The sequence below is a fragment of the Tasmannia lanceolata genome, unplaced genomic scaffold, assembly GCF_043159265.1.
Source record: "Tasmannia lanceolata isolate RefF3 unplaced genomic scaffold, GAP_Taslan_0.1 ptg000006l, whole genome shotgun sequence".
Classification (NCBI taxonomy): Eukaryota; Viridiplantae; Streptophyta; class Magnoliopsida; order Canellales; family Winteraceae; genus Tasmannia; species Tasmannia lanceolata.
In genome coordinates, this window is record NW_027518683.1 from 37,766,138 (window position 1) to 37,899,854 (window position 133,717).

At 38.7% G+C, this 133,717-nt stretch overlaps 2 protein-coding genes and 1 non-coding gene across 6 annotated transcripts; 2 read left to right on the top strand and 1 right to left on the bottom strand.

The window, feature by feature from the left end:
• The first annotated feature begins 12,952 nt into the window (after positions 1-12,952).
• On the top strand, positions 12,953-62,788 carry LOC143880273 (protein PIN-LIKES 6-like). 2 transcript variants are annotated; one of them, XM_077383117.1, is made up of 12 exons: positions 12,953-13,110; positions 13,513-13,931; positions 15,452-15,531; positions 18,112-18,236; positions 27,918-28,039; positions 30,369-30,557; positions 31,997-32,071; positions 37,326-37,426; positions 58,858-58,910; positions 59,661-59,855; positions 60,614-60,746; positions 62,365-62,788. In XM_077383117.1, the coding sequence occupies exons 2-11, from the start codon at positions 13,761-13,763 to the stop codon at positions 60,733-60,735; spliced, it is 1,233 nt and encodes a 410-aa protein (XP_077239232.1). In that variant the 5' UTR covers positions 12,953-13,110; positions 13,513-13,760; the 3' UTR covers positions 60,736-60,746; positions 62,365-62,788. The 2 variants fall into 2 exon arrangements, with proteins under 2 accessions (XP_077239232.1, XP_077239231.1); XM_077383116.1 differs by lacking the exon at positions 62,365-62,788 and having other exon boundaries at positions 60,614-60,943.
• Positions 62,789-65,946: 3,158 nt separating this feature from the next.
• Positions 65,947-88,638, bottom strand: LOC143878585 (Tetratricopeptide repeat (TPR)-like superfamily protein). 3 transcript variants are annotated; one of them, XR_013251026.1, is made up of 3 exons: positions 88,224-88,638; positions 66,516-67,651; positions 65,947-66,435 (listed from the first exon to the last, which is right to left on the bottom strand). XR_013251026.1 is itself a non-coding variant. In XM_077380860.1 (2 exons), the coding sequence occupies exons 1-2, from the start codon at positions 88,332-88,334 to the stop codon at positions 66,593-66,595; spliced, it is 1,170 nt and encodes a 389-aa protein (XP_077236975.1). In that variant the 5' UTR covers positions 88,335-88,637; the 3' UTR covers positions 66,510-66,592. The 3 variants fall into 3 exon arrangements, 1 of the variants encoding a protein (XP_077236975.1); XR_013251025.1 differs by having other exon boundaries at positions 65,947-66,440; XM_077380860.1 differs by lacking the exon at positions 65,947-66,435 and having other exon boundaries at positions 66,510-67,651; positions 88,224-88,637.
• A 30,846-nt stretch (positions 88,639-119,484) lies between these two features.
• Positions 119,485-119,591, top strand: LOC143880521 (small nucleolar RNA R71). Its single transcript, XR_013251745.1, has one exon. It is a non-coding gene; the product is annotated as a small nucleolar RNA R71 (small nucleolar RNA).
• Positions 119,592-133,717: the final 14,126 nt, after the last annotated feature.

Consider the following 133,717-nt stretch of genomic DNA (forward strand, 5'->3'; position numbering starts at 1 on the left):
GGGGCATTAGAATAAGAATCGGAATATGATGTCGATTCTAGCAATCCAAATGCAGCCGTAGTGTTGACATCATAGTTTTGATTCGCTCCCATAAAAAAAAAATGGGGAAATGCCCCACACATATTCCATGGAATATTTTTCATGATTGCTGGACCGTAGGGAAAGTGATAATTTTCTGGCACCAATCTTTGAAATTATTGGAAAAATGCCGGTCATGGATTTGAAATTCTTACGAGAGCTTGTGTAAGCCCAATGGTTCCCACCTTGGCATTCCCATCTTATTTTGATGATTCCAATACACAAGTGATTTAAGATCACTAATGTGTTTAAATATCTAAATTGTAGATCATAATGGTGTTAAGACAAGATTGCTTGGATTGAGGCCAAGAAGCTCTCATTGGACCACATTCGAAAGGCCAAAAACATCGAAGATCCAAGACGAATGAAGACTTGAAGAATCGCATTAGATCGAAGTTATGTTAGAATGTATAAGATCTAATCTTAGTCTAGATTTTAAGAGGCATAAATTAAGTAATAAAACACACCCTAAATATTTATGTGATTGTCCTTGTGGTGTTCCAACACTTTGGAACCTTCATAACAATCCCAGTTTGGTGTAAAGTTGGAAGCCCAAAAACTAGAAGTGAAAATCTGCTCAACATAGGCTTTTCGGAACTCCGAGAAATCCTCGGAGCTCCGAGATTTAGTCCAGTAGAAAATTTTCAACTTCTGTTTGTATTCCCGGAACTCCGAGATTTTTTCTCGGAACTCCAAGAATTATTCTCGGAACTTCGAGACCACTATAACGGGAAGAAAAATAGTCGTTGGTAACTTTGCCAGATTTACGACAATGCCACCAAGCGGTCATATTTGGGTTTTCCTATATATATGGGTATTTCAAACTTCCAACAAACAAATCCTAACACTCTAAAACTCTACTTGAATATTCAAAAAGTGAATCAAACTTGTTTATGCCTCTCATCCTCTTGAATTAGGATTTGGATCATTAGGCTCAAATTTGTACATCTTCTACATTTTGTAAACCCTTGTGAGGGATTTTTTGTTTCCTTCTTTCTTATCAAGAACTTGTATTCGGGCGAGTGTTCGGAGAAGCGTAGCCCACTCTCCGTGGTGAAGATCACCACCAAGGTTAAAGGCGGTTGGAATTGTAATCGGCATTGATCTTCGCCAAAGTTAAGAAGATCACATAGTGAAGCTATCAACGGGTTTGGTTGGTGGAGTGGAGTAGGCCTCGCGTTTGGAGGACCGAACCACTTTAAATTTCGGGTGCACTCTCTCTTATCTCATTGCTTTATATTTGCATTTGCACCTTTAGATTTAACTTGTGTGCTTGATTTTCATCTTGATCTCTTAATCTTCTAAATTTGGGTTAAAGTTTTCAAAAGCTTAAAACTTGTTAGCAACCTAAATTTTCCCTCCTCATAAGTTGCCGTATTCAGGACCACCCTCGGAATTTCACTTGGTATCAGAGCCTTGGCTCTTAAAAGATTTTCTTCTCTAAATATCTTTGGTAAATTTTTCTTTAAAATTTCAAACAAGGGAAAGATCATAAGATCTTTGGCAACTTTCTATTTTGTGAAATGGCAAACATAAATGGAACCGGACTTCCGGAAGGCCATTCCACAACTAGACCTCCTTTCTTTAATGGGTCCAACTATGGACATTGGAAGACAAGGATGCGCATCTATCTTCTTTCAATAGATGTGGAACTTTGGCAAATTGTTGAAAATGGATACATTTTGCCTTCCAAGCCATTTGAAGAATGGAATGTTGAAGATAAAAGGCATGCAAATTTAAATTACAAAGCTATAAACTCTTTGTTTTGCGCCATATCAACGGAGGAGTTTAATAGAGTTGCTCTTTTTTATTCCGCCAAGCTTATTTGGGATACACTTGCCGTTACCCATGAGGGAACATCACAAGTTAAGGATTTCAAAATAAACTTGTTAAAGAGCAAATATGAAATGTTTAGAATGGATCAAAATGAAAGTATTTTCGAAATGTATACCCAATTTTCTAAAATTTCTAATGAATTAGCAAATCTTGGTAAATCTTATCCTACTGATGAGCTTGTGAGTAAATTGCTTAGGTCACTTCCTCCTTATTGGGACCCAAAAGTCACAGCCATCCAAGAATCAAAGAATCTCAAGACGCTAACTATGGAGGAGCTTGTAGGATCTCTTATCACTCATGAGATGCTCCTCACTAGCCGTCAAGAAGAGAAGAAGCCGAAAGAGAAAGAGAGAGAAAGTTGATCTCTAGCTCTAAAGGCCTCCGAGACGGACTCATCATCAAGTGATGCGGATAGCGATGAGGAAGAAGCGTTAAAGAAATTTAAAAGCTTATGGAGAAAGAAGCATAAAAAGGATAAAAAGAAGAAGAAAGTGAAGTTGAGGGAGCTTTAAGATGCTACAATTGCAAGAAGATTGGATACAAAAGACCGGATTGTCCACTTCTCAAGTCATCTTCCTCAAAGTACAAGGGAAAGAAGGATTGGAAGAAGAACAAGGCTCTTGTAGCCGGTTGGGATGCCACTAGCACCTCGGGTAAGAGCTCAAGTGAAGGGGAAGAAAATAAAGATGACCTTTGCCTCATGGCACTCTCCCATGAAGTTGAGGTAAACTCTAACTCCTCTTGTAATTCATCAAATACTGATAGTGGAAATATATCTTATGATGAATTGTGCAATACCTTGCATTCTCAAATTTCTAAGAATAAAGTTCTTAAAAAATCTATTTCAATATTAGAAAATGAACTTGATTGTTTGAAAAATGAGTCATCCTCTTCCATATCTAAATATCAAGCACAACTTGAAAATTTTAAACTTGAGATTAAAACCCTTATGCTCTGTTTGGATGCCGAGTTTTTTTTTTCCTGGGATTTATGTGGGTAAAGGTAGGAGACAAAAGAGGGGACAAGCATTAATTAGAGAAAGATATTATGATGAGTGGAGAGAGAGGGTAGAGAGAGAAAGAGAGAACACCCTTTTCAAGACAAGATTTTGCTGATGTCAGCAAGAAAAAGCTTATGTGACCACTAAACCTTTACCCACATAAATCCTGGGAACAAAAAAAACCCAGCAACCAAACAGAGCATTAAGGGTTGTTTTGATGAGAAAACTTGCCAATTAGCACAATTTCAAAATGTGGCAAGCTCTTCCAAATCTTATGAAGATGAATTTAATGATTCTTTAAATCAATTAACACATCTTCATAATGAAAATGAAAGGTTAAGATTATGTCTTCGTGGATTCCTAAATGGTGACAAAATTATTGACATAATCTTAAAGAAAGATAGTCTTAAACCTAATCATGCAATTTATGATAGGACTAGTCTATCTAACCCTCATGTTAGATGCTATTATTGTGGAATAAATGGTCATTACTAATTCCAATGTGCATCTAAGATTAGGGATTGTGGTGGAACCAAGAAATCTTGGGTTCCCAAAGCCCCTATATGATTCTCTTCATATGTGCTTATATTATGGGCTTTTGCTTAAAATTGAATATTTTTTAATAATTAATTAAGTATCCTCTCTTGTATTGAATTTGTTTTCCAAAAAGGGAGAGTTCTATATTTGTCTTTTTCCTTGAAAAAGGGGGAGCTTAAAATTGTAAATTTTATCCCTTTAATTTTTCTTTTACCCCATTTTTTTTATAGATGCCAAAGGGGGAGATAAATCTAATGTAAGGAAATATATGCATGCTTTTATTGAAAATCTCTTGTGCTTGTCATCATCAAAAAGGGGGAGATTGTAAGCCCAATGGTTCCCACCTTGGCATTCCCATCTTATTTTGATGATTCCACTACACAAGTGATTTAAGATCACTAATGTGTTTGAATGTCTAAGTTGTAGATCATAATAGTGTTAAGACAAGATTGCTTGGATTGAGGCCAAGAAGCTCTCATTGGACCACATTCGGAAGGCTAAAAATATCGAAGATCCAAGACGAATGAAGACTTGAAGAATCGCATTGAAGATCGAAGTTATGTTAGAATGTATAAGATCCAATCTTAGTCTAGATTTTAAGATGCATAAATTAAGTAATAACACACACACCCTAAATATTTATGTGATTGTCCTTGTGGTGTTCCAACACTTTGGAACCCTCATAACAATCCCAATTTGGTGTAAAGTTGGAAGCCCAAAACTAGAAGTGAAAATCTGCTCAACATAGGCTTCTCGGAGCTCCGAGATTTGGTCCAGTAGAAAATTTCTCACTTCTGTTTGTATTCCCGGAACTCCGAGATTTTTTCTCAGAACTCCGATACCACTATAACGGGAAGAAAAATAGCCGTTGGTAACTTTGCCAGATTTACGACAATGCCACCAAACGGTCATATTTGGGTTTTCCTATATATATGGGTATTCCAAACTTCCAACAAACAGATCCTAACACTCTAAAACTCTACTTGAATATCCAAAGAGTGAATCAAACTTGTTTATGCCTCTCATCCTCTTGAATTAGGATTTGGATCATTAGGCTCAAATTTGTACATCTTCTACATTTTGTAAACCCTTGTGAGGGATTTTTTGTTTCCTTCTTTCTTATCAAGAACTTATATTCAGGCGAGTGTTCGGAGAAGCGTAGCCCACTCTCCGTGGTGAAGATCTCCACCAAGGTTAAAGGCGGTTGGAAATGTAATCGGCGTTGATCTTCGCCGAAGTTAAGAAGATCACATAGTGAAGCCATCAATGGGTTTGGTTGGTGGAGTGGAGTAGGCTTTGCGTTTGGAGGACCGAACCACTTTAAATCTCGGGTGCACTCTCTTTTATCTCATTGCTTTATATTTGCATTTGCACCTTTAGATTTAACTTGTGTGCTTGATTTTCATCTTGGTTAAAGTTTTCAAAAGCTTAAAACTTGTTAGCAACCTAAATTTTCCCTTCTTATAAGTTGCCGTACTCGGGACCACCCTTGGAATTTCAGCTTGATTTCCAAGAAAAAATAAAAATGGGAATAAAAGTTCTTGAGATTATTGTTACATTCCTGAGAACTCTTTTCCAAAGCTATTTGACCATTATTTGCAAATAATCATCTTTAACCTAGCAAATCTTTGCATGAAATATCATATGCAATAATGCAAATAATGTTGAGAGGTATCCAAAGTGGCCCTGAGTTTTGGGAGTTTATGTATCCACATAAAAAATGTTGTGCCCATTAAGGTGATATCAGGTATGATTCAAACCTTTCATCAGGTGGGCTCCATTCGAAGAATGTTATAGTCATCGAAATGAAGCCGTTGGATGATCAGATGAGTAAGGAATCCATATAGTCGCCCCCTTTTCCTACTTGAGACAGCCGCCTCTATTGTATTTATGACTACTCTTTTATAGTAGTCGAATATACATTTTCCATGGTATATTGTAAATTGTATCAAAGCTTCGTTACGGCTGGTTTTGTATTCAGTGAGACGATTAACATTTTAGGCATTCCTTATTTCTTAATTAAGAACGTGTTAGCAGAAAAGGATATTCTGTTGAGTGTTTTTTTTTTTTAAATAAAAATATGAAGAGACCAATTCTCCTACATCATGATGCATCACAACGCCCTTCATCGCCCATGCCATAGTCGTCCGATTGTTTTGATGGACGAGATTAAAAAGTTGTAAAACTGGATGCTTTGGGAAAACCACATGAAGCTATTAGAGAATATAAGTTGTTTACCTAATAGGGTTTAGGGATCCTTTTGCTCTGAACCCACATGACACTTCCGAGCATGTCCTCGGAAAATCTTGAACTATCCCTGAAAATTTGAAAGGAAAAAAATAGTAAATTTCTGTCTTACTAGCTAATGGATTAAGTATGATTTGATTAGTTGCTTTTTCTAAAGCTCTAATCCTATTGGCTGTACTATGGAGATACGAGAGGAGATAAGAAGTTTCGGACTCTTTAAGATATTATTTTTTGTCGGCAATGATAAATTTGCACCTCTTGTATGATAATTCGCACTTCTGTAAAGGAGGTTATGTGGCAAACTTTAATGCTTTTATCATCGCCCTATTTTTTATTCATTAATTATTATCTAAAAAAAAATGTGGAGAACGTTTTGGAATAAAGATTTTCAAATCTGCAAAATTGTGTCGAGTTTTTCCAGAGAGAAAAGAGCCCAAGACGTTTTTCTCCTCCCCTTCTAGTTCTCAGACTGTGGGAGACCCGTTCCCCGGCCGCCACCTCATGCCGATGCGCGCGTGGGTGTGTTTTATGTGTGGGAGTGTTGTTTGTTTATGTCTGTGTCTTATGTGAACTTGAGATCGGGATCCGAATTTCATGGAGAGAATCTCAGAGTCACCATCTAGGTTAGGGCCCAGAACCCGTAATTTACTCTGTTTTTAGGCATGGTCTTGACAGAAATTTGAGTAGAGGATATGGTTACATTCAGGGAAGGTGTTAAGCACCCTTCATCCCCGGGTAAACCCGGTCTCTTGGCTTGACTTGGCAGTTTTAATTTTTTTTAGCAAAACCTTAACTTTTTTGCCTTTATTATGAATAAACTTATCCCTACTTTGAATTTAAAAATAAAGTACTGAGGGAAAATTTGTTAGTATTACCAGAAATATGGGTGTTTACTACATGATTTGGGTCCTCAGGGGATTGCTCCTGAATCATATAGCGACTGCTATACGATGATTGTAACAAAAAAGGGGATTTTAGTTCCTACCGTTTGTCCAACATCGTCGGAGTACTAGGCTCTTACCTCTATCTCTTGTGTCTATGAGAGGACCAGAGACAGAGTGGTGAGATAAGGAGAAGGATAGGAATCCTATTTACAAGAAGGCAGGGATTTATGCTATAGGTTTCAGAGCAAAAAGATCCCCAAACCCTATAGTTACATATTACCGAGTTTTTATAATTGAAATATAGAAAGCTCAAAAATTAATGTAAATATACCTAGCAAGTGGATATTATAGCTTCTGTAAATATTACCGAGTGTCGCTCCAAGTCCTCGGAAATTCGGCAGAATGTTGATGCCTAGAGATGGCAATCTCCTAGATTATTTCTATTCCTCTTTGACAAATGTGAAGTGTGTGCACAAACTAAGATCACTAGAAAATATTTTTGTTCGGTTTCTAGAAGCACACAACTTCTTGAGTTAATACATTCTGACCTCTGTGACTTTCAAAGTTTCACTACTAGAGGTGGTCGGAAGTATTTGGTCACATTTATAGACGATATGTCAAGATATTGTCATATTTATTTGTTAAAATAAAAAGATGAAGCTTTTGATAAGCTTAAAAGTTTTCAAGAATCGAGTTGAATTGCAACTAAACTTGAAAATTAAGAGATTTATGAGTGATAACGGAAGAGGCTACAAATCACATCCTGAATAGAGTGCCAAACTCAAAATGCTCCTCCACTCCGTATGAGTTATGGCATAAGCATCCTTGTAGATATGACACTCTTAAGATTTTGGGTTGTATTGCTTATGTAAGGATACCAGACCCTAGGAGACCTAAAGTGGGCACTAGAACAAACATTTGTGTTTATTTAGGAGGTGCAGAAGATAGTGCTGCTGCTCGGTTTTTGGATCTATCAACCAATATGGTTATAGAATCTCGAGATGCAGTTTTCTTTGAGAATACATTTCTCAGAGATCAGGGTTTGACCGTACCAGGTGATACAGAGATGGTTACAGAATTGCCGGTTGAGTCTGAACTAGTTACTTCTGACACTTGTCACAATCTAATTTCTAATTCAGTTCCTGTAAGAGTTTCTATAAGAGATAGAGTACCTAAAAATTTTGGTGAGGACTTTGTGACCTACCATTTAAAGAATGATCCATCATCCTATAAGGAAGCGATGAGATCTAGGGACTCTTTATTGTGGGCAGAAGCCATTGATGATGAAATGAGCTCTCTGCTGCAAAATCTAACTTCGCAGCTAGTCGATTTATCAAAAGGGGCTAAGACCGTGGGCTGTAGGTGGATATTGAAGAAGAAACTTAATCCTGACGGATCCATAGCACGATATAAAGCACGTTTAGTAGCTAAGGGTTATACTCAAGTGAGTGGGATAGACTACTTTGATGTTTTCTCACCGGTCTGTCATTTGGCTACGATAAGAATTCTTCTTGCTTTGACATCTATTGAGCATTTTACTGTGCATCAAATGGATGTAAAGACAGCTTTTCTCAATGGAGAACTGTCAGAGGAAATCTACATGAACCAACCTGAAGGGTTTGTCATGGAAGATTTCGAGAACAAAGTTTGTAAGTTACACAAATCTTTGTATGGTCTTAAACAAGCACTTAAATTGTGGCATCAAAAATTTGACAAGGTAGTAAAGAGCTTGGGTTTTCTAATCAATTACTCGGATAAATGCCTTTACTATCGTTTTGTGTCGAATAAGGTCATGATTATTTGCTTGTATATAGATATTTATTCTTATTTCCAATCTCTCTCTGTGGTGAGTAATGTGAAACTAACCTTGGGTAAAGAATTCAACATGAAAGACCTGGGTGTTGTTGACACCATTCTTAGTATGAAAGTAAGTTTTGACAGGCAAGGAATTTTCCTTAGCTAAGCCCATTATCTTGAAAAACTACTTTCTTTATGGGGATCCAGTGAGTGGAAACCGATTGAGACACCATTTGATTATACCAAGAAGCTGATCTCTAATGAAGGAGACAGTGTGAATCAGTTAGCTTATTCTCAACTGATTGGTAGTCTCATGTATGCTATGAGTTGCACTAGGCCAGACATAGCCTTTACAGTTGGCATGCTGAATTGTTTCACTAGTAATCCTGGCCATGAGCACTAGGATGCCCTTATGAGACTGATGAGATACCTTAAGGGTACTCATAATTATGCTATTTGTTATGGTGGCCATCCTCCTGTATTGGAAGGATATTCTGATGCATCATGGGGCTCAGAATTAAAAGACTGTGAGTCTACCAGTGCTTATGTGTTTACCCTGGGTGGAGCTACTGTTGCGTGGAAGTCGAAGAGACAGACTTACATTGCTCTGTCATCTAGGAATCAGAACTTTATGCTCTAGCTTCTGCAGGAGATGAAGCAGAGTGGATAAAGAATCTGATTATGGACATTCCACTACCTCGGTTAAGGATTAATTCCTTACGTATGTTCTGTGATAGTCAAGCTACAATTACTATTGTGAAGAACTCACTCTTTAATGGTAAGAGAAGATATCTTAGGCTGTAACATGTCATGCTGAATTATCTCATTGAACACGGGATTATCACTTTGATTGATGTGAGATCGAATGATAATATGGTCGATGCTCTCGAAAAGGGACTGAACAAAGATCGAATATTCAAAATTGTGGGGGAGATGGGGTTAAAGTCTGTATTGACATGACTTAACCTACATTCATGTTATTTTGAATTTTTGAATCTCCCTTTTGGCCAAGATAGGCACTTGATATGTTTCGATGATGTTTACAGTTGTTGTATGTCATTCCACATTTGATGACATGTCCTTCTTGGGAAATGTTGTTTCATTCCAAACTTGATGATTCAGCTTAACTCAAATATGGATAAGATGACTGTAACATTCCAAATGGAAACATGAAATGGTTCTTTGCAAAAGAAACTATTAGGTCTTGTTCTTTATTGAAACTTGACAATGATGAATGGTTCTTTACAAAAGAAGCTGTTTAGGTCTTGTTCTTTATTGAAACTTGACAATGATGCTTATGGTGAGAGTGATACTGATATTTTTTCAGCAATTTTAGAATTGTACTAAGTTCTTCAGGTAGAACTAGATACTTTCGTAAATTATGGAATTGTACTAAGTTTTTCTTCAGGTAGAACTAGATACGTTAGTGTTTTACACAAATGATTGGATTCATTTTCATGAAATCTATATTTGGTAATTCACAGGGATTGGCGAAAAAGGAGGAGCTTGTCTTGATTTGGACTTTGATAAAGATGACTTACTTGATGAGTAAATCTTCTAAAGTCATAATGACTATGCTTTCATTTCAGTATGCATAGAGTTCATTTTTTTTGTGGAACTTTATCTTGGATCTCCATGAGAATCAACCCCATGAATGAATTCATCTAAGATCAGTGGGGTTCACTTGTATGTGAAACTACCTTTTGGTTGAGTTTAGCTTGTTATATATATCTAAAACTCTTGGTTTTTCATAAAAGGATTTGTGTTTTTAGTTGGATTACAGATCTTTTATGATATAGACCATATGGTGATGTGGATGATTCAATATTTTGTTTTGAACATAACACTATCTATCTATTGGATTGTGCTATATGTAGAACATAGGAGGAGATTGTTTGGTATATAATATAACCCATGTATGTTCTAATATAAGCCTAATAAGATAATGGACAGTTGTAGTGGGCCTATTTGGGCTAGAACCCACTAACCTATTAAAACCCTAGTGTATCTCTATATATAGGGGCTGGAGGCAACAAACTTGGTATTCCAAACTAGATACCTTGGGTGTAATGCTTTAAGCGTCCTTGCTTAAACCCTAATTCTCTTAACAAGGCGCCCTGTAATGGTCAATCGGATTCCCTGCTCACTTGTAGGATTTTCGTGGTTGTCTTATTTTCTTGGAGGGTCCGTACCGATGATTCTGGATGTGTCAATTGCGTGTGTGGGGTGGATTCGGGGTGAGAGTTAGGTTGGCTTCGATGGTTCCCTTGCAAGAGCTTTATGCCGAATGTGTTTTTGTGTTTGGAGGTGGTCTCAGGGTCGGTACCGGATATATCATTTTTTACCCCTAACAAGCATACACATTGCAGATATATGGATACATATAAATGTTTTTTAGGGCACGTTGGCTACCATGATTTTTTTTTTTCATGATAAATCGGTGTCTCTAAGTGAAGATGAGGGTGGCAAACCAAAAATAGGAAGGAGAAGTGAAAAGAAATCAGGAAACAAAATACTCTACTCAAGATCAGATCGATGTTTTCCTGATTTTAACCACTTGTTTGGCTAATCTCAATCGAGTCCTCTCAAATCTCTCACCCTCCCCCACTGCCCTACGCCTCTCACACCACTTGGAGACACCGATTTATCATGTAAAAAAAAAATCAAGGCAGCAAGACAAGGCCTTAAGATAAAAGCATTTTCTTAGTTATGGCTTAAGGAGTTTGTTTTTTTTTTTTGTGTGTAAAAATGAGCTAGCACTTAGTAGTGGCTTAAGGAATATGGTTGGCCGTTGCAATCACTACCTATTGCCCCTATCACACTCAACATATGATTCTAAACTTCGGATATAAAACAATGAAAATTGCATTATAAAGATATTTTTAAATCATTGATTTTTGTACGACTCTTATCTTGGGAATGAAATCTCCATTCATATTAGCCCTTGATTTTTGTACGACTCTTATCTTGGGAATGAAATCTCCATTCATCTTAACCCTTGATCCACTGGGATGCTCTGTGATGGCCAATCAGAAATCAGATTAACAATCACACTGGCATTGGATTATTGTCGTTTTCATTCATATAAAAACTGGAAGCGGAAATTTGACTATATTTTTGGATTTGGAAGATATGAAGAAGAATTGGCCCTATGTCGGCCCCTACTAACGCGATTGTGCAATGGTCGAACATCGACGTAGACCGTCCATTTCATCAGCTCCACTATTACTATTATTACTACTACTACTATTATTAGGGAATTACTAGCGTCCATCGCAAAAGGCTTTTCGCGGTTGGTCTGTTGCACGTCTGTCGCACATCAGACCAACCACCTCGTTAATGGAGACAACAGCTTTTGTCTCCATTCATGAGGTGGCTGGTCACGTGCAACAGACCAGCGGCGAAAAACCTTTTGCGATGGACCTTACCAAATCCCTTATTATTATTATTATTATTATTATGGTAGGTAAGCTGGGATTGAACCGCAGACATATAGGTTGAAAGCAAAGCCTTTACTATTGAACTAGAGGCTCAATACCTAAGTATTACTTTTTATGGGCTTGGCCCTTCTTATCATTTTCAAAAATAGTAGAAGACCACTGTTACGCCGCTCCTAAAAGGCACTTTTTGGGCTTCACTTCTGCCTCATCTACCTCATTGGATCTATTTTATGGAATGACAACCATAAATCCGCTCAAACACAGCTGAGAACAATATGATAGGATTAACCTAGGGCCTAGATCTATCAAACCCGAGTTAGTCTCCCACCAAGAAAGGCTAAGCCATCAATCTTAGTAGTCCTTTATCTTACACATGGGATATCTGTTCAGGGTCTAGCGAAGACCAGGTGGGTCAACTCGTAATGTTCTACATGATCAACAGTCTTGATTTCACATACATACTACTTATTGGACCAAAAACTTGATGCTATGACTTTTCATCTTTTTGATTTGATGGTAGAAAAGGAAGTTAAAAAAAAACAAAGTATTATGTGCTAATGTTGGCTATTACACGAACAAAAAGCAGCATCAACAGTCTCTGCGTGAATCTTATTTCTGTAACATCGCTTGGCCAACAATTCACATGCCAATTTGTGTTGATTTGGTATTTTGATCAGCGGGCCCACCACCAGCAAAAAGCACATGTGCTACATGTACGATTGGATCATGCCCGATGGATCCAACCAGATCGATCCTCTGATCTCACCTTTTGTCCTCTTGATTCGGCCAGTGTCCTGAGAATTTTTGCAAGGAGGGCTATTTTGGAATTTAAACGTGGAGCTCAAATTCGGCCAAATAAGATACGGTCTGAACATGGGATTGAGCATCTCTGACTCGTGCCACGGCCACCTTACCAAACAAGGAAAAGATATCTACGAGTCTACGAGGGTATGTTCGTGATTTTGTAGAATGAGTGGCGTCGTTTAGGTAATTGAATCGTTGGCGGTTTTATTGGGTAGCTGAGCATCCATTTAGGTGAGAACTACTAGTCTACGAGGGTATATTCGTGATTTAGTAGAATAAGTGTGGGCGTTTAGGTAATTAAGTTCCTCCTATGTCAGTGGGCGGTTTCACGGGAAAGAGAGAGCTAGCTTTGTTCGATTCTGGTAGTAGAAGACGAACGGTTTCGAGTCTCCCATTCGTTAGATTTTTGGGGGTTTTGTAGAGAGAGAGAGAGAGAGAGAGAGAGTTCCTTAATTTCTGAAGGATTGAAGAGAACGAGAAATTAAGTGTAATCATATGCGCTTTTTTATTCCGTAGAATTTATGAGATTTGTGTTTTTTTTTAGATCATTTCTGAGGAGATTTTGAGTTATAATGATATTTTTCACACGGAAAATCAGTAAATTCTCTTGGCATTTTTGGTGTAATTGTGGCAAGAGAAAAATATTTCCTTGACGAAATTATTGTTTCACACGGATTTCTCTGCAATGAAATCTCTTCAGATTTTTTTTTTTTAATTATGTTTGTATTCTGAAGAAATGCAATTTCTTTTTGCATTTCTTCTCTTTTTATTAAATTTATTTGAATTTCTGAAAATATTTTTCGTTAAGAGTTTGTGTAATATTGTTACTTTTATGAAGCTTTTCCTTAAAATTTTGGAAGAACTAATAGTTTTTATTTGTATTCTGAAGGAAATTTTCTGATAGACAAGCTTTGGCTTTAATCAGAGGCTGAACTTTCTTTTAAGTAAAGCATGGGATTGTTGAAAATGTTGTGAGGCTTGAACAAAGGGATTTATAGATTTAAAAGAAGTGAAGTTTCTGTATTGGAAAATTCCAGATCTTAGGCTAAAATCGCTTGAGAAAGGGGGGTGTCTGGGGAAAATTGAGGTGGATGCATAGAGGCTTTGATTTTTCTGGAATTAGGGTTTTGGGAAACCATGGAGAGGTTTCTGATGGAAACTCAGGCCGGTGGAGAATCTTTGTTTGCGACAATGATGTTTGCGGTTCTGCCCATAGCAAAGGTCTTCACCATGTGTTTTATGGGGTTTTTGATGGCATCTAAGTATGTTAACATCCTTCCTGCAAGCGGGCGAAAGCTTCTTAATGGGGTAAGTAAATTATAAGAAGTGTCTGGTTCTTAGATGATTTCTATGGAAAATAAATGTTTCTTCCCTTCTTTTTTTTTCCTTTACTTTAGCGGCGTGAACAAATATAATTGTTGGGGTTGTTGGATGATTATCAAGAAGTTCTTTTTCTTTAAAAAAAAAAAAAAATTGTTGCTAACTGAAGGCTTATAATTGCCTAGTTCTTTGCATCCTACTAGTAGAAATGGTCTTTTTTATGTTCCTTCTTGTGTGTTTCTATCTTTGGGTGAATGAATGTTTATTTTGCCTGAATTACTGGGTAGTTACAAAAGAGTAGAAATCTCTCTTCTTTTTTTTCTCTCTTCATATGTAACACATTTAGCAAAATAGAATAGAAACATACAAGGAATTAATTGCTAAATAAATAAATGATCCATAGATACACCTTCTCTAGCCTCCTCATCTGCAATCTCATCGACTTTTCAGGAAATGTGATTTCAATCTCATCGACTTTTCGGGAAATGTGATTTCAATCTCATTTTCTTCCCTGTTTTTTTGTTACCTTTTCAGCTAAATGAATGGGTTGCACTTGTTTGGGTTGTTGGATAACTACATCTACAAGAGAGTGCATTTCCAATTTTGTATTTTGATTTTTAAGATTAATGAACCATATAATTGTTTGGATTACTGGATAATCACTGAGGAGAAGAGTTTGTTTATTTGTTCTATATTTCTTTTATGATTTTTGTATGGGACTTTTACTTATAAATCCCTAATTTCTAAAATAAATATTCCAATTAGTTATATAGAATCATGATTAAAAATATTTACCGTAAGTTTAACATACATTAGACGTCGTAATTTTTTTTAGACAAAATTTCCCTTCGAGTAACTCTGAAGGACAATGTTTTCTGGAAAGCAAAATTTTCCTTTATATAAAAACTTCAATCGTTTTTAATATGTGAAACACCAAGGCTAAATTGTTGGCAAAAGTTATATTTTTTATTTTCTTAAAAGGCATTATTTTTGTCAACAAAAAGTCTGGTGTTAGCATTTATGGGAATTTTTGAAACTATCTTTCAAAGGGTTGAATCTTTTTTTTTTTATTTCATTATTTTTTATTACTATATGAGATGTTCTTTGCAAATTAGGCAAAATTCCCTTGTCTTTTAAGTTTCCCTCCCCTTCCTTTTAGCTAAACAAAGGCTTATTATTATTATCTGTACTATTGACTACCTATGAAAATTTACTCTTGTTGAGGACCTGGACATACGTTTGTGTCAAGTTTTCTTTGACCTCATTTCTTATGCAATAACCTTCCATTTTACTGACAAAAGGGGGTCATTTGTGGCTCTCATGAATTTATCTGTAAGTATGCAAATCAAAGAGGGTAGTAAGTTAAAACATGCATGCCTTAAGAGTCATCGGATTTCAGTGAACTAGGTAATTTGTGGTAGGATTGGTTTTTCCCTGATCTTTGTTTTCCAGTTTTAATGGTTTTTGTGACATGGTTAATTAACATCTTATGCCAATTTCTGTTACAGCTGGTCTTCTCTCTTCTCCTCCCATGTTTAATATTCTCTCAACTTGGAAGAGCTGTCACTTTACAGAAAATGATTGATTGGTAAGAATCATAGCTTTCCACTTTTATTGTGTTTAATACAGCAGTAATTGCCAGCTTGTAAGTGAAACTTGTCTATTTAATTGAAGGACTTGTTTAAACATTAATTTTTGGTTATGTTAGAGGTGACTCTGACTTTCAATAGCATTATGGATATTGTTCTACATCCTGCTGAATATCAGCAGATATATGGTGCATTTGATCTGAATATTTGCACTCTCAAAATAGACTAAATAAAAATTTATTAGCAGATTTAGTTAGTGTCTAGCAAGATCTGATGAAAAATACACCTAATAGAATCTAGCATTGTGGTAAAAAAGCCTAAAATCAACCAATAAATTCAATATTAATTGATGAAAATTTGTTGGTTATGAAGGTGAAAGCGTTTGTTTTCATAGCACATGAACGAACTTCTTATCTCTTCGGTTTTTTCCATGACGAAAAACATCTTGATGCTGAACATGCCTTTCTTACTGTCCAAATTTTAATTTTCTTAGCATTCCCATAAGTTGTATTGTAAATGTTTCACATGCAACTTCCTTGCCAAATCATTGCTTTTTTGTAAAGAACTTTTTCCTAATCTTTTTTAATTAATTTTTTTTTCTGAGCTGCAACAAAATGCTTCACCAATGTTACTGGGGTCGCCCTCCCACCCTCCGACCCACAATCCAAGGTCGCTGACCCAAAACGTGGGTCGTTTGCGACCTAGATCGCCAAAAATGGCGACCCGTGGGGGAGAGAGAGAGAGAGAGAGAGAGAGAGAGAGAGAGAACACTTATATGGACTAAGAAAAGAGCTGCACAATAGCTTATTAGTTTGTTCATGTTTTTATGTTTTTATTTCAGAACTGTGTAGTTATTTTCTGTTTGCTTTTGAGAATACAATATATGTTGGTACTTAATTTAGTGATATTTGGAGATCTTCAAATTTTATATACTATGGATTGTATTTGAACTGGAATTTTCATTTTGAATATATATGAATGGCATACACAAGGTTTTTGGTTTTGTTTATTGAATATTTGTAGTATGGACTATAGAATGATATTCTTGTCAAAATATAGGAAATTAAATAGAGAGTACCAGAGTGACCCAGATTTGCGCTCCAAATCCCGATGGTCTGGATTTGAGCCTTCCCCGATCAAACAAAAAACGTCTTATCCCGACCTAGATTTGCGCTCCAAATCAACCCTCGAGCTGAAATAGCGAACCGACTTAGCCTACCCTCATCGTACCGTGTACCGGGCTACCATCGTACCCCATACCCGTCCTTGTACGGCGTACCGAAACAAAGCACTTTCCAGATAACCTTGTGCTTCACCTGTGGCTTTGGCATGGAGGTCCCATGCAACACCATCTGGGCCATCTCTGTTGCATGTGTGCCACATTTGCATAGTGATCGGGGCTGTTGATCTGATTTAGGGCTACTCTGTGGATGGGCCAAAAATTGCATGGGTGGGCCTAGCTTAGTCATTCAACCAATGGAACTACCAACGGATGGTTAGAAAACAAAAGAGGAGCAAAGGTCAATTCCCAACAAGCAAAAGTAGAATGATGGGGCAGTTAGGGTCATCTGATTACCTTGGGTTTATGGCTATCACCTATTTACATTACGCCCACCATATCAATGACCCATATCATCTTCATCTGCGCCATGTGTACAATGGGGATTGCCTGGCATGGAATTCCATGCCATGCATGAAGCATGATATATATATTTTTTTTTTCATTTGTTATCTACTGAACTGTCATTCATAGATAATCAGATGACCTTTGGCAAAAGAGGAGCAAAGGTCAATTCCCAACAAGCAAAAGTATGAAATTCTTTTGCCAAAGGATTGCCTGGCATGGAATTCCATGCCATGCATGAAGCATGATATATATATATTTTTTTTCATTTGTTATCTACTGAACTGTCATTCATAGATAATCAGATGACCTTTGGCAAAAGAGGAGCAAAGGTCAATTCCCAACAAGCAAAAGTAGAATGATGGGGCAGTTAGGGTCATCTGATTACCTTGGGTTTATGGCTATCACCTATTTACATTACGCCCACCATATCAATGACCCATATCATCTTCATCTGCGCCATGTGTACAATGGGGATTGCCTGGCATGGAATTCCATGCCATGCATGAAGCATGATATATATATATATATTTTTTTTTTCATTTGTTATCTACTGAACTGTCATTCATAGATACTCTTGTAATGAAGTTGGGATTTCAATTAAAGACGATGAGCCAACTACTACCCAAAATATATTGCTGTCTTAGGAAGAGTTGTTTCAATCCAATCGTTTACAATTTGGAGGGAGCATACTGGCCATATTTCTTCATTGGTTTGAAAAGTGTATGATTTTTGTGGCTGTAATTTTTTCTGGAAAACGGTGGGGGCTACATCTGTAGGTTTGGATCCACAAAGTTACTGAATCACGTTTCTCTATTTTTCTTTTTCCTTTATTATTTTTTAATTAGCTGGTTGTAAGTTTGGTAGTGTCTGGTGATGGTGTGTAAGTAAATTATTTCTTTTCACCTATTCCTCTAAATTCCTTCATGTGACTGACAATATCTTCTATCTGCAGGTGGTTTATTCCGGTCAATGTTGTTCTTGCTACCATATCAGGTTCCCTAATTGGTTTAGTTGTCGCATCCATTGTTCAACCCCCTTCTCAATACTTCAAGTTTACCATTATCAAAATTGGAATCGGTTAGTTGCTTCATTCAAAAATTACAAGCCATTAGAATGTTCTGCATTTTAAGGTTTCTGATTTCTTAGCATCCTTACCTATTTGTTACTTTTGATTATTTGTGTTGTTCTTTACTTTCCACTTTAACATTCGTAGCCTACCTTAATCTATTTCCAAATTTTATGTGTGATTAACCAGAGTTGGCAGATATTATATTATATCTGGGCTTATTACATTGGATTGGGGATTGGGGGAGGGAGATGTGATCTTAAATGCCTTAATGCCTTATCCCCATGAACACCAACTGCACAAGACAAGGGGTTCAACTTTTAAAAAGATGTCTTTTGGCCCATCAATTGTGGCATGCCCATACTGCCAATCCAGCGGCAAGAGTTAGTAATGCATGATCTTAAAGAAAAGATTAAAAGGAAATTAAGGCTAGGATTTTGAAGAATTAGGCATAATGGAATTAGGTTTTTAGATGTTGGGGCTCTATATATAGGACATGGAAAATGGATTGAGTGGGGTTGATTGGCTTAGGCGACGGTTCTGATTTTTTTAAATGGAGTTTTTGCTAAACTATTATGACCCAGTGGTACGGGTGAATAAATGAGGGTTCGATTATAGGAATAGCAAAGTTTTGATGGAAAAGATGGTTTTTAGGGTTTAGGAAATCAGGTTTGTCTACTTTCTGATTGAATACTATATATTTAATAAAAAGAAAGACAAAGCAATAATAAAGAGAAGAAAGGAAGAAGATTGGAGAATAGAGAAGACTAGCTTCACGATAGTATTCAAAGTTTCTTGGGGGGAATGATTCACACCTTTTATTGATTTGAGAGAGATCTCAAGAGAAATTGTGAAACTCTTCAGTATGTTGAAGAAGCCTTAGACATATGTCGTCTTTCCCATTGTTTTACTCTTAATCCTACTCATCAAACATCCTAAACTCTCAAAATAGTATCCTCATACTTTAAATAACTGTAAGACAACCCTATATTATGCTTGGACACAAACTGACTGCAAAATTTACTCAAAATATATACTTATATAATTATGGTATCAAACAAAAAAAGTGATGCCAAAAATATAAAAAATAACCCTGTTAGAATGGAAATGAGATAATGAGAAGAGTTAGAGACTAGCTCCCCCTCTTTATGATATTTATATATTAGAATTATGTACAATTACTAAACTGCCCTCGGCTTATTACATATGTCTAACACTCCCTCTCAAGCTGGAATGTAGTATTATACATTCCTAGCTTGTTACAAATGTCATTGAGTTTAGATTTGCTTAAGGGCTTGGTAAACACATCTGCTAGTTGATCTACAGATCGAGTGAAGTTAACTAGAACTTCGCCCCTCTGTATCCTCTGGCGAATGGAATGACAGTCGACCTCAATATGCTTAGTCCTCATGAAATACAGGATTAGTAGCAATGTAAATGGCAGCTTTATTATCACAATAAAGTTGTGCTGGAAATGACAATGAAAAACCAATCTCAGGTAGGAGAGATCGTAGCCAGAGAAGCTCTCCACTCATGTGTGACATAGCTCGATTCTTTGCTTCTGCACTAGAATTGGAAACTATATCCTGCATTTTACTTCACCATGATACAACATTACCCCCAACAAAGGTACAATATCCTATGGTGGATCTGTTGTTTGCTGGAGAACCTGCCCAATCTGCATCACAAAAGCCTTCCACACAGGTATGTCCATGTTTCTTGAATAGGAGACTCAACTGAAGTAACATGGGCTAGAAACATTAGGTACCTGAGGGGCAACAACTGTTATCTCTGCTAAGAGGAAATCTGCTCGGGCACAACATCAGATGTCGTCTGTTTCGCTTGACGATGATTGGCCTTAGTAGCAGGTGGTGGAGGACACGTTGCATCTGTAGGAGGACAAGGATGATCAAGAGGATTTGGAATGACATGTCTAGTAAGAGGAATCGGCTGCGCGGAAATGACAGAAGTATCTTCTATAGGAGGAGGAAAGAACGGCTCCGACTCAAAGAAAATGAGTTAACTGCAAAAGAAAGGGAACAATACGTTGCATTGTTAACAAGGAATAAGGATTGCTTTGAATGGAATTATAAACAAATGCCAGGGTTGGACCCTAAAATCGCAGTGCACAGGATAGAATTGCCGCCGGAGTAGGGACCGTACAATGATATAAACATACGTCTCAACCGTGGATAATAGCAACGATAGCCTTTCTGGTTTCGAGAGTATCCCAGGAATACACACCTTTCTGCCTTGGGATCCAATTTATCAGGACCTGTAGAGAGATTATGGACAAAACAGACACATCCGAACACTCGTAGACTCATAGGAAACGGCTCACCAGTCGGATGAAGGATGAAAAAGGGGGGATAGAATGGCAATGTAGTGCATTAGGGCACTAGGAAAAATAGAAAAAGCTGTGAAGGAATAGAAAATAAGCGATGTAAATGATGGTTAGGGTTAGGGTTTTAAGAACAACTAGAATAAGGTGGGGGCAGGGTTTTAGAACATGTGTTTGAGTAGGATAGAGGGTGCAGTATTGATTTGGGTAAGGGAGAGGGGATGCGGCACTGACTTGGCACTGGAGGAGGCCGCACTATTCACGGGTACTGTTCAGGCGTAATGTTCAAGGCACTGTTCACGGGTTAGGGTTAGGGCTTGGGTTTGGAAAGGATTGACTGATGGATTTGGGGTTAGGTTAGGGCTAGGGTTAGAGTCAGGGTTAGGGCTTTGGAGTGGAATTGTCGATCTTCAATCTTCAATCTGGAGCTTCGCTTGGGTTTGTGGTAGAGACGGGGATGGGTTTGTCAGAGAGAGAGAGAGAGAGAGAGAGAGAGAGAGAGAGAGAGAGAGAGAGAGAGAGAGAGAGAGAGAGGTGGAGGCGAGGTGAGGCGGACGTGGTAGAATTAGGTACAATGACTAAACTGGCCTCAGGCTTATTTCATATGTCTAAAAATCCCACTGGACCAAACATGGAGAAATCAAATAAAAGTAAATTTGCAAGCTAGATTTCCCAAGTAGTCCAGTGCTCCCTATATTTTCTTCATCTTCGATCCCATGTAGGTCCCTCAACCTACTGGAGGTTCCATGTGGGTCTCGCTTCACAATTGTAAAGCATGGCCTGGGCCCGACTACTTAGCTGTTGTTTTCTGCTTCTTTTGTATGTTTTGAAGGGCTGATCCCTATCATTTAGCCACATCTTGGGCTGACTTATTAGTTGAAAAGTATGAAGCCAATTTGCCAGTAGCATCTTGCCTTAGTGGCATCTGTGGAACCTGGGTAGTTATAGGTAAGTGCCACGTATTTGTGGAAATTCTGCTGCTTACTTGTGACCTTTATAGATTAGGTTATTCTTTTTAGGTTTCAGATGAAGGTCTGAGGGAATCATGTAGGGAGTATGGAAGTAAAATTTTTATGGGTTTGTGGTCTGAAATTTGATGCCTAAATGTCTCTTCCACTGGATATCTGGAAATCAAATTCCTCAATACCAAGGGATATATAACATGACCTCTAACTCTGATGTTTATGCTCAATTAAATAGATCTTTGCAGTTTTATACGTGCCAAGAAGCAGCTGGAAGACAATTCGTGAATCAAGCAAAAAAACTGACAGACTTGACACATAGATGCATGGTTTTAAATTTTGACCGAAATTTCGGATTTCGGCCCAGACCGAAACCGAAACGTACCGAAACCGAAATAACCGCGGTTGAAATTTTGGAAATTTCGATCAAAATTTCGTAAATTTCGGTGAAATCTGTTATAAAATATTATTTTTTTATTCCTTTACAAACTTTCTATCGAAATTACCGAAAATTTCGAATGAAATTTCGATTAAAAATCTGCCATTTCGTGCGCTTGTACCGAATTTCGGGATTTCGGCTGATATTTTGGTTTCAGATAAGTCTGAAATTTTAGCTGAAACCGAAATTTAAAACCATGCATAGATGTAGCTAGAAACAACCTCATTATTGGATTTGCAAGTCTTAGTAATTTCAAGGAAAAATGTTATATATCAATTTTAGAAGGTGACAAATCCAGTGTCATCCTTTTAAACCAGAAAGTATGCATGATTGATGATGTACTTTTTTTCTTTGGTAATATGTAATGAAATTTCTGCCGAGAGCATTTATATTGCCTTGTCCTTTCTCATACACATCGTTATCGAATCTCAAACAAACAAAAAAGAAAGTAACCCAAAATCTGCTGCCAACAAATGGGAGTAGAAACTACCTCACTCAAATACCATCAAACGCCTGGAAAGTAGCAAAAAATTGCTGCATTATCCCAGTTCGCAATTCATGTATTTAAGCAATTGTGGTGAACCGTACTGCGAACTGGTTCACATCGTACCCATTCACAATACAGTGATATGGATAGCGAACTGGGTTTGGGTTGAAGAGTCCTTATTAAGTACAATCGCATGGATGGCAAGACTCCTGAAACTGCTATAACTCCAACAAAAAAGGAGTTTAAACAAAGATGGAAGCTTATTTGTGTTTGGGTTGGGCTTTTCCCCCCCAAAATTAGATGTGGTCGTGATACAATCACAATACTTGGAGTTCATGTCATCCGTAGGGACTGGTCCTACTCCCGAAGGGCGTGGGGACATCCTACGTCATTAAAAAAAAAAAATAGAAAAAAGAAAAAACTTGGAGTTCATGTTTAATTAAGAGTTTGGGTAATTTTAAATAAGTTCTAGGATTTTTGTTTGGACAGGACTTGATTGCTTGCATAGTTTGCAAGTTATGGGTTCAAGTAGAGTAGATTTGTAATTCCTTGTTTAAATGTATTTGTAGGTAGAATTCAAGTAGGAAAAGAAGAGCAAATCAGTCCATAAATATAGGTTGGGAGGCGGCCCAAATGGATACAAACAAATTTTATTGGAATTAACTCATCTTTTTTTTTTTTGCTGGGAATTTCCGGATTTGTGCATTGATCTCTTTAGAAACTTCCTCTTCAATTTACACTTTGTTGTGCTTTTGTTTCTTTTGATTTTGTTGCTGAGATATCCTTAATCTGAAGCTGGAGTAAGGCTGAGCTCGCACAGGGAAGTATTTTGTCAAGTTCTAAATTTCATACATTATTGAATTTAGTGACTTGAAGTTTTATTTCTGATGTGAACCAGCAACATGCCTAAGGTTATATCTTTTGGCTTATTTTCTTGAGATTTTGGTGTCTGAACTTCGTATTTGACCTAATTTCAGCATATTGAGTTATTTAACCTCGAGGCATTTCCCCAGAAGGGATGTGACAATAAATCAGACAAAACAAGACAACCTACAAAATCCAATCTCAAATCTGCAGTTTCTACAGTTTGATTCTTGTAGGCCTAGATTATTGAAATTTAACGTAACATACAAAATAAAAGACGGAACTGTTCCATCATTGAAAATCTTGATCCTCTTCCAAAGATTAGTCATTGTTGTCATTATAAATTGGCTTGTTGAAATTTTCTTGTAGATCCTCGTGTTCATTGTAATATTCATTGGAACAATTCTCTAAAAAACTTTGGCATATTTGCCTTCTTTTCCAAATAATTATCCTAGTCCAAATCATGAATTTCATTCTTTGATTCGGCATAGCTTTCTTTTTCTTCAGCAACATGTTTAAGGAAGTTTAAATCTTCTTCCACAATGGAGGTTTTGTGTTCTACTCTGTCTCGTTGAGTTTGGTTCCCCAAACTCCACTGCATTCTGCTTGAACAGTTGAGCGACCAGCAACTTCCATGAATAGACAAATTCATTCTTTTACAAAATTCAGAAACAAACTCAAAATCAGGTAAAACGGATGACAACAAATCATGAATTTCATTCGTTGATTCTGCATGGCTTTCTTTATCTTCAGCAACATGTTTAATGAAGCTTAAATCTTCTTCCACAATGAACGTTTTGTGTTCTACTCTGTCTCGTTGAGTTTGGTTCCCCAAGCACCACTGCATTATGCTCGAACAGTTTAGTGACCAGCAACTTCCGTGAATAGACATGAATTCATTCTTTTACGAAATTCAGAAACAAACTCAAAATCAGGTAAAACAGATGACAACGAAGATGATTCAGGAATTGGTGTTACAGTGGTGGAGCTTCCGTTGTTGAGGTCTCCTTCAATTGTGGCGGTCATTCATGCAGTGTTGGCTGGAACGGACGGGTAGTAATTACTCTCGGGCCCGACTTCAATCATGGCAATTGGCAGAGAGTTCTCATTCAGTAAGGGCCCCAGAACGAACGGGTAACGGTACAGCTGCCAATCACTCTCGGGCCCGACTTCTAGAGCTGTCCCATGCGTAGCTTCCTCTGTCAAGGTGGGGTCAAGGAAGATCTCGAACCCCGGCATTCTCTTCCGTAAAACGTGATTTTACAATGGCTTTGGAAATCCACAGTACGGGAAGTCATCATTTTCCTTGCTGAAATGGCCGTTTAGAGTTCTTCTGTACGGTCCCCCTGGAATCACCTCCCCTGCTCTTCTGGCAGTGGCTCAGTCTCGTATGTTCTTTTTCGTATGGGTCTTCTCTTCTCTGATAGGATGGTAACCGAGGCCAAACTGCTGTTGTTTTGCATTTTGCATTTGGACTTCATTACCATCTCATTTGGTTGGGGCTGGTTTCCGCCTTGATTACCACCTGATTGAGTTGTGGACTTTTTTGGAAGATTTTCGACTTCCATCTAAACAAGTCCCTCTTGTCCATAACACAATAGTTGAAACTCTATTTTAATTCTATCTGCCTCTTTCGTCAAGGCATTTACCCATCTTGTGACAACATGAACATTGGTTAGTAGTCCTTTGTGCTCCGTTGTAATTTCCATGACCTCAATTCTTCACAACCATGTTACCAAACACATGTCATAAGATTGAATTTCGATGATTCCATTTAATACAGAAGTTATATGCTCGATACCAAATTTGGTGCAGCAAAAACTGCAATTCATGATTGTAGGATTTCAATTTCATATCCCATAACAAATACAAGACATATCTTGGAGGCACAAAGATGGGAGGAAAATAGTATGATTGCTGTTTCAACAACAAGACATGAAAGGAAACGTATAACTTGATTGAATTTCAAAACCTATAATAATGAAAAAAACTATGATCTGTGCACATGGATTCATGTGTCGAGTGTTACACGGATATGAGGTGTCCAATACAACTCCCCTAAAAATCTAGAAACGGGGACACACCGATATGTGTACTTACATATAAAATTATTGATTACTATTCATAATTTGAGGACACACCAAGATGTGTACTTACATATAAAATTATTGATTACTATTCATAATTTGCAATAAAAGAGAGATATGGTACTCTTAACAAACTAGTAAATCTTATAATTTTTCTTAATGGTAGCCAAATATTATAATGAAAAGACCGAGATGGTCGAAGTACAAGAGGCATTACAAAGTGAAAACGAGCCAATGGCTCATAGAAAACAAGAAAATCAAGGCGGCAATGTATCAAACAGAGCCAAAGCTTCTTTAGAGACTCCTTCTCTAGCTAAATTGTCCGCCACAGAGTTGGCGGATCGCCGAACATCATGGAACACTATCGAGGAAGGTCCAAATCTACCAAACATCTCGTCAAAGAATCTATCAAACCTCCACGGGTGATTTTGAGAGCCACTTAGCCATCGAATAACATTTAGGGAGTCTCCTTCAACCACTACTTTATCCGTTTGGTTTCGATCCAATAGCTTAACCCCTTGGTGAACAGCTCGAACTTCTGCTTCCGAGGCATCCGCTACTCCAATTGGCCCTGCAAAGGCCCAAATCACTTCCCCAATATCATTTCTAAGGATGCCGCCAATTCTGCTAGACCAGGGTTCCCTAGACTCGAACCATCAAATTCAACTTGAGGAAGCCTGAAGGAGGCAGCTGCCAAACTTGATTGGTCTTTTGGGAAGGGGTAGAGCTGAAGCAAATTTCCTAACATGCTTCCCACAAGTCATAAGAAGATACAAATTTGAAGCAAGGGATAATCTTTGCCTATGCACTTGTTAGAGCGATTGCTTTTATGAATACATATGATGCATTTTTTGAAATGCCTCTGAACAATTTGGCATTTCTTTCTTTCCAAAACACCCAGGTAATAGCTAGAAATGATAGATTCCAGAGGATTTTCCCTTTTTTCTTCTAGGGACCAGGGACCATGAAAGAAGCAGATCCATAATGTTTTCAAGGAAAACCCATTCTGTCCCAAATCTACTTAGCAGTTTGCTCCATACTTCCCTTGCAAATTTGCAACGGAGAAGAATATGATTTACTGTTTCCCCATCCTCAATGCTTAGAATATGATTTTCGCTAGTAAATCTTATAATTAAGAAACTATAAGTATCAAAGAAACATGAGATGATCAAATAACAGTGCATTCATCAATCTAATCTAGTTATCTTCAGTCTCCAATATGCATCGAGAAAGAGAGACTAATAGGAGACAACGAGTATAATTTTAGGAGAAGTGTTTGCTTAGTGTTTTAGATTTGGGGGAGGAGGGATAACAACAAATATTGGTTAAAGAAGAGTTAATATTAAAATAAGAGTTAATGATAAATTATTTCACTTGACACGGTATTATAACGTCTCAACACGCCCACATTAACTTTGGAAGTTCTAACAATACGTTTCCAATTGTTATAAGGAGTGTCGATATGTGTCGACACATGTGTCGGCTGAAAGTTCGAAATGTCGGCTAAATCATAGAGAAAAAAACAGTCCAAACTTTGTATTAGGCTTTTTTACAACTCCAAAAGTTTCTCCAAGTGTTGACTTGTATTTCTAGGTAATTTTCAACATCGAAACAGATCTAAAGGATTTCTAGTTTAACTCAGATTTGAACTATACTCGAAATAATAACTTCCAAGCTTAAAACCACTGCCCAAATATGTTAAATTGAGACTTCTAAATCTTACCTAAAATATTCCGAAATTTCAAATAAAAACCAATAAAATTCATGAAATTTCTCTGCTTCAAATATAATCCTTCCCCAATTTCTAGTTTGAAGGACCTATGGATTTTTGCTGCATCAAGATTTCGAGTTGGTTGATTCAGGTCTGAGCTTTTTATCGCATCAATGTCCGGTAAATGGTGAATATTGCTTTAACCATTTCATTGAAATGACATTAGTTGATTTTTATTTTGTAAGTAACACCTTGAGGGAATTATTGATGCTTTTGAAGTGATGTAAGGTTAGATCTATTATATGGCAAAAGGCAGTGAGATTATTTTATAATTTCCCTATTTGAGATAGATGATTGTAAAAAGGTTTTTTCCCGATTCTATAAAACTACCTATGCGAAACCACTTTAACTGTCATGCTGCGCTTTGTGCTTCATTCTTTGATTGTTTGAATTAGGATAATTTGTTGCCCAATTTCATTATTTTGTATATTGAGCTTCTACATTTTTCTGTGTACTTGTTTTCCTTAATTTGACTATATTCCTTTGCTGAAGTGAAATTATTACCACTTTTACCTAAATATTTTATATTATGCAGTTGCCACTATATTAGGTATAAGGACACTTGTGCTATATGCATCATGTTTAATGTAAACTTGAATCGCGTCCACATTTTCATAGTTTAGCATTGTTCCCACAAATGGGTGCTTTATCCCTTTTTTGAAGTGAACTGATTTTCTGCTATTGACCTTAGTGATGTTTTGATTGCTTTGGAGTATCACTTATAAAATTCTTTTCATGCAGGGAACATTGGAAACATACCTCTTGTCCTGATCTCAGCTTTATGTCGAGACAAATCCAACCCTTTTGGTGACACAGCAAAATGTAACCAAGATGGGAATGCCTATATCGCATTTGGCCAATGGGTAGGTCTTGAAACATACCAGTGTAGTAGCTCAAGCATCCTGAGACATGAACTCCTTGACTCGACAAGGAACTCCCCCGAGTCGACTCCTTTTTCCCTTGGCCGCGTTCCGCATTGCACCACATCCGCATTCCGCGTTTTGCCCTACATAGTCATTAAACTCCTTCGACTCTCCCAAGTTATGACCGCGTCAACCTCGTCAACCGCATTCTTGGCCGCGTCCGCGTTGAGTCGACAAGGATTTTTCCTGGCCGCGTTCCGCGTCAAATCCGCGTTCCGCGTCAAATCCGCGTTTTTAAACACTGCTTTAAACGTGTTTTCTTCTCAAATTTTTTTTTTCGTAAAAGCACAACCCACCCTCTCTTAATAAAAACCTTAGCGCCTCGACCCTCCACCCTCGAACAACAACCCCCTTCCCCTTTCTTCTTCAAGTCTCTTAATAAAAAACCTAACATCTCGAACCTTGATCCTCAAAATTTTCATGAATATATATACATAATATATATATATATATATATATATATATATATATATATATATATGAGGAAACTGTTTCTGAGCTCGAGCTCAGATAGCTTATCTGAGCTCAAGCATCAAAAAGTCATGTGGTCCCACATTTTTGTGGTGATCCAAAGCATTCATTAGAAAGGCTCTTGCACGGATAGGGTGTGTAGCCCATTTTTTCCCTTCACAAATGGAAGGGTTAGGATGATCCATTGGACCTTATTCCTGATTTTTTGTAGGCACCCTATCCATGCAAGGGCCTTTCAAATGAATGCTTTGGATCATTTAAAAAATGTGTGTCCACGTGAGTTTTTGAGCTCGAGCTCAGATAAGCTTATCTAAGCTCGAGCTCAAAAACACTTTCCTTAGATATATATATATATATATATATATATATATATATAGAGAGAGAGAGAGAGAGAGAGAGAGAGAGAGAGAGAGAGAACGGTTTCTACGCACAAGTGTAGATAAGTTATCTATACACTAGCTTAAAATACAGTGGAGGCCCACATTGTTTGGGTGATCCAAACCATTCATTTGATTGGCCCTCACATAGATAGGGTGTCCACAAAAAATCAGCTCAATTGAATCATCCTAACCCTTCGAACCGTGGAGGTAAAAACTGGACAGATTTGTGAAGGTTTATACACGTCCATTTTACCTCCACAAATCGTAGGGTTGGGATGATCCTATGGTGCTGATTTTTTGTGGACACCCTATCTATGTGAGGGCCAATCAAATGAATGGTTTGGATCACCCAAACAATATGCCCTCCACTGTATTTTAAGCTACTGTGTAGATAACTTATCTACAGTTGTGTGTAGAAACTGTTTCTCATATATATATATATATATATATATATATATATATATATATATATATATATATTCAAATTTTTATTTTTATTTTATTTAATAAAAATTGCTGATTCCACGAATCCTGCTTTTTCACGTTGTCCGAATGCGACACTTTGAATCTGTGTCAGATCCCGACATGCGAATCCGAATCCATGCAATATGGTTAAAAAGCTATTAATGAAATTTTCATTTATAAGATATTTAATAGTTGAAGGAAATTTTACATTTACAAGGTTTCAAATAACCTCAAGGCTTGTCAATGGTAACCCATTTTTTCCCATTCTATTTAGTATAGATAAAAATAACAAAAAAGTAGAGGAAACAAAATATTGACAAACAAAGGGTGGCATGGTTTAACACTTCATAAGTATTACTAACGTCATGCGTCAAGGCAACCAATGCACTAAATGCAAGATGCAGTATTTGGCACATTTAAAGTGGTAAGTGCAGGGGGAGAGTGGGTGATGGGAGTATTGTGAACTTAGCAATTCATTAAAAAAGTAGCTGACCATATTTTTAACATATTTTCCTGCTTGTGTGTTCAAAAACTCACTTGATCATATTGGAACTCAGCTCCCTTTGTTGGCCAACGAACTCCACCACATTCTTCTTTCATTAAACATCTCCGGATAAAGATTTTTCACAGAATCCCCACAAGTTGTTCAGTAACTAAACAAATTCAAACTTTGAAAGTTATTCCTTTCAGCATATGCCATGCACTCCTCTCTATTAAATAAAGGCATGGTCTTTGCTCAAGGCATTAAAATCTATCATTTTATGTTAATAGTACACTAGTTTGCAGACATGATTCACCCTGGTTGTGGGAAGTCTCAACTTACAGATTCATACTTAAATGCTTTCATACAGACTAGATTTATTCATTTTATTTCTATCGGAAGCCTATATTTATTCTCCATTCTTTACCTAAAAACAACTTTGGCTTAAATGAAAAATATGTTTATATCGCAGGTTGGTGCTATCATTCTATACACATATGTATTTCAGATGCTTGCACCTCCAGGAGATTCCTTTGATACCAATGAAGCGAGTAAGCTCCCAGTGAAGGCTGCTCCACAGAGTAGTGTGCCCGAGCAAGTTCCCTTGCTACCTTCACCAGAGCCTGAACCAACATATTCAATCATTACAAAGAGAGGAAAGGTTAGAAGAAGCTTATCTTTATATTCACTTAGTGCTGTTCCACTCATGACAGTGAAATAAATGCACACTGTAGGTTCTCTTTTTGCTATTGATTCAAGTAACCCACTTTGTAATTATGGCTGTTTGGTTGTGAAACTTCATGAACTCTTTCTCCTAGTATGAGCAAGTTGCCCATTCCTTAGGAAAGTAACTTATGTTAGTTCAACCTTTAGGGGCTGTTTGCATACGTGGATTTTAGAATCTTGGATTTCCTCAAAATCGTAGACGGGAGACGAGAGAACAAGGAGACCAGCCATCGCTTTCTGATTTCTCGCCCTTCTTTCCATGAGCAAGAGAGTAGGAGATCATCCCATGTTTCTTGGTTTTAGAAATCTCAGGATGGGGGAGACATTCCTAAAACCTGGATTTCTTACTGAAAATCCAAGATTCTAAAGAGAAGTGATACAGACGGTCTTCTTCTTCTCTTGTCTACCATCCAGGATTTTGAGGAAATCCAAGATTCTAAAATCCGCATATCCAAACGGCCCCTTAAGATTTTCAGATTTTTTGTTGCAAGCGCACTAGAAGAAAACTGAACTTGTTTGGACAAGAACCTTCAAAGAATAATCATAACAAACACCCATCCTAGGGCAAACATTCACATTTTTAATGAGTAGAACATCAGAGATATTTGAAGTTCTATATTTTTGAGTTCATAGTAAAATCAATAATTAGTAGAACGGTCAAAAGTTATTAATGTCATGTTGTAGCTGACCATGATCCGACAATTAATCTTACCTGATGCTAGATTTACATCTATTTTACTAGCAGAGCTGTGTTGTTATCAGACCCAGAAAATCAGCATGCTATCACCTCCATATGTTATTATATGAATTTTAGTTCGTGAAAGCATAAAGATGTTAGAGGTCTTGTAAATTACTAGGTTTGTAGTAAAACTATACAAATAGCAATGAATAATTTTAACTTCAATAAAATATATAAATTTGCATTTTTCCTAGGTACCAGGTTTACATGTGTCAGCCCCATGGTTGCTATGATTAACTGCCTGGAAAGATTTACGTTATATAAAATGTTTTCATTTGAAATTCAATTTTTTCAATACTCAACTGTCAATATGTAATGTCATTTAGGTTGCACACAGTATTCGTAAATACTGGCAGGATTTATTTAAATATGCAGGTGTAATTATAGAAGGCCTAAAATAGAAGTGAACATGTTGAAGAATGCGGACACTGCATTGTAATTAAGGTCATGCATAACTCGATGGATCTCTTGACTTTCAAAACACATTTTTCAACTGGAGATTTTGGTCATATTTCTCAAAAGTAATTTTTGGGTTAGCTAAATTAAGTTGATAGTCAGTTTTGCTCAGCTGAAGGCCTTTTTTTGTTTTTGGCATTGATTTTGCGTTCACTGATTTTTTGTGCTTTCTGATGCAGATAATTGCCGCATTAGATTTTCTTTTTGAAAAGTTGAAGATTGAGCAAATTTTACAGCCTCCCATCATTGCTTCTGTATGTATAGACGTCTACTACTTGAAGATCTGATTGATTTTTTTGGTACCTTGGAATTTGAGAAAATTTCTATTTTATGCTTAAATGTTATCAATGATGATAATATCAAGGAAAATTCTGTATCATGGACTATCATCTTTGTTACTAGCCCAGATAACTTGTAATGTCAAAAGCCTGTAATACTAACACATTGGTTTCATATGGTCCCTATTGTCTGTAGGTGCAGAAAGTCAAACCAATGATGTGCCGCCCATATAGTTTAGTTATCAGTCATATCAGCTGATTGATACTTTGTGTATCATGCAACAAACACGTGCATGTTGTGGTTGCATAAAAACTTACTTTGATCCCTACAAAACTTTCGTTCTTTTGAATGTTTTCACTTTCCTCTAGTGGGAAGCATTTTATGAAAATTTCTGACCATTCTCCTATGAATATAATGATAAAAGCACAAATCAAAGCTTTAATAACAAATCAATGTATGCTAATTATTGACATTCTTTGACTTAGACCTATGTATGTGTCTTGTATTTGCTCATTTTTTATTTATTTTGTACTTTTTTTTGTTACAACCCAGATAACTTGTGATGCCAAAAGCCTGTGATACTAACACATTGGTTTCAAATTTTGGCTGATAGGAAATATACCGATTTGTCAATGGTCCTATATGATATGGTCCCTATTGTCCGTAGGGGCAGAAAGTCAAACCAATGATGTGCCGCCCATATAGTTTAGTTATCAGTAGGGGTGTAAACGAGCCGACCCGAGCCTGGCCAGGCTCGGCTCGGCTCGTTAAGCTCAAAAGCTTGGCTCGGGCTCGGCTCGGCTCGGCTCGGCTTGGTCAGGCTCGCGAGCCTTACCGAGCTCGGGTTATATTAAGTTCACACCCCTCATCTTCCCTGGACAGCCCTATCTAGTGTAATTTGACAACTTTTTTTACACTATGGGGGGTGGTCCAAGTAACAAATGGGGTTCCAAAAATGAAGTGACATATTTTGCCTCCCCCTTTCACTCCCTAGACAACCCTTTTAGTGTATATATTAATATAATATATATATATATATATATATATTTAAATATATTAAATTCTTAACGAGCCTTAACGAGCCGAGCCGAGCCGAGCCTGGCCTAAATCGGGCTCGGCTCGTTAAGGATTCGAGCCAAGCTCGAGCGAGCTTCCGAGCCCGAGCCAAAATTGACACCCTTAGTTATCAGCCATATCAGCTGATTGATACTTTATGTGCATCATGCAACAAACACGTGCATGTTGTGGTTGCATAAAAACTTACTTTGATCCCTACAAAACTTCCATTCTTTTCAATGTTTTCACTTTCCTCTAGTGGGAAGGATTTTATGAAAATTTCTGACCATTCTCCTATGAATATAAAGATAAAAGCACAAATCAAAGCTTTAATAACAAATCAACTCAACTCAACTCAACTAAGCCTTTGTCCCAAACTAGTTGGGGAGCTTTAATAACAAATCAATGTATGCTAATTATTGACATTCTTTGATCTAGACCTATGTATGTGTCTTGTATTTGCTTCTCTGTTCTTTTTTTTGTTCTATTGCCTTCTAGTATATTTTTATTGTATTTCTGATTTAGAAACTAAGGGCTGGCAGCGGGGCGGGGCGGGGTCGGATGTTGCATTCCCTGTCTCCGTCCCCGTCCCCGCTTTGGGGATGTCGTGGGATCCCCATCCCCGCCCCGCGGGGAATGTTTTATCCCCATCCCCGCCCCCACACACTAAAAGGCAAAGGCCAAAGGGCATGTTTTGAATTTTTAAATTTTTTTTTTTTTTTGAAAATACGTTTTATATACTGATAATGGGGTAATGTAAGGTATTAAATCGGGCGGGGCAGGGTGGGCCCAGAGCCATCCCCGCCCCTGCTCCGGGGAATTTTTAAAATCCCCGTCCTCGTCCCCACCCAAATCGGGGAATCCCCGCCCCGTGCAGAGCGGGCCGGGGCGAATCCCCCTTTTTTTCGGGTGTAAATGCCAGCCATATACTCTTTGGTTAGATCAAGTTATTAATATATTGTGTTCTAGTAACTTAACTAAGTTGTACTATTAGTATAACAATATGTCAAGGACAGGATTCTCGAGGCTTGCGTCAAGGGGATCCTCTATCTCCCTTTTTATTTGTTATTGTTGCGGAAGCCCTCAGCGTGCTGTTGATGAAAGGCCGATTGGAAAGTCTGATTTCAGGGGTTAAATGTAGCGAATCTGGGATTGAAGTCTAGCACTTGCAATTTGCGGATGACACCCTTCTCTTTTCCTCTCCCCAGGCCTCAAAGATCCTCAATCTTAAGGCAATTCTCAGGTGTTATGAATTAGTAACAGGGCTTCGATCAAATTTCTCAAAATCCAGACTTTACGCTGTTAATATAGACGAGGAAGGAGCTTCTAGTCTAGCCAATATTATGGGGTGTTCGCTGGAGAGTCTGCTTGCATCTTATTTGGGATTGCCCTTGGGAAGAGGTCGACCCCATAAAAGTGCATGGGATCCCATTGTGGAACGAATCGAACGACGACTTGATACATGGAAGAGGAACTTGGTATCTAAAGGAGGCAGATTAACCTTGATTAAGGCCGTATTGGCCAATATACCGATGTACCAGTTATCATTATTTAAATGCCCTGTGTCTGTTGTCCAGCGTATTGAACAGATTCAGAGAAGATTTTTGTGGGGGGGATCTGAGCAGAAGCGGGTTATGGCCTTAGTGAATTGGGAATTGGTTTGCAAGCCAATTCAAGGAGGAGGCCTCGGAATTCGAAGGATCAAGCAGGTAAATCAAGCACTGATGGGAAAATGGATGTGGAGGTTTGGTGAAGAAAAATCAAGACTATGGACTAAAGTAATATCAGGGAAATATGGTGCTGCTCAAGGTGATTGGGTTACTATGAATAGCTTTAGCAAATCTGGGGTGACAATATGGAGGGATATTCTGTGCCTAACTCCTCTATTTGATCGAGGAGTTAGGCATAGAGTGTATTTCGGCAACAGGGTCTCTTTCTGGTCCATGAGGTGGTGTTGGAGTTCCCCTTTAAAAGTTTTATTCCCTGACCTCTTTTTAGTTGCCGTTGATAAGTCAGTTTTAGTGAAAGATTGCTATGAGCGACTCGCTGGTAAAGTTATCTGGAATCCTCTCTTTCGTCGGAATTTTTTTGATCGAGAATTGCCCTCGGTGACAAATCTATTTCAGACTCTTGATCAGATCTATATAAGTTCTTTAGGGGAAGACAGAAGGTTGTGGGTATTAAACTCTTCAGGATGTTTTTCGGTCAAGTCTTTCTATAATAGTCTGTTGCCTTATGAGGAAAATGCTCTGGTAGCAAGGGTATGGAAAATAAAGGCTCCTCCTAGAGTATGTTTCTTTGGATGGTCAACGTTAAGAAATAGAATCCCAACGGTGGACTTTCTGAGAAAGAGAAATATGCTGATTATTGATCACTGTGCTATGTGTATTGAATCAGGGGAGTGGGTAGACCATATTTTCATCCACTGTAGAGTAGCTCGGGAGGTCTATGCGAGGATTTTAGAAAGGTTTGGTATTAATTGGGTGTTTCCATCCTCTCTTCCAGACTTGTTCGCAGGCTGGTCATGTACACCATGGGGCAAAAAAGGTAAGCGATTGTGGTGGCTTTCTCTAATGGCCTTCTTATGGGTTATATGGATCGAAAGGAACTCTCGAGTCTTTGAAGGGAAAGCTAAATCTCCTTACTTTCTATTTATTAAGGTCATTGCTCTTACTATTTCTTGGGCTCGAGCTCTTTCGTTATTCCGATTCGTTTCGGCCTTCGAATTGTGGGAAGGGTGGGGAGTTTTTTGCAATAGCAAGGAGAATATTAATGTTTCCATCCAGCACTGGTGCCCTCCTCCTGAAGGGATAGTCAAATTAAATTTCGATGGCTCAAGCTTGGGTAACCCTGGCCCAGCAGGGATTGGTGGAGTATTAAGAGACAGTGATGGTCGGGTCTTTAAGGCTTTTTCTGGTCCAATCGGCATAGCAGATTCGAACGAGGCGGAGGTAAGAGCAGCGCATCAAGGTATCCTGTGCTTGGCAAGGGGCCGATTAGAAGTTGTATTGTGGAGGGTGATTCGTTGAATGTTATCAGATGGCTTAGGGGCCCTAGGTGTTCTCCGTGGCGTTTTCTTCATTTCTTTGACGAAATTAAAGATATCTTACAAGGGCTTCAGGTATCTTTCCAGCATGTGAGAAGATCTGCTAATGATGTGGCCGATAAGTTGGCGAAAGATGGAGTTTCGAAGCAGGATTTCGATCTTTATGATTTTCTTCCTCCCTAAATGTATCTCCCGGGATAGTTTAAGTTCCTTGGGTGTTGTTTGTTTTTCTTGTATTGTTTGGGGGACTTCCTCAGTCTTCTTTTAATATATTCTGCTACCATTCAACAAAAAATATGTCAAGGACAGGAGATGTGGAAACCAGCAGACATGCAAACAATTAGAAAAACATAGAATCTTACCAAAAATTTTTTTTTTGCCAAAATCATAGAAAAAGAAGCTCATAGAATTGTGATCAATTCTTAATTTTCATTGCTCGATTCTTTAACTTTTGAGAAGTAAAAATTTCAAGGCAGTTGGCCGATACATGTTTTGTATGCTGCTTGATATATTGGCCAATATGGCACTGCCATATATTTGGCTATTTTGTTCTTGACCCAATACAAACTGTTTTCTTTCTTGTCATGGAATTACCTTGAGAGTTGGAATGGGCATGGTTGTCAATTTTGGACACAGTATGGTACATCAGATCCTTCAACATTGAGATACATGAAATGCCAATATCTCAATATTAATGGTTAAATGTAAAACCCAACAAGTATCTCAACCATGTTGGTCATCACCCCCCCAAACCCCCCCGCCCCCACAACCCCCTCTGTTTATTTTATTCTTCAAAATAGTTTTTCCATTTAATTATGTAAATGTAGTGTCTATGACCTTGGATAGGATAGAATGGAAGAAAATAATCCATGTAGACGAACCCAACTAATGTCAGGATTAGACTTAGTCAATTTGAGCCGGGTAGGTTCTTTCACCTTCTCCATGAAAATTTTCTAGAGGATTCATTAGCAGACCCCAACTAGTTTGGGACAAAGGCTTAGTTGAGTTGAGTTGTCTATGTAAGTCCATTGAAGAAGCTAAAATATCTTTAGTATTGTGTCCTTGATTCGAATTATTAACTCTGATATATAGATCACCATTAAGTTGTATCTATTTGCTCGTGACAGATCCTGGCTATGGTTATTGGCGTTGTACCGTTTTTGAAGCACTTGATCCTTACAGATGATGCTCCATTCTTTTTCTTCACCGATAGTTGCATCATTCTTGGGTATGCTATCTATCTTTTTCTTTTTAAATGTTATACTTAATTTTAAATGGTTGGTATATACTTCTTTTCACTACAAAAATAGATTGTAGACTATGGAACTCAGATGTAACCATTGCTAATCATAAACTCCAGTTTAATTATATTTATCTCTTTTAACATATTATCAATATGCCATCCTTTCATGCTTCATTGGAAATGACTAGAACATTGTCTTTTTTTGTTTCTTCATGGTAATTTGGAAGGCGCTATTGATTGTTGATGATTTGATGGGATACTACCCAAGATGACATGGACGATCAAGGAGTCAAGACAATGAATCCATCATCATTGTTAAAATAGTTTTATTTAGTTTTTAGAGTGTTATTCAAGTCCTTTTAAGTTATAAGGGAGTAGTAGTGTCTTTTCCCATCAAAATCACTCAAGTTCTTTAAGTTATGAGTCTTTTCTTTGCCTTGTATTTTGACCATCTCAGTTATTTTTTAATGAAATCGGATACCATTCAAAAAAAAGAAGAAGGAAATAAATAGTCCCCACACATGCGGTATAAAAATTTTAAGCTTTTTTTTTTGGGGGGGCGGGGTCTTTTGGTCCAAAAATGTTAGGTTTTTGTTTAGGATTTTAGTACTTTCTAGTTCTCTTTCTTTTCTTATATGTTTGTGGGTGTGTAGCCTAGGGGCACTTTTCTTTTGATGCTATGCAATGATGGAATGAATAAAGATTTGGAGTTTTCTCTCTCTCTCTTGTGTGGATGTGATGTTTCTTCTGAAGTGTGATACTTCATATGAGGTCAATTTCTACACTTAAACTATTATCTTTCTTTCATCTTCTTCTTTCTTTCATCCTCCCTCTTCATCATCCTCTTTCGGTTGGGATTATAAGAACCCCTTATCCTGCTCAGTTCTTACATCCTTTTCCCCCTCTGCTCTCTTTCTTCTCATATATTTTTTTTTCTAGTCTCATTTCTCTTTTTCATTTCCTTCTCCACCTTTCCCAGTTGGGTTGATAAACAGCTCCCATTTTTTACTCCTACCATCCCTCTTTCCTATCTTGATCTTCTTCTTTCTTGATCTTGATCTTCTTTATCTTTCTTTCATTTTTTTAATCTTGATTATCTATTCTCTCTCTTGGCTGTCATGGATTCACATTAATTTTGTATCAGAGCTAGGTTTGAATTAATTATGCATATTTACGTTTTATGATAATAAAGTATTAAGAGAAAAAAGGAGAAACGGTTGTGTATCTTTTCTATGTATACTAGTGGGACACCCCGTGTGATGCACGGGGAGTGGGGAAAAATTATATTTAACTTATCATGATAGACAATAGAGAAACTCCATATTACGGAAACCTTAAAGATCGGAGGGTTGCGATCATCCCATCGAAATGATTTTGGGGGCACAACCTATTTGCATTGCGGCCCATCAAATGGACGGCCTGGATTATCCTATGGCGTTGATTGCAAACTTCATTTGAAAAATATGGGTGGGGCCTAAAATTTGGCCTTAATGTTAATGCACGACCCACACCATAGGATGATTGAAACCATTAATTTGATGGACCACAATGTAAATAGGATGTGGCCCAAAAATCATTTCCATGGGATGATCACAACTCTCCAATCTATAGAGGTTTCCGTAATATGCAGCTTTTATTTAGATCAGAGGGCTAGGATTATGAAATGGAGGGTTTGGATCATGGGGTGGTGCGTACAATTAATTTTGAAAAATACAGGTGGGGCCTACCTTGTCCAACGATTTGAAGAAATTATTTTTTGGGCCAACGAACTGTGGGGGATAGACCAGTTCAAAGATTTGAAGAAATTAATATTCGGGCCCATGAAAAAGAATTTGAAAAATATGGGAGGGTTTGACCCGAACCGTACGGGTCCGGGTGACACGAACTGTACGAACTACATCATAGGTTGATCCAAACCGTCCATGTGATGGAACACAACAACAATACGTTGTGCCTGTAAAATCATTTCCATAGGCTGATCCTAGCCCTCCAATCTATAGAGGTTTGCATAATATGTTGTTCCTCTGAAGGATTTTGAAAAAAAATGGGAGGGTTTGACTAGACCCGTGAGGGTCCGGGTGACACAGGGAAGGTCAAAATGACCCGGGGAAATTTACGGGTCACGAATCTTGGACCCATACCTGGCCCAAGAACTGTACGGACCACATTTTAGGTTGATCCAAACCGTCCATGTGATGGACACAACTTCAATAGGCTGTGCCCCAAAAATCATTTCCATAGGTTGATCCTAGCCCTCTAATCTATAGAGGTTTCATAATATGTTGCTCCTCTTAAATCTGATGGTTAAGATCACCCATTAGATTTATTTTATTTAAAAAGCATAAAGGAGGGGGTAGGATTGAAATTATGTGGCTCTAATGGGTGCCTTTGTTAAAAAGCATAAAGGAGGGGTAGGATTGAAAATATGTGGATTGAATGAGTGCCTTTGTTTAAAAAAGTCAAAAAAAGAATTTTCCAAAAATTCATAAAATCCTTCCCTTTTCTCTCCTGTTGCCACCTGAGCAGTGAATAGTGAAACCCCCATCTAGCAAAAAACACCATGCGATGCACAGGCCGAGGAAGAATTGTACTGACCACATCATAAGGTGCCCAGAATTCGTCAATATTTTTACAGGTGTCCTGCATTCCTAAGATCAAACTTTCCCTAATTTGACCCGCACATAATGAATAAGGAAAAGTAGTTCCCGATTTCCAACCCGACCAAACCCGATCTGCAAATTCCTCAACCCGTCCCAACCTGATTTCCAATTCGGGTTGGGTTGGGTCGGGTTGACCTGATTTGATATGGTTGAAATTGTTGACGACCTCAATTGAAGCCGGGTTGTTTTGGATTTTGAGAAGCAATAGTGAGTTAGCAATAATCAGTTTTTAACTAATAATCGGTTCTCAAAATCCAAACCAAACAGGGACTAACAATTAACAAAGGGAAATGTTATTCGCACTACTATATTTTGATGATCACACTCCTCACTTTATTAAAGTACGGTATGGCCCGCACCATAGGATTATCCAAACCGTCCATTGTGGACTATGGAGACTATTTAAGTGTTGAAAAAGAAAAACACATATACAGAACTTCTTGAGATAGAACCCAAATTCGGGTTTCGGGTCGGGTCGGGTTGCCCGACAGCCCAACCCGACCCGATTTCCAATTCGGGTTGATTTTTCACAACCCGACCCAACCCAAATTCGGGTTGAACCCGACCCGCGTGGGAACGTCCAAGTAACAAGGATGGTTTCAAATTATATAGTGCTAAGGTCCTCACTACCATATTTTATAATGCAACTATGCACCTTGTTGTGATGATCGCAGTCCTCACTTTATTAAAATGTACGGTATGGCCCGTACCATCGGATGATCCAAACCGTCGATTAGATGGGCCACTGCCTACATAGGTTGTGCCCCAAAAATAATTTTCATAGGTTGATCCGAACCCTCCGATCTATAGCGGGTTATATGTTGATCCAAACCGTCAATGTAATGGAACACAACATCAATCGGTTGTGCCCGTAAAATCATTTCCATAGGTTGATCCTAGCCCTCCAATCGATAGAGGTTTCCATAATTGTTGTTCCTCTCCAGGTGCTCGGAATCCGTCAATATTTTGCAAGTTTCCTGCATGCGTAATATGAAGTAGTTCTTTCGTCATTATCATATGTCCTTACCTCTCCTTGGTAGTTTTTTTTCGTAATTGTCATAGACAGGTACCCTGGGTTAGTACTTTTCGTATGTAGATTACGATTTTACCCTCAAATAATTTCTCATAGAGATAGATGTTAGATGGTAAAAGAGGAATGCTGTAAATCTCGGAGAAAAATGAAAAGTCAAAAAAAGGATTTTCAAAAAATTCAAAAAATCCACCCCTTTTCTCTCACGCTGCCACGTCAGCAGTGAATAGTGAAACCCCCATCTAGCTATCTTATATTAGATTGTATACTCTTGTTCCAGTCCTTTTCAGATTATATATATATATATATATATATATATATATATATATATTATATATCGGAAAAGTGTTGCTACTCGGTCTTGTAGCTAAGCTTATCTACTCGGTCGGGTTAAATACAGTGGGGGCCCACATTGTTTGGGTGATCCAAACCGTTCATTTGAAAGCCCCTTACTTAGATAGGGTGTCCACAAAAAATCAGACCCATAGGATGATCCTAACCCATCCAACAGTGGAGGAAAAAATGGGCAGTATACAACCCCAGGATGATCCGTATATATATACAAGACCGAGTAGCAACACTTTTCCGTATATATATATATATATATATATATATATATATATATATATATATATATATATATATATTAACAGGTCTTTAGGTCTTTATTGTAATGCCCAAGGGCATACTTGTCTTTGTACTTCACTCTTTATTATTTATATTACATGAGTGAGGGGGAGAACCCTAACTCAATCTTTTCTCTCACTCTTTACTTTCTCTCTTTTCTCTACCTCTCTCAATATGGTATCAAAGCTCTAGGGCATGGATGCCTAGGGCCATTTTTTTTTCTTTTTTCCCTAACCCTAACCTTAACCTCCACCTCCATCTTCTCAATCCCTAACCCTAACCCCTCCATTCTTTGCTACAGTATCTGCTACAGTACTGCTACACTAAATCGCTAAAGTGCTGCTACAGTATTGCTACAGTACCGCTACAGTACCGCTACAGTGAATCGCTACCGTTCCTGCTACAGTATCCTCATTTCCCCACTCTTCCTTGCCCTAATCTGATCCATCATAATCTCTTCTTCCTCTTTTGGGTCATAGCTATGCCCTAGATTTTTGTGTTCGGCTTGATCCCTATCTTCATGGTGTTGTTCTGGATTTGTACTTACATCATTGCGATGTTTGTGACTCGGAGTTGTCTCGACTTTGTCTTTATGTCGTGAGGCTGTCGCATGCCTCCCTTATGCATATGTTATCCTCACGAAGCCGCGGTCTATTAGCTTGCTTATAGTCTTCATCCCTGTCTCTACTTGCTCGTTGTTGGTCCTCTTCGGTCTTCTTCCCGGTCTCTTATGGAAGATACTCCTAGTATTGAGGACCCTACCATTCGTACTCCAGCTATGGCTACTAGATCTCAGCCGCTTCAGGCTGTGTCGTCGTCTTTGTCTTCTGTGGATGCGTTTCCACCGATTACCACTTCCCATCTTGATGGATCCAACTATTTGACTTGGAAGATTGCTGTGGAGACATATCTGAAGGCCCGAAGAAAGATTTCTATTATTCGTCGTGATCCCCCTCCTGAGACTGACCCTACCTTTGATGATTAGGATGTAGATGATGCCCTTGTTCGTACACTTCTATGGCAGAGTATGACCCCTGCCATTGCTGGCACCATGATGGATCTCCCTACTGCCAAAAAGGTATGGGAGCACACTGCGGCATTATATTCTGGTGAGGGGAATGTCGCCCGTCTCTGCGACACTTATTCGCGCTGGATGGGTCACAGGCACAGTGATTCTACAGTCCATGATTACTACAGACAGTTTGTCTCCTATTGCCAGCAGCTGAATGCTCTTATGCCTCTCACCACTGATCTTACCATGGCAGCCAGACAGCGGGATCAGCTTCTTGTTGTTCATTTCCTTGAGGGTCTTGGACCAGAGTTCACTCATCTTCGACAGCACATCCTTGGGTCTGGTACTGTACCCACTCTTCAGGAGGTATTTTTACGAGCTCAGCAGTGTGCACTTGGCATTACTGTTCCTACTTCCGTGGATGTCTCGACTACTGCTGCTTATGGAGCCGCTGACCGCCCTTCCCGAGGAGGAGGCATTTTTTGTCGCGGCCGTGGTCGAGATACTAGCCGAGGTGGACGTGGCGGCGGCCGAGAGGGTGGCCGTGGAGGCCGAGCTCGGCCCTATTCTACTCATTGTAGGCGTGAGGGTCACTATCACGAGACATGCTTTGATCTCCATCCTGAGCTGCGTCACACTCCAGATCCTCGTCAGGGCCGTACTGCACATCTTGCCCTTCCAAATTCGCCTGCTCCTATTGACACCCCCTCACAGACACCACTGGCTACTCCGACCGATCAGATGGTCGTCTCTTGTGCCGACTATGATGAGCTACAGCGTTTTAGGTCTGCCAGCCGCCCTCCTACTGCTGATCTTGTTCAGCCAGGTAGTTCTCCTGCTTCGTTCCTCTCTACTTCTAGCTCCTGGATTATTGATTCAGTAGCATCTCATAACATGACAGGTACCCAGTCATCCTTACCTGATTTTCATCATGTTGTTTCACGTTCTATTACTCTTGCTGATGAGAGTACCTCTCTAATCACTAGTGTTGGCAGTTGTTCCCCTTCACCAGGCATTACATTATCATCTGTGCTTTGTGTCCCCAAGTCACCTTTCAGTTTATTTTCTGTTAGTCAATTAACAAAGTATCTTCATTGTTCTATTTCATTTTTCCGTTCATATTGTCTTTTTTAGGATCTCTCGACTGGGAGGACGATTGGCTCGGGCCGTGAGGTGGATGGCCTTTATCGTCTCGACTGCACTCCGTCCCATCCGATTCTACATGGCTCGGTCGATGCATACCAGTGGCACTGCCGTCTAGGTCACCCGTCTATGGAGCGTTTACGCAGGATTTCCTTCGTTTCTTCTTCATCTGTTAGTTCTTTTCAGTGTGAGGCCTGTGAACTTGGGAAGCATCATCGTGTGCCATTTCCCTCTAAGACTGTTAGTCGGGCTTCACACCCGTTTGCTCTTGTTCATTCTGATGTATGGGGTCCTGCGAGGACTACTTCTTTATTTAGATTTCGCTATTTTGTGGTCTTTATTGATGACTATTCACGTATGACATGGACTTATGTAATAAAAGATCGTTCTAAAGTTTTTCTGTATTTCGTGATTTCTTTGCTGAAGTTAGTAATCAATTCTCATGTGTTATCCAATGTCTTAGCACTGACAATGCAAAGGAATATTTCCCTTGGAATTTTGTTTGTATGTGGGTGGGTGCGTGTGTGTGTGTGTGGGGGGGGGTGGGGAGGAATTTGGGATTCCGGAAGAGGTTATCAGTTCTTTTTTTTTTTTAGTAAGACTGAGAATGTTAAAATAGAATTCACAATGGGCTTTCTCTACTGCGTATGGGCCGACTAGTGGCTCTTTTTGCAATGGTTTATGGTTAGAGCTAGATTCGATTCAAGGTATGTGGTAGTATTCGTGGTGCATTGGAGGAGATTTTAATATTACTCAGTTCTTGGGCGAGAGGCTAGGCTGCACGTAGATTTCCTCTGTCATGTCTTCACTCTCAGATTTGTGGGGAGGAATGCCCTGCCTGATATGCCCCTGTCAAGGGCATAGTTCTCTTGCGAGTGAAATTAGAGTAAAAGTAGGCTAGTCAGGTTCCTTATTTGCCCGTTTGTGGAGCGCTTTATTCATTTATGTGGTATAGAATTCTCTTCCTGAATCTTTTTATGATCATAGGCCCATTCTCCTTGATCTGAGGCTTCGATCTTGGGGGCCCTCTTCCTTTCATTTTGAGTTAGCTTGTTTGGAGAAACCCACAACGAAAGCTGGTGTAAGTGGATGAGTGGTGACAGATGTGACAGACATCATCATACAAATCATATAAGATCTATCTGTATAGATATCATCATATACATCCAGAAAGCCTTATGCTTTGGAAGAAGCTTGTACAGTTTGGGAAGGGGTTTTGATTTTAAAAGGAAGAATCTTCTTCAACTGATATGCCCCTAGGCACAGCCATTCATAACATAGAAATCACACTTGGAAAGGGTGGAGCGAGAGAAGGGGGTATGAACCCCCTCTAGTGTACCCTAGTTTAAGCCATGATACAATCACTTATTTTCTTAGAAGCATTCCGTTCGGTCCCTCTAACGAGGAACCTTACTCCACTTCTCTTTAGTGGTGACATTTACTCCTATAAGGAGGAGATTGGTTCTTTTATTCCTCTCACTCGGCGAGGCCTGTGTTCTCAGTCGGCAAAGCCTCACAACGTGGAAGTCTTTTTTTTTTCACCATTCATTAGCCAGGGGAGTAGGGTCTTGCCCAAAACCCATAGGAGAGGAGGGGATTTCCTTCTTCCCAGGCAAAAGCAAAACAAGATGAATCTGCATTAGCAAACACATCTGTAGAAGCATCCAATTATATGTTGTTTCATCCTCCACATCATAGGAAGGCAAGAAAGCTCGAACGGAGGCATCAAAAGCATAGCAGTAAGCTTAGACTTAAGCCACTGGTCTAGGATAAGTAGCATCTACTGAGGCTAGAAGAGACTCAACAAGGGATTCAACAACTCCAAGGAGGTACTAAAGAATGGCACAAAGTCTGTTTTTCCAGGTCTGAACGAAGAACTAGGGTTAGCGATAACAAAAAGATTTGCTTTTCGGGCTAAAAAAGTAAAGATGAAAATAAAAAAAGATTCGGGGTGAGGCCTCAGTAAAGTTGCTTCACCACGCAAGATGATGTACTAGACTAGCGGGATTCTTCTATGCAATTGCCGAGCCTTTCTCTTTTTCTCAGGCTGGACACAACGCCAGCAAGTGTCTCGAGCTGATGGGCTAGTGGATTGAAGTGACAGTGGTCATCATGCGTGATGCATGTCTTGGAAAAAAAATTTGAAAAAAGAAAAAAAACTTATGTTTATTAAATCCAAGTTGATAAAGTGGGTTAAAGAGAAGCCAGGACTGGTGAGGAAACAAAGTATTCTTGATAGGATTAACGAGCTTGAAGTTAGAGATGAGCTTGTTTCCCTAAAGGGAGAAGGATCATCTTTAGGAAGATTACAACTTGATCATTTTAAAGGAGGAAGCTTAAATGGAGGCAAAGATCTAGGTCTCAATGGATGAAAGAGGGGGATAAGATTATGACTTATTTTCATGGCATTGCTAGTGCTCGGAGGTGTGGTAATAGGATTTAGTCTTTGATGGTTGATGGCGTTATGGTGGAGGATCAAGATTCTATTTCCTTGAAAATCGTGTCCTTTTATGAGCAGCTCAAGACTTCGGAGGCTCATGTCTTCCCATTGCCTATGGGAGTTGAATTTGGGCCGCTTGATTTTGTTTCCCGATATTTATTACAGAGATGATTTTTTGAGGACAAAGTCAAGAAATCTCTCTTCTCAATGAAATGTGATAGAGCTGCTGGTTCGAATGGTTTTTGCTTGGCTTCTTTTCATGTTTGATGGGATTAGATAAAAGCGGATATTATGCTGTGTTTGATCAATTTTTTTAGGGTTGTAGTTTGGATTGAACCACAGGATCTATCTTTATTGCTTTGATCCCTAAGAAGATGGAGCTGAGAGTTCGTTTTATTTTCTATAGATTAATCTTGTAGAAAACGTGTATAATGTTCTTACTAAAGTGCTTGCAGGAAGCTTAAATGCGCTTTTTTTGTGTGTGTGTGTGTGTGGGAGGTGGGCGTGGGGTGTGTGTGTTATTCTCCGAGTCGTTAAGTGCTTTTGTGCACAGAAGGCAAAGCCTTGATGGGGTTCTCTTGGCTAGTGAATGTGTCAATTTTTATCATCAAAGTGGGAAAATGGGTGTTTTTTTCAAAATTGACATGGAGAATGTGTGTGATAGGGTTGCGTGGAAGTGTAAATTACTTGTTGAGTAGAATGGACTTCGGTGATAGGTTGAGAGGCTGGATAAGGTGCTGCATTTCTTCGGTGTGGTGCTCGGTAGAGGTGAATGGCTCGCCTAGAGGAAAGTTTCAAGCCTTTAAGGGACTGCATCAAGGAGATCCATTATCCCTGTTCCTCTTCACCATTATGTTGTAGTCTCTTAGTAAGATTTTGGAGAAGGCTTGGGCCTAGGGTCTTATTGAGGGGTTCAAGATTGGGTTTTCTAGGTCAGAGATTACTCACCTTCAATACACCGACTTTACTCCTCTTAAATAACCTCGAGTTCTCTTTGGCCAGGGGATTAACTTTGCAAATCTGTGGTGATGGAGGACAGTTGGATGATGAAAAGGTGGAAAGCTGTGTGAGGAATCTTGGTTAGGATGGGACTCATCCATGACTAATTTACATTTTCTGTTGTGCATGGTACACCTCCAAAGATTGTATAGGATTCGGTCATCGAAAGAGTGGAGAAGAAGCTTTCCTCTTGAAAGAAAACGGGGGTGGGGGGAGGATGCATAATAACTCTGATTGAAGCAGTGCTTGCCAATCTCCCCATTTACTTCATATTTCTCTTATGCTGCCATGTTGTTGTGATTAAGAAGCTAGAGACATTTCAAAGAAATTTCCTCTGGAATGATGCGGATAGTAAGAAATACTATCTAGTTAGTTGGGAGGAGGTGTGACGACTTAAGGAAAAGGCCTTGCTTGACAAGTAGATTTGAAAGTTTGGAGAGGATAGAGTGTTTTTGAAGAATGTTTTTATGGAGAAGTATGATTCTAGTAGGCAGGACCCTATTGGATGAGTATGAATTCTAGGACACTATGATGTGGTGCAGCATCTTTGAGTCCCTTGACCAGTTCCAAGAAGGGATTTACTTAAGTGTAGGTAGTGGGGAGAAAATCCACTTCTAACAGGACATTTGGTGTGGTCTTAGTTCTCTCTAGTTGCATTTCCCTCCACTTTTCAAAGTTGCCTTTGAGAGAGGGATCAATATGAGTGCCTCTTGTCATAAAAAAGGTGGACTGGAAAGTTTATTTCCGCGAGTACTTTGATAGAGAGCTTGATATGTTTGCTTCTTTTTGGCTAGATTGGATAATGCTTTAATCAAAAGGCAGGGTAAAGAGCATCAATTGTGGAGGTTGATTTGTAAGATTCGTTTCTCTGTTCGGTCTGTTTATAATCAGTTGGCGTCACTGACTTTTCCCTCTGAGGCGAGGCGTGGACAGTACACTGCTGGTCATAGGATTTCTTCGTTTTCTTGGACTGCATGCTTAGATAAAATCTTGATTGTCGATCATGTTCGAAACTGTGGGAGATCATCATAAGTCATTGCTCTTTGTGGCTAGCTGATAGTGAGGCAGTGGATCACCTGTTCTTGCATTGTGGAGAATTTTGGCATTTCATCTTTAATCTGATCAGAGTGAGTTTGGTTATTCCTAAGCACATTGCTGATCTATTCGAGTCTTGGGACTTTTTTTCTCTCTAGCCTGCTAGAGGGAGAGTTCTTTGGAACATGTTTCTCTTTACTTCGCTTATTTTTATTTGAAAGAAAGGATTATTTTAAGATTTCTATGGAAGCATGGAAGTTGGGAAGTTAGATAGTTATCTAGAGTGGACTAGATGAGATTCATTAAGAAAATCAAATGAAATGTAGGAATGTTCAGATTAGTGGAAGAGTGCTAAATTTAGCAACTGGCTCAGGCAATCGGGAATGATACAACCATCGGACCAAAGATAAGAAGGTTGTCGGGGTAATTCTTAACAGTGCTGCTCTGAACAACTGGAAAACTATTATATGACAGAAGAAATTAAAATTAAAAGCCGTCCCTAGATGTTGCCCGCCCTCATGCAATGTAATAAAAGTAATTTTTGATGGTAGTTCTTAAGGGAACCTTAGGCCAGCTGCTATTAGGGAATTTTTAGGGACCATGAATGTAGAACTCTCAAGTGCTTCTCAGGACCATGTGGAACAACCAACTTAATGTGGCAGAAGCTAGAGCGCTACTTGCTGGCCACTGCATCTTTAGGGATTGTTTTGGCAGCAATTTCAAAGGGGACATTAAGGTGGTTATTTCATGGGCAAAAAGGGCATCAGTGGGTCCGTGGAAGTTGGTGTCCATCTTAGTGGAAATTTCGGACCTGTGCAACAAACCCCAGTACAACACCATAAAAGTCGGCTAACTCAGAAGCGGGCATTTGGCTAAGCAAGGAGCTGATTGGAGCAGTTTAATCATTAGTGAAGTTTTCCTCACAGCGTAGCTTTATTCTGGTTTGTGATTAAAGTGTTCTCTTGGTTATCTAAGGACAACTCGCCCTTCTGTTTTTTGTATTCTCTTTGCTACAATGCATTTACCTAGTTAAAAAAACACAGTAGGAAGCTAATTTCAAAATTTGAAGTTGATGTGATTAATAGAACTTAAATCTGGGTGTATTTATCAATTCAGCCAAAAACATCAAACCCTAGGACTGGATCCGGTCATAATATACAATCTTACTGTGGGATCAGGTTGGATTTTGACTACTATTGGGTGTCTATAACCTAGAGCAAAACCATAAAGTTTGACTAAGATCCTACTGTTAGAGTAATGTCTAGAAACAATCCACTTGGGTTGGTTTCACAGCTTTAACTGTCCAAGATTGTATGGTATAGAAAATTGAATTCTCGAGACAGAAATAAGATGGAAGGAAAAGAGTTGACATTTATGGAAGATACATCGCACAAAAACAAGATGGATTTCCTAGGCCTCCCACCTATAGATTTCCTAGGCCTCCCACCATGATCAGAAAATTGGTGAATCGCTTATCCACAAAAATAAGCACTTGGCAAATTCTTCTTTCTTCCAATTAAACCATAAAAATAATGGCAATATGGCCTACAATTTATAGACTCAGCACTTCTTGAGTCATCTACAATTGGCGTAAGAAATGCTCTCTCAAAGTCTCAATTAGTAAACAAATCCCCTCACTCCTTTTTAGTAACTCCCCTTTCCAAGAATTCTAATTGGACTCAAAGACTAGCCTAGAAACTCTATTAAAACTCCATGACTTTATTTAAAACATAAATAGAAGAAAATATTACCACTTAAATTCAAAAATTTGCTGCAAGTACTAGTCAGAATCACCTTTTGGTTAAATTATGATAGAGTTTTTTGTTATGCAGGAAAAAAGAACCAGATACCCCTCTACATTTCTCGTAAATTTTTTGAATTGTGACTGTCTATCTCTCTCATTTCTCTTCTTTCCTCTTTCCTCTTTCCTCTTTCCTCTTCTTCTTCTTCTTCGTTTTCTTTTAGTCTTTCTTCTTTCTCCTTTTTTTTCCTCTTCTTCCTCTGTCTTCCTCATCTTTTTTGAAGTATAGTGACTGGAGACTTAACAGAGAGAGTTACGATGTCTCGTATTACATCTTCAAAAAGGAAGAAAAATTGTAGGAAAAATCTCTACAAAATATTGTCTAAACTTTTTTGAATATTTTACTGCTCTAAAATTTGTTCTAACGTGATAATTTTTTTTGCCACCCTAAAATTTGTTCTCTCTCTAAAATTTTACCAATCTAAAATTATTTTTCATGCTAAAAATTTTTCTTCTTTCAATTTTTTTTACCGCGTTAATTTTTTTTATTGCTCTAAATTATTTTTACTGCTAAAAGTTTTGTTCATCGAAACTCACATTTATTCATTTTTTCTATTTTTCTATTTTTATTCTTCTTCCTCTTTTATTTTGTATTTTCTCTTTTTATTACTATTTTCTTCTTTTTCTTTCCTTAATAATCTCAATCATTGTTTATCTTTGTGGAGACATCAATCACCCTATTTTCGAAAAAAATAACTAAAAAGACAAAGGCGCGCTGCCCATGCACGCTCCCAACAAGCTAACCGCTTCAGCTCAGCCAGCATTTGCATCATGCACATTTGTCCGTTCACTATTAGACTACTATCTGCCCTGCACAACAATAATAAAAACTGAGAACATCTAGAAAAGAAAATGGGGGAAATGAAAAGATGAAGAAAAACAGAAAGAATGGTAAGAATCCTTAGAAGAAGCAAAGTAGGAAAAAATGGAGAAAATGAAAAGCAAAAGAGAAAGAAGAGGAAGAGGAAGAGTAAGATTGAGAAACTACTAATTTTCTAATTATAAACTATGAAGAACCCCTTTTAATAAAAATGACAAAATCATAAATAGAAACTACTAATTTGGACTAGGACTCGTTAATATAGCATATTCCAATTAGGAAGCATGTATCCAACTTTATTTTCAAACTAAAGTAATTAGTAATTAATTAAAACACTGTGGGAAGGGAGGGGGGTGCGAAGGAAAAAAGGAAAATGTCTTTAGTGAAATGGAAGTTTTCAAACCATTGAAGTTGGGAGGTTTGGGAATTAGAAGATTGAAGGAGGTTAACATGGCTCTTCTAGCAAAGCGGCTGTGGCAATTTGGTGATGGAAGTCATCTTTTGTTGGTCTGGTTAATTGCAGATAAATATGGAGTAGCTTATGGAAATTGGGGGTCTGAAGATGAGTTTAAGAAAAGAGAGGTGACGGTGTGGAGAGGTATCTTAAATCTTAGGTTAAAGTTCAATAATGGGATTCGATTCAGTGTGTACTCAGGGAAAGAATTAGATTCTGGCATGATAACTGGTGTGGCGAAATTGTGGTTAAAGACTTGTATTCTGATCTCTTCTTGATTGCTATTAACAGAGAGGCTTAGGTTTCAGATTATATGGTGCGTGAGGATAACGGTTTCGCTTGGAATTTTAACTTTCGCAGAATTTTTTTCGATTGGGAATTTGAGAGGTTAGCTCAGCTTCTGGAAGTTCTTGATTTGCAGTACATAAGTTATTCGGGGGCAGACAAAAGGGTTTCGATTTGGTGCACTTCGGCGGAGTTCAATGTCAAGTCATTCTATCTGCAGCTTACTTCTTGCATGGGATCTTTGCAGGGGGCCAAAGTTTGGAGCATCCCTGCTCCCCCAGGGTTTGTGCTTTTGGTTGGATGGTGATTCTCGATAAGATTCTAACGGTTGATCATCTTAGAAGTCGAAATATGTTGATAGTGGATCATTGTGCATTATGTATTGAGGAGGGGGAGACGGTAGACCACTTCCTATTTCCTTGCAAGTTTGCTCGTGTCATGTGGAGCAAGACTCTTCAAAGATTTGGAGTGGATTGGATTTCCCTGCCAAGTTGGTGGACTTGATTAGCTGTTGGGATTTCTCCCCTTGGCGTAAGGTAAGATATTATGGAAATTATCTATGCTGGCTACGATTTGGTCTCTCTGGAAGGAGAGAAACACAAGATTTTTCAAGGGTGTGAAAAAAGGTCCTGAATTCATTTCCACGTTGGTTCACGCTTTTACTATCTCGTGGGCTAGAGTCCTCCCTGAATTTAGATTCATATCGGCACACGATCTTTGGCATGGTTGGAGGTAGGTGTGTTATGTTCTGTACGTGAAAAGTCTGGTGGTCCTCAATGGAGTCCCTCCTCCTCCGGGGTGCCTTAAGCTTTACTTTGATGGTTCTAGTTTAGGCAACCTCGGTCCGTTGGGGATTGGTGGTCTTCTTAGAGACAAGCTAGGCACTACGATTTGGGCCTTCTCTGGTCCGATAGGGGTGGCGGATTCTAATGAGGCGGAGATCAGAGCGGCATTACAGGGTATAAGGTTTGCTGAGTCTCTTGACTTGGCAAAGGTGGTAATCATGGAGGGTGATTCGCTTAATGTAATTGGATGGCTTATGGGCAATAAGCTTACTCCTTGGAGATTTGCCAGATGGATTGATGAGATTAGGAATCGGATGGGAGAGTTGGAAGTAGGCTTCAAGCAGGTCAAAAGGTCTGCGAACGCCGAGGCAGATAAGCTTGCGAAAGCTGGAGTGGGGAGTCAAGAGCTTGAGCTTTTTGATTTTCTTCCCCCATAACGGTCATGATTGAATGCTTTTTATTTTTTCTTTTTTTCACTTCTTCTTGGTTGACCTAAGCGGTCGGCCTTGTATATTGTTCCTTCTATTCTATTTATGATACTAGTTGCAGACCCGTGCGTTGCACGGGAATGGAAAACAAAGAAAAACAATGATCTTCTTTCACGGCTCCTGTTAAAATCCCACTTTTTAACCCCAATTCTATAGAAGAACCTTAATTGCTAAAGCCCAATTATAGAAAAGAACACTAATTCTTCAAAAGAACCCTAAATACTAATTGCTAATGCTTCAAAACTCACCTCAGTTCTTTAGTTTCTTCATTTGAACTGATCAATATTCAAGGAAAAGAAAACCCAAATCACTAAAACTTAGAAAGACGTTTTCACATAAAATCTGAAAGGTAAAGAGATGTGATGGAATTTAAAAGAGAAACTTACATAATACCTAAAAGCCATACCTGTGTATTTTATTTCCCACGGCCGACATTATCGTGACGTTATTGTGTGATCTAAATCTTACATTTGTTGGGCACTCTGATGTAGATAGATTGTGACCATAAATTTTCTTCATGGGATGATCCTCTGGACTGTCGATCTGTTGGGCCAATCAAAGTACTCTAAAAATTAGAGCAATCAAACTTTCCTAACCATTCAACCAATAGACTTGTTTCCATTGAATGTGGCTCTTTGGCCAATTATGTTTTTAATTAAACGATTGAATAGCAATAATTGGAAATGTAGACAGCCAATAAAAGATTTCGTACCATGATACATACTTAGTAAAGTCAATCCTATAAACGGTTCAGATCATCTTATCTAACTCTTGATGATCAGTGAAAAAAGGACACGCTTGTTATTAAACGGACACATGTTTATTGTTAGCATGTCCTTTTTATATCTTCCTGCCACTGCTCAAGTCCTTGCTTTAAATCTGGAGAGGCCAGGGAGTTCGACTTCAATGCAAACGGAGCAAGAGATCGCTCTACAACTCTTTTCTTCCTTTCTGATATTATAAGATGCTATGATTGTATCTTTATTCCTGAAATTTTGGTTTTTCTTTAAATGGCAAAACTACCCCTCACATGCTATTTTGCATATTTTGAAAACCGTATGGTTTTAATTGTCTTGAAAATCGAGACAATCAAGGAATCCCTGCTTAAAATTTGCGTTTCATTGGGTAGTGAGGAGAGAGAGCTCTTGTTAGAACAATCCCTGCTGTTTTGATTCCAACCATGGAACATGCCTCTATGTTTTTGGTTTAAGTCTAATCCCTTGCTATTTTATTTTAAATCTGATTCAATGTGTATTTCCAAATCCAAGAAAAAGAAAGAAAACATTAGCATAAAACACATATTCACATACGCAAAAAATCCAAAAAAAAACTGATCCGGAATGTTTCCTGGCAACAAACCTCTCCATAGCTAATTTGTAAATCCAATAAATCTGAGTCAAAAGAAAAGGAGAGTTAAAAAAGGATCAGAGTCCATCAAAATAAATGACAACATTTTAATAAAAATGCAAAGGTAAAAAAAAGATCAAAATATGTGAAATTTTGTGACCATCAACATTTGACAGACGCGGAATAATTGAAAAAATTGCTGGGCTCTATTTATGGGTCATGCCCTTTAAATCTCTTGTTTTAGACTATCCTAAGCATACAATTTGTGGATCCTTAGCCGGTAATGTCGATCTTTGTTGCCTTTTAATTTTCTAACCATCCATCTAAAGTGAAAAATCAGAGTGTTAGGGCCATGGATTGTCCATTTGTGACCATTTCATGCATGCTCAACATTGCTGTCAGACAGAAAGGACACATTAAATGGCTACAAATACATTAGCAGGAAAAAAATTCAGGATGAAAATAGATTCCTGTACACATTCCTTATAACCTGGTTATTTGTGAAAATTCAGTATAATGATTTTTGGATTCAACATCTACTGCTACAGGATGAAAATGGTTTCATGTAATCCCACCACGGTCAATATATTTACATTCATCCGATCAAGGATAGAGAGCGCAAAACAATCTGTGGAGACCCACACCTCTAGATATTCTAGACAATTTCAGAACTTATGCCAATGAAATGAAAAGATATGAAAGTATTTCTTTTACAAAAGAAAGCAAATATGATTATAGTAAAAAATACCCAGCAGCAAGTAATGTGTTGACACGGTCTTTTAAACATAGAACTTGCACCTCGAACATCTCTTTGATCTATAGCTTTTAGCAAGCTTCATCACTATTAGAACATCTCTTCCTTTCTAGTTTTCATATTTATGAAATTGCTCACAAAAGTCATTGGCAATTCAAGCACTCCAATCGTGTTATAACTTCCCCTCCATCATCAACCAAAAGTGCTGAACTGTCTTTGAAATTACTAAAATTTCTTGTGGTGGAAGAGCCATCCTCTCACAAACCGTATTTTTCCATCTATGAAATGCTTCAACTCCAACAATATGTCAACAGAATTCGGGTCACAACCACCCTCGATAGCCCATATAAGGACATACAACCATTGTGTGTTTTTGCAACTCACTGTAGCAACAACAGTTATAGAAGCATGAGAAACAAACTTACCATAGAAGTGAAATCATATTTCTCTTTTAATTAAAAAGAACACATCTCTGTCCTTTGCCGCCATCGCATATTGAATCGTTTTGGAAAGGAATCCCTCAACGGATATGGAATCGTTATATAAACCCATTTTCTGCCGTTTTCTTTTTCCCGATTTTCCTCAAGATTTGTTGCCTTATTTTCTACCGAATATTTTGGGAGAGGAAGGGGTATGCGATGTGGGTACCAAACCTTACGCCATCTAGGAAATTTAGATAGATTAGATGGGAATATGAAACGTATGCCGAGAGAGAGAGAGAGAGAGAGAGAGAGAGAGAGAGAGAGAGAGAGAGGGTTTTATGGGATTTAACTGCTAAATTAAAGGAATAGGGATAGTTTTTGGGGTTTAACTACTAAATTAATGGGCTATTAAAAGTCATTATTTTTTAAAATACGTTTTGAATCTAAAAAGGAGGAAAATGGGTATAGAAGCATGAAACGAAAGGAGAAAATTGAAAGTTTCTCAATACACAGGTTATAGGATGACTGACATGTGGCACCACCATAGCTACCACATTCAGCTTTATATATATATATATATATAGAGAGAGAGGAAAGTGTTGGTGAGCTTAAGCTCACCAAACTTATGGTGCGCTTAAGCTCCCCAATCACATGGGTCCCACATTTTCTATGGTGATCCAAACCATTCATTTGCAAGGCCTTATCATAGATAGGATGTGTACCAAAAATCAGCTCCATAGGATCATCCTAACCCCTCCATTTGTGGAGGGCAAAAATGGGCAGATTTGTGGACAAACAATGTCTGTCCATTTTGACCTCCACAAATGGATGGGTTAGGATGATCCTATGGAGCTGATTTTTGGTACACACCCCATCTATGCAAGGGCCTTTCAAATGAATGCTTTGGATCATCCTAACAAAGTAGGCCCCCATGTGATTGGGCGCTTAAGCTCACCAACACTTTCCTCATATATATATATATATATATATATATATATATATATATATATATATATATATATATATATATATATATTACCATTCAAAAAAATTAATTAAAACTCCTACAAAACAAATCCAAACCATGTTAAATTACTATGTTGGTCCCCTAGCTACAAAAACTTGAACTAAAGAAAAAGTCCTCTATTTTGATTATTTGACTAAGTTCTAACTTGTCAAATTACAACTTTGCCCCTTTTTTCCCTCACGTCTTTCGTTTTTATGATCTATTGTTGGGGGTACCTTGTGGCATGGTTTTAAATTTCGGTTTCGGCCCCGACCGAAACAAAATTTACATGAAGTCGTTTCTTTACAAGATTTCGGCAAAATTTCAGTTATTTCACCGAAATTTTGGTTGAAATTTCGTTTTTAGATTTTAAATAGATCCACCGAAATTTTTAAAAAGTCCACTGAAATTTATGAAATATTCACTGAAATAGCCAAAATTTCCACTGAAATCGCCGAAATTTACACCGAAATTTTAGACATTTTGGTCAAATTTTTTAAAAAAAAAACGAAATAATAATCATATTTTTACATGATTTCGACCCGAAACCGAAACGTTTCGGTTTCTGTGGTGACCGAAACCAAAATTTAAAACCTTGCCTAGTGGACCCCACTTGATCTTGAAGGTGCTAGATGATGGTCCACATTAAATGAACAATAGGGTTATTAAGGGGGTGTCTAGAGGGACGATAATATTTAGCATCAATTCTTTTTGTGATGGCTTAATGGGCTGCTGGTCTTCGCATCTTTTGTGGCATCTTGGTTTTCTCCATTCATAGATCCGTAGAGGATATGAGATTGAGCTATCCTTGAGAGAAGCACTCAGCTCCTAGATGGTGTCCTCGCCCCATCCCCACCACACACACACACCAGCTTTCTAAAGTTGAACTTTGATTATTCAAGTCTTGGAAATCGTGTTCAGAGGTGTTTTTGTTTTTTTGTTTTTTTGGGATGCAATTAGGGGTCATTCCATAACCTTCCAACATGTTTAGTGTTAAGCCAGTTGCGAGGTGGATCAGCTTCTATGCTTCGACATCAGAGAGGGGTACTTGAGACATTTGATCATCTTCCTCCTTGAGGGCCCTTGTCTTGTTGTTTTGTTGTTCTTCTTTTCCTATTTTGTATCTGTCTTTGTTCTCTTTCCTTTGGATTGGTGTAGCTTGACCATCTCAGTCATGGAGTTCATGCTCCTTTTAATAATTTTTCTCCATTAAAAGAAGGGATTTGCTAGGGACCATCGCAGAAGACACTTCACGGATCGTCTGTTGCATGGGAGAGCAGCCACATAGGCTCACTTTTCAACAGATTTTGTATTTATTCATGAGGTGGCTGCTCTCTGGTGCAACAGACTGTCCGCGAAATGCCATCTGCAATGGTCCCTAGCAAATCCCAAAGAAGAATTCATAAAGCACATCTAGACAAATAACATACATTAAAATTTTAAAGTTAGCATAGAACTGATACCAAAATACATAAAAATATAAGAACACGCTTTACCCCTTTTGGGCATGTTGACGAGTGTCAAATGTGAGTCATTAATGGTATTTTTAATAAAATGGAATATCCTTATTGTGTATGTGTATATGGATATACCAATGATTAACTCTGTTCTTGGGAACTTATCTGAGAGTGAATGTCATGTATTGGAAAAAAGTTGGGTAAATAATAATACTAATGATGACGACAATGATGATGATGATAAAAATGATGGTGATGGTGTTGGTTATGATGATGATGATAGTAATCATGACGATAACAACAAGAACAACAACACCAATTGACAAGGTAGAAGAATAACTAAGCTTTCCCACAAAAGCTAATTTGACATGTTTCTAACATTTGCAACATGTGCATTAAGCATTCAATTTTTATTATTTTTTTTCTTCAAGATGGAGCGCTTTTTAGATAGCCACTGGTTTTTTTAATGGAACTAATGATAGGCTCTCTATTTCACTGTTACTGTGTTGCAATCTTTGATTTTTTATCTGGTGTTTGCTTGACCAAAATAGTGCTGATTGTAGAACAATGCCTTTAGCTAGGATAATTTTCTTAAATTTCCATGCTTTTTTATGGAGCTATCTAATTCAGACTTCTTTATTCAGACCCTTATGTAGCTAATGAACTTCAAAAGTATTTGCCTGCATTTCAAAGCATATGAAAGACAGTATGCTTTTCTGCAATTACATGAAACACTGGATGTTCTTATTATACCTGTTTATTCATCAAACGACTATATATTTTTTTGTTGGTTTAATCTTATCTTGAATTTTATGGTTTAAATGGTCATTAAACAATGGTGTGTTACTCAGGGAAGCTATGATACCATGCATTTTACTGGCTTTGGGTGGCAATCTTGTCGATGGTAAGTCCTGATATTCTCCAACTACGTTTCTAAAACATCGAAGTTGAGGCTTTTCTTTTATTTCTTAAAAATCTAAAGTTTATTTCTTTACATAGTAAATCATGCAAATTTATTAAGGTCAACTTGGTTGGATTTTGCGTACATCCATAGGTGTTAGTCCCGCCCTAAAATGGGGTGGTGATACCCTACGTCATCAAAAGAAAAAAAAACTTGGTTAGAGTTTGTATTGTTCTAATCATGGTCAAATCATACATGGTATCCTGAGAGACCAAAAATATTGTGATTATTCGTGATCAGACATTAAAATTTTTGAAAAATCCTAGTTTCTTCATTGCACAACAAATTGGTTGTTTTACTCCAAACATAATATATGAATGTTTTTGCTGATACTGTGGCATTTAGGGTCACAATACATTCTGGTAAATTAATTGTGCATCAGTATTTTGATTTACTTTAATTATTCATAATTGCTGGTGATTAAACGATTATTATTATTTGCGAAGGATTTTTCTTGATCTTGATCTCTTTAGCATAATATCTTTATGGGGATTTTAACTATCAGTTAAATAATATGAATTATCTTTTGTTTTCTTTTTTTTTTTTTTTTTTTGGCATTACCTTTAAGGTCCATATGTAACAAATTGGCAGGCAGAGGTCACCATATATTAAATTGAACTGATATTTTTATTTGTTCTATAGTAACCGACATTAATTGATAATTTGTCCATTATTTTCCTTGGTTACCTATAGGGCCGGGATCAGGAAGTGCAAAGCTTGGATTTCGAACTACAGCTGCTATTATATTTGGACGGTTGATCTTGGTTCCTCCAGCAGGGCTTGCCATTGTTACTTTGGCCGATAAGCTAGGTTTCCTTCCGGAAGGCAACAAGATGTTTCGATTTGTCCTCCTCCTTCAGCATACGATGCCCACATCTGTCCTATCTGGTAATACGCGGTCTGTCTTTTCATGTACATCAAGTTATGATTTGGATTTTTCTAATAAAAAATTACGTGAAGTTTGCTTTTTCGAAATTTTTTGGATTGCTGTGTTTTTAGATGTTCACAAAATTATGGATGCAGACGTTGTCTAGAGAAACCCTCCATGTATTTTGTGTTTAGTCATTCTCTTCATGTGTTGACTTACAGATACAGATGTCTAGAAAAACCCTCCATGTATTTGTACCGGGTAACTTTAGGGATCTTTTTAAGGATATTTTGGTCGACTGCTCTATGCATACCTCATCTATCTCTGCAACACCTTACCCCAACCATGATAATAACACACACACGCGCGGGCATGTGAACATATGCAGATACATAACTAACAAATCTTTCTACAAAAAGCCTAATCCAAATCATGGACACTCTGTACTTTGTAGTTCTGATGAGTTGTCACTTCGAGAATGAATGAATTTTTTTTTTCTTTTTTTCTTCGATAATATAAATTCGACCACTTCAGCCGTCATTTCAAATGGTGGCTACATATTTACAACTTCACCTATCAGCATTCTGATCATTTAAAATAAGGATCTTCTGTCAACATGTTTTCTGTAATTATGTTGACTTCTATATTGTGATTCAAGTTAGCACCACTTGCCTCATCTTGTTAGATTTATGTTAGTATCTTATATATGTTCTTTTCATTCATAATGATAGTATAGAAGGTAAAGCAATGTAATTATTGTATTGTAACTTGGTTGTAGGTGCTGTTGCCAACTTAAGAGGGTGTGGAAGTGAATCAGCTGCCATTTTGTTTTGGGTTCACATCTTTGCAATCTTCTCCATGGCCGGATGGATTGTTCTCTATCTCTCAATACTCTTTTGAAGCAACACACGGTACTGGCGTCAACCTTTTTTCAATGAGTATTATTGTTAAAATCTATTATAAGTGAACAAATTGTCTCCAAAAACTATAGAAATGTGATGGCATATTGCACATCCCTTGGTTTTTCAGGCATTTCAGTTTTTCAGAGAAATGCCCTTTGTTTAAAAGAAATGGAAAAGAAAATGCTTTGTGGGTGCTTCGTTTGGCTTATCTTGTGATTACGAAACTGTTCCTGTGATTATGAAACTGTTTATAGAAAACAATACTAAAATGTTTTTATTAAATTTTGGAAACCTCTTTCTTTAATTTAGGAAATTCATTTCTTGAATTTTGGAAAATTTCCAGGAACATTTATCAAGCAGCATTAATGTCGTGCAACTTTTGACTTATAAAAGGCTCTAAAAATTATGTTATTTTTCATCATTGCAATTGAAATATAATGAATAGTATATTCAACATTTCATTCCCATAAACTACCCTATACCACAATGCTTAAAGAACAAAAGCAATCTTGTTGGTGCTTGATATTTTCAAAATAAAAAGGATTTTGGAAAATAGTTTTTAAATAAAAAGTTGTTTGTTTTGGAAAAAAAAGGACCCTTTCAAAAGGTGAAGAGGAGTTGTGGGACGAGAGGATTTTTTAGTCTCATGTTGGAAAGTGAGAGTTGGAGATGGGTTAATAAATTTTCTCCCACTTCTCTCTCCTGTTTTTGTAGTAGATGTGGGTTTTCTCAAATGGACAGGTGCGCAATTTGGGGGTGCAGGGTTCTAGTGGTGGTTTTTGGCGCACTATGCATCGTCGTGAGAAATGCTTAAATTTTTCCAGATTCGATCTTAGCCATTGATCAAGATCAAAGTGATCCGATGGTGATCCTGATCCGGTACGATCAAGGCCATAGGATTGCGCTCGAACGTTGCAATGGCTAGTTCTTGATCTGGTCTGATCTGGAGCGTCAGATTGTCTAGATCGGTTGGAGGCCGATTGGGTGCGATCTGGATCATCAGATTGCAGCAGTCAAGTGCCAATATGGTGAGATTAGAACCGTATGTTAGGGATCAGTCGTGGTCCAATGGTTACGGGAATGGTTACGGGGGAGGACGAAGGTTTTACACAACCCAAGAGTCATTCTAGGACCAATATGGGCCGTACAATCGTGATCTAGGGCAATCTAACGGCCAGATAAGCAGCCCATTGTGATAAGGTGCCATAAAGGAGTGCTTTTCAAATAGAAGTCCCTGTTTGAATTGCAAGAAGACAAAAAATCTGATGGAAAAATTATATTTGGAAATTTTTTTTTCTTTCCATGATTTAGAAGGAAATAATGTAATTTTGATTAATTTAGAGGGATATTAACAAAAATTGAACGCCCCTCTAAGAAAAAATTTAGTAGGGTTGGCTCAAGTTGATCTTTTTCATGCGTTAAAAAAAATTGAGCCATTTCAAAAAAAAAGTACGGAATTTTTGAAATATTTTTCCTTCCCTAACTTTTCGAAGAAATTCATGCAATCCAAACTGATTTGTGGACTATTACGGTATAAGTAGATTTCTCTTGTAATGTAAGAGATCCGAAGCTCCCCCTCTCTAATCCCTCTTATTGTTTTCTGTTTGCCACTATCTTATGGAACCAGATTTCTCTAAGACTTCCAAAATCCGAAGGTGTTTAGGGATTGCTTCCGCTTGTCCAAAGCGTCATCAATCATCAAATAGGATTTGCTTGTTAGGCTTTATTATATCTTGGAGGTGAACCTGCGGATCTCCGTTGCACGTCACTCGATTGGAAGGGGTGAATATCGTCTTAAGGAAAGCAACAAACTGTAATGGGCCTTGAAGCAATCATCGCTCCAGATTTTTAATCACCAACTTTTCACCAACAGTTGGTTTTTAAATCTAATCAGAATTGCACTATACAATTCATGCATTTATTAAGAAAACATTTTATTTTGATAAATTTGATTAGTTGTTCTGCACTTTGATTCAAGTTCTTTTAATATGATTTTCAATGTAGTTTGAAAAATATTGAAAGCCCTTGGCTACCAAAATTAAACAGTATGATAAACTGTGACTTGATTTTCAATGGAGTTTGAAGAATATTGAAAGCCCAGGGCGTCCAAAATTGAAGAGGTTGATAATTGTGACCAACACCGTTATAGATGCATGTGAAGGAAAATTTTCTTTCGGGTTAATTACTTACAAAGTTATATAGATACTTATAACAAATGTTGCACACTGAATCGTTAATGGACATTGATGGTCTGATGGACCATCTGAATCCAAACTTAAATGGACACATTACTAGGATTTGTAGACACAATTTGGATCCTTATCACCGTATTCAAAATTATTTCCAATTGGATCCAAACAACTAATAAAACCCAACAGGCTGATCCTAAATCTGATTTTGTGTACTATTTTACAAGAGCACTCCAAATTGTTTAAAATTTCTGTATTATTTAGGGCTATTTTAGTAAATATACTCCATAGGCATTTTTTTCGGACCATTCAAGTATCATGTCATTCATCACTCTCAAATATTGAGTCGCCCTCTTCTCTTCCTTCTCTAAACATTTGACTCTTAAGTCCTTAACCGAGCTCTATCGCTGCTGCAGCTTGCCCTCGACAATGATGAAGGATACGATTTGAAATGATGACTGAAATAAATTGCGACTAGACATGAAAAGTAAGATCCGAAGAACACTTCAAGTTCACCAAATAATGGGTCCTCTCATTTTTTTTGCTATTACCCATCATTTTGTGGTCATGGATCTTCTCTCTACTTCATGATCTAAGTGCTGTGTCAAATTTGCAGTGGTACTCTCCTCTTTGCTTGCCTTATCTCATATGCAAGACCAGGGTGCAACTTCAAGAAACTATCATAAAAGTTTGGATAAATCGTCATCATCCTTTTTCATAGTACTGATATGTAAGGCCACCTTGCCCATTCTCTTCCTCATTTCAAAGTCTCTGTTGTTAGGGCAAAAAACCAACTTCCAATGTAGCACTGCCACATGGCACCAAGCTGGTCAACAAGCCCAAACGACTATAAAGGGAACAGAGGGTACAGAGGTCATTTCCCACCTCCGGCAAGGGCGCCAAGGTGGTTAACTGACTTTTAAATAACGCCCCAACTGGCACCTCAAATCAAGGCGAAGGACGACCTCGTTGGAAACTCGCCCAATCAATAGACTCCACAGAAGGCAAGTCCCGGTAACTGCCTCTGGCTCTCCCCGAGTTTATAAAAGAGAACCCTTGGCCAAGGTACACATCTTCTTCGACCCCAAAACCTCATTGCATTTGCTGCCTCTTGTGTGGCCAAAATCATCAGTGCCTTTGCTTGGCTCACGAATTTAACCACATCAACTGCCAGGAACCGTTCCCATAGCTCGGTGCTGCCCACGAGTGCCCACAGTTCCACCCAAACTTCTGTGCTTGTTGGGCCATCGGAATCAAGTCTCATAGCCTATGCTGCATTCCCCATGGCCTATGTCCTGCACCATGACCATCGCTTGCCATACACTGTCATTGCTATCCACCCAAAAATCATCCAGCAATTGTTTATGCTTGGACTCTTGGCCTACGAGCCTCAGTCACAAATATGGTTTCTAGGAATATATTAAATTTGTTTTTTTTTTTTTTTTGAGTTTTATACCGGGAAAAACGATAAAATAAAATTATTTAAAAATATATAGAGGGGGTACAGAGCTCAAGCTCGGATAGCTCATCTGAGCTAGCCACTATAATACACCATCTACCATGTTGTTTGACTCATCCAACGCATTAATTCCATAGCCCCTGACATTGATAGGGTGTTCCTAAAAAACCATCTCCATACAATCTTCCTAACCATTCGATCTGTGGAGGCCCAAAATGGACTCATTTTCTAGCCGTCAATTTTAAACCTTCACAAATCAACACTTACCATGATCCAATGGAGATGATTTCTTAGGAACACCCTATCTATGTTAGGTCCTATACAACCCATATCTAACATAACCCAAACAACATAGGCACCCATCCTATTTAGAGTCTCTACCTCAGATAGGTTATCTGAGCTTGAGCTCAGATACCATTACCTATATATAAAATAGAAAAATACTGTAACAATACCGCAATATTATCATAGTAAGGGATTTGATAGGGTCCATCGCAAAAGAAATTTAGCGGCTGATATGTCGCATGTCAGACCAACCACCTTGTGAATGGACACAACAGCTTTTGTCTCCATTCACAAGGTGGCTGGTCTGATGTGCGACAGACCAGCCGCGAAATGCATTTTGCGATAGATGCTAGCAATTCCCTCATAGTAAATGAAAATATTGCCATATTTGAGATCATTTTGGGATGTTGACATTTTGATAAAATGTCAGCGTAAAATTGATATATTTTGGGATGTTGGCTAGCGTGTACCAACTGACAGCAGTGTACCAACTGACAGCAGCCACGTATGCTGAATTTTGTCTTCATTCACGAGGTGGGTGTTGTCAGATGCAACAGACCATCTACGAAATGCCTTCTGCGATGGGCGCTAGCAGACATAGGCCTACGCCACATACTCCACTGGCCTGGGCCCTGGGAGCGTACACCATGCAAAGTGCACACTTGCAATACCACCACAATGTGCCTTGCTTGCCTAATCACCAAGGAGTAGGCATTGCTACTGGCCTTATCCACATGGACCCCTAGCCCATGCCACCACTCCAGGTGCTAACAGTGAGCCCCAACACAATGTTGGAGAATTCCAAGCTGTCGTACCAGAATGGTTTGATCGGTTGACCATAAAACCATTTGGTGTATGCCTTATTTTTCCAAAGGCGAAAGGACAGAGGACCACTTTGTAAGTGATCCAAACCATCATTTGTAGGCCTCCATCACTGATAGGTAGGTTCTACGGCAAAAACTGATCAATTAGACATCCAGACCACTATTATTGAGGGGAAAGTGTAAACACGACGGCTCAAAAATTGGAAAAAACAACAGTACATGAAGTTTGACAAAGGGTTCAAAATCAATTCGAGCCAGGGCATTTTTGCTGGTATGCAGAATCCATTTTTTGCTGGGATTTAGAATTGATTTGAGTCCAAAATCGATCTTAGATTGTAGACCAAACGCTCAACTTTGACAAGAATCGGTTTTGGCCTCAAAATCAATTCTCAAATCCAAAACAAACTGGGGCTAAGTCAGGCAGATTCATCGAGCAAGCTAACCCATGGGTAGATATAGAACTGAAAAAAAATATAGATTTAAGGGGGAAAACTAAAACCTTCTTCACCTTGTATGGAACTTAGGCCTGCAGCAATATTCCACAGGACTTCTTTATGCCGAGGTCGCAAGTCTGATCCCACTACAAATTTCTGAGACATGGATTCTGAAGTTTCTAAATGGGGAATTCGCAAGACTATACAAACCAATTTTTACTAGTCATCCATCTTGCAAGCCATCGGTTAGCATTAAAAACTCGTCGGAAGCCCCGAAACATCTTACAGCGCCATTCTCTCTGAAGCAGTGTATCATGCCAGCTGTGGACTGGAATATTCAAGTTAATTCACTCTATTTCTATCAAAGGGACATTTGGTTTACAAGATGCCTTAATCTATGCGGGAATCATATCAATCTTCCCAATTATAAAATGCACGTCCGCAACTTCACCAAAACGGTATAGGCATGGATAACACCCCAACTTCCGACGGTTGATCTTTGAAATTCTGTCCTGAAAATATTAAAGTATAAGAAGAAAAATAAACTATAGAATGCTTGAAAAGAGACCATGGAAGAAATTGCATACCGGAGCCTAGCTGTTTATCTTTTGCCTTCTTTTTCTTCTGACTGTTTTATGGTTTGGTAGCTAACTTCACACGCCGGCTACCTGCTCTTTTTTCTAAAATCTTTTGGACTAACAAGCTTGGACTCCCACGAATTCATTTCTTCTGAAAAACTCAGTGCTAACTTGAACTTTCCAGCCTTCTTTAGATTACTAATCAGTGCACGATATGCATAAATTGAAGGGCGAACTCGTCTTTTCTTCATCTCGTTGAATAATTCCAACATTTTCTCAACATTACCCAGTCGGCCAAAGCCATCAATCAATGCTGTATAAGTTCGCAAATCAGGCTCAATTCCTCTCTCAACCATTTCCTTTATAAAAATCACGCACAAATCTAATCTACCCACTTTGCGGAGACAGTTGACTAAGGTGTAAGTAATTATGTCGGGAACATGCCCAGTTTCTTTCATGGAGGTAAACTCAAGAAGCATTTGATCCACACGGCCTAATTTGCCCAGGATTGATAGAACTGTATTGAATGTAACTGTGTCCGGCCTACACTTCAGACTCTTCATGTGCTCAAATATCAGCAGTGCATTTTCTTCCTGCCCAGTTTCTGCACAGCCATCAATAATCCTGTTGAGGATAGTTGCATTTCTTTGAAATGTTAGTTCTGACACTACTCTGATAAAATGGAGCAATGGGTCAGAATTGGTAGCTTTCTGAAACGCCCTTGCAACATTAATAAATGAGGTCGAATCTTGGGATTTAGAGGTTAATAGTAAATCTTTGAATGCCCAAGAAGAAAGTTCAAAATCATTTGCTTGAGCTGCTGCATCTAGAACAATTCTGTATGTATTTGAGCCTAGGAATATCTGTTTATCACGCAGACCCTTCAGTAATTGAGCAACACCAACCAGGTTGCCCGATCGGCAGAGTTTCTCAATGTAAATACTGCAATTTTCCTTACCAGAAACCGGGTCGTCTTCAACTGCTAAAAGAACCTGTTTCAAGGCCTCATTTGCTGTCTCGTGTTCATTGGAGGAAGCCAAGGTTGCTACAAATCGATATTTGTTGTATGATGGAACATATTTATTTTGAACAGCAATGAAATCTAAGAATCTATCAACCTTAGACGGTATGCATATGATGGAACTCTGTTATCAAGAAAGTAATCAGTCAACACATCGTTAGCAGATAATACAGAACATGAATAAAAATCGGTATTCAGAAAATCAAAATCAATTAGTAAAACCGTGAGAAGGGTGTGTAGAAAGATTTATTAGTCAGAAGTTTTTCTTCATTCTTAAATGAAATTAATAAATAAAAACTTAGGGACAGATCAAATGAACTCCAGAACTCCCCGTCAAATACTAGCAATTTTCCAATAAAATATATTCTAAAATGTTACATCAAATTCTAGCCAGTTTCTAAGATGACATGACATTTATATGTCGCGATAAATTATACAGAGCATCCAACTAAAATATATTCTAAAACTTTGCATAAGATTCTAGCCACTATCTAAGATGACATGACGTTTATATGTCGTGACATTTATGTGGTGATAAATTATATAGAACAGCCAGACCAATGAGACTTGGAAATAAAATTAGTAAAAAGCTTACAGTATTCTTAATGAACAAACCCAAAAATATATGGAAAAATAAGATGGAGCCTCAAGAAGCCATTTGCTGAAAGTCCATATCAAATTCTAGCCAATCTATAACATTCCATGACTTTTCCATGTAGAGATGAATTGTAACCAATAAGACATGAACACAAAACCCAAAATCAACAAAATCCAAAAAACAAAAAACAAAAAGCACCCTCCCTTTGCAAACGTGAAGCAGCTTTTTCGGTGGTTCGAGATTATCTCAAGAATGAAGATTAATTTACATAAGAGTGCCGTGGCTGGTATTAACCTCGAATCGCATAACGTTTCGAGCAATGCACAAACTTTAAGATGTCAGGTCGCATGTTTTCCCATCAAATACCTCTGCTTACTGCTAGATTACAGTATCCTCAGAGCTGAACTATGGGACCCGGTAGTCGAACGCATTGAAAGAAAGGCAACGTGGAAGAAAAGATACCTGTAATTTGGTGGGGGGTGTGTGTGTGTTGAGGGGGGGGATGGGATGACCCTCATAAAATCAGCTTTTGCCAATATGCCGGTGTACTATATGTCACTTTTCAAAGTTCCAGCCAGTGTTGCTAAACGAATTGAAAAACTTCAAGGAACTTCATGTGGGAAGGCAAGGAGGAGGGAAAAGACTTAAACACTTCATTGGCTGGAAAAAGGTTTGCAAATCAAAGAGAAGGGGCGTTCTCGGTATCGGGAAAATCAAACTACAGAACACGGCATTTATGGGAAAATGGCTGTGGCGTTTCGGGGAGGAGGAGGCCCTATGGCATAATATCATTGACGATAAATATGGAGAAGGATGGGGGGATTGGGTTTGCAACGCCACGTCTAGCAACAAGGGATCGGGGGTTTGGAAGTCAGTTGTTTATCTAGGGAGCAATTCTTGCCTCTAGTGAGATTTGGAGCTGGAAAGGGAGATTTCGTCTGTTTTTTGGACGGATGTATGGCTGGGGAATAAAACACTTGCTGAGGAGTAACCCATACTCTTCCGCCTAGCGCAGAAACACGGATCCACGATTGCGGAATATCTAAACATAAATGCGGGCCACGATAACAATTTCTTGGATATTAGATTGAGGCAAAATCTGAAGACTCTGAGATTGACCTCTTCAACTCACTCATAAGCAGATTATCATCATTCTACCTATCTCAATATGAGGAGGACCACTGGGTGTGGATGCAGGACTGCCAAGGAGGGTTCTCGGTTAGGTCTTTTTTCAGGCGACTCAACGACGGCCGAGGTCATGTATACAAGGTTTTAAATTTCGGTTTCGTAATGCGTTTCGGTACTCACCAAAACCGAAATTTCAAACTTTTGTTCGAAATCCCTCAAAATAAAAAAAGTAATATTTTATACCACTTGAAATTTCAGGCGAAATTACAGAAATTTCGGTAATTTCGCCCGAAATTTCAGGGAAATCTTAAATAATTAATAAAGTGTATCTTTTTAACGTGGACTCTCCTACAATTTTGGACCGAAATTTAAGGAAAACGAAATTGCGGCCGAAATTCCGAAATTTTGGTCAAAATAAAGTGATGTTTCAAGTAATCGCAATTTCGATTTCGGAATTGACCGAAACCCGGATTTCGGTCGAAATTTAAAACCTTGCCTGTATATCGACGTGCAAATATTTGGAAAATACTAGCCCCACCTCGTATCACTGCTTTTCTATTGACACTAGTTCACTGAGGCATCAATACTTGTGATCGGGTAAAGATGCACGGTTTTCGGCTAGCAAGCTGGTGCGTATTATGAAAAAACTCAGAGGAATCACTCAATCACTTATTTCTTCAATGCCCCTGTTGGATATATATTGTATTGCCTAAGGGCATAGTTGTCATTGTACTTCTCTTCTCTAATATAAATACATAAGTGAGCAGAGTTTTCCCTAACTCGTTATTTTCTCTCTTTTCCACCCAAAGCCAAATCCATCAAACCCTACATTCTCCACCTCCTTCATCAAACCCTAAGTCCCACACCCAAACCCCCTCTAACCCTTTCCCGTACGCAACCCCCATTCCCTCTCTCCACCCGTACCTACGCCCCCACCATACGCACCCTCCCTACCCCGTACGCATCCCCCAAACCCCTCTAACCCTTTCACGTACGCAACCCCCCTTTCCCTCTCTCCACCCATACCTACCCCCCCCCCCTCTCCATACGCACCCCCCTACCACGTACGCATCCCACCCACGCCGTATACGCTCCCGCATCCCACCCACCCCCGTACCTACGCACCCCCCAACCCGTATCCCCTCCCACCCCCGTACAGCCTACCCTCCCTCCCCGTACAGACCCCCACACCTCTGTATCCCCTACCCCCACGCCCTTCCCCACTCCCACCTTCCGTACGGCCTACCTCCATCCCCGTACCCCCTCCCACCCTCCGTACGCACCCCCCCTACCCCGTACGCATCCCCCAAACCCCTCTAACCCTTTCCCGTACGCAACCCCCTTTCCCTCTCTCCACCCATACCTACCCCCCCCCCCTCCATACGCACCCCACCTACCACATACGCATCCCACCCACGCCGTATACGCTCCCGCATCCCACCCACCCCCGTACCTACGCACCCCCAACCCGTATCCCCTCCCACCCCCGTACAGCCTACTCTCCCTCCCCGTACAGACCCCCACACCTCTGTATCCCCTACCCCCACCCCCTTCCCCACTCCCACCTTTCGTACGGCCTACCTCCATCCCCGTACCCCCTCCCACCCTCCGTACGCTCCAACCCCACCTCCCTTTACCTCCCCGCAGTACGCCCCTCCACCCCCATCCGCCACTTCCCAATCCCTTCTCCCCTATCTCCACTACTGTGTCCTAATCTACTCTCCACCCCCCATCCGCCACATACCAATCCCTTCTCCCCTATCTCCACTACTGTGTCCTAATCTACTCTCCGCTACTGTGCCCCTTCCATCTCCTTGTACGTATATTCCCCCTCCCCTCTCCGTACTCTTTCATCCCTTTCTCTTCCTCATGGTTTAAACTCCTTTGGCTTTCTTCTCCTCTTCTTCGCGGCTCCGATTCTATTGTTTCAATCTCCTTGTTTCTCTATGGCTCGCCCTTCTCGCCCCATTCTCTTTTCCTTTATCGGGGCCGCGTTCTTTTCTCGGGATCGCAGATCTGACTTAATTTCACTTTTTCCTTTTCTCTCAGTTTGCCGGTGTGCTTGAGAGCCTCCCATATCTATTGTCATTTCTATTTCTTGTCATGGATTCCCCCACTGTTACGGATCCTCCTCAGGTCAGCACTTCTCTTACTGACACCCTCTCTGCTCCGGCAATTGCCTCCTCTTCGAGTGATACTCCTCCATCCTACTCTTCGTCAATTGATCACTCCTTTCCTCAGATGACCTCTAAGCGTTTTGACGACTCCAACTACTTGAGTTGGAGTCTCGCTGTTGAGACCTACCTCCTCACTCGAGGTGAGGTATCTCTTATTGAGCGGGATCCCCCTCCTCCCTCAGATCCTACATATGACCGTTGGCGGCAGGATTATGCCCTCATTCGCAGCCTTCTATGGCAGAGTATGACCCCCCAGGTGTATAGACCATTGATGACCTTGCGTACCTCTAAGGCCATCTGGAATTATGCCGCTCTGATTTACTATGGGGTTGATAACCTCACACGTCTCTCATCCACGTACTCTGAGTGGATACGTCTTCAACGCGGTGATGCCTCTCTATCTGATCACTACAGCCGGTTTATCTCACTCTGCCAGCAGCTCGACACATATATGCCCCCGACCACTGATCTGGCTGTTGTTACTCGACAGCGTGACCAGTTCCATGTTGTTCACTTTCTTGAGTCTCTGGGGCCAGAGTTTTTACCCTTTCGTCAGCAGATTCTCGTCTCCGGTTCACTTCCATCTATCACCGAGATTTATTCACGTGCTCAGCAGTGCTTACCCGGTGCCTCGTCTACTGTTATTCCCGCCGACGGTTCCGCAGTGGCTTATGACGGCGGTTTCCGTTCTGACAGTGGTGGTGGCTCAGCCGAGCGTCGTGGCGGCCGTGTCGGTCGTGGTGGTGGCGGCCGTGACTTTGGTGGTGGCCGCGATGGTGGTGGCGGTCGTGGTACTGGTGGCTAATCCCGTTCTTACTGTACTCACTGCCGCCGAGAGGGACATTATATCGATACTTGTTACACTCTTCACCCAGAGCTTCGTCCATCCCAGTTGGCCAACCTTACTACTGCAGATCCTATTGATGCCTCGCCAGCACAGTCCATTCTTGGCAGCGCTCCTCCCGCCCCACAGAGTGACACAATGACTATTTCCAGTGCCAACTACGATGAGTTACAGCGTCTCCGTCTAAGCAGCCGCCCACCTATTGCCGGTTATGCCCAGCCAGGTAGTTCACCGCCCTCTCTCCTTACTAGCTCAAGTTCCTGGATTATTGATTCAGGGGCCTCGAACCATCTGACTGGTAATGCCTCTTCCCTTAGTTCTTTTTCTCCATTTTCTCTTGCGACTCATTCTGTTACTTTAGCTGATGGGACCTCTACACCCATCACTGGTATCAGTACTCTATTTCCACATTCTGGCTTTACCTTATCCTCTGTTCTTTGTGTCTCAAAATCTCTTTTCAATTTAATTTCTGTTAGTCAAATTACTAAGAATCTACATTGCTCCGTCTCATTCTTTCCTTCTCACTGTGTTTTTCAGGATCTCACGACTGGGAGGACGATCGGCTCGGGCAGTGAGGTGGATCGCCTCTACCATCTTGACAGTGACTTGCCTCGTGTTGCCTTACACAGCTCTGTCAACTCATACCTGCGGCATTGTCGTCTCAGTCACCCCCCTCTCCAGAAGCTTCGGCAGACATCTACTGTGTCCTCCACTATTCATCCTTTTGATTGCGAGTCTTGTCAACTTGGGAAACACCATCGTGTGTCTTTCCCCTCTAGGATCCTTAGTAGAGTATCGTGTCCCGTGTCCTTTTGATTTAGTATATTCTGATGTATGGGGTCCCTCGCGGACTGTCTCAGTTTGGATATAAATATTTTATCATATTTGTGGATGATTTCTCTCGTGTTACTTGGTTATTTTTATTAAAAGACCATTCTCAGGTTTTTAATGCATTTCGTACTTTTTATGCTGAGATTACTACACAATATCAGTGCAGCCTTAAATGTTTACACACTGATAATGCACGTGAGTATTTTTCTACTGAGTTTAACACCTTTCTCTCATCCCACGGTATCATTCATCAATCTTCATGTGCACACACCTCCCAGCAAAATGGTGCTGCTGAGCGGAAACTCCGTTACTTACTCGGCATCACGCACTCTCTTCTCTTTCAGATGCATGTCCCTAAGTCTTATTGGAGCGATGTCGTTCTCACCGCTTGCTTCCTCGCCAATCGCCTTCCATCTTCTGTGTTGGATGGCTCCTCTCCGTACCCGATATACTTCATCCCACAGGTGATCCCTTTCCTCTTATCCCCCGGGTCTTTGGTTGTGTCTGTTTTGTACACAACCTATCTCCTGGTCTGGATAAGTTGGGACTCTCGGACCGAGCGCTGTGTCTTTCTAGGCTACTCCCGTACCCAAAAAGGCTATGGATGCTATAGCCCTCGGCTGAGATGGTTATTTATCTCGGCCGATGTTACCTTCTTTGAGTCCACCTCTTTCTTTCAACCTCCTACTGTCCATGATGGTCTCTCTGATTCTCCAGTTCCTCTTCCTCTACTTGTCCTACCTAATATGGTTCCTTCTACTCCTCCTATTATTCCTTCTCCTCCTACTATTCCTCTTCCTCCACCTCCTCCCCCTCCTCCTCCTGTCACACGGGTCTATAAGCGTCGCCAGAGAGATGTTGGTCCTGCCCTACCGCCTGGGTTGACATCCTCGCAGTCGGAGATCCCCGCCTCCTCTTCTTAGGTACCCCTTTTACCCTCTTCTGGTGAGTTAGTTGATTCTCCTATTGCATCTCGTACCCACTCTCTTACGACTGCTCATCCTATTTCTTCTGTGGTTTCTTATGACCATCTGACTCCTATGTTTCGCAGCTTTGTCTCTTCCTTCTCTTCTGTCTCTTTACCCAGGTCTGTTTCTGATGCCCTTGCTCATCCGGGTTGGCGCGCTGCTATGGAGTCTGAGATGGCTGCTCTCCGTTCCAATCACACCTGGGGTTTATTTCCTCTTTCTTCTGGGACACATACAGTTAGTTGTAGATGGGTGTTCACCATCAAACATTTACCAGACGGTACTGTTGAGTGCCTTAAGGCGCGTCTTGTCGCCAAAGGTTACACCCAGACCATCGGCGTTGATTACAAGGAGATCTTTTCTCCGGTTGCCAAGATGCCCTCTATTCGAGTCTTTATTTCACTTGCTGTCAACCGAGGTTGGCCCCTCTATCAGCTTGATGTCAAGAATGCCTTCCTTCATGGTGACTTGCTTGAGGAGGTTTACATGGAGCAACCTCCAGGGTACGTTGCTCGGGGGAGATGTCATCATCATTTTCAAGGATACGCAAATCCTTATATGGGCTCAAGCAGTCTTCTAGAGCATGGTTTGGGCGCTTTAGTGATGTTGTCATGTGATTTAGCATGAGGCAATGTGCAGTTGATCATTCTGTTTTTAGTTGTCACTCTGATGCAGGACATGTTCTCCTCATAGTCTATGTGGATGATATTATTATTACAGGCAGTGATACGGTTGGTATACAGAAACCGAAGACCTTCTTACAGGCAGAATTCTCCAATAAGGACCAGGGTCGCCGACGGTATTTTCTAGGGATTGAGGTAGCTTATTCTGGCAGCAGTCTATCTCTTTCTCAATGAAAATATGTGCTAGATTTGTTAGAGACTGGATTTGTGGAGGCAAAGCCTGCTGGTGTTCCCATGGATCCAAATGCCAAGTTGCTTGCAGAAGAGGGAGACTTGATGGATGACCCTAGCAGGTACCGTCGTCTGGTTAGGAAACTTATTTATCTCATTGTTACTCGCCCAGATATCTCTTATGCAGTTGGGGTAGTAAGCTAGTTTACGAGTGCTCCACGTACCTCTCACTGGGCAGCGGTAGTTCAGATTCTTCTATTTGAAAGGTGCACCAGGGAAAGGTTTGGTATTTAAGAAAAATGGACATGTCAGGGTGGAAGGATTTAGTGATGCAGATTGGGCAGGATCTCCAGCAGATTGGAGATCAACCACGAGTTACTGCACGTTTGTTGGCAGCAATCTGGTATCGTGAAAAAGTACGAAACAAGAGATAGTTTCGAAGTCTAGCGCCAAGGAAGAATACAGAGCTATGTCCCATACGAATGGGGAGCTTCTTTGATTACGGTCTCTCATGTCAGAGATTGGTTTCTCTGCTACTTCTCCAGCTCAGCTTTACTGTTATAATAAAGCTGTGCTTCACATAGCCACCAATCCCGTATTTCATGAGCGAACCAAGCATATGGAAGTTGATTGCCATTTTATTCGCCAGAGAATCCAGAGGGGCAAAATACATGTTTCCTTCACTCGATCTGTGGACCAGTTAGCAGATATTTTCACCAAATCATTGCCTAAGTCAAAGTTAAATGATATTTGTAACAAGTTGGGAATGTATAATATCTACATTCCAGCTTGAGGGGGAGTGTTGGATATATATTGTATTGCCTAAGGGCATAGTTGTCATTGTACTTCTCTAATATAAATACATAAGTGAGGGGGAGTTTTCCCTAACTCATTATTTTCTCTCTTTTTCTCATGTAACAGCTCCTAAACTTTCCAAGTAAGGAAAAGGATTGTCAAATTCTTTAAAATGTCTTGGGTGCTTCCTCGGCGTGTTACAAAGCCAATCCTCAACTGGACTGGTGCTTTTTTTGGATGTTTCGGGGAATCTATGTGGAAATTGATTCCCTACGCCATTGCTTGGCACATATGGAAGGAGCGCAATAACCGTATATTCAGTGGAAAAGAACGTGGCAGACCAAACATTGCCCTTGACGTAAAATTGTCCACAATCAAATGGCATCTTGCTAAAGGTGGCAATCCTTATTCTGGAGGCGAAATGTTGCGAAACTGGAATTTAGAAGTCACAGAGAAGAAAGCTAAACTGTGTTTCTCCCCTAGGTGGATCCCACCACCTGAAGGGTGGTACAAACTAAACTTTAATGGGAGTTCTAGTGGTAACCAGGGTAGGGCGGGTGTTGGCGGGCTCATTCCTGATCACAGGATCCATTCTTATGCCATATTCTGGACCGGCTGGTGTTTGTGACGCGAAAGAGGCAGAGGTGACGTCACTTCTCTTTGGTATGAAATGGTACGTGAAGCATAACCTTGGACCACTGATCGTTGAAGGCGACTCCACAAATACAATCGCATGCGCTAAGAACAAGAATTGTGGACCGTGGGTAATGGCCAACAAGATCAATGAAATATGGGACCTGATAGCCATTATACGCCCGTCGACCACACACATGCAACGATCTGCTAACCGCATGGCGAATGATCTGGCTAAGGAGGGTGTTGACCGAGCTCACATTTGCATTGAGGATCATACCTCAGCGTAGGGTGTTTTTCACACTTGCTATCTTGTCGTGTATTAGAGGGCGAGCCTTGGCGCAACGGTAAGGTTGCTCCATTTTGACCTGTTGGTCACGGATTCGAGTCACGGAAACAGCCTCTCTGCAAAGCAGGGGTAAGGCTGCATACATCTAGCCCTCCCAATGCCGACCCCAATTAGTTTGGGACAAAGGCTTAGTTGAGTTGAGTTATATCTTGGCGTGCATTGCATAAACACTATTTATTCAGAGGACGACTTGTCCCTTTGTAATGACTATGGTTCTATTCAATAAAAATGTTAATTTTCAAAAAAAAAAAAAGGCACCCTTCCTAATTAGGCATAGACACATAGTACATAGTCTTTAGAGATGTGTCCCAACCTCCTATGCACATTGAAGAATTTCATTTAACATGTTCCTTTTATGACCCACCAAATCGAAGATACTAACATACAAGCTCAGAAATGATGAATGAGCAAAACCAACATTCAAATTCAGTAGGTGTAAGTTATGAACAAGAGTGCCAGAACCAATCAAATTTGAGTCACTATACAACAAGGTAGCACGACCACCAAAAGTGGAAGTGTAACCAAGTGCATTTGGTGTTGAAATAGAAATCAAATGCCGCCTCATAGCAGAAACAAATAATTTTTTTCTCATATCTAAAATATGTCGAGTATCTTTTAAAAAAAAAAAAATCCACCTGCTTCGATCATCGCCTTCTCAGCATTTTCCATGAAATGATATTGATCCCCACCATAGGGAAGAGAAATACAAGCAGTTGTTTCGGAATCCAACCAAGTATTGATGGGTGCATCAAGCTAATTTGTTTCCAAACTAACCAGGGAAAGATAACTACATTTGCCTGCCAACCATTTCGTATAATTCCAACAATCAATCTTATGATGACCAATTTTCCTACTAAAAAAATGAAAAGAAACTCTATCTGTAGCACGGGCAACATTCTTTGAAATTGGAGAACAATTATTGACAAAAAAGGTGTGAAGACTAAAATTTCTCTAAGATGGCAACCTCCCTCTCCAGGTAGGGTGAAGTTTAATTTTGTTGGGAACTCAAAGGCAATCCAGGACGAGTGGGTATTGGAAGATTATTTTGTGATTACAATGGACGTATGTTACGGAAACAGCCTCTCTGCAAAGCAGGGAGCCTTGGCGCAATGGTAAGGTTGCTCCATTGTGACCTGGTGGTCACGGGTTCGAGTCACGGAAACAGCCTCTCTGCAAAGCAGGGATAAGGCTGGGTACATCTAGCCCTCCCCAAACCCCGCAATGGCGGGGCCTTGTGCACTGGGCCGCCCTTTTTTTAACAATGGATGTATGTTACTTTCCTTCTTTGGGCCAGCAGGAGGGTGATTCAAATTAGGTGGAAGCGAGAGCCCTTCTTTGGGAGTAAGAATATATGTAAGCTCCAGGTTCGGTCATTAATTATTTAAGGTGATTCTACAAATGTTTTGGCTTGTGCAAAGAATAAAGAATTAGGCCCATGGAAATTAGATCATATTATATTAGAGATTAGAGACCTATGTTTCATAATAGGATCGGAGTTCCATCATATAAAGAGGTCAGCAAACGAACAAACAGATAGGCTGGGGAAAGAGGTAGTAGAGAAGGAAGAGGTGGTGATTATTGGATCATATTTGGAGGAATGAGGAAACGAGGCTGGACTTTTAGTGTAGCAGGCGGGAGGATTTCTTGGTATTACGTTTATGTATATACTCTGTGGGACGCCTTGTCCCTGTTGTATGTACTAAGGTGGCTGTTTTATTTAATAAAATTATCATTATTTTAAAAAAGGGAAAAATACAGATACACCCCCTTAACTTTCTGACACATTCAACGATAGCCCTAGAGTTTAAAAGTCATCAACGACGCCCCCTGAGGTTTCAATGGGTTTTTTTCAACGTGACGGAGTGGACGACGAGTAGGAAATGACCATAATGCCCATCCTTATTAACCGAACAGACAACGCTCATTTTCTTCTCCAAAACTAGGGTTCACTGTCTTCTCTCATCGTCTTCAACCTTCATAGTATTCAAGCTTGTTTCTGAGGAGGCTTTGATTGTCCATCTTCAGCTCTCATCCTCTTCAACCCCATAGTATTCAAGCTTCATCGTATTTGAATCAGGTGAGTTTTTCTTACTGGAAATTACGGTTTCATACATTTACGGTTTTCATGCTTGTTATATATCAGGACCTTTGGCTCTGACACCATGTGAAACTACCGGTTACTCCAAAAGCATAAGCTATTGGAGAAGGCGTTATTTGATCTTTTATACTTTAACAGATATGATATGCTTACCATTGTATTAGAAATAGTATGTGTTTGTTCGGACACTATGAAATACACATGCCATACATCCAAGCCTACCAAGTAATATGTTTGCTACATTCATATAGAATGGTAGTTTTATCCACCCATGCACCCTTTCATGGATTTGGATGTGGTTCAGGTGTTAGCGTTAGGCAATCAACGAAACAGAGAATGTTTGTATTCTTTCTCTTCCAATTTTGGGAATGCTAAGATCGACCAAACTATAAGTTGCGATACCTCTTCAAACAAATCATATTCCTCATTAGTGTTCTCACCATGTCATGGGGATAAGCCACATCATCCTCAACTCCCATGATGGAGGTTCCTAGTAGGGTAGTTGTAGTTAAAGTGTCCCATCTTGGAACACCGAAAACATTTAGTTTCTTTGTTGTTGGACAGTTTTGATTCATTTGCAACTCCCTTTCCTTTTGCCTCTTAGGCAGGTGTTGCTCTGAGCACATTGGATCTGAAGTTAGAAGTAGTATTGGGTTCTGCCTAGAAATGCGATTAGTTTATGGAAAAGCAGCTAAGCAATCAAAGAATACGTGTGCATTAAGAGTCATGTCAAACTCAGAAACCTTCACTCGATAGGAGCAGACGCTTTTTCGATATAGGAATCAGTATCTAATGAATTCAATGGTTCCAACATAAATGAAAGAAGGGGATGGAATCACAATGAGATCTTGATCTCATAAGGGGGATATGGCGAAATTGGTAGACGCTACGGACTTGATTGGATTGAGCCTTGGTATGGAAACCTATTCCCCAGTTAATCTATAGGCTCAAAATCTGTTTCACTCAAGGATTTTTGCGCTCCCAATCATGAGTATGGGCACCTATGGTATTTTTCCGTACACAGGTAGCTCTAGGAGCAGGCCTAGGTGTCGGAATGACCTGACAATTATCTTCCCTACCATACTCAACTCAACTCAGCTCAACAAAGCCTTTGTCCCAAACTAGTTGGGGTTGTCTAAATGAATCTTTTAGAAAAGTTCATTAAGAAGGTGAAAGGAATCTACCCGGCTCTAATCCTGGCTCTAGTTGGGTTCTTCTACGTGGATCATTTTCTTCCATTCCATCCTATCCAAGGTCATGTTCTCTGCTATGTTCCTAGCTATCAAGTCTTTCCTCACTGTTTCTACCCAAGTTGTTTTCGGTCTTCCCTTCCTCTTTTTACTCAATCAACTTGGCACGAGTCACCTCTTCTCACTGGAGCATCCAAAGGCCTACGTTGGATATGTCCAAACCATCTTCAGCGGTGCTCTCTCATCTTCTCCTCAATTGGTGCCACCCCCACCTTTGTACGAATGTCTTCATTTTCATTCGTGCCATGGTTATCCAAATTTTGTGTGTGGTCCCCTTGGTTAGCAGAATTCCCAGTCTCGACCATAGTGTCACCCTCTTGATTAGAGTTTGAATTTAGATGATTATCTAAAACTTAAATCTATCAAGAAGTTTGAATATAAAACCATTCTTAGCTTTATCAGAGAACCTCCCCGTATAATTTTTGTCGCTTCGAGCAGTCATGTAAGCATAAGCTTTGATATTAAACTAACGCAGAACTATGAGAGAGATTTCCTCTAACTTTCAGCGATGTAAAACTCAATCTAATATAATAGATCTAAGGTTTGAACAAAATTTAGAAAAATAGACACAAATCTAACCTTTAAATCTTAGATCTAGGCTAATCACAATGATCAATAGTAATATTACTCAAATATGACCCTCGGATCTCAAGTTCAAATCAATCACTAAATCTAATGGTTGAGATTAACTCAATCAGACCATCAAATATAAAATCGAATCTGTTCAGTATGCTCCTCAAGACAATTATAGTAATACTTAACAATCTACAAAAAAAAAAACTTTAGATATCAAAATCACAAAAAAAAAAAAAAAACCTGAATTATTCAATTTCAAACAAGTAGAGTAAAAAGAAAATATGTAGATATTATTTCAAAAGAATATATATATTTCAATAGACTAAAAGAAGATAAGGGGTAGAACTCTAGGGCACCATGCCATTGGATCCGATGGCTTCACACTAACAGGAGATGAAGAAATCACTTCAAGATCGATTAAAGTAGAACTCTTCCAAGGTTGCGCAAGCAATGATGCATATTGTAGGCCCAATAAGAGGCATCTTTGCCCATTAGGAATTTTAAATATTTATTTCCATGTTATTTTAGTTTCTAGGATTTTTATTTCCATGTTTTAGCTTTTAGGGCTTTTATTTTCCATGGAATTTATTTGCCTATAAATAGGCCTCATGTATTAGGGTTTATTATATCGGGATGATTAATAAAGATTGATTGGCTTCTCCCCTCTACATGTTCTTCTACTTCCTCTTCTTCTCCTATTCTCCCTCATATTTCTTCTTCTTCCACCTTCCCCTCTTTCTCGTCTATTCTTTCTCTTCTCTTCTTCCCCTATTCTTCTTCCATTCTTCTCCTTCAATTCTCTTCTTTCCCTATTTCTCCCCTTTCTTCTATTTCTCTTCCTAGTCCTACATCAAATGATGTAGGCGCGTCATGTCAAAGGTGGGCCTCCATTTCGTCGATGGGAAGAGATTCGTTATGAATTTATGGGATTTTATGCGATATTGACACATCGGTATGAACTAAGATTGAAGCATGAACGAATAAGAAGCTCGCCGTGGACGTGAAGCCACAGCATGTCGTGCACGAGGCGCCAAAATTGAAGCAGAAAACAGATATTTGGAGCATCACATGTATGAGAAGGAAGTTACGAACACTATTGAGGAGCAAGATGCTAGTGTTGATGAGATCATTATCGAAGTTGAGCCCATGATTATGTCAGATACAGAGTCCCTGATGGCAGATACAGAATCAGAGATGGAAGATATAGAGCCAGAGAGTCTAGTGATTGATGAGGCATTGCCAGAGCATGGAGAGCACGAGCAGTCTACTGAGGTTGTTGATTCCATATCATTACATGAGCACGGTGACAGTATCGATTCTCCAGTAGATGCTCCCATCAAGATGATAGTGGCGGTTGAGACAGAGGATTTCAGTGCACATGATGGACATCAGGAGGGCTATCAACCTGACATCACTAAGCCAGTTACGGTTCTAGCAGTTGGCTTTGTCCCTGATTCCATTGAGCTAGATTTGATACTAGTGGATGCTGATCTTATTGAGGCTAGTCATGGATTGGTACTGCCCATAGATGTCATGCTGATCCCACCGATCCAGGAGGAGTACGTTGCTATCTTCCAAGCCAGTTTACTTCTCCGGCGCAGTTTGTGTTCTTATGATTCTACATGGGCGATTTCTTCCCTACTGTTCCGTCGACATATCAGGCAGCTCTCACGATTGTCACGAGTACTAGACATCACGAGTTCTTCTGACGGATTACGAATCCTACTGCTTGATTGGGTCGTATAAATATTTGAACGGGGAGGACTAGAACTCGAGGTCGAGTTTTTTTCAAGCGGGGAGAATGATGCAGATTGTAAGCCCAATAAGAGGCGTCTTTGCCCGTTAGGACTTTTAAATATTTATTTCCATGTTATTTTAGTTTCTAGGATTTTCATTTCCATGTTTTAGTTTTTAGGGCTTTTATTTTCCATGGAATTTATTTGCGTATAAATAGGCCTCATGTATTCAGGTTTATTAAGTTTGGATGATTCATAAAGATTGATTGGCTTCTCCCCTCTACATGTTCTTCTACTTCCTCTATTCTTCCTCTTCTTCTCCTCTTCTCCCTCAGATTTCTTCTTCTTCCTCCTTCCCCTCTTTCTCATCTATTATTTCTCCTCTTCTTCCCCTATTCTTCTTCCATTCTTCTCCTTCTATTCTCTTCTTCCCCTATTTCTCCCCTTTCTTCTATTTCTCTTCCCAGTACAACATCACAAGCTCTTGTAAATCATAAACATAAGATCCTAAAATCGATGGCCTTAAGGCCTACATATATAGACTCTCAAAATGGCTTCTAGAAACTTCCTACAACTTGTCTTAAAATGTATGGATCTTCAAGACACAATATCCTAAACCCTAGAAGGTTTCCCCTTCAAAACTCGCAAAAGCAAACCCAACCCCTTCCTTATGAATATGAAAGTAAGCGCCCCCCCCCCCCAATTATCAAGTCGTGGGGAGTACCCCTGCGCACGCAAAAAAAAATGCCCTAGCGCTTTTCAGGTGCTGATCCCTTAGTGCTCGCCTCGTATGACGGCACTTTTACAACTTCACCCACAACTCCTTGTTTGTGAAGGTTCACCATTGCTACTAGTTCGTGAGAAGGAAGTATTGTGTACCAGAATGTGAGAAAGCTTCTTCTCAACATATCAGCTCATGGGAAGAGAGTTCTTAACACATCTATTCATGATAGAGTCATCTTCATCGTAAGGATTCAAACCTTTTCTTCTATTTTCAAAACCATTACATAATAAATCATGTTTTGATATTTTGAGCTGTTATTGGAGAGTTGTCCCGAGCATTTTCGAACCGTATTTTTTTCTCATTTACAGTTCCATTGAAATACATTTTTAAGTCCCATTCATAGATCTGTTGTTCTGTCTTAGTTTGGAATATATTTGTGAGAATCAATCCACTTTTTTGCTTGTTGAGGTTAGGCATTCTCAGATTTCGGATATTACACAAGTGGTTATTGAAATCTTGAAAATGACAAAATTATGATGAGTGTTTATTGAAAATTGAAGTGCATATATCACGTCCATACACACACACACATAAATATGTGTAAGGAAATTGGTAGATATCTATATATCGTAAGGGTGTTTACTGTTTACAATCCCCCACCCACCGCTACCCATATGTGTATACACATGCACATACACAAACATGACTTGAAGTAGTGATCCTTTTTTTAGCACAGATGTTTACACAGGCTATAGTCGCCTACAATCAAATGGAATCTTTGAGATAAAGCAATACCTAGGTTACTGCATAGAAGAAGAAACATGGTTATAAGAACAAAACAATTAGATGCTATGGCTAAACCCCCGGGACAAACATCCAGAAAAGATGAGCTAGTAAATAAACCAAAACCTATTGAGTTTGTTGCCTCAACCTTTGAATGAATCGACCATTGTCATGTGATGAATGGAACTGATAGAATTCATAGAAGGAACTACTTTGTGATTCGCACATTAGGTATGCACACCTCTGAAGAACCTCCAAAAATGTTGAGCCAAGCTAATAAATAGGCCTAGCTTCCTAAGTACCTTGCTAAAAAGTACAATCATAAATGAAGATAACACTAATTAGTCAAGATTTCGATTTTTTAAGATTTTACAAGGATAATATGATATTCAAGTGGTGAAGATTCTCTACCCACATTAAGTTCTAGATGAGGAAGGGCGACAAAGGCTAGAGAATGGCACTAATACGTGTTGTGAGAGTCAAACCAGTCACTATTGAAGACTTTCCCTGTGGATAATGGTACTACAACCATGTACATCATACATTGTGCATGGCACTAAAAACCAAGGTAATGACACACCTCGTAGATGCCCTCCCAATAGTGACATGATGAAGTAACTCCAATCAACTAAATAAAAGAAACTCAGGCAAGACCATTGGTTGCCTGAGCTGAGAGCCTTTAATGTTAGATACCATTGGATATCAATTATTTAAGGCCTAGCTTCGCACAATAGACAATCATCATGCTACTCCTATCTATCATAATCTGCCCACTTCTTTATCTTAAGTTCTTGACCAGCATCATTATATTCTTAGACCTCATAACTCGATACTCTGAGGGCCTAGGATTCAGGAACAACATTGGTTTACTCATAGTTACTGGGAAACGAATTCAGGAAGCGAAGCGTGAAACTGAACCAAGAAACGCAGGGGAAAAAAGAAGGGAAACGAGAAACGAAAAAAGATAGAAAATCATATGAGAAACGCATCGGGAAACATCTTAAGAAACGCATTAGAAACGTTTCAGAAACAACAGAGAAACGTCAATGAAAACATATGAAAGGCAAGGAAAATATGAAATAAATAATTTTGTAGATTTAAAATTTGTTAATTTCAAGTTTCTATTTAAATATTTTTATTTTTATTTTTTATTACAAGTTTTCTTTTTTAATATCTATACCACAATTATTTTAGTGTGTATTTTTCCACAATGACTTTCATAAGTTTCACATGTGTTTCCCAAGAGTTTCAATACGTTTTCTATGTGTTTTCCATACGTTTCTCAGATGTTTCACAAAAGTTTCTCATATGTTTCCCATGTGTTTCCAATGCATTTCGGAAACGTTTCCCCTATTTTTTCATCACGTTTCGGAAATGTTTCCGAAACGCGTTTTAGGAGAAACAAGTTTCCCGCCCGCCCATGGAGTTTCCGGCTACTATGGGTTTACCCCTAAGAAAGCCTAAGGTCAGTTTGAGGTTTGGCCTTGAGCTAACACATTGCTTTGGAGAAGGCACATGTAAAAGAACTTTGGATCATATTTTATGAACCATTTCGGATCCCACTACAACCCCACCAAACCTCGTGGATTCCTTTCACGTCATCCAAATGTACAACAACCAGCATGTACAAGGACGCCCAGACGGAAGCTAACCAGGATGTATCAAAATTTTGGTTTACCAACTAACTATTAGCAAAGGAAATTTTACTCAAGAAATTAAGTTTTCCATGGTTCTTTCTCTTCCTTTCTTTGTGACACATTTATCACACCCATTCCCGTACAGGCCGTACTTGAATAATCTAGTCAGCCAACGATGGAATTACACATAATGAATGCAATACAATTTACACTCCAATAATAAGGCAAAGTGCCCGAGGTTATATGAATCATAGACGATATACTGGTGCTAAAGATGATTCTAACTCTTAAGAGCTTAGATATGGTGCCTCTCAAAAGTAATCAAGGAATATTAGTCCTCCTACCGAGCCTTAAACAATCCTACGCTTTCTAAGAAATCAGACTGCTATTGTTGACTCTGGCACCTACGCCTCGGTCATGGGGATGGGGGTATTTATGAATTACTTCTGCAAAGCACACAAAAATGTCTTACCAATGGCATTGCCCAGGTTGCTTATTTCTAGTTATTGATTGGCACTACGCCAATCAACAACTTCCACTGGAAAGCCTTGCACATGTTTCATCACCATAATTCCAAGTGCTAGAGCATAGAGTGTGCCATACATGGTCATAGCACCACTGCCACGACACTTGGGAATCTCAATACAATGGTTAGTGTCGCACAACATGGGGTCATATCATACTATGACCTCTATCAACGTTCAACGTTGAAAACTCCACATGAATAGGCAATCGTCGCCCTCTAGTTTGCTATATCATCCTCATTTCCCTCAAGAATATAAAATTTTTCATGTAGTGATGTAATCTTATCTATATAGCGCATGTCATCAAGCTGTCAGTTCCCAATCGGTTTGTCTTGTCTACTAGCTTGCTTTGTTTCAACTAGCTTGCTTTGTTGCTTCATGAAATTCTTGAGAAATAAATAGACAACAATGTATTCTCTCTCCAATCCATCTAGCACATGGCACATGGGACAAGATTTCAAGGTTGTGCGAGCAAGCTAGGTTTGTATGTATAGGGAACACTCCACATCTTTGTTGCTACAGGGATGCTCCATAACCTTAATCGAAAGGATGATATGTGGTTGTACCACCAAGAAATACATCATTTTTTGCCAAACGAGCATTCTTCATGTGGAATCTTTTGAATGATGATGACACTTACCTGGTTGCATAAGAAGATTTCCCATGATCGCATCTCTAGGACCATTACGCATGACAATGCCTCTAGTTGTTACATTCACCTACACATAATAGGGCCAAATGATGAGTTTTGGAAGCTAACTTAGTCACAAAGCATGAGGGAAATCTTTCCCAACACTTCGATGTGCATGGCCATAGCCTTGTAGTCATGCAATATAATTTTAATTATCAATTCAAGCATGACAATGTCCCCAACAACAAAAAATAGGGAACAGATCAAAGGTTGCCAGAGCGGGAAGTGAAGCGGGAAGCGGGAAGCGGGAGGGGTTGAGGAAAGGGCCGAGGGAGTGCAAAGGGAAGCGACGGGGAAGCGTGTTTCCCATTTTTTGTGATCCTCATAAAATTAAAGCGATGGGAAGCGACGGGGAAGCGTGTTCCCATTTTGGGGAAGCGTTATTCCAATTGTTGGGGAAGCGAGATTCCCATTTTGGGGAAGCACGATTCCCACTTTTTGGGGAAGCGTCCAAAATCGTGTTCCGGAGAATCACGATTCCCTGATGCAGGGCGCGATTCCTGCTTCCTTGGACCGGTCTCTATGGCTAAGGACCAAGAGCATCCACTAGAACGAGAGGGTACTGTTTTCCTATGCCAAAAGTCCTAAAATTATCTAGTTAGTTAGGATCACCATTGCTGAGGTATAGAGATGATGACGGGCTTTTTAATGCAAGTGATATGTTGGTGATATCCTAACAAGGATGCAAAGCCATTGAGGCTTTACCGCTTTGTTGGGCACTTAGTGGATCTACCAGAATAGATATTGCAATTGAGTTACTGATGTTTGAATTTAAAAAATAAAAATAAAAGAAGCCTCACACTAAGGTCATCTTCTTAGCAAGATCACAAGTAGACGTCAACTTGCTTGTGTTCATTAAAGTGAACATCCAGATTGAGGCCATGAAGCAACATCACCACCACCCCCATGCACCATAAAATCACCGTGATAACCACCCCACATGAAATATCAACCATTTATGGATATTAACCAGGTATTCTGAAATTCATAAAAATGGTTCTTTGCAAAGAATCATCAGTAAATATAACAAGGCCGGCCCAATTACGTATGAATGAAAGGCATTTCTCACTGCAAATTCCCTCATGTTCAAGCGCTAAAGGGCATCCCTTTTCTCTAGTGAGAAGAAGTCACAGTCTCTAGTCTCATTGTTTTAAGGTTTCTGTCTTCCAGAACCAATTTTACGCAACCCCATAAAGAAGACATTTATTAGCATAGGGATGGAAATTAGGTACGTTGAGAATCACTAGACTCAAATCCCCCCCTCCCCAAAAAAAAAAAAGGAATAGCATTTCTAGCAAACTATGACAGAAAATACACAATTTAGAAATTCACGAAGCGCTACACAAATTAACAGCATTTGTTACCATGATACGAAAAAAGTCAAGTCACAGATGATACTAAAGAGATCAATTTTTTTCTCTGTCTTAATGTGATTGCAGGGGAACAGAAAAGGACAGTACAGAATTTTCTGAAACCTTAAAAAAATAGAGATATTCTTGCCTCGAATGCTAGTTTCTTCCTTCCTGTAACAAAGACGGAGAAATCTCTGCAGAAATTTCTGGTTGGACGACATTTAACGGATATCCGGTAAAGAAATATTAGAATGCTCATCGAATCTCGTCGGTTTTGCCATCAAATCCCATAAGGCATTTGATTGTAATAAAGGGGAAGAAAAAGGACGAGAACGTCCAAATTTCAAAGAGAGAGGGAGAGACCTAGGGTTTCAAATAGGAGTGAAATAAGCACAATGAAAACCCAGAGAATCAGACATACAGAAGGAGATGTAGGGCTACAGGAAGGTAAGAAGAAAATGGGCCCTATCCAATGCCCTAAGTAACGGGAGGGTACAGATTGAATTGTAAGAAAAACATTTTCCATGTTTTTTGGGCAGTGATATTGCCCCTTTCTAGTCCGCAACTGTTACAAGACTACTCCAGCCTGTCTCTCTTTGCAACATGAACCCTTGGTGGGCCAACAATTAATTTGTTGAAATATTTGAACAAGGTAGGCCACACACATATTTTTCAAAAATGAACTAGATGGCCCACACCATCCAAACTGTCTATTTGATGGGCCACAGGTTGTGCCCAAAATTTCATTTCCAAAGGATGATCCTAGCCCTCCAATCTAAAGAGAAACTGCATATATGGAAACCTCTATAGATCGGAGGGTTGCAATCATGATTTGTGGGGCACAACCTATTTACGTTGTGGTCCATCAAATGGACGGCTTGGATCATCCTGTGGTGTGGGTCGTGCAGTACCCACTTGTAGGCCCACCCATATTTTCCAAAATAAAGTGTACGGTTACCATAGGATGATCCAAGCCGTTCATTTAATGGGCCAAAAGTGAATAGGTTGTGCCCCAAAATCATTTCCATAGGATGATCGCAACCCTCCGATCTACAGAGTTATGTCTTTGAGAATGAAAATGGTTGTGACTCAGTGCCCACATGGGAAATGTGCTTGCTGTTCGGGACCGTAGATCGGATAGGGTTTAGGTTCGGGTCTGACGGTGAATAGGTATCCCTTTGGCAAGATTGAGGTGTGCAAGAATTAGCAGCTTAAAGAAATCTTAAATGATGTCTTTTTCATCAAATTAGATCAAAGATCAAGAATCATCTGATGAGGGTGGGACCAAGGACAATAGGCCAATGGCTATAGCCAACAATATTCGACCTTATCACCGCACACCTATCGTAAAAAAAAAAAAAAAAAAAAAAAAACTTCCAAACACCATATTGTCATTTGGGTCGGGGAAGGAATTATATTGTTATATACAATATTCAAATTGCCCGAGGCCTAACTCTTCGATTCGTGAAGATTCGTATACAGTGTCGTCGTACTAGAACGGAGGGTTATGATCATCAAGATGAATATTGGGGCACAACCTAGCTATTTACATTGAATCTCAACAAATGAACAGTTCGGATCTTCGAATAAAGTGGCCCAATGAATTTTCTAAAAAATACGTGTTATATGATGTATGTAGGTTGGTGAGGTGGGCCCAATATACATTTCATTTGTTTCTTGGTGAGCATATATTTCGAAAAATATAGTGAAGCCCACCTTGTTGATGATCCAAACCATTCAGTTGTTGGGCCTTAATGTTATATACTAGATTGTACGCCAAAAATCAGCTCTCCTAACCTTCTACTCTATAGAAGGCTTAAGTGATTTTTTTTTTAAAAAAATTACTTTTTTATGGTGTAAGGTGGGCTGGGGAGGATAAATATTGTTGACTAAAGTGTTGTACCAGTTGTGGCTTCACAATCCTCATTCACAACCCTCTAAATTCTCTCTCACCATCTCAACGAATTCACACTAGATTAGTTCATCTTCAACTGGGTGATGTTAAGATCCGGAAAAATGTTACAACTGCTGCCCAGTTTGGTCTGCCTTGTTTCCAAGTGAAGAATGACGCTGTATTCTGCTCCTGGACCAGGTCGGAGCATGGTGTTTCCAAGATTAACACTGATGCTGCTGTTCAGAATGGGATGGGTGGAATAGGAGGTTTAATTCGGAATTCTGCGGGGGAGGTCCAGGTCCTGTTCTCTCTTCGGTTGGGTTGTGAGGAGATCCATCTTCTGGAAATGAAAGCCATCCTCCATGGCATCAGACTAGCGCGCACGGAGGGGCATGATTCCATCTGGATCGAATCCGACTCTTTGGCTGCAGTAAATGTGATTTTAGAGAAGTGGGAGTGCCCCTGGAAAGCCATTCCAATTGTCGAAGAAATTCGCGAGGCCCTTCGAAACACCCGAAACTGGCAAGTGTCCCATACTTGGAGAGAGGTGAATGGGGCTGCGGATTTTCTGTCCAAGCCCGACTGCTGTTGCGAAGGGGCGGTCCTCCCCCCGTATAGTGTCCCCCCAAAGCTTAGGGATATTCTGGATCTGGATGCAGACGACCACCTTTATCCTCGTTTGTAGGATTATCGTTGTGAGCCAGACCGTAGTGACAGTCTGTATTGTGTTTCGGTGTTGGAGTTGGGGTAATGCCCATAACCCCACTTGTGGGCTTTTTCTGCTCTGCTCTTTGATTTTTCTTTTGGCTACTTGCCTTTGTTGCCCTGCTGGGCCCCCTTTGTAATCCTTTCTTATTAGTTCAATGCTATCTGGTTGGGGTCTGCCTAACCCCAGCTTACCAATCAAAAAAAAAATGGCATTTTTCATCGTGTCTCATGTCCCCACACCCCGGAACAGAATGGGGTCGCTGAGAGAAAAGATCGTCATATTGTTAACATGGGCCTCACACTACTCACCCATGCCAACATGCCCACCCACTTTTGGGTTGAGGCCTTCAACACAGCCGTTTACCTCATCAACCGGCTCCCTTCTCGGATCCTTGAGAATCAATCTCCATGGGAACGCCTTTTTGCAGGCAGCCTAACTTTACTTTTCTTCGGACTTTTTGGTGTTTGTGCTTTGCTTGTCTACGTCCGTATAATCGAACCAAGTTAGATTTTCGCTCCTCTCCATGTGTCTTCCTTGGATATAGCTTAAATCATCATGGGTATCGGTGTATGGATATCACCTCAGAACGTGTCTTTCTCTCTCGCCAATGTGGTCTTCGATGAGCATACATTCCTGTTCAAGGATGTCATGACCAAACCTCCTCTCACTCCTGCCCCGGTCAGCACTAACCCGACGTTTCTCCTTAGCGCTCTCCCACCGGTGCCATCCACTTTACCTATTCTACCTACACCCTCCTTTCGTTCTCTCTCCTATGATCCTATTATTCAGACCCAACCCATGACCTCTTCGTATGACACTACTTCTACGCCTGTTTCCCAACCTGCTTCCTCTCCCATTAACCCTTCCCCTTCCCCTCCCTTGACTTCTACAAGTCCTTCTGAACCCCTTAGGTGCCCTTCCACCCACCTAATGGTAACGCGCTCCTAGGATGGCACTCGAAAACCCAAGAACACTTTTCTCATATCTCGTTATCCACTTCCTACAGCCCACCACACTTTGAAATCCACCCCTGAACCTACCCACTTCACCACTACCAACAAAAACCTTGAATGGCGACATGCTATGGCACAAGAGTTTGATGCAGTACAGCGAAATGGTACTGGGTCACTCGTTCCCGTTCGCCCTAACATGAATATCGTTGGATGTCGGTAGGTCTATAAATTAAACCATCAGGCCGATGACACTATTGAAAGGCACAAAACACGCCTTGTTGCCAAAGGGTTCCATCAACATGCCGGTATTGACTATAATGATACGTTCAGCCCTGTCGCAAAACCTACCACCATGCGGATTGTCTTAGCAATAGCGGTTCATTTCAATTGGCCCATCTGACAACTTGATGTTCAAAATGATTTCCTACATGGCGAACTAAAGGAGGAGATATACATGGTCCAACCCCCAGGTTTTGTTGATCCGCAACACCCCCATTACGTCTGTCGGCTTCATAAGTCCTTGTATGGACTCAAACAAGCCCCGCAGGCTTGGTATGATCGGGTCACTACTCATTTACAGATGCTTGGCTTTCACGGCTCTTCCGCACATCATTCTCTTTTTGTGCGGAGACAGCAAGGGAGTATCATCATTCTACTCATTTATGTTGATGACATCATTATTACAGGTAGCCACTCCGATTCCATTCGTGTGGTCATAACTCAACTAGCCAATGTCTTTGCCTTGAAAGATCTAGGTCCTTTACATTACTTTCTTGGACTCAAAGTGCACTGATCATGTGATGGGTTATTCCTTTCCCAGACAAAGTATGTTGTTGATCTATTAACAAAGTACAAAATGGATTGTGCAAAGCCATAACCCTTCTCCAGTGGTTTCTGGCTGTCAATTATAAACTTCTTATGGGGACCCTCTTCTAGATCCCTCAAAGTATCGTAGTATTGTGGGCGCACTCCAGTATCTCACTTGGACCCGGGCCTGCCATCGCCTTTGCCGTTATCCAAGTATGCCAGTTTATGCATTCTCCCACAACAGTTCATTTAATTGCGGTCAAACGCATCTTGCGCTATCTTAAAGGGACAGTCTCTCATGGCCTTCTATTAAAACCATCCAATTTTACTTTGACGGCCTTTTGTGATGCTGATTGGGCAGGTAATCCAGATAATCGTCGGTCAACATCCGGCCAATGTGTCTACCTTGGGACAAAGTTAGTTTCCGGGAGTTCGAAGAAGCAGCCCACGGCATCTCATTCAAGTACAGAATCTGAATATCGCTCTTTAGCACAATCTGCAGCTGAGTTAACTTGGATCAAGTTCCTCCTAAGGGACCTCTGTATTTGTAAGCCCAAGGGTCTACTCTCCTATCTTGTTTTGATGATTCTAAACATAATTGATTGTGTTTTTGAATACTAATCAATTTGCTTTGAAGTGTTGTGTTTAAGATAGGATTGATCATTGAAGAAACCAACACACAACATGGTCATGCTTGGAGATATCCCATACAAGAGTCAAAGGAGCTAAGTGAAGCTCACCTCATCTCTCAAGCAAAGCATACACAAGATGGAAGATCAATTGAAGACCAAGACTAAAGAGAAGTTGAAGATTGCATAGGTATCATTGTACATCCTTTCTCTTTAGATTTCCAAGTCAAGGCAAAGTGTTTTCAACTTGTTTTTCAAAGAACACTTAAGAACTTAAAATGCATTAGTGAATAGTTATGTGGTGGACCAACATGTTGGGACCCTCATAAACATTCCAAAATAACCATAGGAGTTGAGTTCCAAAAGCTAAAAATCAAATTTGCAATAAAAATCAAAAAGTGCGGATTTTTAGGCTTCTCGGAACTCCGAGAATTTTTCTCGGAGCTCCGAGCTCGGAACTCCGAGAGTTCCCTCGGAACTCCGAGAGTTCCCTCGGAACTCCGAGAGTTCCCTCGGAACTCCGAGAGTTCCCTCGGAACTCCGAGAGTTCCCTCGGAACTCCGAGAAAAGGTCCAGTAGCATCTGGACACTTTCTCGGAACTCCGAGACAATTTCTCGGAACTCCGAGAAATGGTCCAGTAGAAATTTTATTTCTTCTGGCCGTTGTCTCGGAACTCCGAGAATATTTCTCGGAACTCCGAGAATTCTCGGAACTCCGAGAATTCTCGGAACTCCGAGAATGGTTCTCGGAACTCCGAGAACCTCGCGACAGACTAAAAAATAGCCGTTGGGATTCAAATTAATTGTTGGTTTTTGATATGTCCACCCCCAAACGGTCATATTCTTTGGTGTGGTTATATATACAACATGTAGAGAAGTTTTTCACTCTCTCTTGATCTTTGAAAAACATCCTTAAGCATCAAAAACATTTGCAATCCATTTTAGCTTGAGTTTTTGTTTTTCATCCCAAACTTGCCTTTCACTTGTGAATCTTTTGAGTTTGGATATAGTAGTGCTTTCACTTGCAAATCACCATCTTTGAAGAGCAATCAAGGGTCTACAAAGAGCATCTAGCTTTCAAGAAGAAGCCAAGCTATTCTCTTTCAAATCTTGTATAGGTGGCTAGGGCATTCCCTTTTTAATTCCCTAGAGAGCAACCGCTTAGAACTCGGCGGAGAAGGAGAGTCTTTGTAAAGGTGTAAGGGCATCCTTGTTTAATATCCCTTGGATTTGTAACCGCCTCGGAGCCGGGCATCGTGGAGGTCTCCTATAGTGGAATCCCTCAAGTGCGACCTTGAGTAGAGTGGAGTAGGCCGTTGGCCGAACCACTATATATCGGTGTGTCAATTTCTCACTCTTGCATTTCCATTTTTGTTTTGGTTTGACATTTCACTTTGTTCTTTCAACTATATTTGCACTAACCAAATATTTAATTAAGTGAAGAAAAATTCCAATTAGGGTTTATAGATAATTTTCAAAAGGCCTAATATTGAGTTAAATTCAATTCACCCCCCCTCTTGAGTATTTCAATTGGTATCAAAGCCTCGTCTCTATTTTTTTTGAAAACCCTAACCGGTTTAGAGTAAAGATTCAAAAATGGCAAACTACCCTCAACATCATGAAGGTTATTCAAACACTAGGCCACCCTATTTTGATGGTACAAATTATGGTTTTTGGAAAACTAAAATGAAAATCTTTTTAACTCAAGACTATCAAATGTGGAGAGCAATTAATAATGAATATATCCTACCCACAAGAAATTTAAATGATTGGACCGAAGCCGAACAACAAGCTTCGAATTATAATGCCAAAGCCATGAATTCTCTCATTTGTGCTCTATCTCCCGGAGAATTCAATAGAGTATCAAATTTGAATTCGGCTAAGGAAATTTGGGACACTCTAGAAGTCACCCATGAAGGAACCAATCAAGTTAAAGAATCTAAAATGAACCATATTTTTCGGCAATACGAACTTTTTCAAATGACACCCGATGAAACAATTGCCGACATGTACACTAGATTCACCAACCTTGTAAATGGATTAAGGGGACTTGGAAAACAATTTTCCAATAGAGATTTAGTAACTAAAATTCTTAGGTCCCTACCTTTGTCTTGGGAATCCAAAACCTCCGCAATCACCGAAGCCAAGGACATGAACACTTTGAACCTAGATGAACTTATAGGGTCCTTGATCACACATGAAATGATTTTCAAAACAAAAGCACCCGAAATCGAAACTAAAATCGAAAAAGGAAAAGGAATTGCTTTTGCTTGTAATGTAGGTGAAAGTGAAGATGCAAAGGAAGACATCGAGGATGAAGTAGCTCTCCTAACAAGAAGGATCAAGTTCTTGCAAAGAAACATGGGAGGCATGAGAAATAGAAGGACAAATCCTCCATTCAAGAAGAAAGAAGAAGTTGGTGATGGATCTTCTCAACCCCGATGTTACGGTTGCAAGAAGCTTGGACACATTCGCCCGGATTGTCCACTCAACAATGAACCTACTTCAAACAACCGCTTCAAGAGAAGAGAAGGCAAGAAAGGAATGTCCGCCACATGGGATGAGGAGATTGAAAGCGAAGGCGAACAAAATGATGGGGAAGATTGCCTATTAGCAAGAAATGTGTGCTTCATGGCCTCAACAAACGACAACAATGAGGTAAACACTTTAAATGATGTCATTATCTTACAAGAAGTTTTAGATTCCTTACAAAGTGCAAATGATGAACTTGAAATTCAATTTGATAAAATTGCATCACTTGAAAATTCTCTTGCTAACATGACAAAAGAATTTGGTTGGTTAAAAAAGGATCATGAATTCTTAGATGATGAAAATGAAAAATGCAAAGTAGAGATTCATGAGCTAAATGCTACCATTAAGACTTTGAATGAAAATCGACAAAATCTTTCTATTGAAAATAACAAACTAAAGCATGAAAACGGTAAACTATCTTTTGAATATGATGAACTCAAGAAACTCTTTGGAAAATTTGAAAATAGTTCATTAAAATTGGATAAACTTGTAAATCTTCAAAGAATGTCAAGTGACAAAAGTGGACTTGGACATAGATGGAATACCACAATATCTAACTATAAAAACAAACTTGAAAAGACTTCCTCTAGTAGTACCAAAATTTGCTTTTATTGTGGATTGTTAGGTCATTATAAAGTTGCTTGCTTACATGCTAAACAAGATAAGATCAAATTGAACTCTAAAGTGAAAACAAATGAACATAGCAAGATTAGGAAGATTTGGGTACCTAAGGGATCTCACTTGCCTATTCCTATGTAGGTATGCCTTAAAAGCCACAACAAGAGGAACACATGGTACCTTGATAGTGGATGCTCTAAACACATGACCGGAGATCTCACTCAATTCGCATCCCTATCACTCAAGGATGGTGGAGAAGTTACCTTTGGAGATGACAAGAAAGGAAAAGTCAAAGGTGAAGGCACCATAGGTAACTCTACCTCTCCCATACATGATGTACTCTTTGTTGATGGCTTGTCCCATAATCTTATTAGCATTAGTCAATTATGTGATAATGGTTTTGAAGTTGTCTTCAATCCCGACAAATGCATTGTTAAAAATAAGATAAATGGAGAAGTAAAATTCATAGGGTCTAGAGACAATAACATTTATACAATTGGACTAGATGATCTTAGACTCCAAAAAGTGACTTGTCTAAATGCCATTAGTGAGGATTCTTGGCTATGGCATAGGAGGTTGGGTCATGCCGGAATGGATCTCATTTCGACCCTCTCCTCAAAAGAAAGTGTTAGAGGATTGCCTAAGTTCAAATTCATCAAGGATCACATTTGTAGAACTTGTCAATTAGGAAAACAATTGAAAAGCTCTTTTGCACCTAAAAATATGATTTCAACTTCCTACCCCTTGGAGCTACTTCATATGGATCTTTTTGGACCAATGAAGACTAGTAGCCTAGGTGGAAAGAGGTACGTGTTTGTAGTTGTTGATGACTACTCACGATTCACATGGGTCATATTTCTAGGACATAAAGATGAAACTTATGAAAACTTCCTAACATTATGCAATCAAATTCAAAATGAAAAAGGTGTTGCCATCTCCCACATTAGAAGTGATCATGGAACGGAATTTGAAAATGTACACTTTGACACTTACTGTAATGAACATGGCATTAAACATAATTTTTCCGCACCTAGAACACCTCAACAAAATGGAGTAGTAGAAAGAAAGAATCGAACTCTCCAAGAAATGGCTAGAACAATGTTGCATGAAAATGATCTCCCTAGATATTTTTGGGCGGAAGCGGTTAGCACCGCTTGCTATATCATAAACAGGGTATACTTAAGGCCAATCTCTAAGAAAACACCTTATGAGCTTTGGAAAAACTTGAAACCAAATATAAGCTATTTTAGAGTGTTTGGATGTAAATGCTTCATTTTGAACATTAGAGATAATTTACATAAATTTGATAAGAAGTCGGATGATGGAATATTCTTAGGGTATTCTTCTCATAGCAAAGCATATAGAGTATTTAATAGGAGAACCCTAGTAGTAGAAGAATCCATGCATGTGACATTTGATGAAAGAGAGCCAACACCTCAAGAAATGCCACATGATGAGGATGAACCCGTTGAACATCTTTTTCCAAAATTGAGTGCTCCTCCTCATGCATCAACAAGTCATACATTACCTAGTGAGGAAGTAGAAAATGAAAATGATGACTCATTGCCTAGGGATAGGAGAACATTGGTAGATCATCCTGAATCCCAAATCTTAGGTGATGCCACATTGCCAGTAAGAACTAGATCATACTATCGTAGTGTGAGTAACAATCTGGCGTTCCTATCCGAATTAGAACCAAAATCCATCAAGGAAGCTGAAAAGGATGAATATTGGTTGATGGCTATGCAAGAAGAGCTAAGTCAATTCGAAAGGAACAAAGTGTGGAGGCTAGTACCTAGACCTAGTGATCATCCAGTCATTGGCACGAGATGGGTGTATAGAAATAAATTGGATGAAAATGGAATTATCACTAGGAATAAAGCTAGGCTTGTAGCCCAAGGGTACAATCAGGAGGAAGGGATAGATTATGATGAGACATTTGCTCCTGTTGCCCGTATGGAGGCTATTAGGATACTTTTGGCATATGCATCTCATAAAGGATTTAAACTATATCAAATGGATGTCAAAAGTGCCTTCCTAAATGGCTATATCCAAGAGGAAGTGTATGTTGAGCAACCTCCAGGTTTTGAAGACTTCAAACATCCAAATCATGTCTTCAGGCTTGATAAAGCTTTATATGGATTAAAGCAAGCTCCTAGAGCTTGGTATGAGAGGCTTTGCACTTTCTTAGTTGAAAAGGGATTTGAGATGGGAAAGGTGGATAAAACCTTATTTATCAAAAGAGAAAATCATGATATCCTCCTTGTCCAAATCTATGTGGATGATACCATCTGTGGCTCAACTAATCAAAAATTGTGTGATGAATTTGCAACCTTAATGAAAAATGAATTTGAAATGAGCATGATGGGAGAGTTAACCTACTTCTTAGGACTTCAAATTAAACAATACAAAAATGGAATATTTTTAAATCAAGAAAAATATACAAAGGAGTTATTAAAGAAGTATGGCATGGATAGCAGTAAGACATCAAGAATTCCCATGAGTACTACTGCTAAGCTAGAAAAAGATGAATTTGGCAAATCTGTGGATCAGAAATTGTATAGGGGTATGATAGGTAGTTTGCTCTATTTGACAGCCAGCAGACCAGACATTATGTTTACTGTCTGTCTCTGTGCTCGATTTCAATCGGATCCTAAAGAATCTCACCTATCGGCAGTTAAGAAGATCTTCAAGTACTTAAAAGGAACCCAAAGTCTAGGACTGTGGTATGAAAGATCATCTTCCTTCACTCTCATCGGATATTCAGATGCAGACTTTGCTGGATGTAGAGTAGATAGGAAAAGCACTAGTGGGACTTGCCAATTCTTGGGTAAATCACTTGTTTCATGGTTTAGCAAGAAGCAAAATTCAGTAGCTCTGTCCACAACAGAAGCAGAATATGTGGCAGCTGGAGCTTGCTGTGCTCAAGTCCTATGGATGAAAAGCACATTGATGGACTATGCAATCAAAATGGAAAATATTCTCATCCAATGTGACAATACTAGTGCTATAAGCTTAACAAAGAACCCCATACAACACTCAAGAACAAAACACATTGAGATTAGGCACCACTTCATCAGAGATCACTCACAAAAAGGGGATATTTGCTTAAAATATATCAACACTGAAGAACAATTAGCGGATATCTTTACAAAACCCCTTAGTGATGATAGAATTTGCTATATCCGAAGTGCCTTAAACATATGGAGTGCGGATCAAATCAAAGAAATTGCCAAATAAATACTTTGTGCCTTTAACCAGCTTATCTATATAGTATTTATATATATAATCTTTGTTTGGTAGTATCTGCATGAATGAGATGTCAAATTTTTAATCTTAAAAATCACTCAATTGATATTCTTAGCCTTCTTAGTTTTTCTAAGTTGGAGAGGTATCTTCACTTTAATTAAAATACCTAACATCTTGACATATGTCAACATCTCGATCATGAACAGGTATATGTGCATTACTTGGTTATATAATTTTATACCATAAGCATTGATTCAGGGGGAGTTATCCACTCCTATTTTTTTTTACACCCTTTCTGTCGATGACAAAAGGGGGAGAAGTTTGAAATTGATTATCTATTCAATTGACTATATGCACCACTTGCTTATAACTTGTATCATTTATATGTGTGCATATATTGAGGGGGAGTTCTAGTATTCACTTGCCTACTATGTCACTCCACACACACCTCATAATCAATTTTGTTTGTCATCATCAAAAAGGGGGAGATTGTAAGCCCAAGGGTCTACTCTCCTATCTTGTTTTGATGATTCTAAACATAATTGATTGTGTTTTTGAATACTAATCAATTTGCTTTGAAGTGTTGTGTTTAAGATAGGATTGATCATTGAAGAAACCAACACACAACATGGTCATGCTTGGAGATATCCCATACAAGAGTCAAAGGAGCTAAGTGAAGCTCACCTCATCTCTCAAGCAAAGCATACACAAGATGAAAGATCAATTGAAGACCAAGACTAAAGAGAAGTTGAAGATTGCATAGGTATCATTGTACATCCTTTCTCTTTAGATTTCCAAGTCAAGGCAAAGTGTTTTCAACTTGTTTTTCAAAGAACACTTAAGAACTTAAAATGCATTAGTGAATAGTTATGTGGTGGACCAACATGTTGGGACCCTCATAAACATTCCAAAATAACCATAGGAGTTGAGTTCCAAAAGCTAAAAATCAAATTTGCAATAAAAATCAAAAAGTGCGGATTTTTAGGCTTCTCGGAACTCCGAGAATTTTTCTCGGAGCTCCGAGCTCGGAACTCCGAGAGTTCCCTCGGAACTCCGAGAAAAGGTCCAGTAGCATCTGGACACTTTCTCGGAACTCCGAGACAATTTCTCGGAACTCCGAGAAATGGTCCAGTAGAAATTTTATTTCTTCTGGCCGTTGTCTCGGAACTCCGAGAATATTTCTCGGAACTCCGAGAATTCTCGGAACTCCGAGAATTCTCGGAACTCCGAGAATGGTTCTCGGAACTCCGAGAACCTCGCGACAGACTAAAAAATAGCCGTTGGGATTCAAATTAATTGTTGGTTTTTGATATGTCCACCCCCAAACGGTCATATTCTTTGGTGTGGTTATATATACAACATGTAGAGAAGTTTTTCACTCTCTCTTGATCTTTGAAAAACATCCTTAAGCATCAAAAACATTTGCAATCCATTTTAGCTTGAGTTTTTGTTTTTCATCCCAAACTTGCCTTTCACTTGTGAATCTTTTGAGTTTGGATATAGTAGTGCTTTCACTTGCAAATCACCATCTTTGAAGAGCAATCAAGGGTCTACAAAGAGCATCTAGCTTTCAAGAAGAAGCCAAGCTATTCTCTTTCAAATCTTGTATAGGTGGCTAGGGCATTCCCTTTTTAATTCCCTAGAGAGCAACCGCTTAGAACTCGGCGGAGAAGGAGAGTCTTTGTAAAGGTGTAAGGGCATCCTTGTTTAATATCCCTTGGATTTGTAACCGCCTCGGAGCCGGGCATCGTGGAGGTCTCCTATAGTGGAATCCCTCAAGTGCGACCTTGAGTAGAGTGGAGTAGGCCGTTGGCCGAACCACTATATATCGGTGTGTCAATTTCTCACTCTTGCATTTCCATTTTTGTTTTGGTTTGACATTTCACTTTGTTCTTTCAACTATATTTGCACTAACCAAATATTTAATTAAGTGAAGAAAAATTCCAATTAGGGTTTATAGATAATTTTCAAAAGGCCTAATATTGAGTTAAATTCAATTCACCCCCCCTCTTGAGTATTTCAGTATTCCCACTCGTACTCCTATTGTAAGGTGCGGCAACATTAGTGCCATCTCTCTTGCCTCTAATCCAGTTTTTCATGCACGCACTAAACACATCGAGGTTGACTACCACTTCATCTGAGAAAAAGTTGTTTGTAAAGAGCTTAATGTCCGATATATCTACACCAAAGACCAAGTTGCCAATATTTTCACTAAGGGGCTCACCGCAATACGTTTCACCTTTCTACGAGACAAGCTTCAGGTTCGTCCCCTCCCCCTCAGCTTGAGGGGGCATATTAAGGAGACTTCTCCCACAAAGGAAATCTCTCTATCACCGACAACTCTTTGTAATTAGGAAATATTTTATTCACACAATTTTCCCTTTCCATTTGTTTGTACATTTATTATGTAATTATAGCATCCCTGCAATCAAAGGATCTCCAGCTCATTGTAACGTATGTACAATCTCTATTTAATGACATCAATATCAAAGACCACCGGTAAGGCGTTTCTTGTGGTCTGAGTTTATATCTTCTGCTCTTTCTTCTCAAAGTTTTCAATTTCCACGGTAGAGGCTTTAGGGGGCCTCTTTGGCAAGGTTGTAGAAACCAAGATGAAGGGCAACCATCAGAATTGGATGAGCTTCGTCTCAACTAAGATTTTAGCTCCTCGATGGCTCTTCCCTACCTCTGATGTAAAGTTCAAAATCTCTGACCAGGTCTATCCCATTGGGGTTGAGCTCTTGAAGGAAACCCCTGAATCTGCCGTACCGGAATTAGGTTCCTCCTTAGTTGTGGATTGGCTCCCGGCAACCTCAAGGCCACTACTTGGTAAACAGTTGGGCCCAATCGGGAATTCAAATTCAAATTCAAAGTTCCTTGCTAGGGGGTCTGAGAATGAGGCGTTAGCCTTTCCAGAAAAAGGCTTGATAGGACCTAAACAGAGGCATGAAGATTTTTTGGCATTGTGGGTAAAGCCCAAGAAACCTACCCCTCACATCAGATGGAAGTTTCTTCCACACGTCAGGAAGAATTTCATCAATCGCGCCCCTGGCGGCTTCTTCCCAGTCAAGGGTTCAAGTTCCAAAGACCACTTAATTATGAATAGGATAAGCTCTATCTTGGATTCCAAACCGGGTGTAGCTGCAGACACCCCATTTTGACCGCGAAGTTAGCAAACTTACCAACATGAATATGGTCCACTTTATGTCATTACCGACATTCTGCTTTCATAATATCCATTCAATGTGCACAATACAAATAATGGAAAAGTAGATAACTTTATTTATTATGATCAAGCTCAAAAGTGATCACATTACAATGTCTATAACCTTTATGCACACTCCCACCAATCAACGTAATCGGCCTTACCCACCAACCTTATGCGTGCTTTATGATCATTGATTTCCTCAAATGGTAAGCCTTTCGTTATTAGATTTGCTAGAATAAGTGCGGTACTTATGTACTCAATAGACATTAATTGATCCTGAGTTATCTTCCTCACGACAATATGTCAACACATTGACTCCTTACTTTATTTGTCGTTCTTGAAAAAGTAAAACCGCAACAGAATTATCACAACACATTCTCAGTAACTTGTTGATTATCAACAAGGTAACACCTTGAGACAAAATTCGGCAACTTCAAAGCATAGCTTAGAGCCTTGTAATATACCATGAATTCCAAACCCAAGGTGGAAGCAACCAATGGTGGATATCTTACGTTCTTCCATGATTCAAGAATTTCTACCAAAATATCCTTAAGTAGAACTTTAGGTGTCCGACAATTACAAAGTCGGAATCAGATCAACCAATTTCCTTAAGGTCTTCTGATCTACTGTATGCGAGCCTTCATTCCCTTACAGATAACACATAACCTTCTTAGTAGCTTCATAATGATCCATTCAGAGGATCACATCCGTACCCTCTAAGCTGGCCCACCACATAGGTTATGCTGAAACAGGTGCAAACTCAAGCATTTATGAGATTCCCAATTGCAAAACTATAGGGGAATCTCTTTGTCTGCTCCTGTTCGATCCTGGGACCTACAACTTAATTAAATATATCATCACTAATGACAAGAGGAACCACTAGTGGGGAACTTATCCATGTTGATAATTTAAGGACCTTTTGACTATAGGATTTCTGAGATAATCTCAGTAATCCTTGAGCACTAACTAGGTGAACGTGGACTAAAATGTTCCACCTAGATTCTTTATACCAAGTTTCCTTCCAAGACATAATCAACATGGCACTAGAGTAATTCATCACCTTTGGGGAGAAGAATTATCTAGGCCAAGAGCCTACGCTTGCTTGGTCTCAATGCAATATGGACAAAAATGATACTACTAGAGAGTAGTACACCTTCAACCCACAAATACCAAAATGATGGTATTTCTCCCACTGTCCTTAAGATATATTCATTTATCCATGACATCTTTATTGAACCCAAATCCTATTATTAATATGTGAAAACTTTAAGTACCGCTGCCGAGACACCTGGTGTAACTCCAAAACAAAATGAGTCACAAAAACCATGACTATACAGAAAGAGTCTTTCTTTGAAACTAGAGAGAAAATCTCTTTATATTGTATCCCTCCCCTCTTAGTGCAGCCTTTTGTAATCAGTCTTACTTTATGCATCTCAATGTTATCCTTGGAGTCAAACGTTGGTCTTAAAAGATCTACTTATAGCCAAGTGGCTTGACTCCATTTGGCAACTCACTGAGTTTCTAAATTTGCTTCCATTCTATTAAGAGCAGCTCTTCCTTCATGATATCAAGCCACTAAGCCGACTGATCACCCATTATGGCTAGATGGAAAGAGATGGGATCAATGCACTCCCACTAAGGTCGCCATTATTACAAGCTCGGCGTGTCTAGTCTCTAAAATACATGTACTATCTGTAAGACAAGAAAACCAAAAATCCCTTAAACCTCTTAGGATAACCAGTTAAATATCAACTCCTTGTTTTAAGGCCCAACTTTCCTTATTTGGGAATTGTAGACTTTAGCGTCGGCTAATAAATCCTCATATGTGTAAATACCCTAATATCAGCTTCCTACTGACCCATAATTTATAAGGGGTCTCAAGTGTAACCTTACTAGGAATCTGAGATGGGATTTGCACCGTTATCTTTAAGGCATCTCCCCTCAAGTAAAGATGATTTGCACAACATGTTCATCAACTTGTCCATAAGAGTACAGTCTCACTTTTGCAACAATAGTGTTCTCTTGCAGATATAAGACCAAAACCATCAAACCACAGCTTCTAGCATTCATTTAAAGAGATAAACAACATCTGAAAAAATTGAACTATAAGGGTCAGAGATTAATGATCTCTTTTACTAACCTTCAGATTCAGAAAAGGTCTACTGATCTTATCATAAATGATCTTTAGTGGACCGATACTCTAAGTGACACCTTCAGACCCTTACCTTTATATGTTTTCCTTTAATGTACTCCATACAAATACTAGAATCAGTAAAATCAAATGGATTTGGAACTTTCCTTTCAACCAATCTATTAAACATATATATGGCCCAATGTTTGAGCCACTGATTGGATAAGCTCTTATTCACTTGATTTTGCTTATTTCCAACATTACTATCTTATTCTCATGTAAGGTGATTCGAGTATGATAATAATAAGAAACCAATCCGAATTTTTATGGATTGCCTTTGAAAAAAGAACCACTTGCATACTGAATGGGAATGAAAAATTAGACAGAACCCGCCATGCTTCGAAACTTTGATTCATAGCTGAAAGAACCAAGTTTCTTGATATAAAGTTTTTGAAAATAATGAAACTCGTATTAAAAAATTAATAGAAAATAATAACGGACTCAATCTGTACTTTAATTCTCATTCCCTAATGTATTGATCCAATTTTCTTCTACTTAGAATCTACTCATAAGAATCCTCACTTGAAACTCAAATATGGATAGTAAGATTTGAATCTATCCATGAATTTGTTTCTAGGAAAAAAAATAGGGTCCCATCACAATTTTCAGCCATCACAAATTTATGGTATTGTTACTTAATGTGTCATCCCTCTACCACAACGGCGACACTAAATACGAAGTCTTAATCTTTAATTAATTGACCCTACTGGGTCAGTATATCTGCCGAACTCGATATGTTGCCTTTGAAATGACCTCAGAGTGAGCATTATCAAGGGTGTAAAATTCCAAGAGTTCAAAAATATGCTCATAAAGACCTCTTTGGTCAACTCAATTTAAGGTTATTCAAACTTATCTTAAAGGTACTCATGAGTGTCTTGAACGACCATCTGTAAAGTTCATCGAATACATTCACGACCTCCTTTGCATTCTGAGTTAGAACAAGTATCTCAGATTGCACACAAAATGGAGTTCTTATACTAACACTATTAGTGCACTCCCCCTATTCACAAGTTTCTTCCATTTATGAATTTTGGTGGGTGTGAGACTCCAGCAATGTATAGTCTATCCATGTAGCCTAGAACTGTATCAACTTGCAAAACGATCGATAAAACCCGAAAAAATGCCGCAGCCGATAAAGATAAATAAGTGCACGCCATAGCTCAGACATAGTGTAAATATTATGGGATCTTCCTCAATCACATATGCTATTCCGTATCAGTCCAATTGCTTTCCCAGCAATGCGCTAGTAGGTCGAATCGATCACAAACGCATGCTAGCATGCCAAAGTAGCGAGCATTAGACTTCAACTTCCTACCAAAGCGAAGAGTACATAAGGGCACAAGCATTACCTACGGAACCGGCTTCTCACACACGGTGCTAGGTAAAAGGGATTAATCCTGCACTTGTAGGTAGTGGTCTCTAGCACGTGTCGCACCCAGTGCACATGCCATGGTGTAGATCTGGAAAGCAAATAGCAATCCAGAACTAGATATATCGTCATGCGGTTACACCATGCAGGATCAGTCGTCAACGACTGTGAGGCTCCATCCGACTCATCTCGGGAATGCCTCAACCTGGCTCTGAAACAGGTCAATCGTCCTGATCTCCTGTGGAATCAGGGCGGGCAATCACTTTGTCGTACATCCCAGATGTCAATGCGATCAGCCTCATCCCATACATCCCAGATGTCGGGGCCTGTCTATGCCGTGTGAGTAGTAGACCGTACCTGTTGATGATAATTAATCAATCCCATCGATTAACTAAATCCATCTAGTTACTTAACATGCATCCACATAAGCATGAGCATAAATGCAAAAATAATGCTAACTCAAATAGCAAATAATAACCATCATATGTGCTAAATATGAGCATTCACATAAGATAAATGTAAATGAAATAAAATGCTGAAAGGCCAAAAATTCTTATAACTAGCTCAGCCGCAGCAAAATCAGTGGAGAGGAAACCAAGGTCGCCCTCAGAATTAGGGGAGAAATGCCCCTCAGGCACCAGTCAATCGAGTGTTCGCACTCAAACAGCAGGACACCGAGGCTTCAAATGCAGTGGTAGAAGGTCAGCTTCTTATTAATAATTGTTCAACTCATATTCTTATTACTTCTGGTTCCACATTATCATTTATATCACCTACTTTTGTTCGGGAGTTGGGTTTGACTCCTGTGCCATTATTAAATACTTTGAGAGTTACTACACTTATAGGAGATGTAGTAGTCATTAAATTGGTTTGTAAGGGGTGTATTATTGAGATACATGACAGGGAACTCTTAGGAGATCAAATATTGTTCGACATGAATGATTTTAAGGCCATACTTGGCATGGATTTGTTAGCTTCCTATCATGCAATTGTAGACTGTTTTCATAAATTGGTGAGATTTGCTATCCCTGGCTAAGAGTTTTTTTTTATGGGGTGAAGCATCCTAGGAAGATTAAAATGATAGCAGTAGTAATGGCTCATAAATTATTAAGCAAAAGTTGTGAAGGATACTTGGCTTATGCGAAGAAAGAGGATGTCGGTGGTGAACTATCCGCAACAAATATTCCTACGGTGAGCGAGTTCTTGGATATTTTTCCTGAGGACTTGGCTGCGTTACCTCCTCACACAGAGGTTTATTTTACAATTGACCTTGAGTCAGGGACCAAGCCTATTTCTAAAGCTCCTTACAGGATGGCCCCGACGGAGTTAAAAGAGTTGAAGGACCAATTATCAGAGTTACTTGATAAGGGATTCATTAGACCGAGTTAGTCACCATCGGGAGCTCCTCTATTATTTGTGAAGAAGAAAGATGGAAGCCTTTGATTGTGTATTGACTATAGACAATTAAATAAAGTGACCATAAAGAATCGTTATCCATTACCTTGGATTGACGATCTTTTCGATCAGTTACAAAGAGCCTACTACTTTTCCAAAATTGATCTAAGGTTTGAATATCATCAGTTGCATACAAGGAGCCTACTACTTTACAAGGAGCCCACTACTTTTCAGACTCAGTATGGACATTATGAATTCGTGGTGATGCCTTTTGAGTTGACGAATGCTCTGGCTATATTTATGTGAAATGTAGGTGTGACAATCCAAGAGGGGGAGTGAATTGATTAATTAAAATTTTTAGGCTTAATTGATGGATTATTAAAGTTAATTTACTAATTAAGCACTAATTAATCTAACCCTTGTTCAAAAGATCAATATAATGAAAGCTAGGGTTTAGATGTAACTTTAAGCCTATTTGCCCTAACCCTTGTTCAACAAAATGTAAATATAAGAAAAAGGTTAGAGATTACCAATCACCACAATGTGCAAAGGAAAGGAGGAGAGAAAGCATCCACAAGGCACAAGATTTATAGTGGTTCGGTCTATCACAAGACCTACTCCACTCTTCCAAGTTTATCTCCTTGGGCTCTCCGCTAAAACAATGAGATTCTTAAATAGAGCGAATCTCCAAGCCATACACCCAACTCCTCCAACTCCAAAGGGAACAAACCCCTTCTGCACGAAGCCTTACGAGAGGACACCCCCTCTTACAATGTCTTCTCCTTTCTTAACGGGCCGAAGAGTAGACCCGCACAAGGTCTTCACCTTTCTTAAAGGGCCGAAGAGAAGACCCTCAATACAATGAAGAAAATGAAAAATAAAAGAACTCTCAATGCCTCTAGATAGGCGGATTACAAACTTTTATAGCTCACAAACACTCCAAGGAAGAATAAAAAGTAAAGCCTATGGAGTACCTCTTGATAGAATGTGCAAATGTAAGATCAAAGAGGTTTAGCTTTTGATGAGAAGATTTTTGCTCAAAGAAGATAGGATTTAATCTTTTTAAAATGTTCAAAAGCTTCTTTAGATAGGTTTTAATGGTGTATATATAGTATATTTGAAAATATGACCGTTTGGGGGTAAAACTGTAAAAAAACAGGGTTAAAAAAGTCAACATGCGCAAGCCCCAACGACTAGTTTCCCAGACCGTGGTGGTCAACCGGGCCACATCGGTCTCCCGCCCCTATCGGGCGCCCTTTTTTATTTTCAAATTTCTTACCGTCGCCCGACGAGGGCTACCTGTCCGCTCAACATTTAAGGGCAAAACCTATCGCGGTCGATCGACGCACGGAGGTTGCCCGCCCAAACCGATGACAGAATGGTTCTGGTTCCACATAACTATTTCCGAGGTCGCCCGGATTCCCCCGGTCGACCGGCCTGCTATTTACCTGCAAGTGCTGGATTTCCAGCTACTTTGCCGCGGTCGCTCGGGACACCCCTGTCGACCGGCCCTGTGTAAAATTCCATTTTAATTTTAAAAGATTAGGGGCTTTTAGGCCATGGTCTTGGGGCTTTAGTCCTAGGTTTTGAAACACATTTTAGGGTGTTTTGAAAATTATTTGAAAACCTTTTGAAAGTGCATTTAACATAAAATCAAGAGGATTTTAAATACAATCTAAAAATGTATACCATGAGTCTTCTTGGATTGTATCAGCTCCTTTGCATTTTCTTAGACTTCTTTGGCTTGAGTGAACATCTTCAACTTGATATGGCTCATGTGACTTCTCCTCCAATCTTCAATGCATGTTGAATGGTACATGAGGTGTCACCATGGCATGTCCAACTCCAAGCTCCTTCTTGGCACTTTCTAGGAACTTGTGGAATCTTCATCTTCAAATGATGATGTCTCCAATGTAGGTGCAAGCTCTTGGTTCCTTTGATCATTGATCCACAAGCAATGTATTGAGAAGAGTTGTGTAATGGCGATTATGACATGAAATTCCTGTATATAACACGACACCTCCAAGCAACACATTAGTCCAAAAATGCTAATCAATTTGGTTTGCTAGCATCAAGACAAGAAGGTAAGGTGAATGATTAACCCATGGGAACCCTTGGGGTTACATTCTCCCCCTTTTTGATGATGGTAAACAAATTGATTAGGGAGGTAAGAGATATCAAACAAATAGATGAATTAGCATGATATGATATAAATAATAGAGCATAGCTCCTCCTCACTTTTAGCATGTATAATGAATGAATGTAAAGCATATGGTGCACATACAATGTGGACTACCTAATTAATTCCCAAAACTCTCCCCCTTTTAGCAGCAGCAAAAAGGTAGGGATATGCAAGTGAAAGTGCAAGTGGGGTGTCAAGATGAATGATCGCTTATATAAGCTATATATATGGTATATATATGATATGACATTTAAGCTCTCATGATGCTTATCAAAGTAGAAAACAAAAGTGAAATGCAATGATAAGCCTAATCGAACATAGACATGTGAAATGACAGTGTAAAACACTTCTATGTTTGGGAATGGCTATAGATGAAGAATATATACTACACATTACTTCTATAGCCTATGAATCTACTAATGATATGACATTTTAGCTCATATAATGCTATCATAAAGATTTGCAAGGAAAAATCAAGTACAGTGCATGATAAGCATTTTTTTTAAAAATTTTGATCTAAGATTTTGCAAGTTTAGCACAAGTATGTGGGCAATAAACCATCTGAGCCCATCACAATGGTTTATATAAATATGAATAAGAAACCATTTTGATCTCCCCCTATGAATTTGTCAAAGGCCCTAGGTGAAACCTATGTGATAGGGCATGACAAGGCACTATGGTTGAAAGGTGATTGATTGAACTCTTGGGCTATATTCGTATAAGGGTTTTCTTGTCGAAATGCAGATAAGTCTCTTCCAGAGTATGGATATACTCTGAACTATAATATAATTTTTGAGTTTGCAAGTCGCTTCCCCTAGAATGCAAGAGCTCCCCCTGACTATGTGCAAGAGTACTAAATGTAACAGTGTAAGGCCCATAAGTTAATTGATTTTGGCTAACACCTTTAACCATTTTGTGTTGATTCATTCAAAATAATCTTACATTTAAAGTGTGAATGGAGGAATATCAGACAAAAAGATATAGAATTGAGGTGAATCTAGTCCAATACACACAGATGCACATGGATACCAAAATAGAAAAGTGAAGTAAATGGCATATCCATGGCAAAAAATGGGACATGTATATATATATGATAGAACATTATAAAACTCCATATACATGAACCAAAGATGGAAGAGTTTTAACATTTAAGGATCAAAGAATCAACTCTCTCTTCCAAGAAATTGTCATTGGCCTTTGACAAAATCTATAAGGCAAGTAATGATAATACATAATAGCTATAGATATGACAATGAATACATAGCCACATGACTTATCATGATGAAGGATATCTTTATCTTCAAAACCACATGATAAGAGACAACTTCATAGGCAATGGAATGATCAATTTAAGCACTAACCAATGAAGGGCAGTTCTAGAGAGTTTTGAAACTCTAGAACAAGATACATATCATTGAAAATAATGAAACCATATGATCATCCAAGATAAGTATAAAGCCTATACGGATATGACACTAAGGCTCAGGCTAAGGGAACTTGTCATAAATGAGAAGATATCTCAAAGTGAAAACACAAGACAAGCCCTAACTGCACCACAAATGAAGCAATAAGACTCAAAATGGGTGCACTTATCATATGTGTTGTTGTATACACATCAAACAACATATGATAAGATAGATGGACAGATATTTACATGTAAAACTTCCCCTTTTGTTAAGGACTCATACATAGGATGAATCCAGAGTGCTGTCCGACACAAGCACCAAGGGATTTAGAGGTGAATGATTTACAATCAACCCTCGGGCTACAAATGCATGATTGCTAGGAGTAATCAAGTAATAACAAAAGAAATAACAGCCTAGCAGACCATGCTCCCCTAACCAAGGTTTAAAATTTCGGTTTTGGCACCGGTTTCGGACCAAGGAATTTCAAAATTTTGACCGAAATTTCAAAATTTCGGTCGAAATCTGGTACATAACCTGAAATGATTATTTTATTTAATATTAAATTTCGACCGTAATTTTGGTAAAATATTAAATTAATATTAAAAAAATAGTTTTTTTTGGTCAAATTTCAGAAAAATCGAAATTTCGACCGAAATAAATGACCGTTTCGGTTTTGGTCAATTTCTGTGTCGGTTGATTAATTAAAATAAATTTTGTGTATTGAATTGTATATTTGATAATTAGTCTATGAGAAATAAGATCAATGGATGTCATTGCCCATGAGTAATTTATCAAAGACACTCCAATTTTAAAGGCTATATAAATATTTATAATGTTCATAGAAATCACTCATACGAAAGGGGAAAGCCAATGGCATGAATGATTGGTATGCAACCATTATAAACCATTAAATTTAATTAAAAACATTTCTCCTTCCCCATGGTTTCATCTAAACCCTAAGTATATAGAATTTAGTTACTCATGAAGAAAGTCAAAGAAACAAAAATAAAAAGTAGAAAGAATAGAATTGTCATTAAGAACTTGAGAAGGAAAAAGAAAACAAAAAGAACTCTTCCTTAATTGAAATTGAAAGCAAAAATACATCAAATTGTAATTTAAAATAAAGAGCAAAATAAGAAAAACTTATTCTTTTTCTCCTTCAATGGTTGAATCATTGTCCTCCTTCAAGCCTTGATCGGATTTCTCTTGTCAATACGAGTCAAACGGATCCGACCACGCGCGAATCGGAGCTAAAACGAAGAAGTTATGGTCCGTTGAACTTTTAGAAAAAAAATAAAAAAACTGCTGAAGACGTGACGAGACGAGACGAGAATAAAAATTCAAGAAGATGGGAGAGAGTTCAAGAGAGATTGATATATAGATTTTGGGTGAGAAAGGTTGCTAAATTAAGGGATTGAAAAAGATGTAAGGTGGAGATTAAAAACTAATCTTAGGAAACAAATGAAAGGACAAGATTAAGGCTTGAATGGGCTTTCTATATCTCTTCTAAAAAACATATGGGTTGCTTTTTTTTTTTTTTTTCTTTCCAAAGGTTTGTCTAAAACCTTTTTTTTTTTTTTTTCTTTCCAAAGGTTTGTCTAAAACCTTCTAATTATTTTGTCAATCAACTTTCTAAATGGTAGAAAAATAATAGGAAGTTTCCAAGTTGAGGAATATGTGCATGAAAGGACCAAATTGTCCCTATCTTTCGAATAAATTGCAACCATGCCATATACTTTCGCAAATGGCAAATCTACCCTTCCTTTGTAATGCACATAAACAACAAATAATTCCCTTCTCCTCTCTTGATCATTTCAATCTCAACAATTGGAATTAAGATCCTTTCTCTTCTCTTGTTTTTCATCATCCATCCTTGAAATTTCATCTTTCAAAGCAAAGTAAGGGGGTGTGGCATTATCAATTTGATCCTACTAAAGCATCATGCCAATTCGGCCAACTAAGGCATCTTGGAACTTTGGATTCTCATGGCAATTGGTCATTTCTTCACTATTTTCATATGTTAAGCACAATTTCCTTTATAATTCCAACAAAAATCCTGAAACAACAAAAACAACAAAAATACCTTAGTAGCACCGCTTAAAATATAAAATATACATGCATCCTACTACTATCATTCCCACATAAATGTGTTCATCAAATTCCCCCATACTTGAGCTTTGCTTGTTCTCAAGCAAATAAGAAGAAAATAAAGAAAAATAGAAACAAAATAAAATCCTAACTCATTTTCGTAGGAATCACGATTGCACTTAGCATGTGCAACAAGCCTTTAAACCCCTAGGTTACCCTAGTGGACGAGTTGTGTCTCGAGAGTGTTTGCAGTGAATATACACACAAAATTCCAAAAATTTAACTTTCTAAAAATAAAACTTTCTTTTACAAATCCAAAATATAGAATAAAGCCAAAGATTTCTGATTCTTTTTTCTTTGATAAATTACTCAAAATAGAAGAACAGAAATACCCCCATACTTAAACTTTGCATCCTATTCCAAGTTGGAAAATTAAAAAGATATTTTAATCAAGGAATCCTCTTTTGAATTTGTCCTACTTTGCTCCCTTAAAATTGCCTCTAATGTAATCGTACCATAAAAGGAATTTGATTCGGAAACTTCGTAGAAAACTTACAAATTTATATGGTCCACCATACTTTCTAATTTTCTCATAGTTTCTAAGAATAGAACTCACTTTTTGTAATCCTCTACTGCTTTTGGCGTGAATGACATGCAGGGCATGCACCAGACACCCAGGCTACTAAGCAGTGTCCGATTAATCTTTGATTTGCATATATCATAGATATTGATGCATATGAGTTCAAGTTTTACCTTTGATTACGTGCAATGCTTTGATTTATTAAGCTTTCTAATTGACCCATGTATGGAGTTTTCAGTCAGTTGCTCTCAAGCCAATTGGCTTTAAGGAACTAGGCATACAAACCCTTCAGACTTAATAGCTCAAGTCAAAAAGGCTACAAATCAAAACTATAATCAAGAAGCAAACTTTCTAAAAATAATTCTTTCTTTCTTTTGTTTCAACCTTTCTTTCCTTTTTAACCATACCATATAAAAAGCAAGTTTCTATTTCTATTTCTTATTCAAATCCTTTTAAAAGAAAGATTCCAAAAGAAAACAAAACTAAGAAAGGAAAGTATTCTTTCTAATTTTCAAATTCCAAAATTAAAATATCCACTAACTTTCTTTCTTAAAATAGGAAAACAACTTTCCTTTTAAGAATACCAAGTTCTTTCTAATTTGAGAAAAATACCAAAAGCAAAAGGAAAAGAAAATTTCTAACTTTAACTATAGAAAAGATTATAAAAGAAAGTTTCCAAAAGCTACCCCCCCATACTTGATTTATGCATCGTCCTCAATGCATCAGAAATAGAAACAAAAATATGAGGTCTAAAAATAGAAAGGAGGGTACGTACCGTATTTTCTTAAGTAGAATTGACAACTCAATAAACGGCTTTAAACGTTGACCATTAACTTTAAAAATGTCACCATTGGTGGGATTTAGAACCTCGACCGTACCATGGGAAAAAACTTTATTAACCACATATGGTCCATCCCAACGGGATCTTAACTTACCTGGAAAGATATGCAATCTTGAATTGTAGAGAAGCACTTTTTCGCCCTTTTGAAACGATTTTCTCAAAATATGTTTGTCATGAAAAGCTTTTGTCTTCTCTTTATAGATCTTTGCATTCTCGTACGCTTCATTGCGCAACTCCTCCAATTCAGAAAGTTGTAATCGCCTTTGAACACCTGTAGAAGAAAAATCAAAGTTTAGTTTCTTAATAGCCCAAAAAGCTTTATGTTCCAATTCAACCGGGAGGTGACAAGCTTTGCCATACACAAGGCGGTAAGGAGACTGACCAATATCAGTCTTGAATGCCGTCCTATGAGCCCACAATGCATCCACTAATCTAATGGACAAATCTTTGCGGTTTGGATTCACAGTCTTCTCCAAAATTTGCTTAATTTACCTATTTGAAACCTCCACTTGGCCACTCGTTTGAGGATGATAGGGGGTGGCCAACTTATGAGTAACACCATATTGCTTCATAAGAGCTTCAAATGGTCTATTACAAAAGTGCTTACCCCTATCACTAATGATGGCACGAGGTGTACCGAAGCGCGAAAAAATATTTTCTTTAAGAAACTTGACCACCACCTTGTGGTCATTGGATTTGCAAGCAATGGCTTCAATCCATTTCGACACGTAATCTACACCTTACAAAATATACAAGTTTCCAAAAGAGTTGGGAAACGGACCCATAAAATCAATACCCCACACATCGAAGATTTCTACCACTAAGATCGGGTTGAGGGGCATCATATTTCGCTTTGTAACTCTACCTAATGACTGATAAGATCTACATGCCTTACAAAAATCAAAAGCATCTCTAAAAAGACTTGGCCAATAGAAACCACATTGTAAAACTTTGTGCGCGGTTTTCTTTGTACTAAAGTGGCCACCACAGGCTTGATCATGGCAAAAAGATAGAATCGGTTGGTGCTCATGATCGGGCACACATCGTCTGACAATTTGATCCGAACAAGTTTTGAACAAATAGGGATCATCCCAAAAGAAATCCTTTACCTGTGAGTGAAACCGGTATTTGTCTTGGTTGGACCAATGATCCGGTGTAGCACCTGTAACCAAGTAATTCACAATATCCGCATACCATGGCTCACTAGAAATAGCAAACAATTGCTCATCAGGGAAGTTTTCATTAATTGGACCTTCATCATTCTTTGCATTAGGAAGTCTAGACAAGTGATCGGCAACCAAGTTTTCCGTACCCTTTTTATCTCTAATCTCCAAATCAAACTCTTGAAGAAGTAAAACCCACCTAATGAGGCGAGCTTTAGCATCCTTCTTTCCAACAAGATACTTGATTGCCGAATGGTCGGTATAAATTATCACACGCGATCCAATCAAGTAGGACCGAAACTTCTCTAATGCAAACACAACCGCTAGAAATTATTTCTCGGTAGTGGTGTAGTTGAGTTGTGCATCATTTAAAGTCCTACTTGCATAATAGATTACATGTGGTAATCTATTGAATCTTTGACCCAACACGGCTCCTATTGCAAAGTCGGAAGCATCACACATAATTTCAAAAGGTTCGGTCCAATTAGGTGCTTGAATGATGGGAGCCATAGTTAGCTCATTTTTCAAACACTCAAAAGAATCGAAGCATTCTTTGGAAAACTCAAATTTTTGATCTTTTGCTAACAAGTTGGTTAGAGGCCTAGCATTTTTAGAAAAATCTTTTATAAAACGTCGGTAAAAGCCCGCATGGCCCAAAAATGATCGAATATCCTTCACACTTTTGGGTGGTGGAAGATGGACAATGAGATCCACCTTGGCTTTATCAACCTTAATTCCCTCTTTAGAAATCACATGACCTAGAACTATGCCCTCTTTTACCATAAAATGACACTTTTCCCAATTGAGGACAAGGTTCTTTTCTCTACTCCTTTCTAAGACCAATTTTAAGTGATGTAAACATTCGACATAGGTGGAGCCATGAATAGAAAAATCATCCATAAAAACCTCTAAGAAGGTCTCCACTATGTCAGAAAAGATACTCATCATGCATCTTTGGAAAGTTGCCGGTGCATTGCATAAGCCAAAAGGCATGCGTCTATAAGCAAACGTTCCAAAGGGGCATGTGAATGTCGTTTTCTCTTGATCTTCAGGAGCTATGGGAATTTGGTTGTAACCGGAATATCCATCAAGAAAGCAATAATACTCATGACCCGCTAACCTTTCTAACATTTGATCAATAAAAGGCAAAGGAAAGTGATCATTCCAAGTAGCGGCATTAAGCTTTCGGTAGTCAATACAAACCCGCCACCCTGCTTGAATACGAGTGGGAATAAGTTCATTGGTGGCGGATTGTATAACGGTAACTCCCGACTTCTTAGGCACTACTTGGACGGGACTCACCCATTGGCTATCCGAGATGGGATAAATGATCCCATTATCTAACCATTTTAAAATCTCTTTTTGGATGGCTTCCTTCATCACAGGATTAGCCCTTCTTTGATGTTCCCTTGAAGGTTTGGCACCCTCAACGAGATGGATGTGATGTTGCACAATCGAAGGGCTAATTCCTTTGATGTCGGCCATTGTCCAACCTATGGCTTCCTTGTTATCTTTTAGCAATTTAATGAGTTCCTCCTCTTGAGGGGAGGTTAGGTCCGCAGCAATTATTACAGGCAAAGTACAATTATCACCCAAAAATGCATAACGTAAATGAGAAGGCAAGGGCTTCAACTCCAACTGTGACGCTTTTTCGATTGATGTCTTTGGAAGAGATGTTGCTCGTGGTCCAACGGGCTCCACATTTTGAATGGCAAAAGCTTTAGAAAAGAAGTCATCTCCTCCATTATCTCCTAGTGCATCCAAGCATTCTTGGAATCCTGCATCAAAATCAATTTCAGAGTTAGAAACAATATCATCAGGAAAGGAATGCAACATATTGATTTCTTCATGAAAATTTGGTTGCTTACCCAATCTAAAGACATTAAAATCAACCGATGTGTTTCCAAAAGACAATTTCATCAATCCATTTCTACAATTAATTAGAGCGTTGCTAGTGGCAAGGAACGGCCTACCAAGGATGATAGGAATTTGATCCTTGATATTAGCAACATGCTCGGTATCTAACACAACAAAATCTGCAGGAAATAAAAAATCACCTACTTTAACTAACACATCCTCAACCATTCCTTTGGGTGTTTTAATTGATCTATCCGCCAATTGAAGAGTGATGGTGGTTGGTTTGAGATCTCCTAATCCTAGTTGCTTAAATACAGAAAAAGGCAAGAGATTTACACTTGCACCCAAATCCAAAAGAGCATGTTCAATATTTGTGTTACCAATAGTGCAAGAAAGAGTAGGACATCCTGGATCCTTATACTTAATCACCATTTGTTGAGACAAGATGGAACTTATATTTGCGGCCAAGAAAGCTTTCTTGGGCACATTAGTTGTGCTCTTTTGTGTGCACAAATCTTTCAACACTTTGGCATAAGTAGGAACCTGAGAAATCGCATCTAATAAAGGAATGTTAATTTGCACTTGTTTAAAAACATTTAAAATTTTATCAATTTGATCTACCTTTTTATTAGTAGCAAGGCTCTTTGGAAAAGGAGCTTTAGGAATGAAATCTCGTGCAGGGGGAGAAGTTACCTCTTCTGGACTTACCTGTTTGGGCTCCTCTTCTGAGCCTGTGGAGGAAAGTTCTTCACTTACCTCATTTGGAAGATTTTGTGCATTTTTAGAAGGTTCAGATCTGACCTCCTTCTTGTGGTAATCTCTACCACTCCTTAAAGCATATACAACATTACATTCGTTGGAGGGCTCTTGCGGCGGCAAAATTGGTTGAATGGCATTCAACTGATTTGGCGGTACCTGTTGATTCACATTCATATTCACGTTCCTTGGATTAGGAACGGGTTGACTTGGCATCTTCCCCTTTTCCCTCTCATGCAACGCCATGGCAAGTTGGGAGATTTGCTTTTCCATGTTGTGTTGGCTTGTCATGAAAGTGCTAGTGAGAAGTTCTATGCTTTTTTCTAAGGAAGCTATGCGTGCCGACTCTCCTTGTTTTTGAAAACCCGGCGGTTGCTGATTTGAAACATTATTAATCATGGGATTTTGAAAAGTAGGAGGGGAAGGGGATGGCCGAACAAAAGTGGGAGGGAAGGTGGGCCTAGGTTGGCCGAATTGGCCTTGGCCTTGGAAATTAGATGGCCCACTTTGACTCCATGAAAAGTTGGGATGACATCCCGGATTATAAGTGCTAGAGTAAGGATTATTAGCATAAAGAGCACTCACATTCTCATTAGAATTACCAAATTTAGCAAGAGTTGGACACTCTTCCATGACATGGTCTGTGGCTTGACACAAATTACACATGGGAACACTATGTGCAATTTGATTAACTTGTGAGGGTCCTTTGACAACTATTGCTTCTAGCCTTTTGATTAGGCTATCAAGATGGGCCTCTTTTGCCACGGCACCCTCTATTAGAAATCCCTTACTTGAAGTGGCTCTCTCACCGTCTTGAGTGGATTCCCACTCTCTTGTTTTTTCCGCCAAATCAAGTAAGAAGTTCCATGCCGCGGCCTCATCCGTGAAAGATGTAAAACCATTAGGACACATGGATTCAAGAAGTTGCTTTGTTTGGTAATCTATGCCCTCATAAACAATTTGGCATAAGTGCCACAAATTAATTCCATGGTGAGGACACTCTTGGAGTAGGTCTTTGAACCTCTCCATACACTTAGAAAATGACTCTAATGGCTTTTGTTTGAATTGTAAAATATCGTTCCTAAGCTTATTAGTTTTATGTAATGGAAAAAACTTTTTTAGGAAAGCGACGGCGAACTCCTCCCAAGTGGTGATGGAGTTCGTTGGTAAGCCATAGAGCCACTTCTTGGCTCCATCCTTGAGTGAAAACGTAATAAACCGCAACTTTACCGCATCATCGGTAAGTTGTTGCAACTTAATCAAAGCACATACATCTTCAAACTCACGCAAAAATAAATAAGCATCCTCCGAAGGGAGGCCATGAAAACGAGGAAGCAAAGAAATAAATTGCGATTTTAGCTCAAAATTATTGCCCTGCGCAACCGGCAATCGAATGCAAGAAGGTTGCGCGGTTCGGGCCGGATAGAAGCGATCGCGCAAACTTTTGGGCGGCTCTTGTTCTTCCGCCATGACTATTTGATTTGGATTTGGTGTGATGTCTTCCGTCGTCTCTAACCGGTTTGCTCTTTCTAGTCGATTGGCCGAGTTCCGCACCCAACCTGCACTCATAAACACAAGAAAACCAAGTAAGAGAGATGGATAGGCAAGAAACCAAAATTATAACTAAACTAAAAATAACTACTAATCTAACACTTCGAATAATTAAGATTCTAATGCAACTCTCTTCCCCGGCAGCGGCGCCAAAAACTTGATTGAAAAATTAAATAACCGCAAGTGCACGGATCGTGTAAATACGGGTCGAACTCAGGGAAGAGAAATCTAGTTGTCAATCCTATTCTTATACTGATTAGAATACTAGCTATGATATAATGTTGCCTGGAATGGACTCAGGATTTCCATGGACTTAGACCTCGGAGCCAACACTATATAGAAGCGTATATTCTATTCAATCTAAGAATCAAATTCAACTAAGATCTTTTTGATTTAAAATCCTAATTTAGGCAAAGTGTACCAAATTTTAATTATCTCTATTAACTACTTATCTAATTTAATTAGAAAACTAAATTCTAAGAGCTTAAGTAAATTGAAAAATTACAAAAGTAATTTGGAATAGTGTGAAAACCTTTATTCAATATAAAAGATTACTTAGGGTTAGAATCCACCATGGGCTTGGATTAGATTGATTAATTAAAATAATTTTTGTGTATTGAATTGTATATTTGATAATTAGTCTATGGGAAATAAGATCAATGGATGTCATTACCCATGAGTAATTTATCAAAGACACACTCCAATTTTAAAGGCTATATAAATATTTATAATGTTCATAGAAATCACTCATACGAAAGGGGAAAGCCAATGGCATGAATGATTGGTATGCAACAATTATAAACCATTAATTCCATACCATTAAATTTAATTAAAAACCTTTTTCCTTCCCCATGGTTTCATCTAAACCCTAAGTATATAGAATTTAGTTACTCATGAAGAAAGTCAAAGAAACAAAAATAAAAAGTAGAAATAAGAGAATTGTCATTAAGAACTTGAGAAGGAAAAAGAAAACAAAAAGAACTCTTCTTTAATTGAAATTGAAAGCAAAAATACATCAAATTGTAATTTAAAATAAAGAGCAAAATAAGAAAAACTTATTCTTTTTCTCCTTCAATGGTTGAATCATTGTCCTCCTTCAAGCCTTGATCGGATTCCTCTTGTCGATACGAGTCAAACGGATCCGACCACGCGCGAATCGGAGCTAAAACGAAGAAGTTATGGTCCGTTGAACTTTTAGAAAAAAAATAAAAAAACTGCTGAAGACGCGACGAGACGAGACGAGAATAAAAATTCAAGAAGATGGGAGAGAGTTCAAGAGAGATTGATATATAGATTTTGGGTGAGAAAGGTTGCTAAATTAAGGGATTGAAAAAGATGTAAGGTGGAGATTAAAAACTAATCTTAGGAAACAAATGAAAGGACAAGATTAAGGCTTGAATGGGCTTTCTATATCTCTTCTAAAAATCACATGGGTTGCTTTCCTTTTTTTTTTTTCTTTCCAAAGGTTTGTCTAAAACCTTCTAATTATTTTGTCAATCAACTTTCTAAATGGTAGAAAAATAATAGGAAGTTTCAAGTTGAGGAATATGTGCATGAAAGGACCAAATTGTCCCTATCTTTCGAATGAATTGCAACCATGCCATATACTTTCGCAAATGGCAAATCTACCCTTCTTTTGTAATGCACATAAGCAACAAATAATTCCCTTCTCCTCTCTTGATCATTTCAATCTCAACCATTGAAATTAAGATCCTTTCTCTTCTCTTGTTTTTCATCATCCATCCTTGAAATTTCATCTTTCAAAGCAAAGTAAGGGGGTGTGGCATTATCAATTTGATCATACTAAAGCATCATGCCAATTCGGCCAACTAAGGCATCTTGGAACTTTGGATTCTCATGGCAATTGGTCATTTCTTCACTATTTTCATATGTTAAGCTCCATTTCCTTCATAATTCCAATAAAAATCCTGAAACAACAAAAACAACAAAAATACCTTAGTAGCACCGCTTAAAATATAAAATATACATGCATCCTACTACTATCATTCCCACATAAATGTGTTCATCATCGGTCTCGGTTCGAAATTTTGGATTTCGGTCGAAATTTAAAATCATGCCCCTAACTAAGCACATATGGCTAATCATGGTTAAGATGTTGGCTAGAAGCCAAAGAGATTTGATGTTTTAATTAAAAAGATGAGTGTACACTCTCCAACTTACTAACTAAGATGACTAAGAGTACCAATTGAGTACCTTTTAACTTTAACTTTACCATCTTTACCATGTAGCTAATGCCTTACAAGGGGATAAACCTATAGATAAGATATTTAGCTCAAATCTATATGACTCAGACAAAAGAGAAATTTGACTATAGAGGACAATGTCTAAGAGAGACATCCATGGCTCATGTAAGTGAGAGCATACCACTATGGGTAATCACGAGCAAGATATGACATTTTAAAGCATTCATGGATGGTCTACCATGTTTGGAGACAAGGAACATGACACATAAGGTTCATGGTCCAAACATCTATGTTTTACATCCACATACCACCTCTCTAAAGATAAGGCACTAAGCACAAAGTGCATAGGCCCATAGAAAACCAAAATGTGAGGGAGATAAGTGTTCCCATCACAATGTATTGCATGTCAACCACCATCATGGGTAAATGCTAAAAAATGATACTAGATTCCTATGAGATTTTCAATTTTACTCAAATGAGTATCATACATTGAATCTAGACTCATTTTCAACTTCCCTATATAATATATTCTTATATGAATTTAGGGAAAGATCAAAGGACTTAGAGAATATCAAGTGATAAACACCTTGGACACATGCATTCCAAAATGAACTATCATGACTAGATAGTTTCATCTTAGCCATGTGAAGATATTCATTTTAAGACTTTTGGAACACATCTACTTTAACCCATTAAATTTCTTGTTCATTCAATGATAACCATTAAGCACACAAGAATGAGTTCAAAGGACAACTAGGTGCAAAGTAATAGACATGATTACTCACCTAGGGAACAAGAGATGTCTAAGAAAGAATTTGAGTTGATTTCCTTAGACATGGCTTTTAACTTCTTAATTTTGCTAGAGATGACATTTCAAACAAGTTGAATGTTCTAAGATCTAGCAAATATCAAATTTGTCCTAGAAAGAGTTCAAATATGGGGGAAATGGACTTGATAGATCAAGTTGAACTCATGGGCAATGAAATTGTTGATTTTCATGAAAGTACACATGGTTTTCACAATAAATTTTCTATTGTGGATTTTTCTTTGTGGATGAATACTAAGTGCAAGAAGATATGAGACAAAGTGTGTGCACTTAGACAACATTTTCTAGAATGATATTCATTAGCACAAAGATATAGTCTATAGAGATGTATTCTAGTTTTCTACATAGATTAAGAATGAGAATGATGTGATCATGAAGCTGTATGGGCAAAGATACATTATATTAACTCATGTATAAAGATATGTATCTAAGCTAAAAAATGAAATGATATATCGTTTAAGCACATGTGATCTATATACAGTAAATGCAACATTGAAATAGTATCTGGAGAGAATTCAAATGATATCGCAATTAAAGCACAACCCATTACGTTAACATATTCAATGAATAATTTTAATGGGGAATTTTGGAATCCAAATTACTTTGGTTCCTACCAAGTTTGTTTGAGGGAGTGTATCTTTTCTTACCCAAACAAACTTGTTTGACTTCACAAATATAAGCTTACACATAGATTTGTGATGTCCTAATCTACCACAATAAGTACATGAGTAATGATTAGTAGATGAGGAATATGAAGAACCACAAGAATGCACATGATTACAAACGTGTTTGTCTTTCTCTTCTTGCAATCATTGGTTCTTTATAAAGAGTTCTTCAGTTACTAATTTTACCTCATTTACTTGATTTTCAAGGCAATTTATTTGTTGAGATAAATTAGCTTCTAGGTTTTCTTCATTTTCACAAACAAGTATATATTTTTTTTCATTTAAATCCTTGTTTGTGTTTTCAAGGCTTTTATTTTTTATTTCAAAGGCATTGCATCTTTTAATTAAGTCATCATTTTTATTTATCAAAATTTTGCTCAAATAACTTAATTTTTCATTTCTTTTCAAACTTTCATTTACTTCCGATTTTAAATTATCTATTTGACTTTCCAAATTGGAGATTGAATGTTTGAAAGAATTTTCATTTGCAAACGATTTTTGTGAAATCTGTTTTTGCTCAAAAATTTTATCATTTGAAAAGAGACAAATATTTTTCTCAAAAATATTTTCTAATGTGGTCCAAATATCTTTTGCATTGATGTATTTAGAGATTTTCTCAAAAATGTTTGGAGTTATACCACAACACAAAGTAATAATGCCTTTGAATTCAAGGAAATTAATTTTAAATCATTTTTAGTACTTTTTCTTGAAATAGAAAATCCCCTTTCAATGACATCTAAGATGTCATAATCTATGGATTTGAGATAGGCTAGCATTTGAATTTTCCAAGCTTTAAAATTCATTCCATCGAAAAATGGAGGAATAAGAGCAGATTTGCCTAGCTCAAAATCCACTTGGATTGTCACGGATCTCTTTAAGAGCCTACACTTTGATACCAAATGAAATGTAGGTGTGACAATCCAAGAGGGGGGGTGAATTGGTTAATTAAAAAATTTAGGCTTAATTGGTGAATTATTAAAGTTAATTTACTAATTAAGCACTAATGAATCTAACCCTTGTTCAAAAGATCAATATAATGAAAGCTAGGGTTTAGATGTTACTTTAAGCCTATTTGCCCTAACCCTTGTTCAATAAAACGTAAATATAAGAAAAGGTTAGAGATTACCAATAACCACAATGTGCAAAGAAAAGGAGGAGAGAAAGCATCCACAAGGTACAAGATTTATAGTGGTTCAGTCTATCACAAGACCTACTTCACTCTTCTAAGTTTATCTCCTTGGGCGCTCCACTAAAACAATGAGATTCTTCAATAGGGTGAATCTCCAAGCCGTACACCCAACTCCTCCAACTGCAAAGGGAACAAACCCTTTCTCCACGAAGCCTTGCGAGGGGACACTCCCTCTTGCAATGTCTTTTCCTTTCTTAACGGGCCGAAGAGTAGACCCTCACAATGTCTTCACCTTTCTTAATGGGTCGAAGAGAAGACCCTCAAATACAATGAAGAAAATAAAAAATAAAAGAACTCTCAATGCCTAGATAGACGGATTACAAACTTTTATAGCTCACAAACACTCCAAGGAAGAATAAAAAGTAAAGCCTATGGAGTACCTCTTGATAAAATGTGCAAATGTAAGATCAAAGAGGTTTAGCTTTTGGTGAGAAGGTTTTTGCTCAAAGAAGATAGGATTTGATCTTTCCAAAATGTTTAAAAGCTTCTTTAGATAGGTTTTAATGGTGTATATATAGTATATTTGAAAATATGACCGTTTGTGGGTAAAACTGTAAAAAAACAGGGTTGAAAAAGTCAACCTGTGCAAGCCCCAACGGCTAGTTTGCCAAACCGTGGCGGTCGACCGGGCCACAGTGGTAGCCTGCCCCTATCGGGCGCCCTTTTTTATTTTCAAATTTCTTACCGTCGCGGTCGACCGGCCCACGGAGGTCAACATTTAAGCGCAAAAACCTATCGCGGTCGACCGACCCACGAAGGTCGCCCGCCCAAACCCATGACGGAATGGTTCTGATTCCACAACCAATTCCGTAGTCGCCCGGATTCCCCCAGTCGACCGGTCCGCTGTTTACCTGCAAGTGCTGGATTTCCAGCTACCTTGTCGCGGTCACCCGGGACACCCCGGTCAACCGGCCCTGTGTAAAATTCCATTTTAATTTTAAAAGATCAGGGCTTTTGGGCCATGGTCTTTAGGCTTTAGTCCTAGGTTTTCAAACACATTTTTGGGTGTTTTGAAAATCATTTGAAAACCTTTTGAAAGTGCATTTAACATAAAATCAAGAAGACTCTAAATACAATATAAAAATGTATACCATGAGTCTTCTTGGATTGTATCAGTTCCTTTGCACTTTCTTAGACTTCTTCAGCTTGAGAGAACATCTTCAACTTGATATGGGTCATGTGACTTCTCCTCCAATCTTCAATGCATGTTGAATGGTACATGAGGTTTCACAATGGCATGTTCAACTCCAAGCTCCTTCTTGACACTTGCTAGGAACTTGTGGAATCTTCATCTTCGAGTTTCTTGACTTGAACATCTTCAAATGATGATGTCTCCATTGTAGGTGCAAGCTCTTGGTTCCTTTGATCTTGGATCCACAAGCCATGTATTGAGAAGAGTCATGTAATGGCGATTATGACATGAAATTCATGTATATAACACAACATCTCAAAGCAACACATTAGTCCAAAAATGCTAATCAATTTGGTTTGCTAGCACCAAATTTAGAAAGTAAGGTGAATGATTAACTCATGGGAACCCTTGGGCTTACATTATGGATGTGATGAATAGAGTCTTCTAGCCGTTTTTGGACCAGTTTATTGTGGTGTTTATTGATGACAGCCTCATGTACTCTAAGTCAAGAGAGGAGCATGCTGAGCATTTGAGGTTAGCAGTTGTATGCGGAATTTTCTAAGTGTGAATTTTGGTTAGAGCGTGTGACATTCTTTGGTCACGTGGTGTCCAAGGAAGGAGTTTCAGTGGATCCATCTAAAGTTGAAGCAGTTACTTCGTGGAAACAACCGACAAATGCGACAGAGATAAGGAGTTTCTTAGGTTTGGCGGGAGATTGTCGAAAATTTGTTGAAGGCTTTTCTATTCTGGCATGACCATTGACTAAGTTGACCCGGAAGAATGTAAAATTTATTTGGACTGGGAATGTCAGAACAACTTTCGGGAATTAAAGAAGAGGTTAAACTCTGCCCCAGTTTTGGTACTTCTTTCTGAGGAAGGGGATTTTGTTATGTACAGCGATGCATCTTTTAGAGGTTTGGGATGTGTTCTCATGCAGTCAGAAAAAGTCATTACTTATGGTTCAAGACAGTTGAAAAGACATGAAGTGAATTATCCTACTCATGACTTAGAGTTGGCAGCAATAGTTTTTTCTTTGAGGAACTTGTGACACTATCTATATGGGGTGAAGTTCAAGGTTTTCACAGATCATAAGAGTCTCAAATATCTTTTTGATCAGAAAGAGTCGAATATGCATAAGAGGGGATGGCTCAAATTCCTTAAAGATTATGACTTTACAATGAGCTATCATCCGGGTAAAGCGAATGTTGTGGCGGATGCGCTTAGCAGGCCGGAGCAAGTAAATTTATCATGTTTAATGATGGCAGAATGGAAGTTAATAGAACAATTCAGAGACTTGGATTTGGGGAATTGTGAAGTTAGTGATAGTTCATTCGTTGCCAATTTTCGAGTCCAATCGGGTTTCGTGGAGGCTATTAAAGCAGCTCAAGCAGAGGATGAAGAAATCATGAAAATAAAGCCGAGACAAATTCTAAACCCGATTTCTCTATAGGAGAAGATGGTAGTTTTTATCTCAAGAGAAGGATTTGTGTACCATATAAAGAGGAGCTCAGAAAAAGCATCTTGGATGAGGATCATAAGAAGTCTCGCTATACCATCCACCCGGGTAGCACCAAAATGTATCAAGATTGAAAGAGGAACTTTTGGTGGAGTGGCATCAAAAGGGATGTGGCGGAATACGTTTCTAAATGTTTGACTTGTCAAAATATAAAGATTGAACATCAGAAACTTGAAGGTACTTTAGACCCTTTGGAGATTCCTGTTTGGAAGTGGGACAGTTTGTCGATGGATTTTATCATGGGATTACCAAGGACGAAGAGCGGATTTGATGCAATTGGGTGATTGTGGATCGACTTACCAAATTCGCTCATGTTATTCCTATTAAGAAGACATGGAAATTAGAGAAATTAGCAGATGAGTATGTGGCTAAGATCGTCAAGTATCATGGAGTGCCTTCGACTATTGTTTCAGATTGAGACACTTGTTTCACTTTAGGATTTTGGAAGAGTTTGCATACAGCTTTGGAAACCAATTTGAGTTTAAGTACGGCATATTACCCTCAAACAGATAGTCAGACAGAAAGGGTAAATCAGATTTTGGAAGATTTGTTGAGGGCTTTTATTTTGGATTTTGGAGGAGATTCGGAGCAACACTTGCATTTTTGTGAGTTTGCTTACAATAACAGCTACCAACAAAGTATTCAAATGGCTCCGTTTGAAGCTTTGTATGGCCGTGCTTGCAGATCTCCTTTGTGTTGGCAGAGGTTAGTGAGATACAATTGATTGGGCCGAAGTTAGTTCAGGAATCAACATAAAAAGTTACACTGATCCGACATCGGTTAAGACAGCTCAAAGCAGATAAAAAAGTTATGCCGATCAACGGTGGAAATAACTTGAATTTTCAGAAGGAGATATGGTGTTCGTGAAGATTTCTTCGTTCAAGACGATCATGTATTTTGGCAGAAAGGGGAAGTTGAGTCCTCGTTACATTGGGCCTTACAAAATTACTAAGTGAATTGGAGCAAGAGCGTATGAGTTGGAGTTGCCTCCTCACCTTGAAAGGATGCATAATGTGTTCCATGTGTCCATGCTTCGCACGTATCATCCCGATCCTTCCCAGGTTTTAGAGGAGGACGATGTGGAGCTTCAAAAGGACTGGTCTTTTTCAGAAGGTCCAATTCGTATTCTCGAACGGAAGGAAAGAGTCGCGAGGAAAAAGACGATTTTGTTAATCAATGTGCTTTGGTGTCATCACGGTGTTGAAGAGGCTACTTGGGAGCGAGAATCGGATATTCAGAAGAATTTTTCGGAATTATTTGGACGTATGTTTTCTTAGCTTAAGGTACTTGTATTTATATATTTCCCTTTTCATGATGGTTAATATAGATTTGTACCAACCCCCTTCCCAATAACGGAAGTGGAATTTCGGGGACAAAATTCTCTTTAAGAGGGGTAGAATGTAACGACCATTTTTTTGGGAGTTGATAATACACAGTAATTAATTACTTAATCTTTTTTATAATAACACCCTTTTTAGAAACCTTAAGTTATATTTATAAGGACACACTTTTTCTTTTATGTGATTATTTGTAATCACTTAAGTTTTTTATATTGGCACTCTTTTTAGAAATCAATTACCCTAATGATATTGACACCCCCCACTCACGCCTCTAATGGGCCCTCCCCACATAACCGGCAATGAGGGAAGAGTTAACGTAAAAAAAAGAGAGGGAGAAAAATTGAAGGAGAGAGAGATAAATCGAGGGAGAGAGAGAGGCGAGAGTTAGAGAGAGAGAGATAGGCGAGATTTAGAAGAGAGGGAAATCATGAGAGAGAGAGAGGGAGTCCACACAAAAAAAAGAAGAAAGAGAGGAAGATTGAGAAAGAGAGACCGAGAGAGGGAGATCGTGAGAGAGTGAGAGATCAAAGAAGAAAAAGAAGAAGAGGAGGAAGAAGAAGAAGTAGGGTTTTTCTTCTCTTTTCAATCAAGAGTTCAAGTAAGTACCCTCTAACTCTAATTTTCTTTCCTTTTATTCAAGAATTAGAACCCTAAAGAACAAACCCTAATTCCATTAATACGAATTCCATCATAAAACCTAATGAAAATCCGATATAAGGGGTACCATTGGGCTTACACCTAATTCAAAAGATTTTTTTTAAAGAAACCCAAAGCAAAATTAGTAGCCATGGAAATTCAATTAATTTCCATCAATAGAACCCAATCGATTCTGCAACTAAACCCTATTTATGTGCTAGAATTTACAATCATTAAACCCCATATGCGGCTAAAAATTTGCAATTTTTCACCTCAACATAGGTGCTGAAATTTTGACTTTTCACCTCGTGCTGAAGTCTGCAGTTTTACACCTCTATTTAGGTGCTGAAATTTGCAGTTTTACACCTCTATAAAGGTGCTGAAATTTGCAGTGTTTCACCTCATATAGGTGCTGGAATTGGTAATTTTTAGCCAAGAAAACATAATAAATTCTCAGCTTTTAATCTCAAATAAAAGTAATTTTTCTTAGTAATTATACGTAAAGTAGGGTGCAGATTTTTGTGTTCTATATGCACAATATTATATTGCAGATTTTTCAAGGCTAAAAGACGATGGTTAGTGCAATTATTAAAACATGGTTGTGTTAACATATATCCTATGAACAACAATACTTTTTCTTTAAAAAGAGACCCCACACTCCTTTAGCCTCTTTAATAATGATACTTCCCTCTCTGACAAGTGACATAATAAGATGGAAAATTATCCAAGTAAGGTAAATAGGTAAATAGGTTAAATTGAAAAGAAATTTAACATGAGACCAAATTGTTTTACACTTGAAATGAAAACTGTACAGGGTGTCTTCCTGGTTGATCCTTAGAGCCATTTACATTATTTTCGTCGCACTCGAGGAAGTAAAGGCAAGTTGTAGTTGACTTATGTAATAACGATTCTTGTAATGGCTTTGTATTATGGATTTAGTTCTTATTATCACGTTCGAATAAGTCATATTTCTGTACCTTGAAATTTCAAAGAAAAGAGAGTTTTGAAAGGATTTGATTTGGAAAAAAAAAGATGTATGATTATATGTATTATTCCTTGTCGACGTATGTTAACATTATTGACCTACATATATATATATATATATATATATATATATATATATATATATATAAAGACCTATGCTTCCACCCGCTTCGGCCAGGTGATACTGACCTGGAATATATACATATGATTATTTTAATAAAATGGATTGAGGATAGATTTACTATACACATAATGTTGTTTTACTTTAGTTACCTATACTTATCTCTTCGTTGTGTTGGCATGTTTTTATTTCGTTCGTGTATATTCTGTTGCTTCACCATGATTCGTTCTTGTTGGTGATCTTGCTTACCCATCACATGTTTTTGTTGTCATTTTCGCAGACTATCTATATTTCGTCACCTTCTGAAACTGATATATATATATATATATAACAATTTTATAATGCAATTTTCATTGTAGCACTTTTATTATATGAAGTCTTCTTCAGTTGTACAACTTGCTTGACCTATTTTCCTCCCACAGGTCATGTGGAGATTGATGGGGAGCTTTCTCAAACGAGCAAAATTAACAACATAGGATGAGGTTTGAGCAATCGTAGTTTGGGAATGGAGTTATCCCAAAAAGTTTGAGTTTTAGTTTTAGTTATTTTGTTGAGCTTCCGCAGTAGTTAATTAGTAGTTACAAAAAGAGATGTCCAATCTCTTTCCCAACTAGGAACTATTAAGGCTTGCATAGAACCGAGATGCCATATCTCCTTGCTCCTTTGGATCTATGAATCCTTTGAGCATGGCATTTCTACTATGCTACCTAAGGACGAACATGTGTCAATAAACAAGCACATCACACGCATTCATTAATATAATTACCCATTCATGTCATGAAATAAACCTTTATTAATTAATAAATGTCATTCTACTAGCTTTTCAGGGCATATACTATAACATGTGCTTGGTTACTAAGCAACTTACATGCACTTAATAAATTTAATGCTTGTAGGGAAAAACAATGAACACATTCATATTTGCATTCTCCCTTAAGTGCATGTGGTGAAATGCATTCACTCACCAACAATGTATACGCATGTACTGGTGAAATGTTTATGTTAAAAGCATTTAATCACCAATCAATATTTAATCATCAAGCAACATATATGCATGTACTTGGTGAGATATTCGTGGAAAGAGCATTTACTCATCAAGCAACGTACATTCATACACTTGGTGAGATGCACATGGAAATAAGCATTCACTTCACTTTAAAATGAGTATCCACATGAAAATAAGTATGTACATGGAAATACGTATCTACATTAAGTGACCAACCTATTTCCATAAGAAATTCCCTTTATGCCCTCAGTTCCCTATTAAACCACAAGTTTACCCTTTAGCCACTAAGGTTGTGCCTACAACACTCCCATAGGCCTGAGCTCTTTTTGGACTCCTCTCCTAGTGTGCCCACATACTGATGGTAGCATCATTTTGTAAGCAGTCCATGGACTTGTAGCATGCACACAAAGCTTAGTCTCAAACTGTCTTCAAGTATCTCTATATACTTGAATAGAACATGTTCCTTATTGTAACGACCCAATTTCCGCATTGAGTCACTACAGGATAAGAGACAATTAAAAACACAATGAATTTTAAAAAAAAAATAACACATACAAAAGAGCAATTCTAAGATAATAATAAAGATGAGCAATCTTATTCCAAAATGTAAGAATCCTATTACATATTTTTCAAATCCCAAATAAAATTTTGTAATTACCAAGGGTCAAATTTTACAGAAAATGAGTCAGATCTGGGTGATCGGTGGTTAAAAAATGAAAATGATATCTTCTATAATGAAGATTGCATACAATAGGGTTTGTTACATGGGGAAAAAGGTTAGGGTTTATAAAAGATGAAAAAGAGAAAATCGGGGTTTGTGTAGGTAGCTGAAAATAGACTCTAAAAGGAGCAAGAAACAATGAAAACGAGGTGACTCAAACAAACTCCGACTAAAAATAGGCAAATCTCGCCGGAGAAGATGATCTTCTCTGATAATCTCTCTCTCTCTCTCTCTCTCTCTCTCTCTCTCCATCAAGCAAACCCTAACTAATGAAAATGAAAAATCCCCCCCTTTTACAACTGAGTTCTCCTATTTATAGACAAATTCTTAAAACTTTTCACCCCCCTTTAGTTCCTCGGTACAGCCCTTTTCGATAAATCTTGCCTTTTTTACAACATAAAGGGGCGTCTGAGATAAAAAACAAGAGTGAGTAATATTTGTCTTCTTATTTTCCTTTGGATAACCTCATTTGGAGATAACACACCCCACTTTTAAGTAATATCTTCGTCCTTTTTTCCTATTGGACAACACCCAAGATGAATAATTCACCCCCTCCTGGTTTAAGTGTACAAGCTAACTGGGTTACTGGATGATACACTCCCCTTTTGTACTACAGTTCTAACTTGGCTCGTTTTATTAGGTAATTTTTAGCGGATTTCAACAAAATTTTGCAGGGACCTTATTGGGATCCTAACCTATCCTAGGGTCAGATGTGATACTCTAATTCACTAATTTGATGGATTTTTATTAACACATAGCAGTTTAGGGTTCAGTCAAAATGGGGGTCTACACTCCCTTATGTGTTCTGAATGAAAACATATCATGTGTGGAACCTTCTCTTGAGATTTGTTTACCAAATTGTAATGAGTCACCAAGTTCATCTAGTGATTCTACTCCCATGAGAATGAGAAGTCGATGGCTCTCTCCAAAGGCACAAAGCTTTGTTAGTAGCAAAGGGTTATGCCCAAAAGCCTGGTATTGATTTCTTTGAAATATTTGCACCTGTGGCTAGAATTGATACTATTAAAACTGTTTTGCCTTTAGCGGCTCAAAAGGATTGGCAAGTGTTTTAGCTTGATGTGAAATCAGCATTTCTAAATGAAGAACTTGAGGAAGAAGTGTATGTGGATCAACCTCAAGGCTTTGAAATCAAAGGCATGGAGCATAAAGTATACAAATTGAAGAAGGCACTTTATGGGCTTAAACAAGCGCCAAGAGCGTATAGTAAAATTGACAAGTATTTTCTTAAAAGCTCATCTCAAAAGAGTGCTAGCGAACCAACTCTTTATGTTAAAATTCATGGTGATGATATTCTAGTTGTTTG

Excerpts from the sequence above, each read along its gene's own strand:
- LOC143878585 (XM_077380860.1), bottom strand. The coding sequence starts at position 88,334 with ATGAGCATTCTAATATTTCTTTACCGGATATCCGTTAAATGTCGTCCA. Across the intron at positions 67,652-88,223 it reads GGAAGAAACTAGCATTCGAG|AGTTCCATCATATGCATACC; the intron begins GCAAGAATATCT and ends TCTTGATAACAG.
- LOC143880273 (XM_077383117.1), top strand. The coding sequence starts at position 13,761 with ATGGAGAGGTTTCTGATGGAAACTCAGGCCGGTGGAGAATCTTTGTTT. Across the intron at positions 15,532-18,111 it reads TTACAGAAAATGATTGATTG|GTGGTTTATTCCGGTCAATG; the intron begins GTAAGAATCATA and ends TTCTATCTGCAG. Across the intron at positions 30,558-31,996 it reads TCATTACAAAGAGAGGAAAG|ATAATTGCCGCATTAGATTT; the intron begins GTTAGAAGAAGC and ends TTTCTGATGCAG.